Source organism: Salvelinus alpinus, chromosome 19 (genome assembly GCF_045679555.1).
Source record: "Salvelinus alpinus chromosome 19, SLU_Salpinus.1, whole genome shotgun sequence".
NCBI classification, from domain to species: Eukaryota; Metazoa; Chordata; class Actinopteri; order Salmoniformes; family Salmonidae; genus Salvelinus; species Salvelinus alpinus.
Window position 1 is genome coordinate 27,058,069 of NC_092104.1, and position 144,179 is coordinate 27,202,247.

General features: G+C 41.8%; 1 protein-coding gene and 1 pseudogene across 1 annotated transcript; one reads left to right on the forward strand and one right to left on the reverse strand.

Annotated features, from left to right (window-relative positions):
- Positions 1–1,079: 1,079 nt before the first annotated feature.
- Positions 1,080–86,180, reverse strand: htr7c (5-hydroxytryptamine (serotonin) receptor 7c). The gene is made up of 2 exons (XM_071354125.1): positions 85,306–86,180; positions 1,080–3,235 (listed from the first exon to the last, which is right to left on the reverse strand). The coding sequence occupies exons 1-2, from the start codon at positions 85,764–85,766 to the stop codon at positions 2,497–2,499; spliced, it is 1,200 nt and encodes a 399-aa protein (XP_071210226.1). The 5' UTR covers positions 85,767–86,180; the 3' UTR covers positions 1,080–2,496.
- Positions 86,181–103,015: 16,835 nt separating this feature from the next.
- LOC139545835 (piwi-like protein 2) lies at positions 103,016–143,732 on the forward strand (annotated as a pseudogene).
- The last annotated feature ends 447 nt before the right edge of the window (positions 143,733–144,179 follow it).

The following is a 144,179-nucleotide window of genomic DNA, read 5'->3' on the forward strand; positions in this document are numbered from 1 at the left end:
GTCCCCCTTGGGTCTGTGTGTGTGTCCTTTGGGTCTGTGTGTGTCCCCCCCTTGGGTCTGTGTGTGTGTCCCTTGGGTCTGTGTGTGTGTACCGCTTGGGTCTTTGTGTGTGTACCCCTTGGGTCTGTGTGTGTGTGTCCCCCTTGGGACTGTGTGTGTGTCCCTTGGGTCTGTGTGTGTGTCCCTTGGGTCTGTGTGTGTGTGTCCCTTGGGTCTGTGTGTGTGTGTCCCTTGGGTCTGTGTGTGTGTGTCCCTTGGGTCTGTGTGTGTGTCCCTTGGGTCTGTGTGTGTGTGTCCCTTGGGACTGTGTGTGTGTCCCTTGGGTCTGTGTGTGTGTGTCCCTTGGGTGTGTGTGTCCCTTGGGTCTGTGTGTGTGTGTCCCTTGGGTCTGTGAGTGTGTGTCCCTTGGGTCTGTATGTGTGTCCCTTGGGTCTGTGTGTGTGTGTCCCTTGGGACTGTGTGTGTGTCCCTTGGGTCTGTGTGTGTGTGTCCCTTGGGTCTGTGTGTGTGTGTGTCCCTTGGGTCTGTGTGTGTGTGTCCCTTGGATCTGTGTGTGTGTGTCCCCCTTGCGTATGTGTGTCCCTTGGATCTGTGTGTGTCCCTTGCGTCTGTGTGTGTGTGTCCCTTGGGTCTGTGTGTGTGTGTCCCTTGGGTCTGTGTGTGTGTGTCCCTTGGGTCTGTGTGTGTGTGTCCCTTGGGTCTGTGTGTGTGTGTCCCTTGGGTCTGTGTGTGTGTGTCCCTTGGGTCTGTGTGTGTGTGTCCCTTGGATCTGTGTGTGTCCCTTGGGTCTGTGTGTGTCCCTTGGATCTGTGTGTGTCCCTTGGATCTGTGTGTGTCCCTTGGGTCTGTGTGTGTGTGTCCCTTGGGTCTGTGTGTGTGTGTCCATTGGGTCTGTGTGTGTCCCCCCCTTGGGTCTGTGTGTGTCCCCCCCTTGGGTCTGTGTGTGTGTCCCCCTTGGGTCTGTGTGTGTGTCCCCCTTGGGTCTGTGTGTGTGTCCCTTGGGTCTGTGTGTGTGTGTCCCTTGGGTCTGTGTGTGTGTGTGTCCCTTGGGTCTGTGTGTGTGTCCCTTGGGTCTGTGTGTGTGTCCCTTGGATCTGTCTGTGTCCCTTGGATCTGTGTGTGTCCCTTGGATCTGTGTGTGTGTGTCCCTTGGGTCTGTGTGTGTGTGTCCCTTGGGTCTGTGTGTGTGTGTCCCTTGGGTCTGTGTGTGTGTGTCCCTTGGGTCTGTGTGTGTGTATCCCTTGGGTCTGTGTGTGTGTGACCCTTGGATCTGTGTGTGTCCCTTGGATTTGTGTGTGTCCCTTGGATCTGTGTGTGTGTGTCCCTTGGGTCTGTGTGTGTGTGTCCCTTGGGTCTGTGTGTGTGTGTCCCTTGGGTCTGTGTGTGTCCCTTGGATCTGTATGTGTCCCTTGGATCTGTGTGTGTCCCTTGGGTTGACTTTGTAGTTAACTCTTTAATAGCTAAGTGATGTTGGCCAGCAGAGATTAATGTATTCAATTCAATGATTGAATAGAGAAACTGACAGTCAAAGGCATGTCTGGAAATAAAATGACAACGCAAAGGTGCCTTCTGAGGTGTATACTACAAAACAGATTCAATGAGTTAGCCAGCTAACTTTGATAAACAACTAGAAATAACAGATGATTTTCTGGTTCATTAAGAAAGCTAAGCATAGATACATGTATGTGTTTTCGGTTGTTGAGTCAATGAGACAATGGCAATTTCAAGATAATCTTTCTGAAAACGTTCAACATTTTCAGAATATTCAAGCTCCTTGATCCTGCTTTGTAGTATAACCCTCTGTTCTGCAGTGTTTTTGTTGGTAAACAGAAAATACTTAACTGCCTCCACAAAATAATAAATTCACATATACCTATACAGACCACTTTCAATTGTTCACCATCATCACCTACTGTACCACAGACAAGTTGAACTGGAAACAGTTATGTAGATACCAATTCCGTGACCTTCACTGGTTTAAGTCAATAGCCACTGGCACCCACTTGCCCAAGCATCAATTTGGCAAATATCCTCATGCAGAAATCTATTCGCAGCCCATGCTTTGAATGACCCAGAATTATCGCCATGGTCCGCATGTCATTTCCCCAGTCAATGCACCATCCACCTGACATTAATATGAAGTCAGGACTGAACTGTAGCATATGCACAAAGCCAGTGTCAATTTAAATAGCCCGTCAAATACGGTCCATGGTTTTGGGTTCCAAAATAGAATGACTGAGTGAGTCACACAGACACAGACCTAAGTAATGGCCTTATCTCTGTGCCTCTGCAGTGGGTTAGAGAGGAAGTAACAGTCAGCCTCTGTCTTTATCTACAATACTACCGGCAGGTCACAGGTCATCCCTCTAAGCCTCCATTATACAACCACAGAAACTGCACTTCCCAGTAGTTTTTGCAATAAGGACGGCATTTAAAATTCCTTGGACGCTTCTGGGGCCCCAAACTCTCCTCCTCATCATCCTTGTCCTCTTCCTCCTACACCTTGAGGGCCTCATGCACGCCCACGGCGGACAGGCGTCGGTTGATGTTGCGGTAGCGGCATCGTAGCAGGTCCTTGTAGGTGGAGCGCAGATCCCGGTTAAAGAAGGCATAGATGAAGGGGTTCATGAGGGAGTTGGCATAACCCAGCCAGAGGAGGAACCTTTCCAGCCAGATGGGCACGCAGCTGCACTCCACCCCGCAGATGAAGGGCCTAGCTGTGGACAGGATGAAGAAGGGCAGCCAGCAGACAGAGAACACACCGACGATTACCCCCAGCGTGGTGGCCGCCTTCTGCTCCCTTTTGAAGATGGAGATGTTGCGGCGCTCGCGGGAAAGCAAACGGGATAGCGCCGCACACTCCTCGGCCACACCTTGCGGCTTCAGGCCCTGCATCCTCAGCGCCTCACTGGCCACTGTCTCCAGCCGCTCCCGCCGGGCAAAGTCGGTGAAGCGGTGCTTGAGACCGCTCTTGCGGGCGGCCCTGAAGATCTTGTAGTACATAAAGAGCATGACGAGCATGGGGATGTAGAAGGCCACAGCCGTAGAGTAGATGGTGTATCCAAAGTCCTGGCTGATGAGGCACACGCCGCCCGTGTGGACATTCTTGGCCCAGCCACAGAAGGGGGGCAGGGTGATGGAGGCGGACACCAACCACACCCCCAGGATCATCTTGGCCATCAGCTGGCCGTTCTGCCTGGCTGGGTATGTGAGGGGCCGGGTGATTCCCAGATACCTGAGAGAGAAGAAACAAAAATAATTTAGCAAGGTAAATTTTATTATCCCATATGGAAATGCAAGCAGGATAAACATACAAGGCTACATGCCCCCCTTCTGCGGCTGGGCCAAGAATGTCCAAACGGGCGGTGTGTGCCTACACCTCATGGTGTAGCCAGGACTTTGGCTACACCATCTACTCCAATGTAAAGATGGCGCTGGAGAACAAGGCTGACGTTTTACGTATTCCTAACCAATTGTGTTTTTTTGTTCGTTTTTTTGCGTTGTTTGTAACTTATTAACTTATTTTGTACATAATGTTGCTGCTACTGTCTCTTTTGACCGAAAATAACTTCTGGACATCAGAACTGCGATTACTCACCACGGACTGGCAGAATCCTTTTTTCCTTTAACAAGTCCGACATGAATGATATACCGCTTTCCCGGGAACAGGCCCAGATCCCCATCATTTGCGTAAAGAGAAGGTGGAGAAAAAGGGGCCATAGGGTGGACTGCCTTCTGAGAATTCATAGGCGATCGAATAAACCTCCACTTTCTTCCATTCTGCTAGCACACAGCAATCTTTGGAAAATAAATTCGATGACCTACGCGGAAGATTAAATTACCAACGGGACATTCAAAACTGTAATATCTTATGCTTCACGGAGTCGTGGCTGAACGACGACATTATCAACATTCAGCTGGCTGGTTATACGCTGTATCGGCAGGTTAGAACAGCTGCTGCACGATATCTAAGGAAGTCTCAAGGTTTTGCTCGCCTGAGTTAGAGTATCTCATGATAAGCTGTAGACCACACTATCTAACCTAGAGAGTTTTCATCTGTATTTTTCGTAGATGTCTACTTACCACCACAGACTGATGCTGGCACTAAGACAGCACTGAATGAGCTGTATTCTGCCATAAGCAAACAGGAAAACGCTCACCCAGAGACGCACTCCTAGTAGCCGGGGACTTTAATGCAGGGAAACTTAAATCTGTCCTACCAAATTTCTATCAGCATTTTAAATGTGCAACCAGAGGGAAAAAACTCTGGACCACCTTTACTTCACACAGAGACGTATACAAAGCTCACCCTCGCCTTCCATTTGGCAAATCTGACCATAATTCTATCCTCCTGATTCTATCCTCCTGCTTACAAGCAAAAATTAAAGCAGGAAGCACCAGTGACTCAATCAATTAAAAAAGTGGTCAGATGAAGCAGATGCTAAGCTACAGGACTGTTTTGCTAGCACAGACTGGAATGTTCCAGGATTCCTCTGATGGCATTGAGGAGTACATTACATCAGTCACTGGCTTCATCAATAAGTGCATCGATGATGTCGTCCTAACAGTAACTGTACGTACATACCCCAACCAAACGCCATGGATTACAGGCAACATCTGCACTGAGCTAAACGCTAGAGCTGCTGGACGCTTATAAGAAATCCCGCTATGCCCTCCGACAAACCATCAAACAGGCAAAGCGTCAATACAGGACTAAGATTGAATCGTACTACACCGGCTCTGACGCTCGTCAGATGTGGCAGGGCTTGCAAACCATTACAGACTACAAAGGGAAGCACAGCCGAGAGCTGCCCAGTGACACGAGCCTACCAGACGAGCTAAACTACTTCTATGCTCGCTTCGATGCAAATCACACTGAAACATGCATGAGAGCACCAGCTGTTTCGGAAGACTGTGTGATCACGCTCTCCGCAGCCAATGTGGGTAAGACCTTTAAACAGGTCAACATTCACCAGGCCGCAGTGCCAGACGAATTACCAGGACGTGTACTGCGAGCATGCGTTGACAAACTGGCAAGTGTCTTCACTGACATTTTCAACCTCTCTCTGTCCGCGTCTACAATACCAATATGTTTTAAGCAGACCACCATAGTCCCTGTGCCCAATAACACTAAAGTAACCTGCCTAAATGACTACCGACTCGTAGCACTCACATCTGTAGCCATAAAGTGCTTTGAAAGGCTGGTCATGGCTCACTTTAACATCATTATCCCAGAAACCCTAGACCCACTCCAATTTGCATACCGCCCTAACAGATCCACAGATGATGCCATCTCTATTGCACTCTACACTGCCCTTTCCCACCTGGACAAAAGGAACACCTATGTGAGAATGCTATTCATTGACTACAGCTCAGTGTTCAACACCACAGTGCCCTCGAAGCTCATCAATAAGCTAACATCCACACTGGGACTAAACACGTCCCTCTGCAACTGGATTCTGGACTTCCTGACGGGCCGCCCCCAGGTGGTAAGGGTAGGTAACAACACATCCGCCAAGTTAATTCTCAACACAGGGGCCCCTCAGGCGTGTGTGCTCAGTCCCCTCCTGTACTTCCTGTTCACACATGACTGCACGGCCAGGCACGACTCCAACACCATTTAAGTTTGTTGTGTCATTTAATGACTGGAACCGTGTGGTTCCAGGACAACAACCTCTCCCTCAACATGATCAAGACAATGGAGATGATTGTGGACTACAGGAAAAAGAGGACTGAGCACGCCCCCATTCTCATCAACGTGGCTGTAGCAGAGCAAGTTGAGAGCTTCAAGTTCCTTGGTGTCCACATCACCAACAAACTAACATGGTCCAAGCACACCAAGAGAGTCGTGACGGGGGCACGACAAAACCTATTCCCCCTCAGGAGACTGAAAAGATTTGGCATGGGTCATCAGATCCTCAAAAGGTTCTACAGCTGCACCATCGAGAGCATCCTGACTGGTTGCATCATTGCCTGGTATGGCAACTGCTCGGCCTCCGACCACAAGGCACTACAGAGTAGAGGTCGACCGATTAATCGGAATGGCCGATTAATCGGGGCCGATTTCAAGTTTTCATAACAATCGGAAATCGGTATTTTTGGGCGCCGATTTGCCGATATTTATTATTTTTTTTACACCTTTATTTAATCTTTATTTAACTAGGCAAGTCAGTTAAGAACACATTCTTATTTTCAATGACGGCCTAGGAACAGATTTTTAACCTTGTCAGCTCGGGGGATCCAATCTTGCATTGATTACATTGCACTCCATGAGGAACCTGCCTGTTAGCGAATGCAGTAAGCTAAGGTAAGTTGCTAGCTAGCATTAAACTTATCTTATAAAAAACAATCAATCAATGACTGTCATTGCTCCAATGTGTACTTAACCATAAACATCAATGCCTTTCTTAAAATCAATACACAAGTATATATTTTTAAACCTACATATTTAGCTAAAAAGAAATCCAGGTTAGCAGGCAATATTAACCAGGTGAAATTGTGTCATTTCTCTTGCGTTCATTGCACGCAGAGTCAGGGTATATGCAACAGTTTGGGCCGCATGGCTCTTTGCGAACTAATTTGCCAGAACTTTACGTAATTATGACAACATTGAAGGTTGTGCAATGTAACAGGAATATTTAGACTCATGGATGCCACCCATTAGATAAAATACGGAACGGAATCAAAAAATTTTTTTTTTCCCGAGGTGATAGTTTCCTGATTAGTCAAAGGTATATGGTTTAGAGAGAAATAGTCAACGCGTTATAATTCCTGTAATAACTTGCGGCTGAATTTGAAAGGGGTTCCTTCGTTATTTTACCGTTCATGTCTTCCATAGAGAATGTCTTGATCTACTTCAAATAAGGTCTGTGTTTCGTGCAGGCTTAAACCGCCTCAACGTTTTGATACCTGTGTAAATCTCACTAGGATAAGGTAACGTTTCTCAACATATTTTCATAAATCCACTCTACAATTTCTTTTTATCTTCGCTTATATTTAGCCAATATTGATCAGAGTTACCTTGTCCTATGGATATCTACACAGTTATAAAATTGGCACGGTGATGTAAGCCTACACGAAACACAGACCTTATTTTAAGTGAATCTAAAAATATCCTATGGAATAAATGAAGGAACCGCTTTTCAGATTTTGCTAGGTGTCATGGGAATTATGACTCGCACTTTGGTTGTCAATTCTTACCATGCCCATTATTAAAATAGGATTTCCTGCATATAGAAATTAAAGTTTTTGTTTTCAACATTCATCACAGGTAACTTAAACTCTATTTTTATTCAAACAGTTGAGAGTATTTGTCTCCTAAGCAGACTCTTCAGTATCATTGTCACTTCAGAGCTGTGTGTGTATTTATGTATTATATTAAGTTAAAATAAAAGTGTTCATTGTTCATTCAGTATTGTTGCAATTGTCATTATTACAAAAATGTGTGTATGATATACAGTGGGGAGAACAAGTATTTGATACACTGCCGATTTTGCAGGTTTTCCTACTTACAAAGCATGTAGAGGTCTGTAATATTTATCATAGGTACACTTCAACTGTGAGACACGGAATCTAAAACAAAAATCCAGAAAATCACATTGTATGATTTTTAAGTAATTAATTTGCATTTTATTGCATGACATAAGTATTTGATACATCAGAAAAGCAGAACTTAATATTTGGTACAGAAACCTTTGTTTGCAATTACAGAGATCATACGTTTCCTGGAGTTCTTGACCAGGTTTGCACACACTGCAGCAGGGATTTTGTCCCACTCCTCCATACAGACCTTCTCCAGATCCTTCAGGTTTCGGGGCTGTCGCTGGGCAATACGGACTTTCAGCTCCCTCCAAAGATTTTCTATTGGGTTCAGGTCTGGAGACTGGCTAGGCCACTCCAGGACCTTGAGATGCTTCTTACGGAGCCACTCCTTAGTTTCCCTGGCTGTGTGTTTCGGGTCGTTGTCATGCTGGAAGACCCAGCCACGACCCATCTTCAATGCTCTTACTGAGGGAAGGAGGTCGTTGGCCAAGATCTCGCGATACATGGCCCCATCCATCCTCCCCTCAATACGGTGCAGTCGTCCTGTCCCCTTTGCAGAAAAGCATCCCCAAAGAATTATGTTTCCACCTCCACGCTTCACGGTTGGGATGGTGTTCTTGGGGTTGTACTCATCCTTCTTCTTCCTCCAAACACGTCGAGTGGAGTTTAGACCAAAAAGCTCAATTTTTGTCTCATCAGACCACATGACCTTCTCCCATTCTTCCTCTGGATCATCCAGATGGTCATTGGCAAACTTCAGACGGGCCTGGACATGCCCTGGCTTGAGCAGGGGGACCTTGCGTGCGCTGCAGTATTTTAATCCATGACGGCATAGTGTGTTACTAATGGTTTTCTTTGAGACTGTGGTCCCAGCTCTCTTCAGGTCATTGACCAGGTCCTGCCGTGTAGTTCTGGGCTGATCCCTCACCTTCCTCATGATCATTGATGCCCCACGAGGTGAGATCTTGCATGGAGCCCCAGACCGAGGATGATTGACCGTCATCTTGAACTTCTTTCATTTTCTAATAATTGCGCCAACAGTTGTTGCCTTCTCACCAAGCTGCTTGCCTATTGTCCTGTAGCCCATCCCAGCCTTGTGCAGGTCTACAATTTTATCCCTGATGTCCTTACACAGCTCTCTGGTCTTGGCCATTGTGGAGAGGTTGGAGTCTGTTTGATTGAGTGTGTGGACAGGTGTCTTTTATACAGGTAACGAGTTCAAACAGGTGCAGTTAATACAGGTAATGAGTGGAGAACAGGAGGGCTTCTTAAAGAAAAACTAACAGGTCTGTGAGAGCCGGAATTCTTACTGGTTGGAAGGTGATCAAATACTTATGTCTTGCAATAAAATGCAAATTAATTACTTAAAAATCATACAATGTGATTTTCTGGATTTTTGTTTTAGATTCCGTCTCTCACAGTTGAAGTGTACCTATGATAAAAATTACAGACCTCTACATGCTTTGTAAGTAGGGAAACCTGCAAAATCGGCAGTGTATCAAATACTTGTTCTCCCCACTGTATATATATATATATTTGTATTTTTTTTAATTTTTTTTTTTTTTTTTTTTATAAATCGGGATCGGCTTTTTTTGTCCTCCAATAATCGGTATCGGTATCGGCATTGAAAAATCATAATCGGTCGACCTCTACTACAGAGGGTAGTGCGAATGGCCCAGTCCATCACTGGGGCCAAGCTTCCTGCCATCCAGGACCACTATACCAGGCGGTGTCAGAGGAAGGCCCTAAAAATTGTCAAAGACTCCAGCCACCCTAGTCATAGACTGTTCTCTCTGCTCCCGCACAGCAAGCGGTACCGGAGAGCCAAGTCTAGGTCCAAGAGGCTTCTAAACCGCTTCTACCCCCAAGCCATAAGAATCCTGAACATCTAATAAAATGGCCACCCAGACTATTTGCATTGCCCCCCCCCCTATTTTACATCACTGTTACTCTCTGTTGTTATCATCTATGTGTAGTCACTTTAATAACTCTACCTACATGTACATATTACCTCAACTAACCGGTGCCCCCGCACATTGACTCTGTACCGGTACCCCCCGTATATAATTTCGCTATTGTTATTTTACTGCTGCTCTTTAAATTACTTGTTACTTTTATTTATTATTCCTATCCGAATTTTTTTTTTAACTGCATTGTTGGTTAGGGGCTCATACAGTGCCTTGCAAAAGTATTCATCCCCCTTGGCATTTTTCAAAATTTGTTGCTTTACAACTTGTAATTTAAATAGATTTTTATTTGGATTTCATGTAATGGACATAGTCAAAAAATTCAAAAAATATTAAAATGCAAAAGTGGTGCGTGCATATGTATTCAACCCCTTTGCTATGAAGCTCCTAAATAAGATCTGGTGCAACCAATTACCTTCAGAAGTCACATAATTAGTTAAATAAAGTCCACCTGTGTGCAATCTAAGTGTCACGTGATCTGTCAAATGATCTCAGTATATATACACCTGTTCTGAAAGGCCCTAGAGTCTGAAACACCACTAAGCAAGGGGCACCACCAAACAAGCGGCACGATGAAGACCAAGGAGCTCTCCAAACAGGTCAGGGACAAAGTTGTGGAGAAGTACAGATCAGGGTTGGGTTATAAAAAAATATCAGAAACTTTGAACATCCCACGGAGCACCATTAAATCCATTATTCAAACATTTTAAGAATATGGCACCACAACAAACCTGCCAAGAGAGGGCCTCCCACCAAAACTCACAGACCAGGCAAGGAGGGCATTAATCAGAGGCAACAAAGAGACCAAAGATAACCCTGAAGGAGCTGCAAAGCTCCACAGCAGAGATTGGAGTATCTGTCCATAGGACCACTTTAAGCCGTACACTCCACAGAGCTGGTCTTTACGGAAAAGTGGCCAGAAAAAAGCCATTGCTTAAAGAAAAAAATAAGCAAACACGTTTGATGTTCGCCAAAAGGCATGTGAGAGATTCCCCAAACGTATGAAAGAAGGTACTCTGGTCAGATGAGACTAAAATGTAGCTTTTTGGCCATCAAGGAAAACGTTATGTCTGGCACAAACCCAACACCTCTCATCACCCCGAGAACACAATCCCCACAGTGAAGCATGGTGGTGACAGCATCATGCTGTGGGGATGTTTTTCATCGGCAGGGACTGGGAAACTGGTCAGAATTGAAGAATGGTGCTAAATACAGGGAAATTCTTGAGGGAAAACTGTATCAGTCTTCCAGAGATTTGAGACTGGGACGGATGTTCGCCTTCCAACAGGACAATGACCCTAAGCATACTGCTAAAGCAACACTCGAGTGGTTTAACTTCTTATGGCTGCAGGGGCAGTATTGAGAAGCTTGGATGAAAGGTGCCTAGATTAAACAGCCTGCTCCTCAGTCATAGTTGCTAATATTTGCATAGTATTATTAGTATTGGATAGAAAACACTCTGAAGTTTCTAAAACTGTTTGAATTATGTCTGTGAGTATAACAGAACTCATATGGCAGGCAAAAACCTGAGAAGTTCCACTTCCTGTTTGGATTTTTTCTGGGGGTGGCAGATTTTCAACTAAGCTCTCATTGAAATTACAGCGAGATATGGATGAGTTTTCACTTCCTACGGCTTCCACTAGATGTCAACAGTCAATGACTCTAATGTGAAGGGGGGCCGAAGGAGACAGGAATTAGTCACCACTGCCACGAGCTGACCATGCTTTGACCACGCGCGTTCACGGGATAGGCAGCTCCGTTCCATCGCTCAACTGAAGTCAATCTAATTCTCCGGTTGGAACGCTATTCAAGATGTATGTTAACAACATTCTAAAGATTGATTCAGTACATCGTTTGACATGTTTCTACTGACTGTTACGGAACTTTTGGACATTTCGTCACGTTATAGTGGACGCGCTTTGTGACTTTGGAATTGTTTACCAAACGGGCTAACCAAAGTAGCTAATTGGACATAAATAACGGACATCATCGAACAAATCAAGCATTTATTGTGGACCTGGGATTCCTAGGACTGCATTCTGATGAAGTTCATCAAAGGTAAGGAAACATTTATCATGTATTTTCTGGTTTCTGTTGACTCCAAAATGGCGGCTAATTGTATTATATTTCTGAGCGCCGTCTCAGATTATTGCATGGGTTGCTTTTTCCGTAAAGTTTTTTTGAAATCTGACACAGCGGTGGCATTAAGGAGAGGTATATCTATAATTCCATGTGTATAACTTGTATTATCATCTACATTTATGATAAGTATTTCTGTTGAAACGATGTGGCTATGCAAATGCACTTGATGTTTTTGGAACTAGTGAATGTAACGTGCCAATGTAAACTCCGATTTTTTATATAAATATGAACTTTATCAAACAAAACATGCATGTATTGTGTAACGTGAAGTCCTATGAGTGTCATCTGATGAAGATAATCAGAGGTTAGTGATTCATTTTATCTCTATTTCTGCTTTTTGTGACTGCTATATTTCACTGGAAAAATGGCTGTGCTTATTGTGGTTTGGTGGTGACCTAACATAATCGTTTGTAGTGCTTTCGCTGAAAAGCATATTTGAAATCGGACACTTTGGTGGGATTAACAACAAGATTACCGTTAAAATGATATAAGACACATGTATGTTTAAGGAATTTTAATTATGAGATTTCTGTTGTTTGAATTTGGCGCCCTGCACTTTCACTGGCTGTTGTCATATCGATCCCGGTAGCGGGATTGCAGCCATATGAAGTTTAAGGGGAAACATTTAAATGTATTGTAATGGCCTAGTCAAAGCCCAGACCTCAATACAATTGAGAATCTGTGGTATGACTTAAAGATTGCTGTACACCAGCGGAACCCATCCAACTTGAAGGAGCTGGAGCAGTTTGCATTGAAGAATGGGCAAAAATCCCAGTGACTAGATGTGCCAAGATTATAGAGAGACATACCCCAAGAGACTTGCAGCTGTAATTGCTGCAAAAGGTGGCTCGACAAAGTATTGACTTTTGGGGGGGGGTAAATAGTTATGAACGTTCAAGTTTTCTGTTTTTTTTTCTTCTTATTTCTTGTTTGTTTCACAATAAAACATATTTTGCATCTTCAAAGTGGTAGGCATGTTGTGTAAATAAAATGATACAAACCCCCCAAAAATCTATTTTAATTCCAGGTTGTAAGGAAACAAAATAGGACAAATGCAAAGGGGGGTGAATACTTTCGCCAGCCACAATCTTGCATCTAATCAAATGTGTAAGCATTTCACTGTAATGTTCACCTGTTGTATTCGGCGCATGTGACTAATAACATTTGATTTGATTAGACAATACAAAACATAGAGACACTGGGGCAGCAAGATCAGGAAAACACTACAGCACTCCGAGCTAGAACATAACGTTCTGAGAACCATATGTTGTTTAAAGCTTGGTGAGAGCGTTCAGTAGATGTTCTATGGTTATTTTGCATACAACATTCCCAACCCTTTCTGGGAATGGTGCAAGATAGGTATTAAAGGAACTTGACAAAACATTTGTATTTTCTTTATTTTTATTACTTTAACTGAATGTTTTCTAAAAGTTCTAACATGGTTACATTTAATACTTTTTTTTGGTAATGGACGTTTCAACTGGTTTGACATTGGGAACAACATTGGGAAAAACGTTCTTTCAGTACTTCAGCATAACATTTCCTACAGGTTTCCTCATGGTTCTATTGAAAGTAATGTTCTCAATTAGTTCAGAGAACGTTAAGAAATAACGTTCTTCTACAGAACATTCCACACGCGTTCCCATGTAATTCTATTTAATGTCATATTTTTATAACATTCTGGGAGCATAAAAAAATGGTGTGACTTAGATGTTCTCAGAACGTTCAAAGAATGTATGTATCTCTTATGTCAGTCCTTGGCAATATTCCGGGAATGTAAAAAATAATCTACACATTAACATCAATTAGCTCTAAATTCCATTCTCAGAACATGAAGAAAACTTTACATACAAAAATAGAAGAAAATGTAAGTAACTTTCACAGAACGTTCTAAGAATGTTATTTAAAAACATATACATTCCGTTCTCTTATTGACTGGGTGATAGCAATCTGAGAGTTTTTCCAGGATCAGACTGGTAGGTTGGTGTATGTGTCTTGCCTTGGTTACACAACAACAGTCATGCCACCACTCCACTCCACTCCACTCACTCCCCCATCCCAACTCTTACTAATGCATTAATAACCATCTCAGTCTCAAACTCTCTTTCTCTGTCAGTCCCAGGGCACTTACACCGCTGTGGTAAGACTGAATGGGTAACTAAATACAGTGCATTCTCCGAAAGTATTCAGAGCCCTTGACTTTTTCCACATTTTATTCTAAAATTTATTGAATTGTTTTTTTCTCTCTCATCAATCTACACACAATACCCCATAATGACAAAGGTAAAACAGGTTGTTTATTTTTTTAAATGCAAATGTATTAAAAATTTTAAACAAAAAACCCTATTTACATAAATATTCAGACCCTTTGCTATGAGACTCGAAATTCAACTCAGGTGCATCATATTTCCATTGATCATCATTCAACAACTTGATTGGAGTCCACCTGTGGTAAATTGAATTGATTGGACATGATTTGGAAAAGCACACCCCGGTCTATATAAGGTCCAACAGTTGACAGTGCATGTCAGAGCAAAAACTAAGCCATGAAGTTGAAGGAATTGTCCGTAGAGCTCCGAGACAGGATTGTGTCGAGGCACAGATCTGGGCAAGGGTAGCAAAAAACGTCTGCAGCATTGAAGGTCCCCAAGAACACAGTGGCCTCCATTTTTAAATGGAAGTAGTTAGGAACCACCAATACTCTTCCTAGAGCTGGCTGCCCAGCCAAACTGAAGAATCGGGGGATAAGAGCCTTGGTCAAGGAGGTGACCAAGAACCTTCCAGAAGGACAACCATCTCTGCAGCACTCCACCAATCACTCCACGGAAGCCACTCCTCAGTAAAAGGCACAACAGCCCGCCAGCTTGGTGTTTGCCAAAAGGCACCTAAAGAACTCTCAGACCATGAGAAACAAGATGATCTGGTCTGAAACATCTATGCTAGCTGGGTAGTATATCTATCCAGTAATACTCTGGCCTACAACATGTATCCATTTGACATGGCCTACCCACATATGTACAGTGCATTCAAAAAGTATTCAGACCACTTGACTTCTTCAACATTTTATTTGGTGACATGAATATATTTAATATAGTTTTATCTAAAAAGGTTTACTTTTTTATGTTTAACTTTTTTTATGCAATTCACTGAGGATGGTCCTCCCTTTCCTCATCTGAGGAGCCTCCACTGCTTGACTTATTCTACATTTTGTTGTATTACAGCCTTACTTCAAAATTGATTTTAAAATAAAATGTCTCACCCATCTACACACAATACCCCAAAAGGACAACTTAAAAAAAAAACATTTTTGTCAATACATGTTAGAATCATCTTTGGCAGCAATTACGGCCATGAGTCTTTTTGAAGTAAGTCTCTAAAAGCTTTGCACACCTGGATTGTACAATATTTGCACTTTTATTTTTATTCTTCAAGCTCTGTCAAGTTGGTTGTTGATCATTGCTAGACAGCCATTTTCAAGTCTTGCCATAGATTTTCAAGCAACTCCAGTATATTTAGCCTTGTGTTTTAGTTTATTGTCCTGCTGAAAGGTGGATTTGTCTGTTGGAAAGCTGACTGAACCATGTTTCCTCTAGGATTTTGCCTGTGCTTAGCTCTATTCCATTTATTTTTATTCCCCCCCAAAAACTCCCTAGTCCTTGCCGATGACACGCATACCCATAACATGATGCAGTCATGCTTGAAAATACACCATGCTTGAAAATATAAAGAGTGGTACTCAGTGATGTGTTGAGTTGGATTTGCCCCAATCATAACACTTTGTAATCAGGACATAAAGTTAATTTCTTTGACACATTTTACTTCAGTGCCTTATTTATTCTGTACAGGCTTCCTGCTTTTCACTCTGTAATTTAGGTTAGTATTGTAAAGTAACTACAATGGTGTTGATCCATCCTCAGTTTTCTCCTATCACAGCCATTAAACTCTGTAACTGTTTGAAAGTCACCATTGGCCTCATGGTGAAATCCCTGAGTGGTTTCCTTCTTCTCCAGCAACTGAGTTAGGAAGGATGCCTGTATCTTGGTAGTGACTGGGTGCATTGATAAATCATCCAAAGTGTAATTAATAACTTCACCATGCTCAATGGGATATTTAATGTCTGCTTTTGTTTTTACCCATCTACCAATAGGGGCACTTCTTTGAATCTGTGTTTGAAATTCATTGCTCAACTGAGGGACCTTACAGTATGTGTGGGGTAGAGATGAGGCATCAACAATCATTGTAACCACTATTATTGCACACAGAGTGAGTCAATGCAACGTATTGTGACTTAAGAAAATGTTTACTCCTGAACTTATTTAAGCTTACCATAAAACAGGGGTTGAATATGTATTGCCTCAAGATATTTCAGCTTTACATTTTTTATTAATTTGTAAAAATGTCTCAAAACATAATTCCACTTGACATTACGGAGTGTTGTGTGTAAACCAGTTACACCCAATCTCAATTTAATCCATTTTAAATTCAGGCTGTAACACAACAAAATGTTGAAAAGGTCAAGGGTTGTGAAGACTTTCTGAAGACACTGTAGCTAGCTCCCAAAGACTGAAATAAGATAAATATCTGTTTTCAAGTGCACTTTAAATTTGCAGCATGCAATATGAATTGTTTTGATCGTATGAATAGGGAACTCTGTTGACCGTTTAGCCAAATTATTGAAAGCTAGCCAATGTTACAGTTTGAGTAGCCTAGCCAGCTACTGTAAATGTCAGTTTGTGTTTCATTAGCTATCTCTGTCAGTGAATGACATTTTGTAATCATGCTTATGCATGATTATATGCCTCATTTCAAGTAACTAGCTGCATGATTTAAAGAAACATTCAATCATAAACGTTGCACGGAAACCGAAATAAAAGCATGTCGATAGAAAGTGTGTGTGTTTGAGTGTGTCATGTATGCTAGAATGGAGGTTTAAACACGACAGCTGCATATACATATTAGCCAATACATATGGCATAGCCTACACATATAGCATACGTTGCAATAAAATCTTCTCTAAAAAAACGGTTGTATAATGTGCTCTGCAATAAGATAAACAAAGTTTTCAAATAGCAGCTTCCCAATATCATGATAGGCATGCATACTGTTGGATGCATTGGAATATAAGGTATGGAGAATGATAAAGAGCCTGTAGGAAATTTTGAAAAAGCAGTTGGGAATTTAATGTTTTAGTTTAAAATGCTAAATGTTCATTTAATGTGAGTATATTAAGGTGGTTTAAATGATTAGCTTTTCTACTAACCTTCTAAAGGTACCAAAACCTTGCCAATCCATTCATTAATCTACTAACTATGACAGAGTGTGAGACATGTTACCCATAATGTACGTATGTATATCAAGTGCTGTGGAGGGCTCCATCTTACAATGTTGCAGTCCAGAAATGAGAGCTTTACCATCTATGCCAAAAGCCTGGACCTCTGATGGAGACTGTAGAACTGTCAGTATTCCCCCTTTCTCTCTAGGAGCATTTGTGTGCCCAGGCCCCATAGGCATATCAAAAGAATCCCACCATGGTCACCAATGTAGCTGACCGATGTAGAGAGAGAAGTGCCTTAGCAAAATGAAATCTAAAACTGGTGTGGTCCAGAGACGAGAAATGTACCATCTATGGCAAAAGCCTGGGCTCCTGAAGCGGACAATAGAATTCTCCGCACTGAATGTTACAATAGTAAAATAATCTGTTTGTTACCTGTTAAACTGATTCTACATTGAATTTAGACTTTGAGTTGCTCAAACAAGTACGTGTATCTGTAGTTGCCGTTCAACCCAAAACAATGCACTAGACCAGGGGTGTCAAACATACGGCCCGCGGGCCGGAACCGGCCCCCAAGGAGGTTCGATCAGGCCCGCAGGATAATTTGAAAGTGGAAAAAATGCATAAAAGACATGGAATTAATATTTTTAATTCGCTGCAATTCATGGATTATCCGCTAAGGGGCGCACTCTTTCCATCAGAGTAGAAGACAAGCCGCATCACTGAGACAGACTGAAAACAGCAGACGGTATCAATGCGCCATCTGCTGCTTGTTACGACGTTGTTAATACCTTGGTCTCTACCTCTCCGCTACACCCTCATTAGCCAAAATGTCGTTATCCAAACGGAGAAAAGTAGATAAGGAGTGTAGAATTTTCAAAGAAAAATGGACCACGTCCTATTTATTTACAGAGATGCACGGAAAACCTTCGTGCTTGGTGTGTTTGCAACAAGTTTCGGTATTGAAGGAATATAATATTCGACGCCACTACGAGACTCATCACAGCGAAAAATATGACGGCTTGCAAGGACAACTGAGAAGAGATAAGATTAACGAATTGTCCAATCAGGCCCGCGTGTGGTTTGAGTAAAAAATAAAATGAACTCAGTATACTTTAAAATGACTCAAATCAAATTGAAACAAACAATTTGTAGATTGTGCCCAGCTCGCTAATAATCACCAGAATGAAAGCTAGACATAGAAAATTCCCAGAACGATGGATAGAGAACAATTCAGTTTCCAATTTTGATGTAGAGGAAATGCAACAAATTTTCAATGCGGCCCTCCGGACCTCACTGAAGACCGAATGCGGCCCCCAGGGCAAGATGAGTTTGACACCCCTGCACTAGACTGTGTATGACAAAATCCACAAAGAAAAGACAACAGGTGAATGCATACGTGGTCCCAAAGTCTAAATAGTGAATGCTTTTCCAACAGTCTTGAAGAAGTTCCCACATATTCTGAGCACTTGTTGGCTGCTTTTCCTTCACTATGCGGTCCAACTCATCCCAAACCATCTCAATTGGCTTGAGATCAGGTGATTGTGGAGGCCAGGTCATCTGATGCAGCACTTCATCACACTCCTTCTTAGTTAAATAGCCCTTTGGTTAAATAGCCTGGAGGTGTGTTGGGTCATTGTCCTGTTGAAAAACGAATTATAGTCCCACTAAGTGCAAACCAGATGGGATGGTGTATTGCTGCAGAATGATGTGGTAACCATGCTGGTTAACTGTGCCTTGAATTCTAAATAAATCACTGACAGTGTTGCCAGCAAAGCACGCCCACACCATCACACCTCCTCCATGCTTCACGGTGGCAAACACACATGCAGAGATTATCCGTTCACCTACTCCGCGTCTCACAAAGACACAGCAGTTGGAACCAAAAATCTCAAATTTGGACTCATCAAACCAAAGGAGAGATTTCCACCAGCCTAATGTCCATTGGTTGTGTTTCTTGGTGCCCTTTAGTAGTGGTTTCTTTGCAGCAATTTGACCATGAAGGCCTGATTCACACAGTCTCCTCTGAACAGTTGATGTTGAGATGTGTCTGTTACTTGAACTATGTGAAGCATTTATTTGGGCTGCAGTCTGAGGTGCAGTTAACTCTAATGAACTTATCCTCTGCAGCAGAGGTGACTCTGGGCCTTCCTTTTCTCTGGCGGTCCTTATGAGAGCCAGTTTCATAATAGCGCTTGATGATTTTTGCTACTGCACTTGAAGATACTTTCAAAGTTCTTGAAATGTTCAGGATTGACTAACCTTCATGTCTTAAAGAAATTATGGACTGTCATTTCTCTTTGCTTATTTGAGCTGTTCTTTCCATGATATAGCCCTATTTGGTTAAAGACCAAGTCTATCTTCTGTATACCACCCCGACTTTGTCAAAACACAACAGTTTGGCTCAAAAGCATTAAGAAGGAAAGGAATTCCACAAAATAACTTTTTACAAGGCACATCTGTTAATTGAAACGCATTCCAGGTGAAGCTGTTTGAGAGAATGCCAAGAGTGTGCAAAGCTGTCATAAAGGCAAGGGGTGGCTATTTGAAGAATCTCAAATCTCAAATATATTTTGATTGGTTTAACACACGATTCCAGATGTGTCATTTCATAGTTTTGATGTCTTCACTATTATTCTACAATGTAGAACATAGTAAAAATAAAGAAAACCCCTGGAATGAGTAGGTGAGTCCAAACTTTGAGCCGGTACTATATATATACAGTTGAAGTCGGAAGTTTACATACACTTCGGTTGGAGTCATTAAAACTTGTTTTTCAACCACTCCACAAATTTCTTGTTAACAAACGATAGTTTTGGCAAGTCGGTTAGGACATCTACTTTGTGCATGACACAAGTCATTTTTCCAACAATTGTTTACAGACAGATTATTTCACTTACAACTCACTGTATCACAATTCCAGTGGGTCAGAAGTTTACATACACGAAGTTGACTGTGCCTTTAAACAGCTTGGAAAATTCCAGAAAATGATGTCATGGCTTTAGAAGTGCCTGTCACCAAGGCTCGATCCTAGGCCCCACGCTCTTTCCAAATTACATCAACAACATAGCTCAGGCAGTAGGAAGCTCTCTCATCCATTTATATGCAGATGATAGTCTTATACTCAGCTAGCCCCTCCCCGGATCTGGTGTTAAATTCTCTACAACAAAGCTTTCTTAGTGTCCAACAAGCTTTCTCTACCCTTAACCTTGATCTGAACACCTCCAAAACAAAGTTATGTGGTTTGGTAAGAATAATGACCCTCCTCCCACCGGTGTTATTACCACTGAGAGCTTGAGGTAGTCACCTCATACAAGTACTTGGGAGTATGTCTAGACGGTGCACTGTCCTTCTCTCAGCACATGTCAAAGCTGCAGGCTAAAGTTAAATCTAGACCTGGTTTCCTCTATCGTAATCGCTCCTCTTTCACCCCAGCTGCCAAACTAACCCTGATTCAGATGACCATCCTACCCATGCTAGATTACGGAGACATAATTTATAGATTGGCAGGTAAGTGTGCTCTCGAGCGGCTAGATGTTCTTTACCATTCGGCCATCAGATTTGCCACCAATGCTCCTTATAGGACACATCACTGCACTCTATACTCCTCTGTAAATTGGTCATCTCTGTATACCCGTCGCAAGACCCACTGGTTGATGCTTATTTATAAAACTCTTAGGCCTCCCTCCCCCTATCTGAGATATCTACTGTAGCCCTCATCCTCCACATACAACACCCGTTCTGCCAGTCACATTCGGTTAAAGGTCCCCAAGTCACACACATCCCTGGGTCGCTCCTCTTTTCAGTTCGCTGCAGCTAGCGACTGGAATGAGCTGCAACAAACACTCAAACTGGACAGTTTTATCTCAATCTCTTAATTCAAAGACTCAATCATGGACACTCTTACTGACAGTTGTGGCTGCTTTGTGTGATGTATTGTTGTCTCTACCTTCTTGCCCTTTGTGCTGTTGTCTGTGCCCAATAATGTTTGTACCATGTTTTGTTACTACCATGTTGTTGTTATGTTGTGTTACTACCATGCTGTGTTGTCATGTGTTGCTGCTTTGCTATGTTGTTGTCTTAGGTCTCTCTTTATGTAGTGTTGTCTCTCTTGTTGTGATGTGTGTTTTGTCCTATATTTATATTGTATTTACTTTTTATTTTGAATCCCAGGCCCCCGTCCCCGCAGGAGGCCGTCATTGTAAATATAATTTGTTCTTGACTGACTTGCCTAGTTAAATAAACGTTAAATAAATAAAATTAAAAAAGAACACAGTGGCCTCCATCATTCTTAAATGGAAGCAGTTTGGAACCACCAAGACTCTACCTAGAGTTGGCCGCCTGGCCAAACTGAGCAATCACCGGAGAAGGGCCTTTGTCAGAGAGGTGACCAAGACCCGATGGTCACTCTGACAGAGCTCCAGAGTTCCTCTGTGGAGATGGGAGAACCTTCCAGAAGGACAACAATCTCTGCAGCACTCCACCAATCAGGCCTTTATGGTAGAGTGGCCAGACGGAAGCCACTCCTTGGTAAAAAGGCACGTGACAGCCCGCTTGGAGTTTGCCAAAAGGCACTTAAAGGACTCTCAGACCATGAGAAACAAGATTCTCTGGTCTGATGAAACCAAGATTGAACTCTGGCCTGAATGCCAAACGTCACGTCTGGAGGAAACCAGGCAGCGCTCATTACCTGGCCAATACCATCCCTACGGGGAAACCTGGTGGTGGCAGAATCATGCTGTGGGGATGTTTTTCAGCGGCAAGGATCGAGGGAAAGATGAACGGAGCAAAGTACAGAGAGATCCTTGATGAAAACCTGCTCCAGACCACTCAGGACCTCAGACTGAGGTTCACCTTCTAACAGGACAACGACCATAAGCACACAGCCAAGACAATGCAGCAGTGGCTTCGGGCCAAGTCTCTGAATGTCCTTGAGTGGCCCAGCCAGAGCCCGGACTTGAACCTGATCAAACATCTCTGCAGAGACCTGAAAATAGCTGTGCAGCGACACTTCCCATCCAACCGGACAGAGCTTGAGAGGATTTGCAGAGAAGAATGGGAGAAACTCCCCAAATACAAGTGTGCTAAGCTGATAGTGTCATAGAAGACTCGAGGCTGTAATCACTGCCAAAGGTGCTTCAACAAAGTATTGAGTAAAGGATATGAATACTTATGTAAATGTGAATATATTGGGGCTCCTTAGAGTTGTTTTATAACATTATATTTTCAAGGTATATTAACAGAAAACACATATCTTGTACACTAAGGACCTGTGGAATAGTTGCAGGGTAGAGAAGAGAAGAATGTGCCTATTTGAAAGCTATAAAATAAATGAATAGCTCCCGACATGTTTAATTTTTTAAAAGTAGCTTTCATGCTAGAAAAGGTTGGAAACCCCTGCCCTAGTCAAACAGTGTGGCTGAGTTAATGGAGAGTTCTGTTACTTCCACTAGGCTGGCGAAGCACAGTAAAGTGGAATTATTTTCTGCACACATGCATAATGGAAGGACCTGTATCCGCATCATGGTTGCAGTGGCTGTTATTCACCTCCAGGAGAAGGAGCACCACTCAAGCGTTCTATGTCTGAGATGGGAAACATGGTGAAATATTTAACTGGGCTGGTAATCTGCTAATTTGGAATGGCTTCCAGCAACAACTAAAAAAGCAACACACTAAAAAAGGAATATAGTCTGCTGGGTAGCTTTTAGGCCAAGTGTCTCTAAGAATAAGAGTACAATTCTGTAATTTTCAAACAAATTGTGTTTATCTTAAAGGGAGGTTTTCAGTGTCAACAAAACAATCAGATTGAGTTTTACAAATGTAGATCGCTCTCTGCTTTAGTAAAAATATCAGAGGTACTGTGCATGTCATGTGCATTTGCAATAACGCTGTACAATGTATTTGCACAGATGAGAGAACAGTGGATTTTAATGAGATGCACAGGGCTGATGCTAATCTGAAATGAAGTTGACTTTTTTCAGAACGTGAGAACTGTCAAGTTGCTGTTTTACCTTAAACGTTCAGTATATTTGCTGCTCGCTTCATGGTTCATTTCCTTAATATAAAGAAAATGTTAGTGCCATGGAGAAACTTGAATGCACAGAAAGACATCAACTTCAGCACATCTTCATACTGAATAGCTCTGTATTACTGAAGTATGCTGCAGTTGCCTTACAAGTCCTACTGCTGATAATGGACTAACACAAATGTGCCTGTATAATGATGTCATTATACAATGATGTCTAGCCCATCTGTGGCCAGGTCAAGGTTAAAACGAATGAGCGGAGAGGTCAGTTAGGAGCTGGAAGTGCCTATATAAAATGGCTTTGTCTCTTACATAAACGCTGGCTGAGTCATCCCTGGACAGTTTTATCTGTGCGCTGGGGTTTGTCTTCCCACCAGCCCACCAGCCCTTCCCCACATGCCATCCCTCTGTGCTGCCCGCTCCCCTTTCTCTGCAGCTCAAAATACCTGGGTTTAAATAGTATTTCATTTGAGAGTTTGATTAAGCGTGCCAGTCCAGATCGAAAGCCTGATCGAGTGCCAGATGGGTGGGTTTGGGGCCCTTCTCGGTCGATTCCATTAGTTCCATTTGGAAATGCTCAATCAAGCACAGCTGAAGTATTTGGAGAAAAAAACAATACAATGTGCTTACATAAAATTGCTCCCTAGCCTGTGACACTATTTGAATCCTTGAAAAACTCCGTAATGGAACATAAATATGGATGTCCGTAATGTGCTCTGTCTGGCTCCACCCTTGACAACCCTGATTTGTAAACGGTGACCAGGCCCACATTTATTTTTGGGATAGCACTGCATTGATGACAGCCTATTTACCATTGAAGCTCATAAAGCTTACTGTATGCTTCCCAGTCTAAACAGTTTGCACATATATTATGACATTTTGTGATGTTTTTGTTCGTTTTCGTGGTTTGGAGCTGCTTTGCTGCCTCAGGGTCTGGCCTCTGCACCGTTCTGCTGTTTTTTTTTGGGGGGGGGGGGGGGGGGGGGGGAGCGCACACATTTTCTTCCTTGAGGCTTGTTTTAATTCGGTAACCGAAGTCTACGCACTTTCGTCTGTGATTGGCCAACAGTAGGGATTCTTCATCTCTAGTGTTTGTTGTCATTCAACAACAGACTACTAGTTTTCATGCTAATTACTTAACCAAACATCTTAGATGTCAAATTGCTAAACTTTTGTTAACAAACTATAGTTTTGGCACATCAGTTAGGACATCTACTTTGTGCATGACACAAGTATTTTTTACAGACGTATTATTTTGCTTATTTTTTATTTTATTTAACCTTTATTTGACTAGGCAAGTCAGTTAAGAACAAATTCTTATTTTCAATGACGGCCTAGGAACAGTGGGTTAACTGCCTTGTTCAGGGGCAGAACGACAGATTTTTACCTTGTCAGCTCGGGATTCGATCTTGCAACCTTCCGGTTACTAGTCCAACGCTCCAACCACTAGGCTAATATAATTCACTGTATCAGAATTCCAGAGGGTCAGAAGTTTACATACACTAAGTTGACTGTGCCTTTAAACAGCTTGGAAAATTCAAGAAAATGTCATGGCTTTAGAAGCTTCTGATAGGCTAATTGACATAATTTGAGAAAATTGGAGGTGTACCTGTGGATGTATTTCAAGGCCTACCTTCAAACTCAGTGCCTCTTTGCTTGACATCATGGGAAAATAAAAGAAATCAGCCAAGAACAATTTTTTTTGTAGACCTCCACAAGTCTGGTTGATCCTTGGAAGCAATTTCCAAACGCCTGAAGGTACCACGTTCATCTGTACAAACAATAGTATGCAAGTATAAACACCATGGGACCACGCAGCCGTCATACCGCTCAGGAAGGAGGCGCGTTCTGTCTCTTAGAGATGAAAGTACTTTGGTGCGAAAAGTGCAAATCAATCCCAGAACAGCAGCAAAGGACCCTGTGAAGATGATGGAGGAAACGGGTACAAAAATATCTATATCCAGAGTGAAACGAGTCTTATATCGACATAACCTGAAAGGCTTCTCAGCCAGGAAGAAGCCACTGCTCCAAAACCGGCATAAAAAAGCCAGAGGGGGACTGCACATGGGGACAAAGATCGTTCTTTTTTGAGAAATGTCCTCTGGTCTGATCAAACAAAAATAGAACTGTTTGGCCATAATGACCATCGTTATGTTTGGAGGAAAAAGGGGGACGCTTGCAAGCCGAAGAACACCTTCCCAACCGTGAAGCACGGTGGTGGCAGCATCATGTTGTGGGGGTGCTTTGCTGCAGGAGGGACTAGTGCACTTCATAAAATAACTGGCATCATGAGGACGGAAAATTGAAGCAACATCTCAAGACATCAGTCAGGTATTTAAAGCTTGGTCGCAAATGGGTCTTCCAAATGGACAATGACCCCAAGCATACTTCCAAAGTTGTGGCAAAATGGCTTAAGGACAACAAATTCAAGGAATTGGAGTGGCCATCACAAAGCCCTGACCTCAATCCTATAGAACATTTGTGGGCAGAACTGAAAAAGCATGTGTGAGCAAGGAGGCCTACAAACCTGATTCAGTTACACCAGCTCTGTCAGGAGGAATGGGCCAAAATTCACCCAATTTATTGTGGGAAGCTTGTGGAAGGCTACCCGAAACATTTGACCCAAGTTAAACAATTTAAAGGCAATGCTACCAAATACTAATTGAGTGTATGTAAACTTCTGACCCACTGGGAATGTGATGAAAGAAATAAAAGCTGAAATAAATCATTCTCTCTACTATTATTCTGACATTTCACATTCTAAAAATAAAGTGGTGATCCTGACTCACCTAAAACTGGGAATTTTTACTGGGATTAAATGTCAGGAATTGTGAAAAACTGAGATTAAATGCATTTGGCTAAGGTGTATGTAAATTTCCGACTTCAACTGTATATATATATATATATATCTATCCAGAGGAAACGATTATAAGGAAGCTTATTATCTAATTACAGACTCATACACATCCCAGACAGGCTAAATACCTTTTTTGCCCGCTTTGAGGATAATACAGTGCCACTGACACGGCCCACTACCAAAACCTGCGGGCTCTCCTTCACTGCAGCCGAGGTGAGTAAAACATTTAAACGTGTTAACCCTCGCAAGGCTGCAGGCCCAGACGGCATTCCCAGCCGCGTCCTCAGAGCATGCGCAGACCAGCTGGCTGGTGTGTTTACGGACATATTCAATCAATCCTTAGCCCAGTCTGCTGTTCCCACATGCTTCAAGAGGGCCACCATTGTTCCTGTTCCCAAGAAAGCTAAGGTAACTGAGCTAAACGACTACCGCCCCGTAGCACTCACTTCCGTCATCATGAAGTGCTTTGAGAGACTAGTCAAGGACCATATCACCTCCACCCTACCGGACACCCTAGACCCACTCCAATTTGCTTACCGACCCAATAGGTCCACAGACGACGCAATCGCAACCACACTGCACACTGCCCTAACCCATCTGGACAAGAGGAATACCTATGTGAGAATGCTGTTCATCGACTACAGCTCAGCATTTAACACCATAGTACCCTCCAAACTCGTCATCAAGCTCGAGACCCTGGGCCTCGACCCCGCCCTGTGCAACTGGGTCCTGGACTTCCTGACGGGCCGCCCCCAGGTGGTGAGGGTAGGTAACAACATCTCCACCCCGCTGATCCTCAACACTGGGGCCCCACAAGGGTGCGTTCTGAGCCCTCTCCTGTACTCCCTGTTCACCCACGACTGCGTGGCCATGCACGCCTCCAACTCAATCATCAAGTTTGCGGACGACACTACAGTGGTAGGCTTGATTACCAACAACGACGAGACGGCCTACAGGGAGGAGGTGAGGGCCCTCGGAGTGTGGTGTCAGGAAAATAACCTCACACTCAACGTCAACAAAACAAAGGAGATGATTGTGGACTTCAGGAAACAGCAGAGGGAGCTCCCCCCTATCCACATCGACGGGTCAGTAGTGGAGAAGGTGGAAAGTTTTAAGTTCCTCGGTGTACACATCACGGACAAACTGAATTGGTCCACCCACACAGACAGCGTTGTGAAGAAGGCGCAGCAGCGCCTCTTCAACCTCAGGAGGCTGAAGAAATTCGGCTTGTCACCAAAAGCACTCACAAACTTCTACAGATGCACAATCGAGAGCATCCTGTCGGGCTGTATCACCGCCTGGTACGGCAACTGCTCCGCACACAACCGTAAGGCTCTCCAGAGGGTAGTGAGGTCGGCAGAACGCATCACCCGGGGCAAACTACCTGCCCTCCAGGACACCTACACCACCCGATGTCACAGGAAGGCCATAAAGATCATCAAGGACAACAACCACCCAAGCCACTACCTGTTCACCCCGCTATCATCCAGAAGGCGAGGTCAGTACAGGTGCATCCAAGCAGGGACCGAGAGACTGAAAAACAGCTTCTATCTCAAGGCCATCAGACTGTTAAACAGCCACCACTAACATTTAGCGGCCGCTGCCAACAAACTGACTCAGCTCCAGCCACCTTAAAAATGGGAATTGATGGAAATTATGTAAAAATGTACCACCAGCCACTTTAAACAATGCCACCTAATATAATGTTTACATACCCTACATTACACATCTCTTATGTATATGTATATACTGTACTCTATATCATCTACTGCATCTTGCCATCTTATGTAATACATGGACCACTAGCCACTTTAAACTATGCCACTTTATGTTTACATACCCTACAGTACTCATCTCATAGGTATATACCGTACTCTATACCATCTACTGCACCTTGCCTATGCCGTCTGTACCATCACTCATTCATATATCTTTATGTACATATTCTTTATCCCTTTACACTTGCGTGTATAAGGTAGTAGTTGCGGAATTGTTAGGTTAGATTACTTGTTGTTATTACTGCATTGTCGGAACTAGAAGCACAAGCATTTCGCTACACTCGCATTAACATCTGCTAACCATGTGTATGTGACTAATAAATTTGATTTGATTTGATTTGATTACACACTCGAAATAAACTTGGCTCTTATATATATATATATATATACACTACAGAAATATGTATATATGAATGTTTAAATGATGTATTCAATATAGACAAGACGAATACAAGCATTTGTGTGTTGTTAGTTTAAGGGACACTATGTTTGTCTATTGTTGTGACTTACATGAAGATCAGATCAAATTTGATATACAATTGATGTGGAAATCCAGGTTATTCCAAAGGGTTAACATACTTTTTCTTGCCACTGTATGTGTGTATATATATATATATATATATATATACAGTGGGGAGAACAAGTATTTGATACACTGCCGATTTTGCAGGTTTTCCTACTTACAAAGCATGTAGAGGTCTGTAATTTTTATCATAGGTACACTTCAACTGTGAGAGACGGAATCTAAAACAAAAATCCAGAAAATCACATTGTATGATTTTTAAGTAATTAATTTGCATTTTATTGCATGACATAAGTATTTGATCACCTACCAACCAGTAAGAATTCCGGCTCTCCCAGACCTGTTAGTTTTTCTTTAAGAAGCCCTCCTGTTCTCCACTCATTACCTGTATTAACTGCACCTGTTTGAACTCGTTACCTGTATAAAAGACACCTGTCCACACACTCAATCAAACAGACTCCAACCTCTCCATAATGGCCAAGACCAGAGAGCTGTGTAAGGACATCAGGGTTAAATTGTAGACCTGCACAAGGCTGGGATGGGCTACAGGACAATAGGCAAGCAGCTTGGTGAGAAGGCAACAACTGTTGGCGCAATTATTAGAAAATGGAAGAAGTTCAAGATGACGGTCAATCACCCTCGGTCTGGGTCTCCATGCAAGATCTCACCTCGTGGGGCATCAATGATCATGAGGAAGGTGAGGGATCAGCCCAGAACTACACGGCAGGACCTGGTCAATGACCTGAAGAGAGCTGGGACCACAGTCTCAAAGAAGTTAGTAACACACTACGCCGTCATGGATTAAAATCCTGCAGCGCACGCAAGGTCCCCCTGCTCAAGCCAGCACATCCAGGCCCGTCTGAAGTTTGCCAATGACCATCTGGATGATCCAGAGGAGGAATGGGAGAAGGTCATGTGGTCTGATGAGACAAAAATAGAGCTTTTTGGTCTAAACTCCACTCGCCGTGTTTAGAGGAAGAAGAAGGATGAGTACAACCCCAAGAACACCATCCCAACCGTGAAGCATGGAGGTGGAAACATCATTCTTTGGGGATGCTTTTCTGCAAAGGGGACAGGACGACTGCACCGTATTGAGGGGAGGATGGATGGGGCCATGTATCGCGAGATCTTGGCCAACAACCTCCTTCCCTCAGTAAGATCATTGAAGATGGGTCGTGGCTGGGTCTTCCAGCATGACAACGACCCGAAACACACAGCCAGGGCAACTAAGGAGTGGCTCCGTAAGAAGCATCTCAAGGTCCTGGAGTGGCCTAGCCAGTCTCCAGACCTGAACCCAATAGAAAATCTTTGGAGGGAGCTGAATGTCCGTATAGCCCAGCGACAGCCCCGGAACCTGAAGGATCTGGAGAAGGTCTGTATGGAGGAGTGGGCCAAAATCACTGCTGCAGTGTGTGCAAACCTGGTCAAGAACTACAGGAAACGTATGATCTCTGTAATTGCAAACAAAGGTTTCTGTACCAAATATTAAGTTCTGCTTTTCTAATGTATCAAATACTTATGTCATGCAATAAAATGCAAATTAATTACTTAAAAATCATACAATGTGATTTTCTGGATTTTTGTTTTAGATTCCGTCTCTCACAATTGTAGTGTACCTATGATAAAAATTACAGACCTCTACATGCTTTGTAAGTAGGAAAACCTGCAAAATCGGCAGTGTATCAAATACTTGTTCTCCCCACTGTACATACACATAGCAGAAATATGTATTTGATGTTAATGTATTCTAATTGGTTGGTTCAAGTCAGATGTCAATAACGTGTTATGCCATTGATCATATATATATATATATATATATATATGTGTGTATACACACATACACACACACATCAGGACATGTACATAGTGAACTCGTATACATTGTAAATAGAATACAGTATTTCAAAACGTGATCTACCGCTTGCATGTCTATATCAGACTGGGAAGAATTTGCATTTGCGATCTCCCCCTATCTGCAAGCATGACCAATGGCAAAACACATTATTGACATCTGACTTGAACCAACCAATTAGGATACATAAACATCAAATACATATTTCTGCAGTGTCAAGTGGAAACATAACCAACTCTGTTACACTGAAACGTGAGAATCCCACCAAAAGCATATAATCTGTAGACCTATTTGTCTGGCCTGTGCCTCATCGACTGGAAACCATAATAACACTTTCCACTTTAGAAGAGGAGGATGTTTGAGCAGTAATCCTGGCCCCTGCAAGTTCGTGAGCACATAATATCCCAAAGTTAGATTCTCTCTCTTCTGTTATATCTCTTCCTTCCTCTCTCCAACCAGCCTGTTCAGCGGCTGGTACTGTGTGTTAGTCAATAAAACATTCATGTTTTATAGCCTTATTTACAGTGGATCATTGCAGGCCTCAGAAACCACCTGCACCACGAGTTTATAGAGTTTCCCACAGATAAAGATAATAGCCGGCTATTAGAGTCAAAACAATAAACGGTTAATGGGCACACTAATATAGTGCACAGCTGGTCTGTCACTTTATATATAAGAGCGGGTGTGTATGTCAAGTTTAATTCGAGTGTGTATGAGTCTGTGATTAGATAATAAGCTCTATCGTTTCCTCTGGATATTGTGGGTAATTATACCTAAAAACCAATTACAGATAAATATGTTTAAGGTATAAGAGTGAAGAGAGAATATAAATTAGATTGTGATGAACCAGCATACACACACAGTTGTGCTATACAACATGTAATACTACCATGTAGAGTATATTTATGAGCCAGCCAGTCCCAGAACCAAACTCATTTACTAGGGGTCCTAAAATGGTCGCAAAAATATTTATGAATTTGACAACTATTTTCTCATTATTATGCAATAATAATAATGAATATGTATAAATATGTATGTCTATTGGTAGAATCTGAATATGTATGTCGATTGGTAGAAGCTGAACATTTATGCTTTATCTAGTCCATTGTTTCTAACCAAATCACGGTGATCCATGTTTACTGACCCCTCATTCTGTGCAATCTATATCGTACTGGCAGCCCTTTCCTGCAGTCAAATGACTTAGTGGCCTCATGGGTGGAATGTTATTCATAATTTCATAATTAATAAACATAACTTTTTTTAAATGCCGAAAATCCAGTTTTGTTATATTTCAGTCTTCTGTGATTAACATAAAGTATAATATTGGGATGCAAACCCCAAATGGAATACATTTAAACTATATCTGACATGGTACAGGTTTCTTCTCTTTTGTGAGGTGTATACTTTTGTTTGAAAGTAGTATTTATTTAAGACTGCCAAGAAACACTCTGTGTGACCCTGATTTAGCTATAGCTGCTTCAAATGGAGGCTGGAACCTCTTAATCAAATGGGCCCTGCTATTAGGAGGTCTGCATTTAAACCCCAAATGGGGAACATACATAATTTGATATGTTAACTATGTTTTTTTGCTCTTGACCTTTGGGACGTTTTTGAAGTTGATGGTTACCAAGGTAACCAACACCATAATGAGCAGGTTTTATTTTTATCCATCTCACTTCCCTACATTTCACAATCTAAGTTCCCTAGTTGAAGCCTCCGCTTGTAACCTAAACATCTCTAGATGTAGACAACTGAATAGAACAGGAATGTGGGGTAAATTATTTCTAACTCTTTACTGTGTCCGTTTGAATGCATTTAAAAACCAAAGGATGTTGGTTAAAGGTCAATATTTCATTGTCCCTAATACCTTTTAAATGATGCAACCCTAATAGCACTTTGCAGGTCAACATTGTAAAAAAAAACACCCTGAGACAGACAGAGAGTGTGAGCGAGAGAGAAAATCTTCCTTCGAAGATCTTCAAGATGGAGGAGCTCCATCAGCTTTTCAAAAGAGCACACGGGGTAACATGTTTTATATAACAGCAGATCTCTCATGTTACAGTGAAAAGTCAAACTTTTCTCCTCCATGTGTCCTTCACACAGCATTGTAAATATCTGCTCAGACTCTGTATGTTGTCTCGACCTCTGTAATTCAACATTTATGGAAAATGAGCTAACCCTACAGAGTATAGCAAACATTAGGAACACCTAAAAGCAATGTTCCCTCTAAGCTGCGCAGGCCCCAGTAGCCCCGAGACTGCAGCAGCAGAAATACAGTATCAGCCCACGTAAAGAAGCACAAGATTGAACTTCTCTAAACTTTCTAGCGTTTTCTCTGTTAGTTAACACTATCAACGTGTCCCTTTACTGTGACAATTGTGATCGAATCAATGCAATATCAGCCACTCTCAACGCAACATAACCAAACAAAGGAACTATGCAAGACTTGGTATGCAAAATTAACTACAATAGATTTTGTTGTAGGCAGAACTCATTGGATTAGGACTCTATTGCATTCATAAGCACGACTCAGCCCGTACTCTAGACAGACCGGTGCGGCATAAGCAATCAGAGCTGCAATAGGCCTATGTCAGTGGAGGCTGCTGAGGGGAGAACGGCTCATAATAATGGCTGGAACGGAGCAAATGGAATGGCATCAAACACATGGAACCATGTATTTGATGTATTCGATACCATTCCACCTCTTCTGCTCCAGCCTTGACCACGAGCCCGTCCTCCCCAATTAAGGTGCCACCAACCTCCTGTGGCCTGCAGTGCATTTGCAAAGTATTCAGCCCCTTCCCCTTTTGCAAGTTTTGTAACATTATAGTCTTATTCTAAAATGTATAAAATTATATTTTTTCGTCATCAATCTACACACAATACTAGAAATACCTTATTTGCATAAGAATTCAGACCCTTTGCTATGAGACTCGAAATTGAGCTCAGGTGCATCCGGTTTCCATTGATCATCTTTGAGATGTTTCTCCAACTTCATTGGAGTCAACCTGTGGTAAATTCTATTGATTGGACATGATTTGGAAAGGCACACACCTGTCTACAGTATATAAGATTCCACAGTTGACAGTGATGTCAGAGCAAAAACCAAGCCATGAGGTCGAAGGAATTGTCCGTAGAGCTCCGAGACAGATGTGTGTCAATGCACAGATCTGGGGAAGGGTACCAAAAAGGGTCTGCAGCATTGAAGGTTCCCAAGAACATAATGGCAACCATCATTCTTAAATGGAAGAAGTTTGGAACCAGTAAGACTCATCCTAGAGCTGGTCGCCCGGCCAAATTGAGCAATCGGGGGAGAAGGGCTTTGGTCAGGGAGGTGACCAAGAACCCAATGGTCGCTCTGACAGAGCTCCACAGTTCCTCTGCGGAGGTCAACCATCTCTGCAGCAATTCATAAAAATCAGGCCTTTATTGTAGAGTGGCCAGATGGAAGCCACTCCTCAGTAAAAGGCACATGACAGCCCACTTGGAGTTTGCCAAAAGGCACCTAAAGACTCTGACCATGAGAAACAAGATTCTCTGGTGAAACCAAGATTAATCTCTTTAGCCTGAATGCCAAGCGACAAAACTGTAAGAAACCTGGCACCATCCCTACGATGAAGCACGGTGGTGGCAGCATCATGCTATGGGGATGTTTTTCAGCGGCAAGGACTGGGAGACTAGTCAAGATCGAGGGAAAGATGAACAGAGCAAAGTACAGAGAGATTCTTGATGAAAACTTGCTCCAGAGCGCTCATGACTGACTGGGGCGAAGGTTCACCTTCCAACAGGACAACGACCCTAAGCACACAGCCAAGACAACGCAGGAGTGTATTCGGGACAAGTCTCTGAATGTCCTTGAGTGGCCCAGCCTGAGCCCAGATTTGAACCCAATCGAACATCTCTGGAGAGACCTGCAAATAGCTGTGCAGCAACGCTCCCCATCCAACCTCACAGCGCCTGAGAGGATCTGCAAAGAAGAATGGGAGAAACTCCCCAAATACAAGTGTGCCAAGCGGAGGGGAAAAAACTATTTAATTAATTTTAGAATAAGGAAAAATATGGGAAAAGTCAAGGAGTTTGAATACTTTCTGAATGCACTGTATTGGCAAATAGACCTTTGCCATATATGGTCTGTGCCATTTACTTTGAACTGGACTGTTTAGAGCATGAGCGGATGTGAGTAGATGCGCTTGTTTTGAGTCCAAAGCAGGAGCTGCATGTAGCCACGTGCACATTTTGTTAATATCCTTTGCTAGTTAGTAAGTTATTAGCACAGTTATAGACAATTTGTCATCAACAATAGGGGAGTGATTGCTTCTTACATGAGCACAAAGCATGTACATTTATAGACATCTTTGAAAAGCGAGTCAGCTAAAGAGTTTTTTTTTGTCTTGAAGAGGCAGTGTTAGAGAGTGTTGAATAAGCTATGTAGCCAATAGACCATTTTTCAAATTCTCTGTAATAATGGTAGGGAATAATAATTTGTTTTATTTTGTAAAGTGGTGTTTTGCATCAAACACAACATTTTCAGTCACTTTCTTGTCTGAAGGACAAGTGGATAAACAGGTTAATGTCAAGCCCTGCATTTTCAAAAGTGTCATGGAACGTAGGCCTACATTGAACACCACATATTGGCTGTTACTGTTGGCTGAATGATAGAACAGCTATTTCCATGTTAAAATGTTATGGGATGCATTATCTCCATTGTTATTGATGATAGGCCACTCTGGTAGGCCTACATTATTATCAAATAGCCACAGTAGTCTACTTAGCAACTGTTAAAACTGTAACTTAAAGTGGGTACAGCCTCAGTGTTCACAGTAAACGTACGCTGGAAGTTGCACAGAATTGTTTCAGCTCAGCAGACCTGAAATTTGCAGACCTTTTTTTTGAGGGAACATTGCCTACACGGTGTCGAAAGTGTTACACAGGGATGCTGGCCAATGTTGACTTCAATGCTTCCCACAGTTGTGTCAAATTAGGTGGACTATTCTTGATAAACACAGGAAACGTTTGAGTTCTTGACACAAACTGGTGCGCCTGGCACCTACTACCATACACGTTCAAAGGCACTTAAATATTTTGTCTTGCCCATTCACACTCTGAATGGCATATATATACAATCCACGTCTCAATTGTCTCAAGGCTAAAAAATCCTTCTTTAACCTGTCTCCTCTCCTCCATCTACACGTATTAAAGTGGATTTAACAGGGGACATCAATAAGGGTCATAGCTTTCACCTGGATTCACCTGGTCAGACTGTGTCATGGAAAGAGCAGGTGTTCTTAATGTTCTGTATACTCAGTGTATAGCTGGAAAGAGAAGAGACTTTAATTATAGTAAATGTTAAGCCTTCCCTGGGGTATATCAATGTGTCTACTGCCCTGAGCTCTACAAACAGAGAGTAAAACATAACTAAGACATACGGTTGTATTAATGTAGACCAACGGTAATCTTCATCTCAATATTCATTCAGTGTTTCGTGGTAACATCCATGTTCCAACAAGCAGTGGCGTGTCCAGAATTTTTTTTATGGGGTGGCAAAGGTGGGCACAAACCCAGTTTAGGGGGGCAATAAAATGTTGAACCTTAATAGATGCAAGGTGAATTTTTAAAATAAAATTATGATGGTTAAACGCATTAATGATTCAGCTTAGGTTTGGTACATTTCCCTGTTCTAAAAAAATAAGTAAAAAATATATATAAAAACAATACAATATAAAACAATACAAATGGCCGCTCCCATCAGTGGGATCTCTGGTCAGTAGGTGTGCTCGCCCCCACCCTCCCGTGAAGCCGGCAGTGCTTAGCCCCCACCCCAAAGGGATTTTCCAAGGGCGGGAACGCCCGGCAGGCATGGAAGTGAGCACACCCAAACTACCAGGACCAGCACACACACCGCTCACAGTGTGAAACCAAAACAGAAATAAACACAAAACATAAAATATTCACATCCACACACTCACCCCTGATTGGAGGACCTCAAACATTTATACTGTGCATGTGTGTATGTATTTATTCCCACACTCATTAATTCCAAACTTCAGACAGCCACAGATCAACCTGTTTCCCAGTTGATCAACCCATGTTTCCCAGTTACTCATCATGCTACCATTTTCTCTTGCAATACATCCATCCATTATACTATGGTGTCTCACTAGGGACTTGAACCTCCCCATCTGCAACATTTCTGACAAAATTGCTCCAACAATAAACATTTTACCCAAGAACAAAATTATATTTCCTATTTACGGACTGTGGTCCTTCAAATCCCCCAAATATACAGTTTGCAGGTCTGACTCCAAAAACAAGCCACCGATGAACAGTACCAAAAGAGGTGCTCTATTGAGTCTGTTTTCGCGTGTTCAATGCCCCATACACTGAGCATTTTTTTATACAATAGATTCAATCGAAAATAACAGATTGATAGGTCAATCAATTCAAAAACCCAATTCCATGGTATTGAGACATCGAAAATCTGTTCCCAATTATCTTGCATTTTATGCAGCACAGTTGTCAACCGTCTTCACCGTAAGTGAAACTGATAAATTTTACGATTTATACATGTCATTTTAAGCCATTTATGATTTTTAATTGGTGGCAGACAAACCAATTCATTTCTTCCTCTTTTAAGTAATTGCATCTTCCATTTTTATGGCAGAGCTGCGATGAGTTAGTTATAATTCTCCATAAATCTTGATTAATTGCTTGTGTAACAATTTGTGTCATTGCTTACTATGTCATTCATAAACATGATGCCTTCCTTATACATTCTCTTCAAGAAAATTGATTTATCTGCTATCAGTACATTGGAGTTTAGCCATATTATTTGCTGTAATATATGTTCTGCCTGTACTGGAGGATAAAATTGGAATTGTAGCCAACTCCGTATGGATACTTTAAACCGGGTTCCATTGTTAATCCACCATAAACTGATGGTTTTAATCTGTATTTCAGCAAAGAGCCCCCTTTTGTGCCTACTGGAAAACCAGTTTGGATTTAGATACAGTTTCAGTGTAATAGAAGCTTTAAGAGAGAGGTTTAATGCCTTGATATTTAATAGTTTTAGCCCTCAAGTCATATTCATTATATAAATATGTCCGTTTAACTTTATCTGGTTTGCCATTCCAAATAAAATGAAATATTTTTGTTGGCTCACATTTTTGCTCACAAAAAGATTATCCTGGAGTCGGTAGAGCCATGAATAGATATGTAAACTGTGATATCACTAGAGAATTAATTAGGGTTATTATCCCATAGATGGACAGGCGTTTCCCTTTCCATGGTTTCAAGATCCTACCTATTTTGCTTAGTTTTCTGATGAAAACTGATGGTTGCAAGATCATTCAACATTTCCGGGATGTGAACACCAAGTACATAACTGCACCATGCGCCCATTTAATAGGGAGACGACATAACAATTAAAAGTTTGTGTCTTTTAGAGACCAAATCCATAATATAATACACTTATCATAGTTGGGTTTTAGTCCAGATAAACTGGAGAAACTCTCCAGGTCCTCAATCAGACTGTAACGTATGTTCTCCTCCTCGTCTGAGGAGGAGCAAGGATCGGACCAATATGCAGCGAGGTATGAAGACATAATGATTTATTTAAAGAAAGACGAACACGAAAAAAACTCTTAACAAACTACAAAACAATAAACGACGTAAACAGACCTGAACATGAGAACTTACAGACAACGAAGAACGCACGAACAGGAACAAACGAAACAGTCCCGTGTGGCATAAACACTAACACAGGAACAATCACCCACAAACAAACAGTGTGAACAGCCTACCTAAATATGGTTCTCAATCAGAGGAAACGTAAAACACCTGCCCCTGATTGAGAACCATATCAGGCTAATTGAAAAGAACCCAACATAGAAACACATAACATAGAATGCCCACCCAGCTCACGTCCTGACCATACTAAACAAAGACAAAATAAAGGAAATAAGGTCAGGAACGTGACACAGACCCTTGAATCACTTGAAAACTTGAATCATCAGCATACATTGATACCTTTGTTTCTAATGCATTATTTTCAAACACCTTCATTTTATCATGGGATCTGATTATTATAGCTAACAATTCAATGTCAATATCAAACAAGTATGGTGATAGAGGGCAACCTTGTTTTAAACCTCTTGGCAATTCTGGGAGAAATAACCATTATTTATAATTGTACATAAATGAGTGTTATACATTACTTTTATCCATTTTATGAGATTCTCCAAAATTGAAATAATCCAGGCACTTATAAGTACATTCTAGCCTTTCTCAAAATCTTATTTAAAGATTGTGCCTGGTTTCAATGCATTCTCATAGTTTACAATGATTTCAAATCATTGTCTAATGTTGTCGCCAATATATATTCATTTTGGGAATCCTGTCTGATCTTGATGAATAATATCCGGTAAGACCTTTTTAATTCTATGACAAATACATTTTGCCAATATTCATCGCAACATTGAAGGGTGAGGGGCCTCCAATTTATTTTGAAAGACTGGGTGTTTATACTGTCCCCCGGCTCCTGCTTCAGTAGGAGAGAAACTAGCCCAGACAGTTGACCATTTACAGTGCATTCGGAAAGTATTCAGACCACTTTACTTTTTCCACATTTTGTTACGTAACAGCCTTATTTTAAAATGGATTAAATTGTTTTTTCCCTCATCAATCTACACACAATACCCCATAATGACAAAGCAAAAACAGGTTTTTATACATTTTTGCAAATGTACAGTACCAGTCAAAAATTGGACACCAACTCATTCAGAAGTGTATTTATTTTAATATTTTCTACATTGTAGAATAATAGTGAAGACATCAAAACTATGAAATAACACATATGGAATTACGTAGTAACCAAAAAAGTGTTAAACAAATCAAAATATGTTTTATATTTAAGATTCTTCAAAGTAGCCAACCTTTACCTTAATGACAGCTTTGCACACTCTTGGAATTCTCTCAACTAGCTTCACCTGGAATGCTTTTCCAACAGTCTTGAAGGAGTTCCCACATATAATGAGCACTTGTTGGCTGCTTTTCCTTCACTCTGCAGTCAAACTCATCCAAAACCATCTCAATTGGGTTGAGGTCGGTTGGTTGTGGAGGCCAGGTCATTTGATGCAGCACTCCATCACTCTCCTTCTTGATCAAATAGCCCTTACACAGCCTGGAGGTGTGTTGGGTCAATGTCCTGTTGAAAAACTAATGGTAGCTCAAACAGGATGGGATGGTGTATCGCTGCAAAATGCTGTGGTAGCCATGCTGGTTAAGTGTCCCTTGAATTCTAAATAAATCACTGACAGTGTCACCAGCAAAGCACCCCCACACAATCACACCATCTCCTCCATGCTTCACGGTGGGAACCACACATGCAGAGATCATCCGTTCACCTCATCTGTGTCTCACAAAGACACGGCGGTTGGAAACAAAAAATCTCAAATTTGGACTCATCAGACCAAAGGACAGATTTCCACTGGTCTAATGTCCATTACTCGTGTTTCTTGGCCCAAGCAACTCTCTTCTTATTATTGGAGTCCTTTAGTAGTGGTTTCGTTGCAGCAATTCGACCATAAAGGCCTGATTCACGCAATCTCCTCTGAACAGTTGATGTTGAGATGTGTCTGTTAGTTGAGTGTCGCTGCACAGCTATTTTCAGGTCTCTCTAGAGATGTTCGATCGGTTTCAAATCCGGGCTCTGGCTGGGCCACTCATGAACATTCAGAGACTTGTCCCAAAGCCACTCCTGCGTTGTTTTCGGTGTGTGCTTAGGGCCGTTGTCCTGTTGGAAGGTGAACCGTCGCCCAAGTCTGAGATCCGGAGCGCTCTGGAGCAGGTTTTCATCAAGGATCTCTCTGTACTTTGCTCTGTTCATCTTTCCATTGATCCTGACTAGTCTCTCAGTCCCTGCCTCTGAAAAATATCCCCACAGCATGATTCTGCCACCACCATTCTTCACTGTAGGGATGGTGCCAGGTTTCCTACAGACGTGGCGATTGGCATTCATGCCAAAGAGTTCAATCTTGGTTTCATCAGACCAGAGAATCTTGTTTCTCATGGTCTGAGAGTCTTTAGGTGCCTTTTGGGAAACTCCAAGAGGGCTGTCATGTGCCTTTTACTGAGGAGTGGCTTCCGTCTGGCCACTCTACCATAAAGGCCTGATTGAAGGAGTGCTGCAGAGATGGTTGTCCTCCTGGAAGGTTCTCCTATCTCCACAGAGGAACTCTAGAGCGCTATCAGAGTGACTATCGGATTCTTGGTCACCTCCCTGACCAAGGGCATTCTCCCCCGACTGCTCAGTCTGGCTGGGCGGCCAGCTCTAGGAAGAGTCTTATTTACAGATGGCATACAAGTTTGTTATTAAGGCACATGAAAGTTCACGTTCCAGACGGCATTTCTGCCCAAATAAACACATTTTGTTAAAAATAAAAAAAATCCTGAAACGAGTCACAAATCTATTACCTTTATATGTGTCATGAACAGAACCAGTCTTGATGTTTTCATCTGATTTCAAACAAATCGCTTCAAAAAGTAGGCTAGGTCAGTTACCTGCGCAAGTTCTTCTACTTCAAAATAAGAATAAGTCAAGCATCCGAACAGTGCATTGTGCACCCACCATTTGAACGGAAAAGGACATCTATAACAAACACCCTAAGTGTAATGACATTCAGCCTACAAAGTGGGGTGTAGTGGCACAAAAATGTCCTTAGGGCCGTTGTCCTGTAGGAAGGTGAACCGTCGCCCAAGTCTGAGAACACATATCCAATTATTTCTCATTTGTGTTTTATACTCCTCCTTCAATTCGCAAGAGACTGAATCTATCTCACTGGAGAAGGTGTAGCCCATGTGTAGCCCATGTATCTGATGCTGTCTGGCCAAAAGTAATATGACATGTCATGCTCTTTTTGGCCAGACAGCATCAGATACATGGTCTACACATACTAAGACCGAGGGGTGTTGTTTGCCTAGCTCGGATGCTTTCTTCAGTGAGGTTGCGTCTTGGTCAAAATGATCAATATATTCAGAGACGACCTTTCAGATCTCAGAGTTTCTTGGGGGGCCACTGGTGTGGCCAATCAGATTTCAAGGTGGGGGATGGACACGCCACTGCCTACAAGTAAACAAATCCTTACTGGCTTGTACAGTGTGTGTAGTTTGACCTTTGTTGCTGCAAACACCAAACATTACTGAGAGACTAGGGCAGAAAAGTACAGATAAAAAGATGGTAATATCTTAACATGGAAATTCATTACTAATTCATATTATCAAGAAGGAAAGGCAAAGGTCTTACCCTATTGCTTACATCAGCAATGAATACACCTCCCAAAGAGAGAGCAAGGAAGCAAAATGTAATCTAATCTAATTTGAAAGCAGGCGCTAACCACGTTTCCATCTACAGTTTTTATGCAAGTAAAGTCATAGCATATATAAAAAAATCACAACAGCTGTGATGAAAACAGTACGTTTCGGTACAATTTTATGAAAGCCGACAGATAATTTGCTTGTTTGACATGGTGGGATCTTTTTGTGTCTGTAAAATTAATTATACGAGAAATTGAAGTGGAAACGCCTTTATGCTCAAATATTGATGTAACAACCATATCTAAGTAAACTTAAAGTCACGCGATGACATGGTGTGTAGTCCTCCCACTACGACTCAGGAAACCATGTAGTTTATTAGGCTACAGATTAAATAAATTATGATGAACTGCACAGCCTGCCCGCACTGTATCTGCAAGCTGTTGTCTAGAGCACACGTGCCAAGATCAGGAGGCACATTTGCTATTTAACGGAAGGTTTGGTGTCAAAACTATTGGTAGAATTGAAAATGCGATGGCAACACATTGAACTTCAGATTTTTATTCGGTACATGAAAACTTAAGCAGAAAAGTACATTTTGTGTGCACTACATCATCACGCTCTGATATTTATCTGCAGAAAGTCCTTTAGGTGGAAACACCACTGGTGTGCATAATTGCATATTTCCTTTTATAATATATTTACATTAAAATCTGTCTCCAATTGGATGGAAACCTAGCTAATGACATGCATCAGAAATGACAGATTTTGGGGAGAGTATGTTTCTGTTTGTTTGTTCAATGCACATACAGAATAATATAGTAGGAAACTATAGCATAACTCTCCACTTTATCTCAATATATCCCATTACCAGGGAAACTTTACAGTGAAGCACAATATTATTTATCTCTTTAAACACATTCGGTGCTATGAGCAAAAAAGTAAGCATGGAATAGCTTATTCCCGTGTGGCTCAGTTGGTAGAGCATGGCGCTTGCAACGCCAGGGTTGTGGGTTCATTCCCCACGGGGGGACCAGGATGAATATGTATGAACTTTCCAATTTGTAAGTCGCTCTGGATAAGAGCGTCTGCTAAATGACTTAAATGTAAAATGTAAATATTGTTCATACCATCTATCTATTTCATCATCTTCACTTGCAAGTTGGGACAAGTTTGAATATTGCTAGGACGTGTTATCTCTACGCTATATATATATCTCCCCTTAGATACCTGAAGTGTACCTTTACAGGTGAGCAAACAAAGTGTACACTCACACAGTAAACATGGATTGCACCAGGCATCTACAGTATAAACAACATATGACAGCAGTGTTATAGGAGAAACTAAAGTAGCATTGATGGATTTATTAAGGATTCCTAAAAATAAACATAGCTAGGTTATTCTACATTAAGTGAAAGGGTTTAAAAATGATAGAAGTCTCCACTCTGCTATAGCCTATTGTAAATTACTAAGTGGGTGTCAAAGTCATGACAGTTAATTCCAGCATGAAATAAGTAGGATATTTGTTCCCTGAGAGAAGATTAACTTTGAAAGATTGCCGACTTGGCCTTTACTCACATTAGAAAGCTAAAAGAAAAACCGAATCTGTGATTCACAGATAATCGTACTTCGTGTTCTCTCCCTGTGTCAGTTGTGGTGTTATAGGAAGCAGGAAAATGCCCGCAATATTGCCACAGCATCATAACTCTAAATGATGAATTTTGGAATTGAGAGTGAAAACTCTTCCCGGATATGTAGATGCATGCCTACGCACATGCACACACCAGCACACACACAACAAAGACTTTACCGACATGATAAATCTTCATATCGACAGGGATGTACAGTATACCTGTGTCTCATTAGTACCCTTGGTTGGAGAGCATTATAACAACGCCAAAGCGCGCATGCACACACAATCTACAGTATATAATCTGTTCCATCAATGGGATTCCCATTATCCTGCTCTGTGTAAAACGTTTAGCTTTTGTCTATCCCAAATGAATAATGCAACCTGCAACATGATTTATGCCAAACTCCCTGCGCCATTTAAAACCTTTGTCAACAGTTGGCCTTTTCCCCCCAGCATGCTCTCTCCCTTGCTCTGAGATTATACATGCAAGTCACTGCCACAAGCCACAAGTTTTTCTTACTTGCGTTGCTCTGTATTGAACCCACAGTGCAAAATGTGCAAATTATTCACAACCCTATTATCCCTAATCCTTAAATTAACACCTTGCCTGAGGAAGTTTATTCTGGGAAGTTTTCAAGGTCCCTGTTTCATCACTGTGCCTACTCTAAGTATGATGCATAAGAGTCTAATTCCAAAATGCTTTATATCCATTTTCAGAATTGTTGGTAAATGAGCTTTCATTGTTTAAAGAAATTATGGAAACGATTGGTGTGTTCTTTCACTTTCTAATCATGGCATGGGTTTGTTCAATGACGGGCATGTACAGTATTTGTTTAAAGTCCATCACTTGATAGGTGGGGGGGTGGGGTAGTGCCTTGCTCAAGGTTAGGATTTAGGATTTGATACCTACAGCCCTCCGGTTGCCAGCAAACTTCCCACCAAATGTTCCCATCGGAACAGGGATTCGAACTGGCAACTCTCAGGTTGGTGGCTCACCTCTCTAACTGCTTGGCTACATGCTGCACGATGAGAACTGTCCAGACAGCTTATCAGAGTTCTGTGACAGCTGAGAACCAAGTGAACTACCAAGACACTTTCTAACCTCAGAGTCAATATTGTGGAGGGAAAGTACATTTATAAAGTAAGACCACAAACGATGTAGCCTAGCCACCAAGGCGGAGTTATTATCCTTTCTGCCATCCTCTCCTCCAAGTCCCAGGGACCTCTTCTCTCTCACAGATCATTATGATGGATTGGTACTGTAGCTCTATAACAATGTGCTTAGGTAATTAAGGGTTATGGAATTCAAAGAGACAGTACTTTACCCTCAATGGTGACATTATAGGCCTATCACATTGATCAGACATTTTTTTGTCTTTTCTATTTCAGTCAAATGCCAAACAAGGCTTTGAATGCATGCTTTCCACAAATAAAGTTCCCAGCAAACTGAATTATTAATTTATGTTTCCACAAATTCCAGTATGTCGGACGAACTCCAACTTCCCATTGTTTAGAAAACACTGTTTGCAGCTTGCATTGCATATCTTCCCACTGGGAAAAAGGTATAGAGACGACTGAATACATCACTGCTATTATATGGACAGTGCATTGGGAAAATATTCAAACCCCTTGACTTTTTCCACATTTTGTTACGTTACAGCCTTATTCTAAAATTGATTAAATCACTTTTTCCCCTAATCAATCTATACACAATACCCCATAATGACAAAGAAAATTATTTTTCCTAATTTTAAAAAACAACTCTAATATCACAATTTACATAAGTTTTCAGACCCTTTACTCAGTACTTTGTTGAATCACCTGTATTTGGGGAGTTTCTCCCATTCTTCTCTGCAGAACCTCTCAAGCTGTGTCAGGTTGGTACCATCCTGGTGCCTGGATGGTGCCAGAGGAGGAAACCTGGCACCATCCCTACGGTGAAGCATGGTGGTGGCAGCATCATGCTGTGGGAGCTTGGCATTCAGGCCAAAGAGTTCAATCTTGGTTTCATCAGACCAGAGGCAAGACCAGCCTTTTTTTAAGCGGGCTGTCATGTGCCTTTTTCCTGAGGAGTGGCTTCCGTCTTGCCACTCTACCATAAAGACCTGATTGGTGGAGTACTGCAGAGATTGTTGTCCTTCTGAATGTTCTCTCATCTCCACAGAAGAACTCTGGAGCTCTGTCAGAGTGGCCATCGGGTTCTTGGTCACTTCCCTGACCAAGGCCCTTCTCTCCCGATTGCTAGGAAGAGTCTTGCTAGTTCCAAACTCCTTCCATTTAAGAATGAAGGAGGGCACTGTGTTCTTGGGGACCAGAAATGTTTTGATACCCTTGCCCAGATCTGTGCCTCGACACAATCCTGTCTCGGAGCTCTACGGACAATTCCTTCGACCTCATGGCTTGGTTTTTGCTCTGACATGCACTGTCAACTGTGAGACCTTATATAGACAGGTGTGTGCCTTTCCAAATCATGTCCAATCAATTGAATTTACTACAGGTGGACTCCAATCAAGTTGTAGAAACATCTCAAGGATGATCAATGGAAACAGGATGGACCTCAGCTCAATTTCGAGTCTCATAGCAAAGGGTCTAAATACTTATGTAAATAAGGTATTTATTTATTTAATTTTTAATACATTTGCTAAAATGTCTAAAAAACCTTTTTCACTTCGTCATTATGGGGTATTGTGTGTAGATTTATGAGGAAAAAATTATTTTATCCATTTTAGAATAAGGCTGTAACGTAAGAAAAAGTGGACAAAGTCGAGGGGTCTGAATACTTTCCAAAGGCACTGTATATCAGTGGATAATATACTGATGGACTTCTGCAGAAAATCTATAAATTTTGGGGGGTGTATATTAAAGGATTACATGAGAAGAAGCATGCCTCGCCAAGCACACATTCCCTTTGATATGACTGCACTACTATTGCTTTACAGGAGACCTCCTCTCTCCTCAGCCACATTCCTCCTCTCCTACATATTTCAGATTAGGCAGGAGACTGCATCTTTGGAGATGTGGAGGAGGGAGGGAGGGAGGGAGAATGCCACTGAGTGTGTATCCTCCTCTGTGTCACTCTGTATTACCTGTGCAACCGTCATCCAGGTCGTGTGCTGTTGTGCTGTGCTGTGGTGGGTGGATGTTCATTCTGCACCAAACAACTACACACACACAGGCCTACCCTTGTTTGAACTTATTCACTGGCTCACAAACAACAATAAATGGTAGAGGAAGACTATATACTGTATCTGTAAGGTCCCTCAGTCGAGCAGTGAATTTTAAGCACAGATTCAACCACAAAGACCAGGGAGGGTTTTCCAATGGTTCGCAAAGAAGGGCACCTATTGGTAGATGGGTAAAAAAAAAAAAAAATCATTTTGAGCATGGTGCAGTTATTAATGACACTTTAGATGGTGTATCAATACACCCACTCACTACAAAGTTACAGGCACCCTTAAGTTAGCTGGCAGAGAGGAAAGAAACTGCTCAAAGATTTCACCAATGGTGATTTTAAAACACTTACAGAGTTTAATGGCTGTGATAGGAGAAAATGGAGGATGGATCAACAACATTGTAGTTACTCCACAATACTAACATAAATTACAGAGTGAAAAGAAGGAAGCCTGTACAGAATAAACATGCTCCAAAACATGCATCCTGTTTGCAATAAGGCAATAAAGTTATACTACAAAAAAAATTGGCAAATAAATGTACTTTTTGTCCTGAATACAAAGCTTATGTTTGGGGCAAATCCACCCCAGTGATGTGACTGAGTACCACTCTTCATATTTTCAAGCAGGCAAGAACTAGGGAGTTTTTAGGATAAAAAAAAAAAGAATAGAGCTAAGCACAGGCAAAATCCGAAATAAAATATTGGTTCAGTCTGCTTTCCAACAGACCCAGGGAGACATATTCACCTTTCAACAGGACAATAACCTAAAACACAAGGCGAAATATACACTGGAGTTGCTTACCAAGATTCCTGAGTGGCCTAGTTAGAGTTTTGACTTAAATAGGGCTAGAAAATAAATGGCAAGACATAGAAATGGCTGACTAGCAATGATCAACCACCTTGACAGAGCTTGAAGAATTTTTAAAAGACTAATGGGCAAATAGAGATTTACCCAGAAAGATTAACAGCTGTAATCGCTGCTAAAGGTGATTCTAACATGTATTGACTCATGGGGTTGAATACTTATCTAATCAAGATATATTGGTGTTCTATTTTCCATACATTTTTTAAATGTTAGATGTTTTCCTCCAATTTCCAGTATTTTCTGTAGGTTATTGCCAAAAAAAATGACAATTAAATACATTTTAATCCCACATTGTAACACAACAACATGTGGAAAAGGGGTGTGAATACTTTCTGAAGGCACTGTACTGCACTGGTATTTTTCAATGGTTCTACAGAATTGGCACTGCCTGACATGCAATTATCAAAAGGTAGTGAAAAGGAACCATATAAAGTATTGTAGCGAACGGCTCGGCAGGGAAGTGAACCCGGGTCACAGGTGTGAAAGGCAAACACCCTTCGCTTCACGCCAATAGGGTTATCCCATTTGGTGGGAATTGTAACGTAGCTCATCAAATTAAATATTATTTGTCACATGCTTCATAAACAACAGGTAACAGTGAAATACTTACATATGGGCCCTTCCCAACAATGCAGAGACAATGAAAATAAAAAAATAACAGAAAAGTAATAACGTAATAATAAAAGTAATAATAAATACACAATGAGTAACGATAACTTGGCTATATACACAGGGTACCAGTACCGAGTCAATGTGCAGGGGCACGAGGTAATTGCGAAAGATATGTATATATAACTAGGAATAAAGTGACTAGGCAACAAAATGGATAGTAAACAGTAGCAGCAGCATATGTGATGAGTCAAAAAAGTTAGTGCAAAAAGGCCAATTGTCTGGGTACCTATTTAACTAACAATTTAGCAGTCTATGGTTTGGGGGTAGAAGCTGTTCAGTGTCCTGTTGGTTCCAGACTTGGTGCATCGGTACTGCTTGCCGTTCGGGAGCAGAGAGAACAGTCTATGACTTGGGTGGCTGGAGTCTTTCACATTTTTAGGGTCTTCCTCTGACACCGCCTGGTATAGAGGTCCTGGATGTCAGGCACCACACTGCCAGGTCTCTGACCTCCTCCCTATAGGCTGTCTCAATGTCGTCGGTGATCAGGCCAACCACCGTTGTGTCGTCAGCAAACTTAATGATGGTGTTGGAGTCGTGCGCGGCCATGCAGTCGTGGGTGAACAAGGAGTAAAGGAGGGGACTGAAAACTCACCCCTGAATGGCCCCCGTGTTGAGGGTCAGCGTGGCGGATGTGCTGTTGCCTACCCTCACCACCTGGGGACGGTCCGTCAGAAAGAACAGGATCCAGTTGCAAAGGGAGGTGTTCAGTCCCAGGGTCCTAAGGTTAGTGATGAGCTTGGAGGGCACTATGGTGTCCTAATAAATCAAATCAAATCCCTTTGCTGTAGTCAATAAACAGCATTCTCACATAGGTGTTCCTCTTGTCCAGGAAGGAAGAGGGTAGTGTGGAGAGCAATAGAGATTGCGTCATCTGTGGATCTGTTGGGGCGGTATGCAAATTGGAGTGGGTCCAGGGTGTCTGGGATGATAGTGTTGATGTGAGCCATGACCAGCCTTTCAAAGCATGTCATGGCTACAGATGTGAGTGCTACAGGGCGATAGTAATTTAGACAGGTTACCTTGCTGTTCTTTGGCAGAGGGACTATGGAGGTCTGCTTGAAACATGTAGGTATTACTGACTGGGTCAGGAAGAGGTTGAAATTGTCAGTGAAGACACTTGCCAGCTGGTCAGCGCATGCTTTGAGTATGCGTCCTGGTAATCCATCTGGCCCTGCGGCCTTGTGAATGTTAACCTGTTTAAAGGTCTTACTCACATTGGCTATAAAGACCTTGATCACACAGTCGTCCGGAACAGCTAGTGCTCTCATGCATGGGTCAGTGTTGCTTGTTGCGAAGCGAGCATAGAAGACATTTAGCTTGTCTGGTAGGCTCGCATCACTGGGAAACTTGCGGCTGGGTTTCCCTTTCTAATCCGTAATAGTTTGCAAGCCCTGCCACATCCGACGAGCGTCAGAGCCAGCGTAGTAGGATTCCATTTTTGTCCTGTAGTGACGCGTTGCCTGTTTGATGGCTCATTGGAGGTCATAGCGGGATTTCTTGTAAGTGTCTGGATTGTAAAGCGGTAGCTCTAGCCTTTAGCTCAGAATGGATTTTGCCTGTAATCCATGGCTTCTGGTTGGGATATGTACGTACGGTCACTGTGGGGACGACATTGTCGATGCACTTATTAATGAAGCTGGTGACATATGTGGTAAACTCCTCAATGCCATCGGATGAATCCCAGAACATATTCCATTCTGTGCTAGCGAAACAGTCCTGTAACTTAGAATCCGCTTCATCGGACCACTTCACTGGTACTTCCTGTTTGAGTTTTTGCTTGTACGCAGGAATCAGGACGATAGAGCTATGGTCAGATTTGCCAAATAGAGGGCGAGGAAGAGCTTTGGTATGCATGTCTGCGTGTGGAGTAAAGGTGATCTAGTTTTGTCTCCTCTAGTTGCACAGGTGACAAAGTGGTAGAAATTAGGTAAGGAAATCAGTTTCCCTGCATTAAAATCATCGGCCACTAGGAGCGCCGCCTTTGGATGAGCATTTTCTTGTTTGCTTTTGGCCCAATAAAGCTTGTTGTATGCAGTCTTATTGCCAGCATTGGTTTGTGGTGGTAAATTGACAGCTACAAAAAATAAAGATTAAAACACTCTTAAAATAGTATGGTCTACAGTTTATCATGAGGTATTCTAAATCATGTGAGCAGAACCTCGAGACTTCCTTAATATTAGAGATCGCACACCAGCTGTTGTTAACAAAGAGACACACACCTCCCACCTGGAGCGTACCTGAGGCTGCCGATCTGTCCTGCTGATGCATAGAAAAACCAGCTAGATGTATATTATCCATGTCCTTGTTCAGCCATGACTCCGAAAAACATAGGATAATACAGTTCTTCAAGTCCCTTTGATAGGATAGTCTCGAACAGTTTGTTCTGCAGTGATTGTACGTTCACCAATAGAATGGGGGTAGAGGCGGATTATTTATTTTCTGACATAGTTTCAACAGGGTGTCCGCACGTCAGACTCTCTTACGCCATCTCTTCCTTCAAAAGGGAAGGCACGTCCCTGTGCTTTGACTACTCAGCCCCCTCACACATCCCTAGTCCAGGCTGTTCGTTCCAATGGCCTTTCAGCCGCCATTCCCACTCCTGACACCAGTGTAACAAACAGCAGGACAGGGAAGTGAACCCGTGTGAAAGGCAAACACCCTAAGTATCACACCAATAGAGTTAACCCACTTGGTGGGAATTGTTACGTGGCTCATATAGCGAAGATCACTACAGTATGTTAGAATCTACAGGATTGTCACGTCAGGTTTGGGCTTATCCAGGTGCTAGGTGTGAACTGGTTCTGGGTACATTGGGCAGAATGTCTTTAAGGACCAAAGCAGGCTATTACAATGGAGGGGAATCACATCACACATAGAGAAGGGACATCTTTAGTCTAGCAGCCTGCCTGACCCTGTAAGAGGGACACCTCACCATTTAAGACAGACTATATCATTCCCTCCATCCAAAAATGCATTGAGTGCAAGACTGTTTTTTACTCGTTTGCAATTTTAATGAGGATATGTGTTTTTGCAATAACTAACTATTCCATTCCCTTTTGTACCATCTAGATTTTTGTCAACGGCTGGGTGACTCTAGACAGTGAATATCCTCTCTCTCCCCTCTGTTGCCAATGAATAATTAATATCTGGCTTTTGAAAAAATGTATATACAACATACTGTATTACTCTCAGCGGGGTGAGAACTAGAACTGGCCATAAGAGAAAGCACCTTTTTAGGAGTGGACAAGGGCAGCTCTAGTGCTATCACACTAGGTAAGACTATTTCCAAATGATGATGAATTTGTTTGTTTGGAGAGTGAGGGACAGAAAAGCAATAACAAAGGATGGAGAAAAGTCCTGATCATATTTCTGAAAACTCTTTTCCTATTCACACTTTCCAGAGTAAGATTTATGCAGTGACCATGTTCTTGGTAAGAGCTGTTCGGGTATATCGTTTGGCTCAGCTGAGTAGAACCCAATTGAGAGGATCCTCATCCAGGGATAGTTGAGCCAGGATTCATTTACCTGCATGGTTTTCATAAACACAAATGATGCAGAAACAACCCATAGAGAAAATCCATTCCAAGACAACAACAAAAACATAATCCTCAAATCATTGTGAAGTGGGGCCAATGTGCAGTCAGTGTGTGTGTGTGTGTGTGTGTGTGTGTGTGTGTGTGTGTGTGTGTGTGTGTGTGTGTGTACGTGGTTAACTATTCTTGTGGGGACCAGAAGTCCCTACAAGAATAGTAAACGAACAAAAAGTTGACCAGCTGGGGACATTTTGTTACTCCCCACAAGGTCAAATGCTATTTCTAGGGGGTTTAGGGTTAAGGTTAGAATTAGTGTTAGGGTTAGAATTAAGTTAAATATTAAGGTTAGGAGCTAGGGTTAGTTGTAGGGTTAGGGTTAGGAGCTAGGGTTAGGTTTAGGGTTAGGATAAAGTTTAGGTTTTTGGGTTTGGGTTAGGGTTAAGGTTAGGGTTAGGGTAAGAGTACGGGTTAGGATTAGGGTTAGGTTTAGGGTTAGGGTAAATAGGATTTTGAATGGGATTGAATTGTATGTCCCCACAAGGTTAGCTGTACTAGACTGTGTGTGTGTGTGTGTGTGTGTGTGTGTGTGTATATATACAGTTGAAGTTGGAAGTTCACATACACTTAGGTTGTAGTCATTAAAACTCATTTTTCAACCACTCCACAAATTTCTTGTTAACAAACTATAGTTTTGGCAAGTCGGTTAGGACATCTACTTTGTGCATGACACAAGTCATTTTTCTAACAATTATTTAGACAGATCATTTCACTTTTACTTCACTGTATCACAATTACAGTGGGTCAGAAGTTTACATACACTAAGATGACTGTGCCATTCCAAGCTGTTTAAAAGTCCAGAAAATGATGCCATGGCGTTAGAAGCTTCGGATAGGCTAATTGACATAATTGGAGTTAATTGTATCTCTGGATGTATTTCAAGGCCTACCTTCAAACTCTGTGCCTCTTTGCTTGACATCATGGGAAAATCAAAAGAAATCAGCCAAGACCTCAGAAAAAAAATTGTAGACCTGCACAATTCTGGTTCATCCTTGGGAGCAATTTCCAAATGCCTGAAGGTACCACGTTCATCTGTACAAACAATAGTACGCAAGTATAAACACCATGGGACTACGCAGCCGTCATATCACTCAGGAAGGAGACGTGTTCTGTCTCGTTGAGATGAACGTACTTTGGTGCGAAAAGTGCAAATCATTCCCAGAACAACAGCAAAGGACCTTGTGAAGATGCTGGAGGAAACAGGTACAAAAGTATCTATATCCACAGTAAAACGAGTCCTATATCGACATAACCTGACAGGCTGCTCAGCAAGGAAGAAGCCACTGCTCCAAAACCGCCATAAAAAAAGCCAGACTATGGTTTGTAACTGCACATGGGGACAAAGATCGTACTTTTTGGAGAAATGTCCTCTGGTCTGATGAACTGTTTGGCCATAATGACCATCGTTATGTTTGGAGGAAAAAGGGGAGGCTTGCAAGCCGAAGAACACCATCCCAACCGAGAAGCACGTGGGTGGCAGCATCATGTTATGGGGGTGCTTTGCTGTAGGAGGGACTGGTGCACTTCACAAAATAGATGGCATCATGGAGTGGCCATCACAAAGCCCTGACCTCAATCCCATAGAACATTTGTGGGCAGAACTGAAAAAGTGTGTGCGAGCAAGGAGGCCTACAAACCTGACTCAGTTACACCAGCTCTGTCAGGAGGAATGGGCCAAAATTCACCCAACTTACTGTGGAAAGCTTGTGGATGGCTACCCGAAATGTTTGACCCAAGTTAAACAATTTAAAGGCAATGTTACCAAATACTAATTGAGTGTATGTAAACGTCTGACCCACTGGGAATGTGATGAAAGAATCTAAAGCTGAAATAAATCTTTCTCTCTACTATTATTCTGACATTTCACATTCTTAAAATAAAGTGGTGATCCTAACTGACCTAAGACAGGGAATTTTTACGAGGATTAAATGTCAGGAATTGTGAAAAACGGAGTCTAAATGTATTTGGCTAAGGTGTATATAAACTTCCGACTTCAACTGTGTATGTGTGTGTGTTTGTGTGTGAGCAAGCATGCTTGGGTGCGTGCGTGCATGCATGCCTGCGTGTGTCCAAGACGGGGCAGCTAGGGACCAACCGACCTGACAGACGGGGAAAGGTCAGAGAAACACAGGTATTAGTTCCAGCAGAGTGGTCCATGTTTTTCGATGGGCTCCTGAGTGGCGCAGTGGTCTAAGGCACTGCATCTCAGTGCTAGAAGCGTCATTACAGACCCTGGTTTGATTCCAGGCTGTATCACAACAGGCCGTGATTGGGAGTCCCATAGGGCGGCGCACAATTGGCCCAGCGTTGTCCGGGTTAGGGTTTGGCCGGGGTAGGCCGTCATTGTGAATAGGAATTTGTTCTTAACTGACTTGCCTAGTTAAATAAAAATAAATCCTTTATCCCTGCCAAAAATGCTGACAGGATCATGCTAATCTAGCAGGCACCATTTATAGTACACTTCCTTTGACCAGGAGCAATATATGGTGAAAAACCACTGCTTGTATACGTTTGAGATTCACTAAATCACTACATTGTGATGCATGCTGTTCGACTGCGAAGAATCACTGATCTACAAATCACCAACTTGAATCCAAAATAAATCCACATTGTCATCAAGATGACAGATTCTGCACCTCACCTTGCTTAAACTGGTCCTCTATGATCCACAATCAAAGTTTTATTTGTATTTTTTACAACTGACAAATTCATCAATCTATAGATTATTTTTGACACAGATAGCAATAGTGTATAGGCCAATAAAATGTTTATACAACTGCACAGTAAATTTCAAAATGAGTACGCTACACTGAAGAGCAAATCCTTTTCGGCTTTCCAGGATATGACTGAATATAGCCTAGTGTGCAGGTACAGTCAATCACTCTAAATACCCAATCTGACAATAACACTGAAATCCCAGAAGATGATTTCCTCATAATCTCAAGCATTTATCTCAAGATGATTTATATCTTTATAAAATGGCCTTATTGATCTAGGGTGCTACCGTGCTAAATCAGTTTAGACTTAATTTCCCAATAGAGAAGTGAGTTGCAGCATGAAACTAAACTCTGGAACGGTCTTCCCTTGCTCGACGACTGTTTTGTGCACGCACGTGTCTTATTTGTCTCAAGTAGTTGACGGATCCAATTGTCCATCTAATCATTTTAGACATGCTTTCCCTCATACAAAGGTATTTTTCTCCCTGGGTCCGCTGAGCACAAGCGATGAGCTGTTCAGTTCAGAGCCCTAATTACTAGGACATTTTATCTCACACGATGGTCCCTGATAAACAACAGTCACAATGACGCTTTCTTTTGTTTAGGGTGAGACTGAGACAACCTCCTTTTAAAGATTGGGGCCAATTGTCTGTAAACAATGCCCAACAAGGGGTGAGGTCATGTTGACTTTGCTCTCCGTGCTGCGGTCCTCAAAAGCGTGGTTATATTTAACACATTAGCTTTGTTTATTTCTCCTTTTAAAGGTTAGCTTGATGGAATATATTTGTGAGGAAGGAAGAAATCAATGGCTTAATGGTTAGATGAATGGATCTTGCTCTCCTTGCGCAAAGAAAATGTTGGGAGTCATTCTGTATAAGCAGGAAAGGCAGGGAGGTTTTAGGATATTTTTTGTTTTTATGATTTACCTTTATTTACCAATCTTATTGACAACAGCCTGTCATAGATAGTTATAAAAATGTAGACCTTTAGAACCACCTGCATGTGGGACAGCTGAAGTATTTGTTGAGAGAGGATCCATGAGTGACCTATGCTATAGAAAGGCAGATGCTGAGTTCACTGAAGGGTGAACAACCACTGGCCATACTGCATACCATAGTTTCTGTCTCTCTGAGCAATCAATTTTCCTCACCTGTCAGTGTCAATCACACTGACCTGGCTGAATATTTCAAATATGGTCATTCTCAAAGCATCTTTTCCCCAACGAATGCTTCTGTTACACTTGTTGATTCATAATAGGACCATGTCATCATATGTCATAATAATCCTCCCTACCATATAGGTATCATGAAGGAAGGGCCCCAACAATACTAACCCCTAAAAGTCTAGGCCTTTTAGGGGTAATTGTTTTTAATGCAGGACAAACATATGCACACACACACACAATGCATACATGCATACACACACTGGCACTTCCAAACCTGCATACATGCACCCATTCTCACACACACACACACACACACATGTACATTTCATTTCCTGTTAGGGCCTATAAATATTTCATACTATGTCTCAAATAGCCATTTTGTTTCTTATTCTATGAGTTATCGTTTCCATACTAAACTCAGCAAAAAAAGAAGAAATGTTCTCACACAATCAACTGCATTTTTTTCAGTAAACTTAACGTGTAAATATTTGTATGAACACAAGATTCAGCAACTGAGACATAAACTGAACAAGTTCCACAGACATGTGACTAACAGAAATTGAATAATGTGTCCCTGAACAAAGGCTGCATTAAGTACTGCAGTGCATCTCCTCCTCATGGACTGCACCAGATTTGCCAGTTCTTGCTGTGAGATGTTACCCCACTCTTCCACTTTTCTAGGGTGGGGAATGGCCCTAGCCTTCACCCTCCGATCCAACAGGTCCCAGACGTGCTCAATGGGATTGAGATCCGGGCTCTTCGCTGGCCATGGCAGAACAATGACATTCCTGTCTTGCAGGAAATCACGCACAGAACGAGCAGTATGGCTGGTGGCATTGTCATGTTGGAGGTTCATGTCAGGATGAGCCTGCAAGAATGGTACCACATGAGGGAGGAAGATGTCTTCCCTGTAACGCACAGCATTGAGATTGCCTGCAATGACAACAAGCTCAGTCCGATGATGATGTGACACACCGCCCCAGACCATGAGACCCTCCACCTCCAAAATCGATCCCGCTCCAGAGTACAGACCTTGTTGTAACGCTCATTCATTCGACGATAAACGCGAATCCGACTATCACCCCTGGTGAGACAAAACCGCGACTCGTCAGTGAAGAGCACTTTTTGCCAGTCCTGTCTGGTCCAGCGACGGTGGGTTTGTGCCCATAGGCAACCTTGTTGCTGGTGATGTCTGCCATACAACAGGTCTACAAGCCCTCAGTCCAGCCTCTCTCAGCCTATTGCGTACAGTCAGCACTGATGGAGGGATTGTGCGTTCCTGGTGTAACTCAGGCAGTTGTTGTTGCCATCCTGTACCTGTCCCGCAGATGTGATGTTCGGATGTACCGATCCTGTGCAGGTGTTGTTACACGTGGTCTGCCACTGCGAGGACGATCAGCTGTCCGTCCTGTCTCCCTGTAGCACTGTCTTAGGCGTCTCACAGTACGGACATTGCAATTTATTGGCCTGGCCACATCTGCAGTCCTCATGCCTCCTTGCAGCATGCCTAAGGCACGTTCAAGCAGATGAGCAGGGACCCTATATAGTTTTTCAGAGTCAGTAGAAAGGCCTCTTTTACACGGAACCAAACTGGCTGCGCGCCTGCGCCATCATGCATAAATGTATTTTGTCCCCCCACACCAAACGCGATCACGACATTTGGGGACAGGTCGAAAAGCATTAAACATGTATGGCAATTTAGCTAGTTAGCTTGCACATGCTAGCTAATTTGTCCTATTTAGCTAGCTTGCTGTTGCTAGCTAATTTGTCTCTGGATATAAACATTGAGTTGTTATTTTACCTGAAATGCACAAGGTCCTCTACTCCGACAATTAATCCACACATAAAACGGTCAACCGAATCGTTTCTAGTCATCTCTCCTCCTTCCAGGCTTTTTCATCTTTGAACTTATATGGTGATTGGCATCTAAACTTTCATAGTATTACCACGACGACCGGCAAAACAGTTCGTCTTTCAACCACCCACGTGGGTATAACCAATGAGGAGATGGCACGTGGGTACCTGCTTCTATAAATCAATGAGGAGATGGGAGAGGCAGGACTTGCAGCGCGATCTGCATCAGAAATAGGAATGACTTCTATTTTAGCCCTTGGCAACGCAGACGCTCATTGGCACGCGCGAGCAGTGTGGGTGCAATAATTGAATAACATGGATTTCTACATTTATTTTGCAATGCTCGCGCACGCGACGTGTCCGGTCTGGTCAGCATGCTAGTGTCCTAAATTTTCATAACTGTGACCTTAATTGCCTATCGTCTGTAAGCTGTTAATGTCTTAACGACTGTTCCACAGGTGCACTTTCATTAATTGTGTATGGTTCATTGAACAAGCATGGGGAACACTGATTAAACCCTTTACAATGAAGATCTGTGAAGTTATTTGGATTTTTACGAATTATCTTTGAAAGACAGGGTCCTGAAAAAGAGACGTTTCTTTGTTTGCTGAGTTTGTATTAAATTAATTGTTTCTTTACAATTGTTTATTTGTGATGCCAGCGGTTTAAGCCAGGTTCTACTTACCTGTTTAAGTGTTGTTATTCTTAGAATTCTTTAGAGGTACTTAGAGTCGAGGACCAGTGCATGAGGGGTTCTCCCCAGGAGTATGTGTTCTGGATTTAGAGAAAGTGAGCGTTCGAACATATCATCCAAAATGTTGTGTACTTTGGTCCAGAAATTATTGAAGACTGGGCAGGAATATAATATGTGAGTGTGGTTAGCCCTGCTCTCCCCACAGTTATGCCAGAGACTTGGTGTGATGTCATGGTTGTATTTTGATTGTATTATGACTTATGGAAAATGTTGATTGAATTTTTCAAGAGTATTCCCTCCAGAGTAGAGAGTTGGTTGCCTTGGAAGTGTTTCTAGATATGTCCTCCCAGTTATTACTATTTGCAGCTCGCTGTCCATTACAATTTCTCGCAAGTCTGTTTGGATGCATTTTGTTTTAGTGATCTTTGTGCAGACCTTTATGGTGTTATTTATACAGGTATCATCTTCCTAGAGTCGGTATTGATTGTCTTCATAAATATAGTTGGATTTCCATCTGTCCATTTAGGTGTTGATTCTGGGTTCATCCATACAATAATACATTTTTAGCTGGGCGGCTATCAATGTTCCCTCTAAACTGGGAACGCGCACTTCCTCCAAGACTGCCGCTCAGAAGAGAATGAACTTCATTCACTGAGTTCGCCCCATTAGTTTGCACTATATATATCGTTTTTTTGTGTGATCGAATCAACATTATATCAGACCCTTTTTTTCAATGCAACAAACGAAAACAAATCTAACTTTGCAAGATTGAATCTGTAATTATGTAGTCAGAGCGCAACAGAGTAGAAAAGTGTCTTGAAAAGCCAGTTAGGTAAAAAGCTTACGTCTTAATTAAAGGGGCAGTGTTGTATTGAGACATGCTCGAATATGCAAATAAACCAATAGGCAGAGGGGTAGCCTACATTGTCTAATTCTCTGTATGGTAATAATAATTATATTTTATTTTGTAAACTGGTACAACACAATACAATGCAATTTACAGTCACTTATTTGGTCCATGGTGTTACAGACCAAGAAAAATGCCCTTCATAATGTAAAAATGTTTTTTAAAAGCCTCATGTAATGTAGGGCGACATTGAACACCACATATAGGATTTGCTCCTTTGGTTTTGTTGGTAGGCCTACATTATTCTCAAATAGCCACAATATCGTATTGGCTACTGTCTAAAACTGTAAGGGTACAGCCTCAGTTTTCAATGTAAACGCGCACTGGAAGTTGCACAAAATTCTCACAATGTTCAAATTTCCAATCACAAGACCGAAAATTTGCTCACTGCCCCAAACAATTAGAGGGAACATTGGCGGCTATGTAATAATTCATTAGGTTTAGGCATTATGAGCAATAATGGAGAAGGATAATCTGATCATGGTAACCGCTATCAGCTTTTGTCTTCATTGGGGCCTCCGTGAGGCAGAGCAACCTGACTGATCCCTCAAATTTATTTCATACTGGATTAATATTGGGGAACAGTTGAGCGCATCCAACCTGTCTCCTCTTTGCACAATGCAACATGCTATCAGAGCAATCTAGAACCAGTCAAGTACAGTGAGCAATGATTCCCACAAGCAGACTTATCTTCTATCTCTCTCCAGGCAGAAAGTGATAGTTCTTAAAGAATGCCTGAAAGGAGGAGGAAGAGGGATTTGGGTGGGGTAAGGGGAATAATGCCGGGGGTTATTATCAAAATGTAGAACGTAGAACTAATCAGGGTCTCAGTCATCATCAGGAGAAAGATCTGTGGATGGATGCAAGCAAAGATACATTGGGGAAATCATTTGGTTTGTAAGCATTCATAATTTTGGCATATCAAAGAGGCTAGTACAAAAAGCATGAGGATAGCGTGTACTGAGTATGCTTGCTGAAGAGCTGGCCATTTTAATGATTTGTATCTACATATTAGTATCAAGGATCAGAGTAATTGGCAGAGAGCATGTTTATTTGACTGTTGAAAGCAGGGATGTTTGGCAATGGGGTAGGTCCAGTTTGCTCAATAGGAGTGTGAGTCACATACGGCATGCTTGCAGAATGACATCAAATGTTGCATGAATTTTACATCCTGTAGTCATGTGAAACATCTAGCAATGTGAGTAGGTGGATTGTATTACATACACAGTGCCTTCAGAAAGTATTCACACCCCTTGACTTTTTCCACATTGTTTTGTTAGAAGGTGGGATTAAAATAGATTTGTACATTAAAAAATATATATATAAAAAAAATATATATAATAATAAGTGACCAACCAGCATGATTATGGCTTATGTAGCGAAATGTGAAATGTTATATCATACACTCCAGTTGAGGAACAATGGGAAAGTAATTCTGCTTTGAAAATTGATACATTTGTAAACCCACTTTTGAGAAAATGGCCCTTGACTGTTTTGGTACACCTACTGGAGAGCTCTTTGTCTACACCCATTCAGCATCGTTCCCATCCTCTAAAGCCTTAGACCCACCCATCTCTTTAAGGATTCACATGTGTGGCCATGTACTAAACAACCAAAGATTAAGACTAAAGGTTGGTTTATACTACGGATGTGTTCGTAAATTTAATCTGGAGTGCCAGAGTGTGCTCAGAGTGCGCTCTGGTCGTTCATAAACTCAGAGCGTTGTCAGATTGTCCTTTTGTAAATTCAGAGTGTTTTGCTCTCGGAGCATCCAGAGTGCACACTGGACGCTCTGGTCGAGGAGTAGGGTTGATCCGAGCGTTCTGAAATAACAACAGCAGTCAAGCACCCAAGTTAACTGGCTAACTTTAGCTAGCTTGCTAGCTACTTCCAGACACAAATGAAAGGACACCCCACTCTGACCATTTTACTCGGCCTGGCAGAGCTGGTTAGGCTATTTTTATGTTATCCAGAGCATTGGTGACTGTGCTGCTGGCAACAATTTAATTTAGCTTTTTTGACTATGTTTACTAACAGGCCCTATTCAATGGGTGTTGAGTGTTCGTAAATTCATCAGTTATTTTGCGCTCAAGCACACTCAGACGAAAGTGCTCTAAAATCAGAGCAGATAGCCAGAGCATATTTACCAGCTACGTCTATCGACAGTTGTCGCAATGACATCATGAACATTGTATTGAAATGGTTACTTGCATAGTGGAGTCTTTTGTTTAGACGTGTAACTAGCTAGCTAAACAATGAACCATAATCCCAATTCATAACGTTACTACCCTGAAGTAAACTGCAGGTTGCTAAACAACCCGGTTCAAGGTTAGCTAACATTAAGCTATAGCTAGCAATGCAAATAGCTCTGAGATACGAATATTATAACTACACACAGATCATACACGTAACGTTAGCTAGCCAACAGTACACTTTAACTTGAAATAAACTACTTCTGATAAAATTAGAAACGTGTAATATCTGAAAATGTAGCTAGCTAAAAAATGTAGCTAAATGTAGCTAGCTAGACTATCTTACCCGTACATGGACCCGTACACCAACTAGGCTTCTCCCGCTCTGTCACGGATGCCATGGTTGCCCTTAGTTTGAAGATGTAACCCGGAGACAGGTGTTTTATACAACACACATCTGAGTGTGTTCTCTTTTCGACACTGTCTGCATATTTGCAATCAAACACGAGAATTTTCTCCATCTCCTTAGCTATCATACTCTTAATTCCAATGATTTCAAATCTCGGTCTTCCAGAAAATGGAGAGCAACACTTATGTAGTTCTACTATGTGATTTCTTTAAGGATTACCTACACACACACACTGACCAGCTCATGTATTTTTTTATATATATTTTTTTTTTTATTGGGGGGGGGGGGGGGCTTTTTACCCCTTTTACTCTCCAATTTAGTGATATCCAATTGCTAGTTACAGTGTTGTCCCATCGCTGCAATTCCCGTACAGACTCGGGAGAGGCGAAGGTCGAGAGCTATGTGTCCTCCAAAACACGACCCTGCCAAACAGCTTCTTTGCACACTGCTCGCTTAACCTGGAAGCTAGCCGCACCAATGTATCGGAGGAAACGCCGTACAGCTGGCGACCGAAGTCGGCTGACACAAGGAGTCGCTAGAGAGCGATGGGACAAGAACATCCCAGGCGGCCAAATACTCGCCTAACCCGGACCACCCTGGGCCAATTGTGCACCGCCTCATGGGTCTCCCAGTCGCGGCTGGCTGCAACACAGTCCGGGATCGATCCCGGATCTGTAGTGACGCCACTAGCATTGCAATGCAGTGCCTTAGACCAGCTTATGTTATAGACAGAAGGTGCTACATGGCAGACCAATCCGAACTAATCTTATCTCAGCAAATCATGTATTTTTCTGTGGCTAAACCAACTAGGCTCGTAATTTAAAAAAAATATTTGTATTTACAGATACAAGTTTTTATTAATGCACATGAAAGTTTACATGTTCCAGAAGGCACTTCTGCCAACAACAAAAAAGTTTACCTTGAAATGGCTCTCCTGTGAATTAGTGACACATGCCTAGTTTCCTGAAACAAGTCACATACAGTACGAGTCAAAAGTTTGTACACACCTACTAATTTCAAGGTTTTTCTTTATTTTTTACTATTTTCTACATTGTAAAATAATTGTGAAAACATCAAAACTATGAAATAACACATATGGAATCATTTAGTAACCAAAAAAGTGTATATTTTATAATTGAGATTCTTAATTCAAAAGGCACTCGCACATCTGAGCGATCATTTTTTGCAGGTGCATGGTAGGTAACAGTTGAATAAAATGAGAAAAAATAACAAACCCACACACTGCTCTTTAACCTCTCTTGGGCACGTGAGACGGTAGCGTCCCACCTCTTCAACAGCCAGTGAAACTGCTGGGCGCCAAATTCAAATACAGAAATACTCATTATAAAAATTCAGAAAACAAAACATATTTTACATAGGTTTAAAGATGAACTTCTTGTGAATCCAACCACGGTGTCAGATTTTTAAAATGCTTTACGGCGAAAGCATACCTTACGATTATTTGAGAACATAGCGCACTAGACAAATCATTACAAACAGTAGCCAGCCAAGTAGAACAGTTACACATGTCAGAAATAGAGATAAAATTCATCCCTTACCTTTGATGATCTTCATATGGTTGCACTCAGCAGACATTCATTTACTCAATAAAAGTTCCTTTTGTTCGATAAAGTCTCTTTATATCCAAAAACCTCAGTTTTGTTGGCGCGTTTTCTTCAGTAATCGACAGGCTCAAACGCAGTCAAAACAGGAAGACAAAAAAATCCAAATTGTATCCGTAAAGTTCATAGAAACATGTCAAACGATGTTTATATTCAAACCTCAGGTTGTTTTAAGCCTAAATAATCGATCATATTTCAACCGGACAATAACGTCTTCAATATAAAAAGGTAAACAAGAAACTCACTCTCTCGGTCACGCGCATGAAAAAGCTCTGTGACACTTTAGGGTCCACTCATTCAGACTGCTTTTACTTCTTCATTTTTCAGAATATAAGCATGAAACAATTTCTAAAGACTGTTGACATCTGGAAGGCATAGAAACTGCAATTTGAGTCCTAAGTCAATGGATACTGTAATGGCATTGAATAGAAAACTACAACAACAAAAAAATAAACTACCTCCTGAATGGATTTTTCTCAGGTTTTCGCCTGCCAAATCAGTTCTGTTATACTCACAGACACTATTTTAACAGTTTTGGAAACTTTAGTGTTTTCTATCCAAATCTACCAGTTATATGCATATCATATCTTCTGGGACCGAGAAGGAGGCAGTTTAATTTGGGCATGCATTTCATCCAAAATTCCGAATGCTGCCCCCTACCCTAGTGAAGTTAATAAGCTTTACGTATCGGCCTCACGGCCTTCATCAAAGCTTCTGTGAGTTTAAATTGGCACCCTTATGTAGACATAGCTCCACTCACATAAGTTCCACGCATCAAATGGGATTGGAGTTGAGAAAAACAAATAAGAGCTACCAAATATAACAATGTGCATTTCATAAATATTAGAATAAGTGTACATAAAACGTATTAAACACGTCTGTAAAATCACAATGAGGACATCGACCTACCAAGCAAGTTTTCATAAATCATTGGGTACAGCACAAGAAAAATGTCAGAGTAATCTGAAATGGGGATATAATTCATATTCACATTTACGACATAACATAGAGGTCTTAATGATGAAATGCCTAAGAAATCATGTCTGGAGGGTGAAAATCCCAAAACATTCTCTTTTGCTCAGAGTATTATTTATATCACCTATGGCGTCCACTAGTTCCTATGGCATCCACTAGATGTCAGTCTTTAGAGAGGGTTTCAGGCTTGTAAAAAAAAAAAAAATGAATTAGTAGTTGTAGTTTTTCAAGGTGGCTCTCATTTGGACTGTAGTCTTGTGGCGCGCGTGGATGAGAGCGCACACCTCGTTATTTATCTCCGGTATTGAACTTACTACATTCCGTCTTTAATGTTATTGTTAATTTACATATTAGGGTACCTGAGGATTGATTAGAAACGTTGTTTGACTTGTTTGGACGAAGTTTATGGGTAACTTTTCGGATTCCTTTGTCTGCATGTTGAACAAGTGGAACGGGTGGATTACTGAATCAAACGCGCCAAATAAACTTACTTTTTTGGGATATAAAGAAGGACTTTATCGAACAAAACAAACATTTGTTGTGTAGCTGGGACCCATGGGATAGCAAACAGAGGAAGATCTTCAAAGGTAAGTGATTTATTTTATCGCTATTTCAGATTTTTGTGACGCCTCTGCTGGTTTGGAAAATGTTATTAATGCTGGTGTATGCGGGGCGCTGTCCTCAGATAATCGCATGGTATGCTTTCGCCGTAAAGCCTCTTTGAAATCTGACAAGGCGGTTTGATTAACAAGAAGTTAAGCTTTTAAGCAATGTACGACACTTGTATTTTCATGAGTGTTTAATATGAGGATTTTTATATTTTGTAATTTTTTTATATATTTCAATATATTTTCAATCTTTTTCCATTTTTTAAATTAAATATACCTTCCGGAAACCCGCCTCACCCAATGTGATACGGATCTGCTATTTTTAGACCTTATAGCCAGAACCTCCATCAGAAGCTAGCCATCAGAAGCTACCCAGCTAATTAGCTACTAGCTATTTAGTCACTGTTAGCGGCCTTTACCTTTAGCACAGACACCAGCCACTTTTAGCCTGGATAATACTTGCCAGCCTGCCAGTCTGCAAATCGGACTGTTTCTCTCCACTACAAGACAGGATTCCTGCCGTCAGCCCTGGTCCATTACTCCAGATCATCGCAGCTAGCTAGCTGCCACAGAGTGGCCCAGCCCCGAAGCTAGCCTCGACCCAGGCCCATCTCCTGGCCTGCTCAGTGGACCCTATAATCACTCGGCTACACAGCTGATGCCTCCCGGACTCTTCACTAACACAACGAGATTCCACTACACCACCAGATTCCTGCCGTAAGCGCTGGACCTTTGCATCGGATCATCGCTGCTAGCTAGCTGCTACCGAGTGGCTATAGTGGCTAACGCCCTTGTCCCGAAGCTAGCACCAGTTAGCCGCGAGCCCAGGTGCATCTCCCAGCTGGCAAACAAAATTACTCCAGCTACAATACCTCTTTTACCAACTGGCCTGGACCCTTTGTCGACACGGAGCCCCACCGTTCCATCACGACTGGTCTGCCAACGTAATTCCATCCGTTGTACCCTCAACCGGCCTTTGCCGGACGTCGGGGCAGACGCTTCTACTAGCCCCGGCATGCTAACTTTTTTTTATTTTTACGTTGTGTCTCCCGCTTGCTAGCGTAGTAACGACTACTACCTTCCCTGTTTTATCTATTGCTGTTCATTGGACCCTATGATCACTTGGCTACATAGCTGATGCCTGCTGGACTGTTAATTGTTTTGTTTATCTGTCAGCCCCAGCTTGGAACTCAGGCCCTGTGTGTAGTCAACTGACCCTCTCTGCCCATTCATTGCCATTTTACCTGTTGTTGTTGTCTTAGCTGATTAGCTGTTATTGTCTTACCCGTTGTTGTCTTAGCTAGCTCTCCCAATCAACACCTGTGATTTGCTTTATGCCTCGCTTTATATCTCTCTCCAATGTCAATATGCCTTGTATACTGTTGTTTAGGATAGTTATTGTTTTAGTTCACTGCGGAGCCCCTAGTCCCACTCAACATGCCTCGGATGCCTCTTTTGTCCCAGCACCCACACATGATGTGGTGACCTCACCCAGCATGGCTGGTGCGTCAAGAGATGCAACCTCTTATCACTCAATGCCTAGGTTTACCTCCACTGTACCCGCACCCTACCCTGTCTGTACATTATGCCCTGAATCTATTCTACCACGCCCAGAAATCTGCTCCTTTTATTCTCTGTTCCCGAAGCACTAGACGACCAGTTCTCATAGCCTTTAGCCGTACCCTTATCATACTCCTCCTCTGTTCCTCGGGTGATGTGGAGGTTAACCCAGGCCCTGCTTGTCCCCAGGCGCTCCCATTTGTTGACTTCTGTAACCGTAAAAGCCTTCTTTTCATGCATGTTAACATCAGAAGCCTATTCCCTAAATTAGTTTTACTCACTGCTTTAGCACACTCCGTCAACCCTGATGTCCTTGCCGTGTCTGAATCCTGGCTTAGGAAGGTCACCAAAAATTCTGAGATTTCCATCAAGATAGAACTGCCAAAGGGGGAGGAGTTGCAATCTACTGCAGAGATAGCCTGCAAAGTTCTGTCATACTTTCTAGGTCTCTGTACAAACAGTTCGAGCTTCTAATTTTAAAAATGTATCTCTCCAGAAATAAGTCTCTCACTGTTGCCGCCTGTTATAGACCCCCCTCAGATCCCAGCTGTGCCCTGGACATCATATGTGAATTGATTGCCCCCCATCTATCTTCAGAGTTCGTTCTGTTAGGTGACCTAAACTGGGATATGCTTAACACCCCGGCAGTCCTACAATCTAAGCCAGATGCCCTCAATCTCACACAAATTATTAAGGAACCCACCAGGTACAACCCAAAATCCGTATACATGGGCATCCTCAGACATTATCCTGACCAACTTGCCCTCCAAATACACCTTTGCTGTTTTCAATCAGCATCTCAGCGATCACTGTCTCATTACCTGCATCCGCTATGGGTCTGCGGTCAAACGACCAGCCCTCATCACTGTCAAACGCTCCCTAAAACACTTCCGCGACCAGGCTTTTCTAAATCGACCTGGCCCGGGTATCCTGGAATGATATTGACCTCATCCCGTCAGTAGAGGATACCTGGTCGTTCTTTAAAAGGTCTTTACTCACCATCTTAAATAAGCATGCCTCTTTCAAAAAATGAAAAACTAAGAACAGATATAGCCCTTGATTCACTCCAGACCTGATTGCCCTCGACCAGCACAAAAACATCCTGTGGCAGACTGCACTAGCATTGAATAGTCCCCGCGATATGCAACTATCCAGGAAAGTCAGGAACCAACACATGCAGTCAGTTAGGAAAGCAAAGGCTAGCTTTTCAAACAGAAATTTGCATCCTGTAGCTCTAACTCCAAAAGGTTTTGGGACACTAAAGTCCATCGAGAATAAGAGCACCTCCTCCCAGCTGCCCACTGCACTGACGCTAGGAAACACTGTCACCACCGATAAATCCACAATAATCGAAAATTTAAATAAGCATTTCTCTACGGCTGGCCATGCTTTCCTCCTGGCTACTCCTACCCCGGCCAACAGCTCTGCACCCCCCGCAGCTACTTGCCCATGCCTCCCCAGCTTCTCCTTCACCCAAAACCAGATAGCAGATGTTCTGAAAGAGTTGCAAAACCTGGACCCGTACAAATCATCTGGGCTAGACAATCTGGACTCTCTCTTTCAAAAATTATCCACCACCATTGTTACAACCCCTATTACCAGTCTGTAAAAGACAGCACTGTGCAGCCGTCTTCATCGACCTGGTCAAGGCTTTCGACTGTCAATCATCGTAATCTTATCGGCAGACTCACCAGCCTTGGTTTCTCAAATGACTGCCTCGCCTGGTTCACCAACTACTTCTCCGACAGAGTTCAGTGTGTCAAATCGGAGGGCCTGTTGTCCGGACCTCTGGTAGTCTCTATGGGGGTACCACAGGGTTCAATTCTCAGGCCGACTATTTTCTCTGTATATATCAACGATGTCGCTTTTGCTGCGGGTGATTCCCTGATCCACCTCCACGCAGACGACACCATTCTGTATACATCTGGCCCTTCTTTGGACACCGTGTTCCAAAGCTTAAATTCCATACAACAGTCCTTCTGTGGCCACCAACTGTACTTAAACACCAGTAAAACTATATGCATGCTTTTCAACCGAACGCTGTCCGCACCCGCCCACCATCACTACTCTGGACGGTTCTGACTTAGAATATGTGGACAACTACAAATACCTAAGTTTCTGGCTAGACTAAACTCTCCTTCCAGACTCATATTAAACATCTCCAATCCAAAATTAAATCTAGAATCAGCTTCCTATTTCGCAACAAAGCCTCCTTCACTCACACTGCCAAACATACCCTCGTAAAACTGACTATCCTACCGATCCTCGACTTTGGCAATGTCATCTAAAAAATAGCTTCCAATACTCTACTCAGCAAACTAGATGCAGTCTATCACAGTGCCATCCGTTTTGTCACCAAAGCCCCATATACTACCCACCATTGCGACCTGTACGCTCTCGTCGGCTGGTCCTCGCTACATATTCGTCGCCAGACCCACTGGCTCCAGGTCATCTATTAGTCTTTGCTAGGTAAAGCTCCGCCTTATCTCAGCTCACTGGTCACGATAACACCCACCCGTAGCACGCGCTCCAGCACGTATATCTCACTGGTCATCCCCAAAGCCAATACCTCCTTTGGCCACCTCTCCTTCCAGTTCTCTGCTGCCAATGACTGGAACAAATTGCAAAAAATCACTGAAGCTGGAGACTCATATCTCCCTCACTAACTTTAAGCATCAGCTATCTGAGCAGCTTACCGATCGCTGCAGCTGTACACAGCCCATCTGTAAATAGCCCATCCTATCTACCTACCTCATCTCCATATTTGTTTTTATTTACTTTTTTGCACACCAGTATTTCTACTTGCACATCATCATCTGCACATCTATCACTCCAGTGCTAATTTGCTAAATTGTAATTACTTCGCTACTATGGCCTACTTATTGCCTTATCTCCTCACGCCTTTTGCACACACTGTATATAGACTTTTTCTATTGTGTTATTGACTATACGTTTGTTTATTCCTTGTGTAACTCTGTTGTTGTTTGTGTCTCACTGCTTTGCTTATCTTGGCCAGGTCGCAGTTGTAAATGAGAACTTGTTCTCAACTGGCCTACCTGGTTAAATAAAGGTGAAAATAAATAAATAAAAAATGTTTTGTAAATGTGAATATGAATTATGCCCCCATTTCAGATTACTCTGACGTTTTTCTTGCCCTGTATCCAATGATATATGAAAACTTGCTTGGTAGGTCGATGTCCTCATCGTGGTTTTACAGAGGTGTTTAATACGTTTTTTGTACACTTTATTCTAATATTTATGAAATGCACAGTTATATTTAGTTGCACTTATTTGTTGTCCCTCAACTCCAATCCCATTCGATGCGTGGAACTAATGTGAGTGGGGCTGTCTACATAAGGGTGCCAATTTAAACTCACAAAAGCTTTGACGAAGGCCGTGAGGCCGATACGTAAAGCTTATTAAAGAGCAGTGTGCAGGTTTCTTATTTTTTTCTCATATTTGAGATTCTTCAAATAGCCACCCTTTGCCTTGATGACAGCTTTGCACACTCTTGGCATTCTCTCAACCAGCTTCACGAGGTAGTCACCTGGAATGCATTTCAATTAACAGTTGTGCCTTCTTAAAAAGCTCATTTGTGGAATTTCTTTCCTTCTTAATGCATTTGAGCCAATCAGCTGTGTTGTCTCAAGGTGGGGGGGTATACAGAAGATATCCCTATTTGGTAAAAGACCAATTTTCAAGACCTTTGAAAGTTTCTTCAAGTGCAGTCACAAAAAACATTAAGCGTTATGATGAAACTGGCTCTCATGAGGATCACCACAGGAATGGTAGACCCAGAGTTACCTCTTGTTGACTAGATGGTCATGATGGAGATTTGATAATACAACAGTATAGGGTAGTACGACAGACGTGTAAGTGTGTGTGTGTAACCAACTCCATTCAAACTCATCTGAAGTAACCCTGGGCCACAAATTCTAGTTGAAATCGTTCAAATATTTGTACTGTTTGCTCTAGCTTGCCTAGAGAAGTATTTATACATTTGCTTAGGTCCAACCTCTGATCTTTCCAAGCATTTTTTATATGCTAAACAGGATAAAAATTGTAAGAAAAATAAGAAAACATGTCAAATCATACTACTGTTCATTAGAGTTACCAGCCTCAGAAATTGCAGCCCAAATAAATGTTTCAGAGTTCAAGTAACAGAATACATCAACATCAACTGTTCAGAGGAGACTGTGTGAATCCGACCTTCATGGTCGAATTGCTGCAAAGAAACCACTTCTAAAAAGGACACCAATAAGAAGAAGAGACTTACTTGGGCCAAGAAACACGAGCAATGGACATTAGACCGGTGGAAATCTCTCCTTTGGTCTGATGAGTCCAAATTTTAGATTCTTGTGTCTTTGTGAGACACAGATTAGGTGAACGGATGATCTCCGCATGTGTGGTTCCCACCGTGAAGCATGGAGGAGGAGGTGTGATGGTGTAGGGGTGCTTTGCTGGTGACACTGTCAGTGATTTATTTAGAATTCAAGACTCACTTAACCAGCATGGCTACCACAGAATTCTGCAGCGATACGCCATCCCATCTGGTTTGCGCTTAGTGGGACTATCATTTGTTTTTCAACAGGACCATGACCCAACACACCTCCAGACTGTGTAAGGGATATCTGACCAAGAAGGAGAGTGATGGAATGCTGCATCAGATGACCTGGCCTCCATAGTCACCCGACCTCAACCCAATTGAGATGGTTTGGGATGAGTTTGACCGCAGATTGAAGGAAAAGCAGTCAAAAAGTGCTCAGCATACGTGGGAACTCCTTCAAGACTGTTGGAAAAGTATTCCAGGTGAAGCTGGTTGAGATATTGCCAAGAATGTGCAAAGATGCCATCAAGGCAAAGGGTTGCTACTTTGAAGAATCTCAAATATTTGTTTAACACCTTTTGGTAACTACATGATTCTATGTGTTATTTTATAGTTTTGATGTGTTAACTATTATTCTACAATGTAGAAAATAGTAAAAATAAAGAAAAACCCCTGAATGAGTAGGTGTGTCCAAACTTTTGACTGGCACAGTATCTTGATAACATTCAACCCCAAGTCAATACATGTTAAAAATCACCTTTGACAGCGATTACAGCTGTCAATCTTTCTGGGTAAGTCTCTAAGAGCTTTGCACACCTGGATTGTACAATATTTAGCCATTATTCTTTTGAAAATTCTTCAAGCTCTGTCAAATTGGTTGTTGATCATTGCTCGAAAACCATTTTCAAGCCTTGCCGTAGATTTACAAGCTGATTTAAGTCAAAACTGTAACTCGGCCACATGGGAACATTCACGGTCCTCTGGGTAAACAACTCCATCTCCCAGTGTCTGTTAGGAAGCAGACTGCACCAGGTTTTCCTCTAGGATTTTGCCTGTGCTTAGCTCCATTCCGTTTCTTTTTTATCCTGAAAAAAGTCCCAGTCTTTAACGATTACAAGCATACCCATAACATGATGCAGCCACCACTATGCTTGAAAATATGGAGACTGGTACTCAGTAGTGTCTTGTATTACATTTGCCCCAAACATAACATAACGTAACATAATATTCATTACAAAAAGTAAATCGCTTTGCCACATTTTTTGCAGTATTACTTTAGTGCCTAGTGCCTCGTTGCATGATGAATTAAAGGTAAATAAATAAATGATGTATGGAATCTTCTGTACAGGCTTCCTTTTCCCTCTGTCAATTAGATTAATATTGTTCAGTAACTACAATGTCGTTGATCCATCCTCCGTTTTCTCACTGCTCGACTTGAGGTACCTTACAGAATTGTATTTGAATGGCGTAGTCATTCCAAAATAATATTAAACACCATTTTTGCACACAGAGTCCATGCAATAGGGCTCCTGAGTGGCACAGCGGTCTAAGGCACTGCATCTCAGTGCTAGAGGCGCGTCACTACAGACCCTGGTTTGATTCCAGGCTGTATCACAACTGGCCGTGATTGGGAGTCCCATTACTTTTTAATGTATTTGTACAATTTCTAAAAACATCATTCCACTTTGACAATATGGGGTATTGTGTGTAGGCCAGCGACAAAAAAATCTCTATATAATCAATTTTAAATTCAAGATGTAACACAACAAAATGTGGAAAAAGTCGAGGGGTGTGAATACTTTCTGAAGGCATTGTAGCTTATGTGGACAATTAACACAAACACTGTACATAATCCATAGAATACACAATGCATTAACCAACATGCGTAATTATGCATGCTTGTATCCATGTTCTGGTGTGAATGGATAACCAAATAAAATGACTATACATTAATAAAAAATATTAATAAATAAAATGTTTTGTCTGCTCATTTATTTTCTAATGGGAAGATCACTTGACAGGACGGAAGTACATCCTTTTCTTGCTGAAGCTTTCTGCTCCCCTGATTCCGGAGACATTGACAAATGTTTTTAATCTTATGATTATCTCAGGTGCTATCCCCAGGGATTGGAAGGCGGCCCATGTACTCCCTCTCCACAAAGGTAGTGACCACTCCAACCCCCCAAAAATGTGCCTTCTCAAAATTGTCTTGCCTAGCAACATTTTTAGAGTCATTAATCAACTGTCAGCTTAGATACTTCTTGTATACGAGATGTATTCTAAGCGTTCACCAGTCTAGTTTCAAGCCTGGTCATAGCACCATCTCTGCTGCAACCTTGGTGTTAAATGATGTGGTAAATGGTATGGATAGGAGGAAGCACTGTGCGACCCTCTTTGTTGACTTATCAAAGGCTTTCAATACTGTTGACCACTCTTTATTGGTAAAGAATATTGTCTGCAATTGGTATGGACCAGGAACTTTTAATATATTCCCTGGTTTTCCCAAATTCCCAGTTGAAGGATTATCGGAATCAGGAGAGAATAAGCAGGAAATCGGGAACCCTTCAACATGGATTTCTGGAAAACCCGGGAATTTATTGAACATTCCTGGAATTTTGCAACCCTAAGTACTGTATATGTTATTCTCCAAATCACATAAATGATGATTAATGCATAAGTACATTGGATGGTGCCCTCATTGATCGTGTCCATGCTTATAAATATCTGGGCATCTGGATTGACGAAAAGCTATCTTTTACAAAGAGAATAATAATTAAAATGGCTTTAATTATAGGAATAGTTCATGCCTTTCATTAAATAGCAAAAAACAAAATAATTCAGTCGACATTCGTACAGGTTATAGACTATGGTGATATTGTCTATATGAATGCAGCTGCCACTGTATTGAAGCCACTGGACAGTTTATCATAGCACACTACGCTAGGTGGTTCTGTACACATCACTGTGTTTTGTATCAGAAAGTAAGCTGGCACTCTGAAGTATTGTAGATCGATGTATTGCATTCTTTTTGTTAAGAAAGCCCGCCTGCATAAACTTCTGCCGTACCTTACTTCATTCTTCACTTATAGACAGACGTATGAGAACAGTTCGTACCCCCGCCCCCCTACTTGTGGAATAATCTCCAAGGCTCTCTAAAATTGGATGAATTGGTGCCTCTAGGGCAATTCACAAGGCAGATGTTTACTGAAGAATGTGTTGGTTTTCTTTGAGTATGTTTTGCTTTTTGTGTATTGATGTGAACCTTGATGAGTATATTGATGTTTATAGTGTATATTGATGTGTATTGATGTGTGAAAGGGGCTGATCTGTAAAAGAGACCTTGGTCTCAGCATTTACATTTACATTTTAGTCATTTAGCAGACGCTCTTATCCAGAGCGACTTACAGTAGAGTGCATACATTTTTTATTACATTTTTTACATACTGAGACAAGGATATCCCTACCGGCCAAACCCTCCCTAACCCGGACGACGCTATGCCAATTGTGCGTCGCCCCACGGACCTCCCGGTTGCGGCCGGCTGCGACAGAGCCTGGGCGCGAACCCAGCCCAGCCTGGGCGCGAACCCAGAGACTCTGGTGACGCAGCTAGCACTGCGATGCAGTGCCCTAGACCACTGCGCCACCCGGGAGGTGTGACTCCCTGTCAAAATAAAGGTTAAATTAAAAAAATCCCACAGGAACCCAACATCTGAAATGCTTGTTTTTCCAGAAACCACTGGCGTGTAAACGTGTCATTTGCGCGACTTGCAGAATCATAATAATTTATGCATTCATACCCAGCTAACAACAAACATTCCCACAACTTCAGAGAACATTCCCTTAAGAGTTTAAGAGTCTCATTAGGTCACCTAATGTTTTCATATGACTGTTCCAGTGATGTGCAATGACTGTTTCCAAGATATCATTCCCTTAATGTCAAAAAGACTTACCCAGAACGTGGTTACCATGTTCTCAGAATTTTCAATATTAATGTTAGACACATTTCATGGGAATGTTGCAAGAACATTCATGTGTCCAGTTTGAGGGTTAGATGAATAGTCCATCAACGTCACGCCAAACATACACAGAACATGGTTGCCATGTTCTCAGAATATAAGATGTTAATGTTCTAGACAAGTTTCATGGGTATGTTGCAAGAACATTCCTGTGTCCAATGACGTTTAAAACAGAATGTTCTATCATGGTCTCCTGGAGGTTTTTGTCTAGTTCTCAGCTTGATCCGGGGACACGCATATTTAGGACGTTGCCTGATGGTCCCAAAAAATGATATGAAATGGCCTTAATGGAATATCAGCCGTTTTACGGGATCATGACCAATTGTGCAATTTTGTGTGTTGTTTTTGCACAGACAAAAAAAAAATGTTTACATGTTTATGCCATCATTTCCTATGACCGAAAAGAGCGTCTGGACATCAGAACAGTGGTCACTAACCTCGATTTGGATGAGCATTTCTAGATCAATGAGTCGGAGATGAATGACATACTACTCATCCCGGAGAAGGCCGAAATCCCCAACACTCTAAGAAGGAAGAGGGGGCATTACAGAGAACAGCATGCAGGATATCTGACAAGACAACCTCGGTGAGTGGATGAACCACCTTGAACCCCTGTTCTGTTGGTGAACGTCCATTCACTGGAGAATAAACTGGACAAGCTCACTTTGAGACTATCCTATCAATGTGATCTGAAGAACAGTAATATTCTGTTTCTCTGAGTCGTGGCTGAACAAAGACATTGAAAATATCAATTTAGCTGTTTCTTTCTATACAGAATGGCAGCTGATCCATTCATAGCTAATCCATTCATTATGTGTCTGTTGGCAAGATCAGGGACACCCATACTTCCTGTTTCCATCACAGCTGTCGTGATTTTTTTTCTTCATACGGGTACGACTTTACTTGCATAAAATAGTGGTGACAGACATACATGGTTACATTGTTAATTTATACAGGAATTATTATTAAACCTGGTTTACGGCATTCCGATCTTCCTGCTACGCCAGCTAATCTCACTATTCTCTCATCATTGATTATTATTTGAAAACACTGTGTGTGGGTGTCCCAAACCTTTCCAACAGACAAAGAGCTTTCAACATGGATCAGTGATTCACCAATCAGTGCCTCGATGAACTCAGCAGTAGTATCAAGGGGTGATGTGTAATGAAAGTTTCTCTGGGACGGTGACGTCCTAAAAACGTCTTTAGGGACGTCCCCGAAACATAAAAAAATCTTCGGAGACCATTGCAGAATGTCCTATGTATTAAACATCCTTGGACAGAGGAATGTTCTTACAACGTTACAATGAAACATGTCTATAACATTAATATCTTATATTCTGAGAACATGGCAACCATGTTCTGTGTATGTTTGGTGTGATGTTGATGGAATATTCTCCTAACCCTCAGAAAACTGGACACATGAACGTTCTTACAACATTCCAAGATTATTATAGTTTTGTGTTTTAATATTAGGTTTTTTTCGATTCTCATTTGAAATTCAGTTTAGTTTCAGTTAGATTTCAGACTTGATTTACTCGTTTTATTCAAATTTAGTTAGAAATGTTTTTGTCAATTTCATTTTTATATTATTTAGTTTCAGGTTTAGTGTTAGGGACAGAAATCAGCCTATGCGTTGGAGGTAGGGCTAGAGGTCTTCACGGGTCGAACAGACCCGAAATTCCGAGATCCAACCCGGGACTCAAGCGGGAGCTTGTTATCTGTGTTAGCCAATTGCAGCACAATAAAAGGTACAGCTGAAACTGGTTCTGGCTGCTCACGTCAAGTGTGCCTGCTGCTGAGGAGAGAGACAGAGCGAGTGAAAGGAGACTTGGCCTAGGCTACTGTTGATTGGCAACATGTAAGCCTTTTTAATTTAAGTAAAATTAAAGTTAGAGGAGAAATAGTATAGTGAAAAGAGGCCTACAAAAGGTCCTCGGGGACAAGTTTTAGTGGACAAAGATGAGAAGAACGTTGGCGCGGCCAAATAGACTGTGTTGGAGGCTAGGAGATATGTTGTAGGCCTATAGTTGTGTTTCTGGGGATGTCACTTCTTGCCAATGTTGGGCAGTAATACATAAATTGATGGGTCAGGTCATAGGTTAGGTTTAAAAGCCCAGTGCTGTCAAAATTCTGTTTTTTTATGTGTTTTGTATCATATTGTAGAACAGCTGATGAAACTAACACTGTAAAAGTTTGAAAAATGTGATCAGTGTTATTTCCTGATAGTTGCTGGCTAAGAATACAACATACACAGGACCTTCTAATCAGCAGGTTTGCATGGGCGGGAGTTTCGGCTGTCCATGGTGACATCACCATGTGGCAAATTGGTCAATAGACCAATAAAAAAAGAGAGTTCCAAACCTCTCTGCCAATAACAGCTAGTTTTCAGTTTCCCCTCCTCACTAAGACCACTCCGAGACAGTCCTAGAAAAATTCTTGCCTGTGAATTTTGGGGGGGCTAAAAAGCTATTTTTGCCCATTTGAATGGAAATCTGTTTTTCATTTGATTTATTTAACCTTTATCAGCAGGCATAGCAGTTTAGAACAAATTCTTATTTACAGTACGGTACTTAATTACTATGCAGAAATTATTTGATATTGATAAAAACATCTGCATTGGGCCTTTAAAGCTAGAATCCTTAGTTGCTACATCCATTTTTGGACTTATAAATCAATTATATTAATACTTTTGTCCTAACAGGTCCGGAGCCTGCTGGTTTTCGGTTCTACCTGATAATTAATTGCACCCAGGTCTAAATCAGTCCCTGATTAGAGGCGAACAATGGAAGAGTGCAGTGGAACTGGATTCGAGGTCCAGAGTTAAGTTTGAGGGATATATACTGGATTTATTCTTGAAAAACACAACTTATAAATGCTTCATGAGCTTACTTGGGCTCCTGAGTGGCGCAACGGTCTAACACGGAAACCAAAACGGCTGCGCGCGTGCGCCATCGTGCGCTATCGTGCATACATTTATTTTGTCCCCCCACACCAAACGCGATTACGACACGCAGGTTAAAATATCAAAACAAACTCTGAACCAATGACATTCATTTGGGGACAGGTCGAAAAGCATTAAACATGTATGGCAATTTAGCTAGTTAGCTTGCACTTGCTAGCTAATTTGTCCTATTTAGATATCTTGCTGTTGCTAGCTAATTTGTCCTGGGATATAAACATTGAGTTGTTATTTTACCTGAAATGCACAAGGTCCTCTACTCCGACAATTAATCCACACATAAAATGGTCATCCGAATCGTTTCTAGTCATCTCTCCTCCTTCCAGGCTTTTTCATCGTTGAACTTATATGGTGATCGCATCTAAACTATCATTGTATTACAACGACAACCGGCAACAAAATTCGTCTTTCAATTACCCACGTGGGTATAACCAATGAGGAGATGGCACGTGGGTACCTGCTTCTATAAACCAATGAGAAGATGACTGTCAGCGCGATCTGCGTCAGAAATAGGAACGACTTCTATTTTAGCCCTTGGCGTCGCAGATGCTCGTTGGCGTGCGTCAGAAGTGTGGGTGCAATAATTGAATAACATGGATTTCTAAATTTATTTTGCGACGCTCGCGCACGCGACGTGTCCAGTCTGGTCAGCATGTTAGGCACTGCATCTCAGTGCTTGAGGCGTCACTACAGACACCCTGGTTCGAATCCAGGCTGTACCACAACCGGCCGTGATTGGGAGTCCCATAGGGCGGCGCACAATTGGCTCAGCGTCGTCCGGGTTTACCTGGTGTAGGGCATCATTAAGTAAATAAGAATTTATTCTTAACTGACTTGCCTAGTTAAATAAAGGTTCAATAAAAATGTGTTCAACATCAGAACTTCAAATAATATAAGCTTGTTTCTATGTTTCTAAACAATGTAATGTAAACAATGTAATATAAAACACACACTATAGCCTCAAAACATATCAAATACTTATGTCATGCAATAAAATGCAAATTAATTACTTAAAAATCATACAATGTGATTTTCTGGATTTTTGTTTAGATTCCGTCTCTCACAGTTGAAGTGTACCTATGATACAAATGACAGACCTCTACATGCTTTGTAAGTAGGAAAACCTGCAAAATCGGCAGTGTTTCAAATACTTGTTCTCCCCACTGTAGCTCTGTCTATGAATTTGACAGTGGTTACATTTCTCCAGGCCCATGCATCACTCAGCTTTTTACCAAAACAGAGACTGGGTGTTCGCTTTGTTATTGTTTTGATTAAGGACACTAGCTTTGAATTATAAAGTCAATCTCAATGTGACTTGGATTTAAAAGGATTAGTACCTAGACTGGTGCAAGAAATATGATGGAAGTTAACTCTTTCTCCATGTTTAAATTAATGAAATGCTTTTTCAACTTTAGTAATACATGTAAGAATCAAGTACTTTTACCTTTATCTGACAGAAACAGAGAGGAAAAAACAACAAATGAAGTCATAGCACATTTGTTAGTTAATGATAGTGATGCACTAGTCCCATAAATCTCAAACCTAGGCAACAGCAGCACTAGGTCTGGGGAGGATGTCGGATTCTCTTGGACATTTCGAAAGGGGGAAAAAATTCCGGGGAGGGTCCGCTTCAGACATACAATCCTTTATTTATTTCACCTTCATTTAACCAGGTAGGCTAGTTGAGAACACGTTCTCATTTGCAACTGCGACCTGGCCAAGATAAAGCATAGCAATTCGACACATACAACAACACAGAGTTACACATGGAATAAACAAAACAGTCAATAATACAGAAGAAAAAAGGGGTAAGATAAGGGAGTTAAGGCAATAAATAGGCCATGGTGGCGAAGTAATTACAATATAGCAAATAAACACTGGAATGGTAGATGTGCAGAAGATGAATGTGCAAGTAGAGATACTGGGGTGCAAAGGAGCAAGAGATAAATAAATACAGTATGGGGATGAGGTAGATAGATGGGCTGTTTACAGATGGGCTATGTACAGATGCAGTGATCTGTGAGCTGCTCTGACAGCTGGTTCGTAAAGCTAGTGAGGGAGATATAAGACTCCAGCTTCAATGATTTTTGCAGTTCGTTCCAATCATTGGCAGCAGAGAACTGGAAGGAAAGGCGACCAAAGGAGGAATTGGCTTTGGGGGTGATCAGTGAGATATACCTACTGGAGCGCGTGCTACAAGTGGGTGCTGCTATGGTGATCAGTGAGCTGAGATAAGGTGGGGCTTTACCTAGCAGAGACTTGTAGATAACCTCTAGCCAGTGGGTTTGGCGACGAGTATGAAGCGAGGGCCAACCAACGAGAGCGTACAGGTCGCAGTGGTGGGTAGTATATGGGGCTTTGGTGACAAAACGGATGGCACTGTGATAGACTACATCCAATTTGTTGAGTAGAGTGTTGGAGGCTATTTTATAGATGACATCGCCGAAGTCGAGGATCGGTAGGATGGTCAGCTTTACGAGGGTATGTTTGGCAGCATGAGTGAAGGGTGCTTTGTTGCGATATAGGAAGCCGATTCTATATTTAATTTTGGATTGTAGATGCTTAATGTGAGTCTGGAAGGAGAGTTTACAGTCTAACCAGACACCTAGGTATTTGTAGTTGTCCACGTACTGTAAGTCAGAGCCGTCCAGAGTAGTGAAGCTGGACGGGCGGGCCGGTGCCGGGCAGTAATTGAATGAATAGCATGCATTTAGTTTTACTTGCATTTAAGAGCAGTTGGAGGCCACGGAAGGAGAGTTGTATGGCATTGAAGCTCGTCTGGAGGTTAGTTAACAGTGTCCAAAGAGGGGCCAGAAGTATACAGAATGATGTCGTCTGCGGTGGATCAGAGAATCACCAGCTGCAAGAGCGACATCATTGATGTATACAGAGAAGAGAGTCGGCCCGAGAATTGAACCCTGTGGCACCCCCATAGAGACTGCCAGAGGTCCAGACAACAGGCCCTCCGATTTTACACACTGAACTCTATCAGAGAAGTAGTTGGTAAACCAGGCGAGGCAATCATTTGAGAAACCAAGGCTGTCGAGTCTGCCAATAAGAATGTGGTGATTGACAGAGTCGAAAGCCTTGGCCAGGTCGATGAATACGGCTGCACAGTAATGTCTCTTATCGATGGCGGTTATGATATCGTTTAGGACCTTTGAGGTGCACCCATGACCAGCTCTGAATCCAGATTGCATAGCGGAGAAGGTACGGTGGGATTCGAAATGGTCAGTAATCTGTTTGTTAACTTGGCTTTCGAAGACCTTAGAAAGACAGGGTATGATAGATATAGGTCTGTAGCAGTTTGGGTCTAGAGTGTCAACCCCTTTGAACCAGGACATCACAATTTGAAACCAAAGTTTGCAGGCAAAACCTTTTGCAGTGGTTTTAGTGAAGGTAGATGATGCAAACTAAACAGTTACGAAAGGCATTCATTAAAAATAACCTCTGCATGCTCCATTTCCTAGCTAGCTACTATTTTGTGTACGGCGGGTATGTTTACACTAGGAAAATAAGAAGATGTGGCTGTGACGTCACCGGTGACACGCGTCCCATTTCCGACACCACCTCTCTGTCCCATCTGATGCAGGAACTTCTACAGACATGTATGCAGGAACATTGGTACATTGTATGAGGCAATCAGTCTGTCGACAGAGATTAGTGATGAACAAACTAGGCCTATTTGAAACATCGCCATCTCCTGGCAGCATGTACCTGCCAGATTCAGATGCCTGAAAACCCCATTTAATTTTTGCCCAAAGTTTTGAAAAAGAACTACCTAAAACTAAACATAATTTATTATGGGTTTTTTAGTTCGTATGGGAGTCAAAGATAATAGTTTCACTAAGGTTCACATTTTTCTAATTGGTTTCTTAAATTATTATAGTTTTTTCACGATTCGTTTTTAGTTTATTTTCAGTTTACTATAATAATCTTCCAACATTGGTAACCATGTTATGGGTATGTTCTGTTTGACATCAAGGGAATGTTCTAACACTAATGCCAAAACATGCTAAATAGGTTCTTATGATGTTCTTGCTGACATACGTAGAATGTTTGCCTAACTTAGGAAACCTGGACACTCAAACGTCAGGGGAACATTACTGGTAACATAAAAACAGTCTATCTACAATTGTTAGCTGGTTATTCACAGTCAAACTCTCTTTGCAGTGACTAAACATAACTTTCACATTTTACATTGGCATGTAAGAAACAAATCTAGCGACCAACCCTTAATTGTTTGATCCACTCACAAGGGGCTCTGAATCAATAATTTGATTATTGCTAACTGGAAAAATTAAACAAAAAACACTGGGCACAGATGTCAGTTCAACGTCTAGATTTGATTTACATTTGTTTGAGTTGTCAACTAATGTGAATTCAACAACAACACAAAATCCACCGTCATTGGATTTAGCTTAAAAGTTGGGTGCAAAGAATACAAAATTCCCACACTTTGATGACTAGATAACATCACATAGCTTTTTTGTTGTTGAAATGATGTGGAAACAACGTTGATTCAACCAGTTTTTGCCCAGTGGGAAGTGTTATTGTTGGCTCATGTTGGCAAGCTCATGTTCTTTCTGCTGGACAACCTCAAGCGAACCAATTCACATCCGGCTTACTGTGTGTCATTTGGCGCTATAAATGTTTTTACTAATGTAGGGTTATGTGATATTTGGGGAGACCTCTTCTATGATATGCTACTCAAGATATTTCGATATCCGATATAATCGTTTTGCTCTGTTAATGACTAAATCATTCCAGACTGTGCAATTTTTGTGCTTATTTACAATATTATAGTCACACTAACCTGGCTTCCATCCAAACTTTTCATGAGAGTAAAGTACATGTCGAAGAAAAAAAAAAAGCACGTCATAAACGTTCCAAATGTCGACAAAACAAAATACGCTAGACAAGGTGGGCACCTTTTGTGTCAGTAAAATGGCGGTGGAAAAGCCTTTTATGAGCAAATATTGATATAATAACCATCATATCAAAGTAAACTTGAAGTCACGCAATTATATTTTGAGGTCCTCGCACTAGGACTCTGGAACAGGGTGGTTAATGTCCATGGTGATGAGCTTGATGCTACTTTCCAATAAAAATAGGGTCTTATTCTGGTGACATGATGATCGATACTTGGCTGCCAAGTATTTGTCCATAATAATCTCATTATGTATGTACTGTAGCCTAGTCGCACTGTATCTGCAAGCTGTTGGTTAGAGAGCACGTGCCAAGACCAGAGTAGGCACATTTGCTAAATAGCGCAAAATTCTAAACCAGTTGAAAATGCTATGGAAACCCATTTAACTTTTTTTTTCTCGGTACATGGGAATTTAACTCCAAAAGTTTATGTGCACTACACACAGTATTTTATCCACAAGCCAATTTGATGGAAACACCTCTGGTGGGAAAATGAACATATTGTTTTTAGCAGATTTTAGAATATTGGCATGAAAATCTGTTGGCAACTGGATGGAAACCTAGCTATTCTCATTAAATAATCATGTTTATTTTGGCTTAGTTTATTAATTTATACTTAATGTTTAACATGTTGATACAGTCTAACTGAAAAAAACTGTACAGTTTATTTGTAAAGTTCAAATAGTCTTGCACATAGTCTTATTGATATACCGTCTTACACTTCATGATACATCTTCAATGTCAAATATCGCGATATTCGATTTAATCATAAAAATCAGCCCAACCCCAGACTAATGTCACCTAATAGCCTATACATTAGATACTTCCTTCCTTGTTATAGGGTGAGTATTGGTAAAGTGGGACACTTTATGAAAATGTGCTTTCTGGAACACCTTACAGAATCATCCCATTGTCTCAACCCCCAACATGATACCATTCCAAATAGCTTAAAAACTCTACTAGACTATACAAAAGAAGAAAAAAGAGAAATGGATGGATGACTCTTTTTCAAACATATTGTCCTGAGACCACATTTTTTGTTGATACTGGCAAATTGGGACACCTTGATTGGCAACACTTCATTCTTTATTGTAAAGAAGGATGAGTTAGAGATTTCAATATTTTAATGATAAATTATTCATACGCATTCTTTAGATATTTTTGTGGAAAATTAAGAATTATAATTTATTGTTATTATTATTACGCTATTATTCATATTATTATATTCATCATACTTGATTATAATTATATGAAGTAGCCTATATGTAATTGTAAAGCCTATAAATAAAATAAACTTTATCGAGGCCTATCAGCTCAACAATATACTCTAGTGGACATTATTTTACCTTTATTTAACTAGGCAAGTCAGTTAAGAACAAATTCTTATTTTCAATGATGGCCTAGGAACAGTGGGTTAACTGCCTTGTTCAGGGGCAGAATGACAGATTTGTACTTTGTCAGCTCAGGGATTCGAACTTGCAACCTTTCGGTTACTAGCCCAACGCTCTAACCACTAGGCTACCCTGCCGCCCCCTTTTTTTGTAGAATGAAACCAGAAAGACCTCACCCCTCAACAATTTCAATGACTTTTGTCATCAGAGTCAAATACAGCAAAATAAGTTTTTTTTTGTCATCATATACCTGCATGGTTATGAATATAGCTAGCTAGGATTTTTGATGTTGTTGAGGTAATATCTTTCTAAGTAAAATGCAGCTATGCTATCTTCTGCTAGCAAGGAAAATTAAATCAAAAATTTCATCTGATTTAGAAAATGGATTTCTGTTAAGAAAACATGCATTTCATAATCCCCAAAAATATTTTATTGCATTAAAATGGCCTAGGAGTGTCCCAGTTTGACAGTAGTTAAATTGTCATACTCCGACACCGCCAAAATGTCTATATTCTAAAAAGATGAGAGAAGTAACGTAAACTCACCCCATTCCGTACAAATGTGCGCAACCGCAACATTCAAACGAGGCTACAAAGAAAACGAATGGGACTGTAGCGACTGTGTTGACTTCAAAATCGGGGGTGTGAACTAGGTTTCTATTCAAGCGTTGATCGACATGGTAATGGCTCTATAGTATTGGAGAAAAGTTGAAAAAACGGACCCTCCATTACATCGTGGCGTGTCATGTCGGAACGTACAGCACGCATAAAGCAACTATTTCTGTCTTACAATCTCTCTCCACCAGGTGTAGCACTTCTCTCATCCTTTAAAAACAAGAAATGGACAGTGACGGGGGTAAGGGGGTAACCTAGTCATTTTTTGCGTCATCATTGCATGCGATCATCATTCTCAAAGCCGCTGTTTACTTCTAAGATCACTTTAGCACCGCCCTAAAAACCCGATTCAAATTCGACACAAACCTTCAAATAGGTATGTAATCACACATTATATACACTCTTTATAGTGTTTTATTTACATTTTAGAGGCGATAAGGTGATAAGTTGGACAGATCGAGTGGAAAAAAAGCAATTTTCCCAACACGACATCTCTCCTTCTCACTATCACGCATTAGTTTCGCTTCCCCACCCGCCATTTTTAAAAAGACCCGACGGGGCTCATTGCCTACTTGAATTATGCAGAAACGGGCAGTGTTTAGGTCATGTAATTGATTCTGTTGGAAAGGGGAGTAATTGTGCTTTACAATGGTATTGACATTACAGTTGATCTGGAAGTATTACGTTTTTGGGGCGCTAAAATAAGGGCAATTGTACAGACCAAGGCGATGTACGAGTTTACGTTAAATGAAATGAAATCGTATTGGTCACATACACATGGTTCGCAGATGTTATTTAGAGTGTAGCAAAATTCTTGTGAGTAAAAAGGACATCCCATTACAAAATATGTTTTAATGAGACACTGAATATCCTTTCCTAGTTCTAGATAACCATAACATTTTACCTCAGAACCCTATGTAATTTTACTTACCATTATGTCTCTAGTCTAGAGACACGTGTCATTACATTGAATGCCACGCCCACAACGATGACGTCACTCCCATTGAACCCATTTGTTATCCTGACATACTTCCTCACTAACACAGGCATTGATTGTTGGTTATGTTATTGTACACATTTAAAGATACCCATTACAAAGCTTGAGTGTCTCACTTTACCAATACTCACCCTAGATTGTATTCCACTGTTAGAGTTTAACTAACTCACCTGTCAACGCTGATCACGCATAGGGTCATGATGGAGGCTGTGCAGCACATTACATCCATACCAATGAAGATGTTGCAAAACACCTCCCCAAAAAGCCACTTGCCCCCAGTTAGGTCGGTCACTATAACAAACGGCATTACAACTACTGCCACGGAGAGATCTGCCACGGCCAGAGACACAAGAAGATAGTTTGATGGTTGTCTTAGTTTTTTCACCACGCAAACCGCTATGACAACCAGTGTGTTTCCCATCACAGTGACCGCTGTGATGATAGCCAACATCACTCCGATAATTATCTTCTCTCCACTGCCGAAATCAAGTAGTGTCTCCCCGCACGTATCGTTCCACATGACTGTAGGATCAGCGGTGACGTTGTAGACAAGCTCCAGAGTGCCATTGATAACTTCGGAAACATCCTCTCTCTTATTGAAAGTGTGATCGACGTCCGAAGTATTGAACATTACGACAACGTAATCCCGGCGGTGATCCAAGGGACACCTCGCCAGTGTAGGCTACTCCAGTTAAGCGCATACTTGATTAGCATGTCTCTGGTCTTGGATCCAGTAGCTATTTTCTTATATAAAAAGACAGCCAGTACTGAGAAACATAAGCCCACTCATCAAAGCCATGCACAGTCAGAGCTTTCACCTGCCCAAAATAGTGATTCGCACCTCTCCAAAAATAAGTGGCGAAAAACAATAATGCATTCCATGGACAGCACCGCGTTATCTTCAGAGAAAAATCCCTAAAACGTCACAAATCACTTGAAATGTTAAGCAATTTTTTAAGTTGCTTTCACGACGCGCTTGTTTCCCCGTGTGGTTTGTTTCGCTTCGCTGACAGATGTGAATTTCCTCACGAGTGGTTTAGCTCCGTCTGCGAACGCTCACACCAGAAAATGAGTTCACAAACACAGGCTACGACGCAAGTTAATTGAATCGTATCAAAAAGGTGATTTCTCATGTACTAAAAGCTATACGGCGATCATGAGGGGGTGGTGGGTGGTCAGGAGGGACAACAGGATTTAAACAATGAAGGAAACGGATCATTCTTCACATAATCGGAAATCTAAATTGAGGACAGTATACTGGTTCAAATTGAGGACATTGCTGTATTAGCCTAATACTATTGTCAATTTAGATTTATGGGCTATAAATGCCCAAAATTCTTAATTTCACATTATTAAACATAAACCAGGTAAAATGACTGCTTTCTGTTATTTGTAATCACATTTTTTCCCAGATGTTTTGGACATACTGTTTTACTTGGTATAGTAAATAAAGGGTAATCATTGGTGGGGCCTGAACCAGCAGTCCATGGAGAAATAGAGCAAGTGCATTACTGGCTGTGCCATAAACACCAGACCTCTTGGCAGTGTCTGGTCATAGTAAGATTGATTACAGGGACGCTACAAAAACAAATATGTGTAATACTTTTTTGTTGTGTTGGTTTTGAAGTGTCAAGTACAGGGTTACCTGTACTTAATGATAAACAAAACAAATAGTTGACATCTTGCTTCCTATTCAATACATGGGAAAGTACCTGATTTTCCCATGCATATGCTCTGTGGACTGTGACCTTGCAGATCAGATAGGAAACAGTCCTACTAGGGTCTTCCATGCCACCTCAGGCCTGGCAGAGGGCAACTGTCTATAAATAAACGGAGGAGGAACATTCGGTCAAAACCACTGGAGTTGAAAACATGTTATTTTCAACATTGGAAAAATGCTGGGGGAGACAGACAGCATGGATAGGACATAAGGGATAGAAAGCTTCCTAGGCTGCTCACAACATCATCCAGGGAACAGCTGTGGTATGTTAACCACTCTGGGCCTTGGGAAGGCCAGCTCCTTCCCACATAGCACCACTGCCTGGGCTGTCTCCACTGCCTGGGCTGTCTGTCTCTCCCCCGGATGTGATCACCAGCGCAGCCTAGAGCTTCGCTTGTCATTACCCACTGCTGGGCCTGATGGGCACGCCGGTAATAATGATTGTCGCATTAGATTACCGCCAGTGTCCAGTGACGCCAGTGCTTGGCCAGCCCTACTGTCATTGAAATTGCTCCACTTACAATGAGGCACATTATCACTGGAATGAATGCCAAGGAGACAGTACACATTGTTACACAGGAAAACCCGGAGGACCCAAGCGCAGAGAGCTTATGCAAAACAACCTGTCAGCACCTCAATCAGCCTCATGTAATGGAGAAGAGGGTAGAAGCAGAGGTGATTAATTGGGATAACAGCTGCTCTGGCAGACTGGAGGAACACTCCTGCTGTGCAAGAGCGAAAGTTTATGCAGTGAGTGACAACTCAAACTAACTGTAGATAGTAGCTGCTGATTGGGGTCACTTCCAGTCACTTTGGCTTTGTGAGATAGTCAGACTGCAAAACGAGTTCAAGAAAATCTCGATAACTAACCCTGTATGAGATTTATAAGTGTAGCACATCCTCTCCCCTCTTTGTGGGCAACCAGTCAGCCCAGCAATCTCTGTGCTCTCTGTGGCTCCAGGGAAGGAATCAATTCCCTAAAACTCTGCCTGTGATAGTAGAGTAGAGTGAATTATTTTGTCATCTGATGTGACTAAATTTGGAAAAATGGGTATAGGAGTCAATCTGCCCAAGTCCAAACTACTGCGACTGACAGTGTAAAAATAGGTATAATTGTCCTGGTCAATCAAACACAGAGCTCCATTCTCTGCTGTCTTCTCTTAACAGCAGATACACTACAAATACAAAAAATGTGGACACCTCTTCAAATGAGTGGATTCAGCTATTTAAGCCACACCCATTGCTGACAGGTGTATAAAATCGAGCACACAGCCATGCAATTTCCACAGTCAAACATTGGCAGTAGAATGTCCTTACGCTCAGTGACTTTCAACGTGGCCTAGTCATAGGAATGCCTCTTTTCCAACAAGTCAGTTCGTCAAATTTCTGCCATGCTAGAGCTGCCCCGGTCAATTGTAAGTGCTCTTATTTTGAAGTGGAAATGTCTAGGAGCAACAATGGCTCAGTCACAAAGTGGTAGGCCACACAAGCTCACAGAATGGGACCACCGAGTGCTGAAGCACGTAGCGCGTAAAAATCATCTGTCCTCGGTTGCAACACTCACTACTGAGTTCCAAACTACCTCTGGAAGCAATGTCAGCACAAGAACTGTTCGTCGGAAGCTTTATGAAATGGGTTTCCATGGCCAAGCAGCTGCACACAAGCCTAAGATCACCATGCACAATGCCAAGTGTCGGCTGGAGTGGTGTAAAGCTAGCCGCCATTGGACTCTGGAGCAGTGGAAAGGCGTTCTCTGGAGTGATGAATCACGCTTCATTCTCTGGCAGTCCGACGGACGAATCTGGGTTAGGCAGATGCCAGGAGAATGCTACATGCCCCAATGCATAATGCCAACTGTAAAGTTTGGTGGAGGAGGAATAATGGTCTAGGGATGTTTTTAATGGTTCGGGTTAGGCCCCTTAGTTCCAGAGAAGGGAAATCTTAATGCTACAGCATACAATGACATTCTAGATGATTCTGTGCTTCCAACTTTGTGGTGTAGGGGGTGGGTCCCAAAGACCCTCCTCATTATTGATTAAGGGGACCTTAAGATTCGTATGTTTTGCTGCAGGCTTTATAATAAGATACTGTTGCTATGTTTCTAAAAACTGCCACAACACGTTGCACAAGTTATCTATATTAGTCTTTGTGGTTAAGCCCTGGCTGTTGCGAAAGTGTGCTTGCAGGCTAGGTCTGAGTCAGACCGAAAATAGATAAAGAGAAGTAACCACTGTCTGGTTTTGACATTTTGATCTTGTGTGACAGTAGACAATGCTAATAAATTCAGAGAAGCTACTGTACTAGGTTGTCTTATAAGGTAACCTCAGCTTATTGATACACACATACACACATACATAGCACTAGGTATCATACCACAAGTGTATAAAATCAGCTGCGCCCTTAGGTGGGGTGCAGAACTTACTCGGAAACATGCGTGCTATGTTCCCGTTGTCAACTTCTGTCTGCATTTGCATTAATAAATGAATGATTGATTTACTTAAAGATATTGTCTGACTGCTGATTTCACCAATAAGCCAATGATTGACTAGGGACAAGGAACCTACCCCAACAGTGGCAACAGTTTGGAGAAGGCCCTTTCCTGTTTCAGAATGACACTGCCCTCATGCACAAAGCTAGGTCCATACAGAAAGGGTTTGATGACAGAGCTCTGCCCTCAACCCCATCTAACACCTTTGAGATTAATTGGAACGCAAGCCAGGCCTAATCGCCCAACATAGGTGCCAGACCTCACTAATGCTCTTGTGGCTGAATGGAAGCAAGTCCACACAGCAATGTTCTAACTTAGAGGTCGACCGATTAATCGGAATGGCCGATTAATTAGGGCCGATTTCAAGTTTTCATAACAATCGGTAATCAGCATTTTTGGACCGATTATGGCCGATTACATTGCACTCCATGAGGAGACTGCGTGGCGAGCTGACTACCTGTTATGCGAGTGCAGCAAGGAGCCAAGGTAAGGTGCTAGCTAGCATTAAACGTATCTTATAAAAAAACAATCAATCTTAACATAATCACTAGTTAACTACACATGGTTGATGATATTACCAGTTTATCTAGCTTGTCCTGCATTGCATATAATTGATGCAGTGCCTGTTAATTTATCATTGAATCACAGCCTACTTCGCCAAACGGGTGATTTAACAAGTGCATTTGCGAAAAAGCACTGTCGTTGCACCAATGTGTACCTAACCATAAACATCAACGCCTTTCTTAAAATCAATACACAAGTATATATTTTTAAACCTGCATATTTAGTTAATATTCCCTGCTAACATACATTTCTTTTAACTAGGGAAATTGTGTCACTTATCTTGTGTTCTGTGCAACAGAGTCAGGGTATATGCAGCAGTTTGGGCCGCCTGGCTCGTTGCGAACTAATTTGCCAGAATTTTACGTAATTATGGCATAACATTGAAGGTTGTGCAATGTAACAGCAATATTTAGACTTATGGATGCCACCCGTTAGATAAAATACAAAACGGTTCCGTATTTCACTGAAATAATAAACGTTTTGTTTTCGAAATGATAGTTTCCGGATTTGAACATATTAATGACCTAAGGCTCATATTTCTGTGTGTTATTATATTATAATTAAGTCTATGATTTGATAGAGCAGTCTGACTGAGCGGTGGTAGGCAGCAGCAGGCTCGTAAGCATTCATTCAAACAGCACTTTACTGCGTTTGCCAGCAGCTCTTCACAATGCTTCAAGCATTGCGCTGTTTATGACTTCAAGTCTATCAACTCCCGAGATTAGACTGGCAATACTAAAGTACCTATTAGAACATCCAATAGTCAAAGGTATATGAAATACAAATGGTATAGAGAGAAATAGTCCTATAATAACGACAACCTAAAACTTCTTACCTGGGAATATTGAAGACTCATGTTAAAAGGAACCACCAGCTTTCATATGTTTTCATGTTCTGAGCAAGGAATTTAAACGTTAGCTTTTTTACATGGCACATATTGCACTTTTACTTTCTTCTCCAACACTTTGTTTTTGCATTATTTCAACCAAATTGAACATGTTTTATTATTTATTTGAGACTAAATTGATTTTATTTATGTATTATATTAAGTTAAAATAAAAGTGTTTATTGTTCATTTAGTATTGTTGTAATTGTCATTATTACAAATATATATATAAAAATCGGCCGATTAATCGGTATCGGCTTTTTTTGGTCCTCCAATAATTGTTATTGGCGTTAAAATCCTAATCGGTCGACCTCTAATTCCAACATCTAGTGGAAAGCCTTCCCAGAAGAGTGGAGGCTGTTATATCAGAAAAGGTGGACCAACTCCATATAATTGCCTATGATTTTCAAATGAGATGATCTAATAGCAGGTGTCCACATACAGTTGAAGTCGGAAGTTTACATACACCTTAGCCAAGTACATTTAAACTCAGTTTTTCATAATTCCTGACATTTAATCCTCGTAAAAATTCTGTTTTAGGTCAGTTAGGATCCCCACTTTATTTTAAGAATGTGAAATGTCAGAATAATTGTAGAGAGAATGATTTATTTCAGCTTTTATTTCTTTCATCACATTCCCAGAGGTTTACATACACTCAATTAGCAGAGGTGTGGACTCGAGTCACAAATATGATGACTTGCAACTCACTTTCACTTTAACACCAATGACTCGTGACTTAACTTGCTTGAGCCTTTTGACTCGAACTGACTTGATACCCTCCCCAAGCACAAATATTAAAAATGATGCTATTAAAAAAAGTGTGCAGCCCATCAACTCTTAATTTAACGGATTACAGATTGAATCGGACAGCAGCCAATCAAATTGTTCCAGCTGAGAAAAAGTTGCACGTGGCAGTGGAGAGGAACGTCGGCGAGTGAATTCAGATGGGGTCCTTGGAAAGATGATACCCCAAATTATTATTTTCGGATATAAAGACTATGCTGTATCAACAAAAAACGGATTGCAACTTGCAAAACATGCTGGAAGAAAATGACAGACGGAGGCGCAACAACTTCCAACTTTGTTTGACATTTGAAGCTGCACAAAGAACGGTAAGTCGTAGCTAATATAGCCGACAGCTAAATCATTCATAACTTTGCCAGTGTAGCATGTTGGCTAATGTAACGTTAAATCAAAGACCTCCACACAGTCAGTCAGTGCGGGAATGTGATCATTGCACCCAAGATTGACATACAACTGGGCCTGAGCGGCCTTTCAGGTTATGTCAATATAGGCCTCGTTTCACTGTGGATATAGATATTTTTGTACCTGTTTCCTCCAGCATCTTCACAAGGTCCTTTGCTGTTGTTCTGGGATTGATCTGCACTTTTCGCACCAAAGTACGTTTGTCACGTTCCTGACCTGTTTTCTGTTGTTTTTGTATGTGTTAGTCGGTCAGGGCGTGAGTGTGGGTGGGCATTCTATGTTATGTGTTTCTATGTTGGTTAATGGGTGACCTGATATGGTTCTCAATTAGAGTCAGGTGGTTTTCATTTCCTCTGATTGAGAACCATATTAAGGTAGGTGGTTTCACATTGTTTGTTGTGGGTGGTTGTTTCCTGTGTCTGTGTCTACCACACGGGACTGTTTCGTGGTTTCGTTCGTTTGTTGTAGTCTGTTCCTGTTTCATGCGTTCTTCGGTTTTATGTAAGTTCTTATGTTCAGGTCAGTCTACGTCGTTTGTTGTTTTGTATCAATTCAAGTGTTCTTCGTGTTTTCGGTTTTGTTAAATAAATTACTATGTCCTATCACAATGCTGCGCCTTGGTCCAATCTCTCACCACAAGACGACCGTTACAACGTTTATCTCTAGGAGACAGAACCCGTCTCCTTCCTGAGCGGTATGATGGCTGCGTGGTCCCATGGTGTTAATACTTGCGTACTATTGTTTGTACAGATGAATGTGGTACCTTCAGGCGTTTGGAAATTGCTCCCAAGGATGAACCAGACTTGCGGAGGTCTACAATTATTTTTCTGAGGTCTTGGCTGATTTCTTTTGATTTTCCCATGATGTCAAGCAAAGAGGCACTGAGTTTGAAGGTAGGCCTTGAAATACATCCACAGGTACACCTCCAATTTACTCAAATTATGTCAATAAGCCGATCAGAAGCTTCTAAAGCCATGACATAATTTTCTGGAATTTTCCAAGCTGTTTTAAGGCACAGTCAACTTAGTGTATGTAAACTTCTGACCCACTGGAATTGTGATTCAGTGAATTATTAATGTGAAATATATATATTTTTTTATTTCACCTTCATTTAACCAGGTAGGCGAGTTGAGAACAAGTTCTCATTTGCAACTGCGACCTGGCCAAGATAGGGCAAAGCAGTTCGACACATACAACAACACAGAGTTACACATGGAATAAACAAAGATACAATCAATAATACAGTAGAAAAAGTCTATATACAGCATGTGCAAATGAGGAAGGATAAGGGAGGTAAGGCAATAAATAGGCCATGGTGGCGAAGTAATTAAAATATAGCAATTAAACACTGGAATGGTAGATGTGCAGAAGATGAATGTGCAAGTAGAGATACTGGGGTGCAAAGGAGCAAGTTAGTTGGATGGACTATTTACAGATGGGCTATGTACAGGTGCAGTGATCTGTGAGCTGCTCTGACAGCTGGTGCTTAACGCTTGTGAGGGAGATATGAGTCTCCAGCTTCAGAGATCTTTGCAGTTCATTCCAGTCATTGTCAGCAGAGAACTGGAAGGAGAGGTGGCCAAAAGAAGAATTGGCTTTGGGGGTGACCAGTGAGATATACCTGCTGGAGCGCGTGCTACGGGTGAGTGCTGCAATGGTGACCAGTGAGCTGAGATAAGGCAGGGCTTTACCGAGCAGAGACTTGTAGATGACCTGGAGCCAGTGGGTTTGGCGATGAGTATGAAGCGAGGGCCAGCCAACGAGAGCGTACAGGTCGCAGTGCTGGGTAGTATATGGGGCTTTGGTGACAAAACCTATGGCACTGTGATAGACTGCATCAAATTTGTTGAGTAGAGTGTTGGAGGCTATTTTGTAAATGACATCGCCGAAGTCAAGGATCGGTAAGCTAGCAGTTTTCATCATTAATCAAGTCGACAATCTACTGGCAAATCCTTGTCGTATGAGGAGAAATTATAGATAAAACTATCGGTGCTCATCGGCCATTGGACATATAAACATTACCCAACAAGTTTGTAAATCGCAAATTCAACAATGAGTGGTTTGGAAGGAATCAGTGGCTAACTGCAAGCGTTGCAAAGCAATCACTAGCCTGCTGTAATCACTAGCCTGCTGTCAATCCAGCATGACTTCTGCTACGTTCAAAACATCTAGAAACTCAGAACTGGGAAATCTTAGACTTCAGTGAGTTCAAGACAACTGGGAACTCGAAAAACGAGCTGCGACTGGGAAAATACGTTTTGAATGGTCATCCAACTCAGAATTCCAAGCCGGGAACTCGGGCCTCTTTCTAGCGCTCCGACCTGAAGATCACTGACGTCATGATTGAACCTTGTTTTTTCCAGAGTTCCCAGTTTTCTTGAAAGCACCATAAATCCAGAGAATGCCAGACGTTGATGACAAAGTACAAAGGACTTCCTGTTCAAGTGAGCACAGACAGCACAAGGTGAGTCCAAAAATGCACTGTATGCTGCTGCATAAATGTAAGATGCCAGGGAGATATGTATATGCTAAGAAAGTAATACTAAGTGTATGTTGTGTAGTAAGCTGTTAGTAGCCCATGTGCCTCACCCTAATAATTTGGTCCCTTTCCTCCTCATAACTTAGCCTACTGTTCTGAGTTGGTGGTGCATATGTAACCTATAGCCTGTTTTAGAGAAATGCCATCATTGAATATTGCAAGAGCTTTCATTGTCTGCTTATATGCCCCCCTTTTTTATTCTACGGCTCTGACTTGGTGTACAGGGATAATACTGTAAGAACGACGAATGTTCTGAATTCTGTCGCTGAACATTTCAAAAAAGTGCTGAACAATAGTTATATTGACTACGTTCGTCTTAGCTCACTCATTGTCTTAATTGAAATTATGGATTGCCTCCTATCATCGTTCCCTGCCATAGTTTGTCAATTTGTCAGTAGAAACCACATTTGTTTAAGCAAGTCAGCCATATCAGCTATGTTTTTTAAAAAGGCAGTAAATTAGGCTGAATGAACTGTTTCGCTGCGAGAGAAGGCTCCTCTGATAGCCAGGTGTAGCGGTGGTAAGGATTCACTCCATGGTGCTGAAAAGAAAGCTCTGCTGTTGGGACAGCTTTATGTAGGCCCTAACAGTTTGTGGGCACCGTTTGTCACCGTTATAGTGCAATTAATGTTTGTTTAGTGTTGTGTTATGCAGTGGCTTTGCTGGCATAAATAAAAACGAGTTTGCCCTAGCAAGATTTACATGCTAAAATCGCCACTGATAATAATCAATGTATCAATTAACATGCACAATGTAATAATGTATGTCAAAGTCTGATTTCTTTGGGACCATTAGGTGACATCATGCCAACTGATACACAGAAATGTTCCTGCAACGTTCCCATGAACGTGTCTAGCATGTTAATATTTTTAATTCGGGGGAACATGGCAACCGTATTCTGTGTATGTTAAGGCGGCGCACAATTGGTCCAGCGTTGTCCGGGTTTAAACGGTGTAGGCTGTCATTGTAAAAAATAAGTTGTGTTAACTGACTTGCCTAGTTAAATAAAGGACGCTGGGCCAATTGTGCACCGCCCTATGGGACTCCCAATCACAGCTGGATGTGATACAGCCTGGATTCGAACCAGGGACTGTAGTGACACCTCTTGCACTGAGATACAGTGCCTTAGACCGCTGCACAACTCGGGAGCCCTAATGAGACTCTTCTCTAAAGTTGTGGGAACGTTTGGGAACGTTGTTAGCGGGGTTACTACTGTAGATCTATCCCTTGGACTACTCACTACCACATTGATGCCATCGCCCGGCCCAGCTGGGATGCCATGGCCCACCCATCTCCCACTCAGGTTATACAGTATGTGCTGCTGGTTTTGGTGATATGCATTCCTGTTTTCATCCAGCAGCATGCACTGTAGTGATGTCAAGTCACAAGACAAAACGCTTTTTCTTGACAGGATCCCATGGTGAACTTATACAGGGTATAATCATTCAGATAAATAAATATAAACGTTTACTTGCTACAGTATTACCTTCCATGTAAAATGCAATGCAAGGTCCGAATGATAAGTATCGATACAAGCAAAACAGCTGTCTTCCTATGGTATCAACAATGGACATGCTTAGAATTGACGATAGCGTCTGTAACGGCAGTCTAAGTCTTCCTCCTCCTCGGACAAGGAGAGGCGAGAAGGATCGGAGGACCAATGTACAGCGTGGTAAGTTTCCATGATTTAATGAACATGAAAACAATATACAATTACAAAATAACAAAACAAACTAACCGTCACAGTCCCGTGTGGCACAAACACTGACACAGGAAACAACCACCCACAAAATCCCAACCCAAAACAAGCCACCTATATATGATTCTCAATCAGGGACAACAATTGACAGCTGCCTCTGATTGAGAACCATATTAGGCTGAACACAGAAACAGACAAACTAGACACACAACATAGAATGCCCACCCAGCTCACGTCCTGACCAACACTAAAACAAGCAAAACACATAAGCACTATGGTCAGGACGTGACAGCGTCTTCTATTACATCATGTCAGATATTATAAAAAAGATTGCTAACATTTTTAAAGCGTAATTTGTTCAAATGTATGCTGTCGTAAAATATTACTATTTTATTGAATATTATTTTCCCCAGATTGACAGCTATCGTGAGCTAATGCACTTTTGCCAAATTTGTTCGAATAACAGGGTGTTTCCAGACATTCTGTAATTTTGGCTACAGTTGTCAAGTGGCAGACAGGTCGGTACACATTTTGAGATGCGAGTCCTGTAAATCCAGCAAAAGTTGATGAAAATAAGGTTTGGCGTTCTGTTTGATTTGCAAAGAACGTATCACGCAACGAAATAGCGGCGTATGCTGAAATATGATTATCTCTCGCGTTCGCTTTTCCACCGGTGCATGTTTTTGCAAGAAAAAACAGTCACGCTTGCTTCTAGCATTCATTAGCTGTTGTTAAAACACGAGAAATTGCAATATTGAGTTAACCTTTGATGTTGGTATAACATGTCTGAGTAGTTTACGTTACTAGTCTAATGAATGTAATGCTTCGAACAAACCGACTGTGTTTTGCATCACTGCTGCATAACATTTTGCGCAGCTAGGCTGTACTGATGCAGGTACCTTTTGCAGATGGTCGCATGTGGTTGGACACATGGAAAAGAGAATCATTTTCACAGTATCCTCAAAACCGTGTCTTTTTGACACAACTGCTGACAGCTACAGGGACATAAACACACAAAATGCTGCTTGGAGACAAGTGTCCACGATAGTAGGATTGCCAGGTCAGTTTAGTAGTGAGCTTGTGATAGATGTGGCTAGTTAGCGTTAACTAGCTAGCTAACCTAGCTTGCTAACCTAGCCAATGAGGTGTCTGTGTGAAAGAAATAGTCAAATAAATTATGCTAGTTACGACCCCTGATAACTTTACCAAATAATCATGTTTGAAAGAGTGTGAGTGTGTATGCTAGATAAATAGTAATAGAAATGGTAGATACTACTGTACCCCTGATAATTTGGTCAGATAACCGTGTGTGTCTGTGTACAGTAGGTGACATGTCCATGATAACTATCTAATAACTATAGGTATGCTAGGTAATGGTTTGGCTTATCATGTTCATGTCTATGTAGAAGAAGACTGTAGGAGGAAGTGGAGAGGACTCAGGGACAGGTATCCCAGGAGATCGGAAGGGATAGCCTTCCATGGGAACAGGTGGAAGCAGCCAGGAAGGCGGAGGCAGCTGGTAAAGGAGCCCATCGTTACGAGGGAACACGGCTGGCAAGGAAGCCCGAGAGGCAGCCCTCCCCAAAAATAATTTGGGGGGCACAAATTGGCGGAGTCGGGTTATAGACCTGAGCCAACTCCCCGTGCTTACCGTGGCGAGCGTCGTACTGATCAGGCACCGTGTTATGCGGTGGAGCGCACGGTGTCTCCAGTGCGCGTTCACAGCGTGGTGCGCTACCTTCCAGCTCTCTGAATCGGCCGGGCTACAGTGGGCATCCAGCCAGGTCGGAGGGTGCCGGCTCAGCGCATCTGGCCGCCAGTACGTCTCTACGGCCCAGGATATCCTGCGCCAGCTCTGCGCACTGGTCTCCGGTGCGTCTGCACAGCCCAGTGCATCCTGTGCCAGCGCCCCGCACGTGCCGGGCCAAAGTAACCATCCAGCAAGGACGGGTTGTGCAGGCTCTACGCTCGAGACCTCCAGTGCGCCTCCACGGCCCAGTGTATCCTGTGCTCGCTCCCAGAACCAGGCCCTCCTGTATGTCTTCCCAGCCTGATGAGTCCTGTGCCTGCTCCCAGAGCAGTGTGTCCCTCCAGTCCGAAGCCTCCAGTGATGATCCATGGCAAGAAGCCTCCAGTGATGATCCATGGCAAGAAGCCTCCAGTGATGATCCATGGCAAGAACGAAGCTCCAGTGATGATCCATGGCACGAAGCCTCCAGTGATGATCCATGGCACGAAGCCTCCAGTGATGATCCATGGCACGAAGCCTCCAGTGATGATCCATGGCATGACGCCTCCAGTGATGATCCATGGCATGACGCCTCCAGTGATGATCCATGGCACAAAGCCTCCAGTGAGGAGTCATGGCACGAAGCCTCCAACGACGGCCTCCAGTCCGGAGCCTCCAGCGACGGTCTTCCGTCCGGAGTCTCCAGCGACGGTTTCCAGTCCGGAGTCTCCAGCGACGACCTCCAGTCCGGAGCCTCCAGCGACGGTCTCCAGTCCGGAGCCCCCGCGACGGTCCCCAACGACGGACCCCGGACTGGTTGCCCGCAGTCCGGGGCCCGCAGCGAGAGCCCAGCGACGGCCCCCAGTCCGGAGCCTCCAGCGACGGTCCCCAGTCCGGAGCCTCCAGCGACGGTCCCCAGTCCGGAGCCTCCAGCGACGGTCTCCAGTCCGGAGCCCCCGCGACGGTCCCCAACGACGGACCCCGGACTGGTTGCCCGCAGTCCGGGGCCCGCAGCGAGAGCCCCCAGTCCGGGGTTGGCAACGAGGGTCCCCGCACCAGAGGTGCCACCAAAGTGGGGTGAGTCAGAGGTGGAGCGGTGTCTGCGTCCCGCACCTGATAGATGCCCATCCAGACCCTCCCCTATAGGTTCAGGTTTTGCTGCGGGGTACTGTTACGCCCTGACCTTAGAGAGCCTTTTATGTCTCTATTTGGTTTGGTCAAGGTGTGATTTGAGGTGGGCATTCTATGTTTTTTTTCTATGTTTCTTTATTTCTATGTTTTGGCTGGGTATGGTTCTCAATCAGGGACAGCTGTCTATCGTTACTTAGGTAGCCCTTTCCCTCCTTTCAGTGTGGGAAGTTAACTTTGTTAGTGGCACTATAGCCCTGTAAGCTTCACGGTAGTTTCTTGTTTTGTTGGCGACATTCTAATAAAAGGAATATGTACGCTCACCACGCTGCACTTTGGTCCAGTTCTTTCGACGGCCGTGACAGTTACATAGATTTCTGAATTGACAGAATTGAAACTCATACACAGGAGAATTCACAGATGCTCTTGTTGGTCTCTTACGAGACTAAAGGTGAATATATTTCTTTAATTTAAAACCACTTGAAAACCAGGGTGTTGAAACTGTTTGTGAAGTTATGTTCCATCGACTGGTCCATGACGTCCAGAGGCCATTTGTTTGTTTAGCTGTGTTATGGCTACACATTATTTATTTTTTCCAGTGACACACACACACACACCTCTTCTCCACTCCTCTCTGTGCCTCAGATCTCCAGTGCCCTGCCCTCTCTCTTTATGGCCATGTCTGAAGTTCCCCTACTACGTCTAGGCTTTGAGTAGTCCCTGTATCGGTCTGCAGTTGTGCCAAAAATACATGCTCTTGTTTTTCTCTTACAGATTACAGGCTACACATTCATTTTATTTATTTTTTACACACCTCTTACAATAGTTTTTTACCTCTTACTATTTTTTATTTTTTATTTACAACACACATACCTGTCATGTTCTTTCCTGTACTTATTAAATTATGTTTTCATAGTCAGTTGTTTCAGTTTATTAATATCTCATTTAGACTTAATCTGGTTATTTCTTGATGAAAGTAAAAACACATTCTCTTCCTAATTCGTTTTTTCCCCACCTGTATTTTGTCAGGCCAGTGAACATGGTGGTAAACTGTACTATTTGTATGGACCCTAGGTTACCCTTTCCCTTTGTTATCATACTAACTGTATGTTGTATAACCTTAACTAGTGCTCCCGCTCACCTGATGTACCATGCCAGGTGTGTATAATACTGATGTTAATGGGAGAGGGAAGGAGTTAAAATAACCTTTGTGTTAGGGGGCTCTTAAAAGAGCAGTTTCACTCCACGGCATACTGCCATGGGACTTCACCTGCTGGCGATGAGAAGTAGGTGGTCAGCTTCTCCCTCACCTGGAGTGCCTGTCTGGGGGCGTTGTTGGCACATGCCCTGGTAACATCAGGTAGGTGACCATTTGGCGTGCCCATCTCCATCCGGAGCGGCTCCTGGAATGACCTCCGCAGGTAGTTATAGAGAACACATGTGGCCTTCACGCAGGCATTGACATTTGAGGGGCTGAGACCAAGCACTCTCCAATACATTCTCCACCGGGCTGCCAGAATCCCAAAGGCGCATTCAACAACTAACCTTGCCCTGGACAATCGTTTGTTAAAGATCCTTACAGGCTTTGGCAATGGCAGCTGGCGTCCAGCGTAGGGCCTCATGAGGTTGGGTCTTAAAGGGAAGGCCTCGTCGCCGACGAAGATATGGGGAACAGGTCCCAGGTCTTCAGCTCCAGGGAGTGATGCAGGTGGTGGAATCTCCAGGGTGCCATTCTGAAGTGCCTGGCCGAAGGCAGAGTCCCGGAGGGTCCCGCCATCACTTCCCTTGCCGTAAGCACCAACATCGACAACACGGAAACAGTAGATGGCATCTACTACAGCCAAGAGTACAACTGAATATTTTTATTTATTTTACCGTTATTTTACCAGGTAAGTTGACTGAGAACACGTTCTCATTTGCAGCAACGACCTGGGGAATAGTTACAGGATATGTACCCTTGTAGTTGTAGAATTGCGAACCTGAGCACGGTGGAGCCTGGATTACTACATGTTTCCCGTCAATGGAGCCAAGACAGTTGGGAAAATTCCACCTCTCCAGGAACTCGGCAGCGATGGCCCTCCAGTCTTCCTCCTTGGGGACAGGCATGTATTCACCAACCAGACAGTCCCAAATGGCTTGTGCCACAGAGGGGACAATGCCTGCCACCGTGGACCGTCCAACGCGGGAGCTGAATCCAATGGTCTTGTAGGAGTCCCCTGTCGCCAAGAATCTAAAATATAATTACCAATATTGCGTGTAACTTGAATTCCACCCACATATTATATCTACTCATATCTACTTCATTGCAGTTTATTATGCTCTACTAATTATATTGTAATACTCATCAACCATCATTAACAATGCCTTGAAACACTACAATTCAGTCTATGACTATATCAATAAACTGTAGCCCAGGCCAACTCTACTCTTAGAAAGAATGGTACTATCTACTTAAAAGGGTTCTCCGGCTGTCCCCATAGGAGATCCCTTTTTGGTTCCAGGTAGTACCCCTTTTGGTTCCATGTAGAACCCTATTGGGTTCCATGTATAACATTTTCCCCAAAGGGTTATACCTGGAACCAAAAAGGTTATCCTATGGGGAAAGCAGAAGGACACTTTTGGAACCTTTTTCACTAAGAGTGTATGTGAATCCAATAAGAATGTAATGAATGACTGTAACTGTCTTGAACAACAATGGGTCCTGGAGAAGACTAGCCTACCTTCATCAGGGCAGAAGGCACCTCAACTTTATTTTCATTTGGTAACATTGCATAATTAAAAAAGGATTATAAACCAACTTTGGGAAAAGTTATAGTCCTAATGAACATTCTGTAAAAGTACATCTGATATAAAATAGGGACTAACTAGAGAGCCCTTTAGCTAGCTAGGTTGCACATAAAAACAATGTATCAATCAATTATGGTATCAAAGGCTTTAAAAATGTACTAGAATGTAGCTTACCGGAGACAAATCGCCAGGCGTTCAACTGGGCTGATGGACTCCCGGTAGTTGGTATCCATCCGGGCGATCCTGGCTCCAACCATCTGGAGCAGGTGATCGAACTGGCTTCGGTCCAGACGAAAGTAACTTCGGAATTCCTCTTCAAACATTCGAAGCTCTTGAATGAGACGGTGGAACTTCCCTGCCTGCTTTCGGGACTTGAACCATCTCTGGAACCACACAGACCTGCGCTTTCGGTGGGGCTGGTCCCGGCCCAACAGCGCGATCAAGACCACCTTCCTCAACGTTGGTCTCATTGTTGAAAGAGCCTACGCTGCTATCTTGACTATTTATTATTGCATTTCGCATTACTGGATATGTGTGCAACAAAAATTAAACATTCACATTTTGCTACTGTCTGTCAAGTAAGTCTACCCATACAATTTGATGCATACGTTCGATAAATCGAACCTATGCACCACACAGAACACAATGCTGCAAGGCAAACGCAGCGTTCCATTGGAAATGAATGTACTTCTGGTGTTTCGAAACGCAATGACGCAGTCGGTGTGTTCGAAGCATTAGGGAGGAAAAACACATGCAACTAGTTAGCCGGCTAACTATCTACGACTGGCGGCAACCGGTTGCTTTCTCGGGCGTTGATATTGCACATTTTTCCCTGACATGAATTGGCTTGGCGGCTGAGCCTTGCTGAGTGAACTCAAGTGTTGCGCCCTTGGCATTGAGCAAACCCAGCAAGTCGCCTCCTGTCTTTTGCCCCGTCATAATACATTTTCTATAGTGTTTTGATACTAGCAAAGTAGGTATTTTCATTATGAGAAAATACATGTGCATATTGCCATCTGGAGCATTTTCATGGTTTAGCGAGTTTCCATATGTCCTTTTGCATCTCACAAGCATTGAATGTGAGAGAAGCTAGTTGGAATGGATCCAAACAAGCCTCGTTCCTAAGCCTCCCACATGACTTGCCTGCAGCAGCAGGAGGGAAGACTTCTGTCAGATAAGCCAGCCAGGGGTTTCATCAACCCTGGTGATACACTGCTAATGCAGTATGGGAGAGGAGTGCCTTCCCAGCGAGCGAGCCCTCCATTGGCTTCGCCAGGGGGATACTCATGCCCACATCAGAAGATGGTGGGATTGGCCGCACAAGAGGGCTGCTTCTTTCGTCAGCTGAGTCGGTGGTAGGGGTGGCAAGAGGGGTTTGGAGCCTCACTGGTCAAGGTCCTCCAGGTCAGCCTATCACACAAGTCTGGCCTGAAGTAGAAGTAGTAATCAAGCAGGTTTGTGTTGTGTTACTTAGGGTTTGTAAAGTCTTTCTCCTAACTCCAACTCAGACTAGGGTTCAAGGTGGTTTGCGCTTATGGGACTATTCAGTTAGTTCCATTGCACTCAATGCAAGCTCAATCAAGGACAGATGACATACTTACATTTAGCAGACGCTCTTATCCAGAGCGACTTACAGGAGCAATTAGGGTTAAGTGCTTTGCTCAAGGGCACACCAACATATTTTTCACCTAGTCCGTTCGGGGATTCGAACCAGCGACCTTTCGGTTACTGGCCCAACGCTCTAGGATACCTGCCGCCCGCTCAAAATTGTTCAAATACCATTTGAGCCCAGGTTCTCGCATAGCTCTTGTAACGATATTGTAATTGGCAGGTGGACATGCCCATCCAAGGCCAGGGGTCGTCTCGGGTGTCCATGTTCAGAGGCATTGGAATCGAACCCTCAAAGACCTTCTGGGGTAGGGGAGCTCCGCCAGTGGGTGAGTTATAATGACTTTATGAAAGACTAGGTTTATGTACCAAATGGCACTCCATTCCCAATGTAGTACACTACTTCTGATCAGGGCCCAAAAGTAGTGCCCTACATAGCTAATAGGGTGCCATTTGGGACCCTTGGCTAGAGATGAAGGCATGCTGGATCAAACTAACTGGGAAGATCATGTTTTCCACTGAGTTTGAGTTCAAATTAGTGCTGAACGATTAACCAAAATGTTGGCTATTTTTTGTTTTTTAAACAACTAATTGACCTACATCGGTTCAATTATTTGAATTCCATTTCGTTCAGTTGTTTTCTGTGGAGCTCAATGTGCGCAATTTCAGAGCCAGCCTGAATTGTACGATGTACTAGGGAGTTGTAGTTTCCAACAGACCAATATACTACATAATTTAGTGTATAAAATGAGTTAATTAAGTACAATGACCATAATCCATTGCACATTTACTTGTCCGGTCTGTGTTTCTTTAACACCTGCTACAGAAGAGACAAGAATGCATGATTGTGAGGGGAAATAGAGCAGCTGTTGCTTCTCTACCTGAAAATACATGATCAAAGTGATTGATAATTGGTATTCAGCAGTCAAAGAAGTATGCCTTATTTACTTTGAAGAACTACAAAATAGTTACAGCATAGGCAGCAGCTCTATTGAGATGACTTGGAATTAAATAATAGTCATCAAATAAAACCAATGTAATATACACAACTGAAATGTTTTTGTGAATAAATTATGGTTAGTAAGTGATAAGCAGTAATGGGCAGTCATTACCATCATGGGGATTTTATTCATGGATTTATTCTGTGTTAGAGCATCAACACAAATAATCAAAACCAAAATTGAAAACTTATTTTTTAATAATCAAAACCGAACCGACCTCCAAAATCCATTAATCGCTCAGCCCTAGTTAAAATGACTAGGGTTATGTCATGCCCTGACCATAGTTTGCTTTGTATGTTTTATGTTTTGGTTGGTCAGGGTGTGATCTGTGTGGGCATTCTATGTTGTATGTCTGGTTTGTCTATTTCTGTGTTTGGCCTGATATGGTTCTCAATCAGAGGCAGGTGTTTTGCGTTGTCTCTGATTGGGAACCATATTTAGGTAGCCTGTTTTGGGTTGTGGGTTATTGTCTATGTCTATACGTTGGTTGCCTGTGTCTGCACTTTCGTTATATAGCGTCACGTTCGTTTTGTTGTTTTGTGAGTTTGTTTAGTGTTTTGTCTTCGTTAAATAAATCAAGTATGTATTCATCAAACCACGCTGCGCTTTGGTCCGATCCTTACTCCTCCTCAGACGAGGAGGATTACGACGTTCGTGACAGGTTAAGAATAATGGTTGGCCGTTACTTTGGAAAAAAGTCAGAATATTAGAAATCTGTCAAATATTGATGCACTAAAGTTAAGCCATCTTCTGTACGCAATGTAACATAGTCAAATCGTAATTAGAGCTTTAAAAGATTTAGGAAGCTGGTACCCTTGGTTGATTTCCTTATCCACCAAATGAAGCCCCAGGAATTAGGAGAGGGATGAATCCACTGAATCCCCTGGTGTTTTTCTCTGGTGTTCTTTTTGGCACAGAAAGGGGTGCTGTCGGAGATTTTGGAGCAGAGCTCAAACCACAGACAACCCCTACTGGTGCAGTGGCAGTTGCTGGCCTGGGGAGAGACGGGATCCCTGAGGACATGATAGGCCGAGGCAGCAGGAAGGAGAATGACGTGGTAAACTCAAACCCTTCTATTTAGCCTGGGGCAAAAGGTATTTTGGGGCCTGGCAGTAATGCTTCTAGAATTCCTAATTCAAGCTGTGCATATACAGGAATCCCACTCACATATCCTTATCATAATATGCCCACCTCATTATTAATTAATTATCCATTGTCTATGTGAAGTTAAATCAGACTTCCCACTCTTCTGTGTGTATGTGACTTAGAGCTGCAAGATACAGTCCCTTCGGAAAGTATTCAGACCCCTTGACTTTTTCCACATTTTGTTAGGTTACAGCCTTATTCTAAAATGGATTAAATCGTTTTTTCCCCTTCATCAATCTACAGACAATACCCCATAATGACAAAGCAAAAACAGTTTTTATGTTTTTTGCAAAAAAAGTGAAATCACATTTACATAAGTATTAAGACCCTTTACTCAGTACTTTGTTGAAGTGGCTTTGGCAGCGATTACAGTCTCAAGTCTTCTTGGGTATGATGCTACAAGCTTGGCACACCTGTATTTGAGGAGTTTCTCCTATTCTTCTCTGCAGATCCCCTCATGCTCTGTCAGGTTTGTTAGGTTTTGTTACATTAAAGCCATATTCTAAAATTGATTAAATAAATAAAATCCTCATCAATCTACACACATTTTTGCAGATTTATACAAAAACAAAAAAATTGCGTATTTACGTAAGTATTCAGACCCTTTGCTATGGGACTTGAAATTTATCTCAGGTGCATCCTGTTTCCATTGATCATCCTTGAGATGTTTCTCTACAACTTGATTGGAGTCCACCTATGGTAAATTCAATTGATTGGACATGATTTGGAAAGGCACACACCTGTCTATATAAAGGTACCACAGTTGACAGTACATGTCGGAGCAAAAACCAAGCCATGAGGTCGAAGGAATTGTCCGTAGAGCTCCGAGATAGGATTGTGTTAAGGCGCAGATCTAGGGAAGATTTCAGGAACATTGAATGTCCCCAAGAACACAGTGGCCTCCATCATTCTTAAATGGTAGAAGTTTGTAACCACCAAAACTCTTCCTAGAGCTGGCCGATGGTCACTCTTGACAGAGCTCCATAGTTCCTCTGTGGAGATGGGAGAACCTTCCAGAAGGACAACCATCTCTACAGAAACCACCTTTATGTGGCCAGACGGAAGCCACTCCTCTGTAAAAGGCACATGACAGCCTGCTTGGAGTTTGCCAAGGACTCTCAGACCATGAGAAACAAGATTCTCTGGTCTGATGAAACCAAGATTGAACTCTTTGGTCTGAATGCCAAGCAACAAATCTGGAGAAGCATGGTGGTGGAAGCATCATGCTGGTGGGATGTTTTTCAGCGGCAGCGAAAGGGAGACTAGCCAGGATCAAAAGCTGAATGGAGCAAAGTACAGAGATCCTTGATGAAAACCTGCTCCAGAGTGCTCAGGACCTCAGACTGGGGCGAAGGTTCACCTTCCAACAGAACAACGACCCTAAGCACACAGCCAAGACAACGCAGGAGTGGCTTCGAGACAAGTCTCTGAATGTCCTTGAGTGGCCCAGCCAGAGCCCGTACTTGAAACCGATCGAACATCTCTGGAGAGACCTGAAAATAGCTGTGCAGTGACACTCCCCATCCAACCTGACAGAGCTTGAGAGGATCTGCAGAGAAGAATGGGAGAAACTCCCCAAATACAGGTGTGCCAAGTTTGTAGCGTCATACCCAATAAGGCTTGAGGCTTTAATCGCTGCAAAAGGTGCTTCAACAAAGTACTGAGTAAAGGATCTGAATACTTATCACATTTACATACGTTTTTGGTTTTAGCCTTGTTACCATGGGGTATTATGTGTAGATTGAGGTGGGGAAACTATTTAATGGATTTTAGAATAAGGCTGTAACGTAACAAAATGTGGAAAAAGTAATGAGCTGTGTTCGAATACTCTTACTAACCACACTAACCATAGTATTTGCGACATAAATTGAGTATGTAGTATGCTTATTGGTCATAGTAAGGATATAGTTAGTATGCCAAAACTTCGGGTGTGGTACTAAATTTGCCAAAATACAAGCAGTGGACACTATTTACATGATTTTAGGGACCATAATACAATTGTTCAAAAAATGGGTGGGGCTTCACAACTTTTTCAGATTTCAAGAAAATGGCGGAAAATATGCAGCCAAAGTCCGACGAGAGCGGAGACAATTTCATAGCTTTAACTAATTATGACAAATGTTGAGAAAATGGTGAGCAATGTAATGACTTTTCAAATTAGTTACTTTGGCTGACAATTTGTTAGCTACGCTGCCCTTACGAACCGCAGCATAACATTACAGCAGTATGTACAAAGGGTGCGTTCGTAAATTCGCTCTGGCTATCTACTCCGATTTCAGAGCACTCTTGTCTGAGTGTGCCAGAGCGCAGAATAACTGATGAATTTACGAACGCTCAACACCCGTTGAATATGGCCGGAGTTGGTAAACGTCGGCAGAAAAGCGTAATTAAATTGTTGCCAGCAGCACAGATACAGTAACCAATGCTCTGGATAACATGAAAACAGCCTAACCAGCTCTGCAAGGGTGAGTAAAATGGTCAGAGTGGGGTGTTCTCTCATTTGTATCTAAAAGTAGCTAGCCAACGTTAGCCAGTTAGCTTGGGTGCTTCATTGCTGTTGTGAGGTCAAAACGCTCGGATCAACCTTACTCCTTGGGCCAGAGCGTCCAGTGTGTGCTCTGAACCCCCCGAGAGTGAAACGCTCTGAATTTACGAATGGACAATCTGACAACGCTCTGAATTTACGAACGCCCAGAGCGCACTCCAGATTGAATTAACGAACACACTCGAAGTCGTAAAATGTCTAGCTCAGTGGTTCTTAACCTGGGTCGAACCCCAGTTCGATCGAACCCCAGGGGTTCGGTGAGTCAGTCTCAGGGGTTCGGCGGAGGTCAAGACACACATCCGACACGCCCCGCTTGGCCATCATTGGCTGCAGGTGATCACGCTACATCGCTTGGCCTATCTGTGCTGCAGGGAATTTGGTGCGCTCAGTAGTCGACTTGTGACTGTCGTGATGGTACGTCTTGTGATTTCTTTCTTAATATTTTAATCCCTTCATACTTACTATGTCGAGCAAAAAAAGAAAGTGGTCGGACGAATATGTACAATATGGATTCACATGTATAACGGAACGTGATGGGAGTCAGCGTCCTAACTGCATGATTTGCAATGCCAAGTTGAGCAATTCTAGTCTAGCACCGGCAAAACTAAGAGAACACTTCCTTAATAGGGGGGCGCCATTTCGACTTTGTAAAAATTCGTTCCCAAATTAAACTGCCTCGTACTCAATTCTTGCTCGTACAATATGCATATTATTATTACTATTGGATAGAAAACACTCTCTAGTTTCTAAAACCGTTTGAATTATATCTGTGAGTAAAACAGAACTCATGTTGCAGCTAACTTCCTGTCAGGAAGTGAGAAATCTGAAATCGGGCACTCTGTTCCAGGGTCAGTTTATTAATTTGCATGTAATCTATGAGTCGACATGCACTGCATACGATTTCCCCTAGATGTCAGTAAGCAGTGAGAATTGGAATGGTGTTGCTAGGCAGATCTGAGGCCATATAAAGGCTCTTGGAACCGGGTGGGAACTCTTTTCAACGTTCGTCATGGCGCAAGACAGACCTCAGGATGGCATTCTGAAAAGCTCTCGTTATAGGCCTTAGATATATCCGGCTCTGATTTATTCGATATAGGTGTTAAAAACATCATAATGTAGTTATTTTAAACCGAGTTATATCAGTTTATATCAGTATATTGCGATTTTCGGAATTTTCTTTGTGCTTTCTTTGTGCTGCGTTATGAAGAGTTGGGCACGTCTGGGCCACAGCTAATGTTTGCTGCTAATTCCTAAGTTGAAGACGACAATCTACAACCGAGCAACGATGATTCTGGACAAAGGACAACTTGCACAAGATTCTGATGGAAGCTCATCAAAAAGTAAGAACTATTTATGATGTTAATTCGTTGTTCTGTTGACTACTATTACGCCATTAATTTTGGTGCGGTCTCGCTTTAACGCACGCTGTATGTCGTAGTAACGTTAATTTTAAAAATCTAACACAGCGGTTGCATTAAGAACTAATGTATCTTTCATTTGCTGTCCAACCTGTATTTTTTAGTCAAGTTTATGATTAGTTATTGATTAGATTAGGTGCCTCTCCCAAGATTTCTCCCGACATTTTGTTGGCAGCTTGGCTACTATTCTCATTGTATAACCACGATTTGTGCCGCTAAATATGCACATTTTTGAACAAACAATATATGTATTGTGTAATATGATGTTATAGGACTGTCATCTGATGAAGTTTTGAGAAGGTTAGTGAAAAATGTAATATCTTTTGCTGGTTTATTCGCTATCGCTAACGTGCATGAATCAATGCTGCTGTGTGGTTGGCTATTGTAGTAAGCTAATATAATGCTAAATTGTGTTTTCGCTGTAAAACAATTAAAGAATCTGAAATATTGGCTGGATTCACAAGATCTTTGTCTTTCATTTGCTGTACGCTGTGTATTTTTCATAAATGTTTTATGATGAGTATTTAGGTAATTCACGTTGCTCTCTGTAGTTATTCTAGTTGCTTTGGTGAGAGTTGTGATGGTGGCTGCAATGTAAAACTATGATTTATACCTGAAATATGCACATTTTTCGAACAAAACATATGCTATGCAATAAATATGTTATCAGACTGTCATCTGATGAAGTTGTTTCTTGGTTAGTGACTATTTATATCTTTATTTGGTCGAATTTGTGATGGCTACCTATGCAGGAAAAAAATGGTGGGAAAAAAAGTTGTGTCTTTTGCTATGGTGGTTAGCTAATAGAAATACATATTGTGTCTTCCCTGTAAAACATTTTAAAAATCAGAAATGATGGCTGGATTCACAAGATGTGTATCTTTCATTTGGTGTCTTGGACTTGTGATTTCATGAACATTTTATTATATGATATCCCTGTGGCTTTAGGCTAGGCTATGCTAGTCAGCTTTTTTGATGGGGGGGGATCCCGGATCCGGGTTTGTGACTCGTTAGAGGTTAATTAATTAAGCTGCATGGAGATGGAAAATACAAGAACACAACGCTCGCTGAATTCAAGGTGAAGAGAGCCAGATTCGATGAAAAGGCTACTCTGCCTGTTCTCGGCTTTGTACCCATCAACAAACCGATCCTCACAGCATCGTACGAAGTTGCTTACCTGATCGCAAAGCAGGGCAAACCACACACCATTGGTGAAACACTCATAAAACCAGCTGTGTTGAAGATGGCGAATATCATGCTGGGAAAAGAGGCTGAAGTTAAGTTATCCCAAATTCCTCTTTCAAATGACACCATCAGCGACAGAATAGAGGACATGAGCAAAGACATCTTGGCTCAAGTAGTTGCAGATCTTATTTCAAGCCCGGCAAAATTCAGCCTTCAACTCGACGAGACCACAGACGTTTCCAATCTAAGCCAGCTTGCTGTATTCGTGCGCTATGTGAAAGACGACGTGATAAAGGAAGATTTTTTATTTTGTAAGCCTCTTACAACAACAACTAAGGCAGCCGATGTGAAGAAACTTGTGGATGACTTCTTCAAAGACAGCAATCTTTCGTGGGATATGGTTTCTGCAGTTTGTTCGGACGGAGCTCCAGTCATGCAGGGAAGAAAGTCCGGTTTTGGTGCGCTAGTGAAAGCCGATGCACCACACATCATTGTTACGCATTGTATTCTGCACAGGCATGCGTTGGCAACAAAAACCTTGCCTCCAAAACTGGCAGAAGTATTAAAAATTGTAGTGGAATGCGTGAACTATGTGCGAATTAGTGCTCTGAGGCACCGCATCTTCAGTGAGCTGTGTAAAGAAATGGGCTCTGAATTCGAGGTACTTCTGTACCTTTCTAACGTTCGGTGGTTATCCCGGGGACAGGTGCTGAATCGTGTTTTTGCCGTGCGTGTGGAATTAGCCCTGTTTTTGCAAGAGCACCAACATTGTCATGCAGATTGCTTCAAAAATTCTGAGTTCATTCTCATTTTAGCGTACATGGCTGATATCTTCGCAGCTCTCAATCATCTCAATCAAAAGATGCAGGGCGGTGGAGTCAACATCATCGAAGCGGAGGAAAACCTGAAGGCTTTTCAAAAAAAGCTACCGTTATGGAAACGACGAACAGAGAACGATAACTTCGCAAACTTTCCCCTGCTAGACGACTGTGTAAGTAAGATCGAAGATATATCTGGAATCGGAGACATTTCTGTACCCGTGGAACTGAAGCAAGCAATTGCCACGCACTTAGATGAGCTTGCAAAGTCTCCTGACGGATACTTCCCTACAAGAGAGTCATATCCAGCATGGGTGAGACAGCCGTTCACGTTTAGTGTTGAGACAACAGATGTCAATGATGAATACCTCGATGAAATCATTGAAATTCAGCAGAGCCACGTTTAACAGCAACTCTTCAGAACAACGCTTTCAACGTTTTGGTGTCAACAAATGGTAACGTACCCTGTTATTGCTAAGAAAGCTCTAGAGATTTTCATACCGTTTGTTACAACATATCTTTGCGAGCAATCCTTTTCGAGGATGCTGGACATAAAAACGAAGAAAAGGAACAGACTTTGTTGCGAAAATGACATGAGAGTGGCACTTGCCAAGGTGAAGCCGCGCATTTCTGAACTGGTCTCTGAAAGGCAACAGCAGAAGTCACACTGATTTGCAGTAAATATTCATTATTGTGTTTTTGTTTTTGTGTGAAAATCATGTTTTGATGATTTTGTTCTTTGAACACACGGTGTTGATGTTGATGCACGGTTCATTTTGTTCACCAGTAAAATATATACCTATGTTTTGAATTTGAAAAAATCATATTTTATTTTTCCAATTAAGAAGGGTTCGGTGAATGCGCATATGAAACTGGTGGGGTTCAGTACCTCCAACAAGGTTAAGAACCACTGGTCTAGCTAGTAACTTCTTACGCTAAATAGCTAGCAAGAGGTTGCATAGCAAAAGCATCAACTTCCGGTAGACAGGCGAAGTGCTAGTACGCTCAAGTGAAAGGATACCGTTAGTTTACACTATATTAAAATGAACTAATAGTATATAGTATGTAAACCCAGCAAAAAAAGAAACGTCAGTTTTTCAGGACCCTGTCTTTTAAAGATAGTTCGTAAAAATCCAAATAACTTCACAGATCTTCATTGTAAAGGATTTAAACACTGTTTCCCATGCGTTTTCAATGAACCATAAACAATTAATGAACATGCACCTGTGGAACGGTCGTTAAGACAGTAACAGCTTACAGATGGTAGGCAATTAAGGTCACAGTTATGAAAACTTAGGATGCTAAAGAGGCCTTTCTACTGACTCTGAAAAACACCAAAACACAAACCTACCGTCGCTGGTCCAGACAGGACTGGCAAAAAGTGCTCTTCACTGACGAGACGCGGTTTTGTCTTGTTGGATTCGACATTTTGAACATTGAGATATTAAATAAATGATAGAGAAGAAGCATAGAATATTAAGGAGTGAAAGAGACTGGGTCTCTGTAGAAAGACAGATAGCTGTGGAATGTGTTGTGTGATGGGAGCAGGGCAACGTGTTGAGACAGATGGACATCTGTGGATTAGATGAAGGAGTGGTTGAGGTCAGGAGGGGAGGACAGATTCCCTTAAGCGAGTAATAAGGGTTTGGTATCCTGTTACCCTCTTTCTGTTGAACCACAAGATGTAAGGATTGGAGAGAAGGCGTGTCTTAAGTAGGATGTATATAACTGTGTTGGAGAGAAATGTTTTGGTGTCTGAATACAGCTGTACAGAACCTTTGGGAAGAATTAAACTTGGTTAAAGGTTCTCTAGTATCCGTGGGTTATTTACTCTGAAAAATAAGAACCTAACAGTCTCACCAGGGGTGATGGTCGGATTTACGTTTATCGTCAAAGGAATGAGCGCTACACCGAGGCCTGTACTCTGGAGCGGGATCGATTTGGAGGTGGAGGGTCCGTCATGGTCTGGGACGGTGTGTCACAGCATCATCAGACTGAGCTTGTTGTCATTGCAGGCAATCTCAACGCTGTGCGTTATAGGGAAGACATCCTCCTCCCTCATGTGGTACCCTTCCTGCAGGCTCATCCTGACATGACCCTCCAGCATGACAATGCCACCAGCCATACTGCTCGTTCTGTGCGTGATTTCCTGCAAGACAGGAATGTCAGTGTTCTGCCATGGCCAGCGAAGAGCCCGGATCTCAATCCCATTGAGTACGTCTGGGAATTGTTGGATCCGAGGGTGATTCCCCCCAGAAATGTCTGGGAACTTGCAGGTGCCTTGTTGGAAGAGTGGGGTAACATCTCACAGCAAGAAGTGGCAAATCTGGTGCAGTCCATGAGGAAGAGATGCACTGCAGTACATAATGCAGCCGGTGGCCACACCAGATACCGACTGTTACTTTTGATTTTGACCCCCCCCTTTGTTCAGGGACACATATTCCAATTCTGTTAGTCACATGTCTGTGGAATTTGTTAAGTTTGTCTCAGTTGTTGAATCTTGTGTTCATACAAATATTTACACATTAAGTTTGCTGAAAATAAACGCAATTGACAGTGAGAGGACGTTTCTTTTACTGAGTTTATTATACAGTATGTTAGTATGGGTATTCAAACACAGCTATGGTCTGAATACTTTCCGAATGCACTGTAAATAATTGATCAGATAATGGATATGGTAGAAAGAGTATGTGGCCTTTTCTGTAGCCTACAGGCTAGAGATGAAATGTATGACAATGTAATAAGACGGACACTCTTTACATCATGCACGTTTCTCAGATCAATTAGCCTAACCTAAATGGCAACCAATCAAATAAAAAAAGCACTGACATGTTAATAAACACCTAGGGCTGACACCATGTAGTGTACAATTAGATAGGCTGTTTGTCGACAGATTTTTTAAGTCGGGCAGTAGCAAAACATTTAAATAATAATATGGCATACAAGACACCTGTCTGATTCACGCGCGTCTGAGTGGACTGGTCCATTGTGGAGGCCGTGGGAATGGCGCAGTCCATCAGTCTTAAGACTTGTGCTACTGAAATTGTATATGGTTATATTACATTAGAACAATGCTGCAACACTAATAAAAATTATATTTTATAACAGATGCGCTTTCTCCCTCGTTGGATAGCGGTCGCTGTCCATGGCTCTGAAACACATCAGTGTGCTGTTGAATTGGCGCCTTTTCCTAGACAATGTTGCAATGTGCATAATGGTGTTGAGAACAATGCTGCGGAGGCAGCAGCAGAATGAGGAGATGAGAAAACAGCTCTTGCCTTATTGTCTAAGAAAAACTTAATTAGGTCTATAATCAATAGCCTAACTGTTAAATGTGCCTGGCTTTATACATCATCAATACATCTACAGACATAAGACAGATCCTGCTTCGGTTGCCTGTCTGAGTGTTTGTTAGCCTACTGATTCCGTGAGCACCAAGCCTCACACAACGACATATCAATTAAACAATTTCACAAATTTGGTTCTTCTTAATCTTTGCTTTTCTGTAATAAAGTCTTTACACGTTTTTTGTTAACAGCCTCTGTTATTAGATATACATTTATTTAGTGTTTATACTGCTCCAAATTGTCTGAAATTATATTTATTATAATAATAATACTAAATTTTCTTGATCTCCTTATTGCCTATATTTCAATACTTCTATAGGCTACTGTATCAATCATTGATTCGTTCATGTCATCACACAGCATAAGAGTCATTCATGATTTGAAATGCAATCAATTTTAGTTTTAAAATAAAGCGAGCCTTGAATAATTAGCTTAAACAAATAAACCATTCAATTTCGGAAATTGCTTTCACAAAGGAATGTGACTGTTGTAATGAAGGCCTAACAAAAAAAGGTTACTCTAGTACGTTTATACTTTCTTTAGTGTTGTTTACATTGTTCCAAACTTTCATAAAAATTATATTGTAATCTATACAGCACCTGTTTGGTACTCATAATATACATGCAGAGCTTGCTCCTTACCTTTTCTTGATCTCCAGTATTTTCCACAACTAGTCACATTTATTCCACACATCTGACTTTCCCTTTGCCTCCTGAGCAACCTTTAAGTATTCCCCCATATCAATTTTTTTTGTCATGTCATCTGGATCCATTTCGCTGTCATGCATTACGTATTCAGAGTTTGTTTATAACCAATTTATTGATGTGATTAAGATCTGATATAGGTCAGGCCCTATTCAGACAGGATTAGTTTTACTGGGGGAGTAAGGTAATGTAATTATGTGCACACCACAAAACACCACATCCCTAATTTTAGCTCCGTCCGAATTGCCATGTCAGTAGTTTTTAAATGGCAGGAGAGTAACAATTCTAGCCAAAATAACCTACTGTTTTTTGGCCAACTTCAAGGTCATCTGATAACACTAGTCCCGTGCGAATTAACATCCCTGTGTTTTGAGAGAAATGTCTGAGTTTTGACAGGTGTTGCTCGCTTTTTGCGCAAGAAAACAATAACTGATTGGATCAATTGAACTAAGTGCTGTGCAAATGAATGGCCTACATGTTGCCTATCAACTTTCGCGGTGAATGCTTTTGTTTATATTTTTGGTGCGTATGAATTGAATATTGCCAAATGCACCAGTAACTTTTTTTTGGCCTATTTAATGCAACATTTGCTGTTAATAGATCACAAAGGAGCAGCATACATCTGACCTAAATGTTTGGAAATTATATGTTAACTTTCTCATCCATAGCCTTAAAATGCATCTCAAGAGCAATTGCACTGTTTAGCTCACATCTGAATGCTGGGGGTCATTCGCTAAAATATGTTAATGACACTTCCTCAATTCAAATATAATGGCGACACTATAGGAAAGATGGTATGGTTCAGAAACTTGAGTTATCAGTGTGGCCCCATCACCTGGACATGTTGAAATACTGTATCTTCGCGTCTAGAATAAAAACCTTTATAACTGTCAATTTATTGGGAAAAATTACGTGGGTTTGGAAAAAACGAATTCCGTCCGAATCATCATAATAATTACATAACCAACATTCTCTAGTAATACTAGTCCGAATAGGTCTTTGGTCACAGTGCGAATAGGTCTTTGGTGCTAGTGCGAATAGGTCTTTGGTCACCTGCATGCGATGCATACATGTCACGTAAAGAGAGCAAGGGTTGAGGGAATAGGGAATGTTTTTCCTAAACAAATTAGGGATTTCGGTAACAGAACTTTTCAGTCAGAAATGGCTGTAATTACATTGCAGCTTCAGCAACATGGACAGAGCGATAAACACTGTTCTGTGGTGGGCACTGCAGCAGGGAGGAGAGAGAGACAACGGGTGCTAGTCACAGTCACTCAGTCTTTTTTTTTTTAACACAGCGCAGCAAGTCTGAGACCAGCCTGGCACAATCAAATCAATTGCTGGTCAGACTCCTAGTCATTTGTGTGTCTTAATTATTTAATCAAACTGTGTGCTTAAAGCATCAGATAAGCTCAGTGAATATAGTTGAGTTGTTTAAAACACATAGGATGTGTCAATATATTGAAAGAACAGACAACTCTTTTGTCGTACAGCCCTACAAACACCATATCCTAAAAACAGGACAGGTCAAAGTAGAATAGACAATATGGAATGGACAGTCAGGCTGCTCACAACTGCGGTACTAGAGTTTCACCCCATGGGCTAAATTGTCATGATCAGTGGTTTCAAGTTTGTATCCGTACAAACGAGCTGATCATAGTGAAAGGAGAATACTTCTGCATTTCCCGCTGTGTAAACACATTGATTCTCATTGAACAAATAGGCTCAGAATAACTCCTGATAAAGTTGGATAGCTGATATTCAGAGCTTAAAGGGATACTTCAGGATTTTGTCAATGAAGCCCTTCATCTACCTCCCCAAAGTCAGATGAACTCGTGGGTACCATTTCTATGTCTGCGTGTAGTTTGAAGGGAGTTGCTAGCATGCTAGGAGATACCATAGACTCCCAGTCATTGTGCTAATTCTAGTTAGCATTGGCTTGTGAAATGACCTCTAACTTCCTTCATACTGGATGCAGAGACATAAAATGTTTACCATTGCCAAAATCCCAAAGTATCCCTTTAACACTAGAACCGCCATAGGCCAACAGCCAGCCATTTGATTTTGTAAATCAATTAAAAAAACAGCCCCCCCAAAAAAATCCTGCTCCATCCCTGACATTTCCTAAATGTCTGCTCATTTGTCCGAATTTTTAAATCACAAACAAAAAAGTATTTAGAGTCTTTTTACCTGTTTTTTTCTCCACCCCCACACTTATTGCTAACTTAATCCGCCAAGACAATGTGCTGTAGGACATTGGTACCCAGCCAGGTGCTAATGCGTCTCTCTCCTCACTGAATTAATGACAAATGTATGATAATTGTGCATCTTACTTCACAGTTGAATTTAAATTAGGCCTAACAATGATAAGGAGGGTGAAAAGGTTGATTTTAATTTAGAAAGACAATAGTGTAATGATGAGTGTGTTATGCCTATTTACCAGCAGCAAATAATTTGACCGTATGCCTTACGGGTTGATACTGTTGGGTTCTGAGAATATTAAATATACTTATTCATGTCACTGAGGGAGAGAGGGTAATGTATAACGTTTACATTGTCAGGATATGTTGTTGTTAGCCATCAGGGATCCTCTGGGAGGAGAAGAGACAGTCTGGTACCAGTCACCATGACAGCCGTGAGTTGGGGAGGAGTGAGCACTTTGGGGCAGAGATCAGGTCAGATGACGTGAGGAAGAACAGATATCACTAAGGTTCTGTCTAGCAACAGAGATGCATTGGCTGTTCAGATGTGAAGGAGGAGACTCGGCATAGGAGAAAGGGTTAAATATCATTGCTTGTGTGAATATGTCGTTTTCTGTTCAGCTGTTCGATCCTTTGGGAAGAATTCATTTGGTTTGAGCTTTCATAGTGTCCGTTGAGTTCTTACTCTGATAATTAGAACCTAACAATCCCCTTCTCTTTTACGTTTTGAAAACATGCTATGTGTTTCAGTAGGACTTTAGAATAATGAAAACATGTCCTTGACTCTATCCAAGTTGAAACAAACAATGCCAGTCAGTCTACACAGCCAGCCCATCGAAACTACACATAAACTATACCAAAATTAATTTCACACATAAGAGTTAGCCTATAGACAAGATTACATTGACAATCTGATGAATGACAATATTTGGCCTATCAATTGTCAAATTGAACATGAGAAGATGGGCGCATCTTGTAATTGACACGCAGGGAAAGGACCATCGCTTTATCAAATCCTCCTTGAGTCATATGCAGGTAAAACATTTTTTGATAGTTTTCATTTTTGATCATTTTTAAATAGTATCTGAAAGAGCATATTCTGCTGTTTCTATGACACTTACCTTTGTCAAATAACTCAAAAGTCAAGAGGTGCAGCTGTTTTTCCAAAGGAGTAAAATTACAATATGTTATTCTGTCGCTAAATAGAAACTGATAAATTACTTCAGTTACGTTTTGGTTAGCTGCCGATGTCGGAACCAAGTACTTGCTCAATGTCTTTCTGTATCAGGGGAAAGATGAAAACAGGCCAGCGGGTGAGCACCTTTCTGAGACTGTGGTTTTGAGACTCGTGGAGCCTTACATGGGCAAAGGCAGAAATGTGACCATGGACAACTTCTTCACATCAATTCCCCTGGCAGACAAGTTGATTGCAAAGAAGACTAGCCTGCTCGGGAACAATGAACAGAGGCGGGAGCTGCTCCCCTCTGCGCAAAACAACATACCAGCAATGCTGTACTCCACATCAGTGATGGAGAGTGGTAAAGCAACACAGTGTACAGATGTTAAATAAGAGTGTTTGCATCCTCAGCAACATGCATCCCACTGGATCTGGCATGTGAGCTTTGTGAGAACCACATGAACGCCAAGAAAGAAGCTACAGCCGCCAAGCAGGCCGCCAAGGCAGCAGGTCCTGCCCTCCTCCTTCCCCAAGCACCACAGCTCCCACTCGGGACAAATAAGACACGATGTCAAGTCGGCAGGTGCACACAAAACAAGGCCCATGAAAAGTGTGCAGTGCAACCGATTTTGTTTGTGGGGCTCCATAGTCAGCTGTGTGTTGACTGTGGACCCGAAGCATAAAGAGAAGACGTAATTGATTCATGTGTAAAGGCATGGGTATATGGGCACAATACAGTGTCTGACACAATCAACAAATGACTGTTTTAATATCTTGTCATTTAATATATTTCCATTCATATTTATTTATGCAATTCATCCTTTACAATTGTTAATGCACTGGGGCTTTTGTTGAGGAATACTGAAAATAATTTCACATGGCTGGTTATTTTATTATTATGGTCATCATCATCATTTTAGTTTCTACTTTGTCAAATGAAGCTGTAACTGGACTTTTTCGAATTATTATAATTCTAATACTAATCAAATCTACAAATAAAGTTGATCAAATGGATGACACTAACATTTTTGGCTATAGGCCTACATTTCATTCAGAAAGTATTCAGACCCCTTGACTTTTGCCACCTTTTGTTACAACCTTATTCTAAAACGGATTGAATAGTTCCCCCCCATCTATCTACACACAATACCCCTCTAACGACGAAGCAAAAACAGGTTTTTAGAAATGTTTGTAAATGTATTTAACTTCTCTAGGATAGGGGGCAGAGTTTTCACTTTGAGAAAAATAGCGTGACCAATTTCAACTTCCTTCTACTCATCCCCAGAATATAAGATATGCATATTATTAGTAGATTTGGATAGAAAACACTCTGAAGTTTCTAAAACTGTTTGAATCATATTTGTAAGTATAACAGAACTTATTTGGCAGGCAAAACCCAGAGGAATAACCATAAATAAATAAAAACAATTTAAGTCACTGTCTGTTCAATGAGTTTTCATTGGAAAGCCAGATTTCTAATCACTGTGTTCTCAGTTCCTACTGCTTCCACTGGATGTCACCAGTCTTAGGAAATAGGTTGAGGTTATTCATTTGTGCAATGAAGAAGGCCATCAGGAAGTAGAGTAACGTCATGTGTACTGTTTGAGAGTTGGCAAGACTAAAAAATGTAGCGTTTGTTTGTTGATCTTCTGTATTGAAAACAGATAGACCCGTCTTCAATTTGATCGATTATTAACGTTTACAAATACCTTAAGTTGTATTACAAAAGTACTTTGAAATGTTTTGGCAAAGTTTAGAGGTAATTTTTTAGATATTTTGTAGTGACTATAGGCAAATTGGAAGCTGTTTTTTTCTGGATCAACGGCGCCAAATAAATGGACAATTTGGATATATATGGACGGAATTAATCGAACAAAAGGACAATTTGTGATGTTTTTGGGACATATTGGAGTGCCAACAAAAGAATCTCGTCAAAGGTAATGCATGTTTTATATTTTATATCTGCGTTTTGAGTAGCGCCAGCATGGTTGAAATATGCTACACTCTCTTTGTTGACATTGTGCTATCATCAGATAATAGCATGTTATGCTTTCGCCGAAAAGCCTTTTTGAAATCTGACATGTTGGCTGGATTCACAACGAGTGTAGCTTTAATTTGGTATCTTATATGTGTGATTTAATGAAAGTTTGATTTTATATAATATTTTTGAATTTGGCGCTCTACATTTTCCCTGGCTATTGGCCAGGTGGGACGCTACCGTCCCGCTATCCCAGCAGAAGAAAAATGACATTGACATACAGTTAAAGTCGGAAGTTTACATACAACTTAGCCAAATACATTTAAACTCAGTTTCACAATTCCTGACATTTAATCCTTGTAAAAATTCCCTGTTTTAGGTAATTTAGGATCACCACTTTATTTAAAGAATGTGAAATGTCAGAATAATAGTAGAGAATGATTTGTTTCAGCTTTTATTTGCTTTTATTTTTATTTCCCATTCCCAGTGGGTCAGAAGTTTACATACACTCAATTAGTATTTGGTAGCATTGCCTTTAAATTGTTTAACTTGGGTCAAATGTTTAGAGCCTTCCACAAGCTTCCCACAATAAGCTTTTCCAGTTCTGCCCACACATTTTCTATAGGATTGAGGTCAGGGCTTTGTGATGGCTACTCCAATACCTTGACTTTGTTGTCCTGAAGCCATTTTGCCACAACTTTGGAAGTATGCTTGGGGTCGTTGTCCATTTGGAAGACCCATTTGTGACCAAGCTTTAACTTCCTGACTGATGTCTTGAGATGTTGTTTCAATATATCCACATAATTTTCCGTCATCATGATGCCATCTATTTTGTGAAATGCACCAGTCCCTCCTGCAGCAAAGTACCCCCACAACATGATGCTGCCACCCCCATGCTTCTCGGTTGGGATGGTGTTCTTCGGCTTGCACGCCTCCCCCTTTTTCCTCCAAACATAACGATGGTCATTAAGGCCAAACAGTTCTATTTTTGTTTCATCAGACCAGAGGACATTTCTCCAAAAAGTATGATCTTTGTTCCCATGTGCAGTTGCAAACCGTAGTCTGGCTTTTATGGCAGTTTTGGAGCAGTGGCTTCCTCCTTGTTGAGTGGCTTTTCAGGCTATGTCAATATAGGACTTGTTTTACTGTGGATATAGATACTTTTGTACCTGTTTCCTCCAGCATCTTCACAAGGTCCTTTGCTGTTGTTCTGGGATTGATTAGCACTTCTCGCACCAAAGTACGTTCATCCCTAGGAAACAGAACGCATCTCCTTCCTGAGCGGTATGACGGCTGCGTGATCCCATGGTGTTTATACTTGCGTACTATTGTTTGTACAAATGAACGTGGTACCTTCAGGCATTTGGAACTTGCTCCCAATGATGAACCAGACTTGTGGAGGTCTACAATTGTCTTCTGAGGTCTTGGCTGATTTATTTTGATTTTCCCATGCTGTCAAGCCAAGCGGCAATGAGTTTGAAGGTAGGGCTTGAAATAAATCCACAGGTACACCTCCAATTGACTCAAATGATGTAAATTAGCCTATCAGAAGCTTCTAAAGCCGTGACATCATTTTCTGGAATTTTCCAAGCTGTTTAAAGGCACAGTCAATTTACTGTATGTAAACGTCTGTCCCACGGGAATTGTGATACAGTGAAATAATCTGTCTGTAAACAATTGTTGGAAAAATGTATTGTCATGCTTGTGTCATTGCCAAAACTATAGTTTGTTAACAAGAAATGTGTGGAGTTGTTGAAAAACGAGTTTTAATGACAACCTAAGTGTATGTTAACTTCCGACTTCAACTGTAAGTATTCCCTTTACTCAGTACTTTCTTGAAGCACCTTTGGCAGCGATTACAGCCTTGAGTCTTCTTGGGGATGATGCTACAAGCTTGGAATACTGGTATTTGGGGAGTTTCACCCATTCTTCTCTGCAGATCCTCTCATGCTCGGTCAGGTTGGATGGAGAGTGTCGCTGCACAGCTATTTTCAGCTATATATTTATGTAATATTACAAAATATGGAAAAAGTCAGCAGGTCTGAATCCTTTCTGAATGCACTGTATGCTGAAAGGCCAGGTGGTTCTATTGTTAAATAGCCAAATCCAGTAGTCACAGGAATCAGGACTAATAAAGCCCATGCAACTCCTGTTTTACAAATAGTAGGCCTACCCCATGAATGGGCATTCATACAATTTCATTGCAGGCTGACATTGTAGGTTTTACCCCAGTGATCAATGACGTCTTTTTTTATCCTGTCCGGACCGCCCCTCTTTTTTTGGTGTCGTCCAGACTGGTCGTCATTTTTGGGGGATGTAGTCTGGACCGGCTTTGAACCAAATCATAAACATCTATGATTGGTTCAGATTTTTTTCATTTATCTTACTGGGACTTTTCTAGATTTGTTGGGGTATGGGAGGGCGGCAATTTTTTTGCCTTGCCTAGGGCCGCAGAACGGCCAGGACCAGGCTTGGCTAATTCAAAATATTGCGATAAAGATATCTTACAATATAGGTATTGCATATGTCAATATTGCAATTAATTGTGCAGCCCTAATGTGATTTGTCAATAATTCAAGGAACCGTCTAGGCCGGACAATAAAAATAGAGCATTTTTCTTCAGACAAATAGTTAAGCAGTAATATTGATTAGATAATAGATCTTATTAGTTTTATAAAAACAAATATTTAAATATTTTCCGATTTTTTTATTTTCTTCTACATATTATGTCACACTTATGTTGTGGATGGCGTTTTTGAACAACTAAGAACTTGTAATGTGTCTGTCTCTGTCTGCAGTTTCCTTGGCCGAGGTCTGCCATCTCAGATGATGGGAATGGGACGAGCATCGATGCCCACTTGGGTACTGGGAGGAGGCCCACTGTGGCCCCTGCTCTTCCCCCTGGCCCCATCCAGTCTTCGCTGATTCCCCTCTTCCCCACCCAAAGAGGCCCACAAGGCTCCAGGTAGATGTCCAACTGAGGGAGAACTTAAAATGGAGGCCACCTGGTAAGTACCATCCATATGGTAACTAAATACCAGTATTGGTCAAACCATGTTCTGAAAACATATATTGTTATGAAGTAAATGATGTTATTGTTTCTATAAATGATGTTACTGTTGTTGAAGGCAATCAAATGATGAGGCAGAAATGTATTTGTATACAGTGAGCTCCAAAACTATTGGGGCAGTGACCATTCTTGTTGTTGTTTTGGCTCTTTACTCCAGAACTTTGGACTTTAAATGTTCCAAGGACTATAAGGTAGGCTTAGGCGGTATCCAGATTTCTATATTGTCATACCGTCCTTCTCTTATCCCGGAATTTACGGTATTAACAGCATAGGAAGGGGGTGCTAAAAGTGCAAGAAAAGCCTCTATTACAAAAATGCTATTACCAGAATGCAAACAAAATTAGCACAAACTAATAGCTAAATTCTAATGAGTGAAAACGAACAAACTAATTGCAAAGACAGGGAAATCCAGCTCATAAAGTTATACAAGCATGGCTAGTAGCTACCAAATGTCATTTTTGGTGATTGGACACTTAAAAGCGAAAGTGAACAAGAGAAATTGTGCAAGTAAAGAAAGGTGTGATGCATACATTTTCTGAAGGAAGAACAGCATGTGTACATTGAGCAGAGGGGAGAAGAACCGAAGAGGAGAAAAAAATGCTAGTAGGAAGCACAGGGGAAAAATGGCAGCTGTACAGATATCTCACCCAGAGCTCTTTGACTTCTGGCAGAAAGCCGTTATAAGATATATGATGGCAAACATTTAGTAATGAATTGCATACAAGTGTAACTTCATCACCTCATGTACGCTGCACAACAGAGACTCACAAATATCAGATTCCCAAAACATGCTAACCTCGCACCATTACAATGACAGGGGAGGTTAGCATTTTTGAGGTTTATGACATTTATGAGTCTAACTTTCTCCCTTATCATTATTCACTATTCATTCAGGATTATCTGTAATCATGGTAGCATCCACATTAATGTAGAAGTGTTTATAAACATTATATTCTTATTTACAATAGAAGTGACTCCAAAATGACACTACATTATTTACCATTAATTTCTACAGGGCACAAAATAATCTGAAACACAACCAAAACAAACAGCAAATGCATCCAACAAATGTGTAGTCACAAACTTGATGTAATCATTCCGTGCTATGACTATGGGACCAAATACTTTACTTTTTACTATAATATACATAAGTGAATTTGTCCCAATACTTTTGGTCCCCTAAAATGGGGGGACTGTACAAACAGTGCTGTAATTTCTAAAACGGTTGAAAATACCCTCAAATCCAAAGTGCTGGAGTACAGAGCCAAAACAACAACACATGTGTCACTGTCCCAATACTGTTGGAGCTCATTATATTATGAATTGTGTGTTTTATGACTGTTAGACCTAGTCATTGAACGGTTATTTTCTCCTTTTTCAGTAAACCATTGCAAAAGATTGGTACCAAAGGAATAACATTGCACATAGGCTCAAACCATATCACCATTGGCTGCAGGAACGAGGCAGTCTATCAGTACCATGTCACTTTCACCTAAGTACATGTATTAGGGAAAAAAAGGGCAACATTCCTGTGAAAAATAGTAGAAATAACATTTGCCCTGTTGAGTATTTGAAAAGGTTTTTGGGGACTACATGAGTCATGACTTCACTCAGATGAGCACCTCGTTTCATAGAAGCATTTCAGTAGCGCCAGCACATCTAAATTTAACTTATTATTCCATTTGTCCCACTTTTCAGTCCCAAAGCTGAGTCAATGGGAATGCGATTTGTCATGATAAAGGACCATCGCCCCACCACGGGAGATGTTGTTGCTTTTGACACCTCAATTCTTTACCTCCATGTGAAGATGGAAGAGGTAGGTCACTTTTCCCTGATGCCTCTGAAGTGCATTCTGACCTGTGCATCCCCTTTTTACAACATGGTATTGAGGAGGTAACAGGGCCGTATTCATAACTGCAAAATGCAGCCTTCATTAGGGCACATCATAGCAAAACATTTTACAACAGAAAACAATGGTTCTTATTGGACAAGTTCAGGTAGTCCCTCCCTGTTTACAGTATGTTGTCTTCCATTTGGTCTCAAAAAAATACACCCCAGTGCTGCAATATGAGCCGCTAATGGTCCACCACTAATTGACCTTTTTACATTTTGAGAAATTGGAGGTGTTTTTTTTTAAGGCCTGTGGTCTACCTATGAGAGACGTTATCTGGGGGAAAACCTGCCCTAAGTGCAGCCATGTTGTCTGAATTTAGCTAATCTCCCCTTGTTCTCTACATGGAGTCATCTATTGTGCTCGTTTGATAGCTTCAAGCAAAAACAATTGCTTTCTTAAGAGGCCTCAAATGTTTTACACACGAGGCCAGACTTTCTAAAACGGTCAATTTCCCCCTAAATCCTAAAAAGCTTTTTCACTGAAGTAGCTAATTTTATAAATCAAATACACTGCTCAAAAAAATAAAGGGAACACTAAAATAACACATCCTAGATCTGAATGAATGAAATATTCTTATTAAATACTTTTTTCTTTACATAGTTGAATGTGCTGACAACAAAATCACACAAAAATTATCAATGGAAATCAAATTTATCAACCCATGGAGGTCTGGATTTGGAGTCACACTCAAAATTAAAGTGGAAAACCACACTACAGGCTGATCCAACTTTGATGTAATGTCCTTAAAACAAGTCAAAATGAGGCTCAGTAGTGTGTGTGGCCTCCACGTGCCTGTATGACCTCCCTACAACGCCTGGGCATGCTCCTGATGAGGTGGCGGATGGTCTCCTGAGGGATCTCCTCCCAGACCTGGACTAAAGCATCCGCCGACTCCTGGACAGTCTGTGGTGCAACGTGGCGTTGGTGGATGGAGCGAGACATGATGTCCCAGATGTGCTCAATTGGATTCAGGTCTGGGGAACGGGCGGGCCAGTCCATAGCATCAATGCCTTCCTCTTGCAGGAACTGCTGACACACTCCAGCCACATGAGGTCTAGCATTGTCTTGCATTAGGAGGAACCCAGGGCCAACCGCACCAGCATATGGTCTCACAAGGGGTCTGAGGATCTCATCTCGGTACCTAATGGCAGTCAGGCTACCTCTGGCGAGCACATGGAGGGCTGTGCGGCCCCCCAAAGAAATGCCACCCCACACCATGACTGACCCACCGCCAAACCGGTCATGCTGGAGGATGTTGCAGGCAGCAGAACGTTCTCCACGGCGTCTCCAGACTCTGTCACGTCTGTCACGTGCTCAGTGTGAACCTGCTTTCATCTGTGAAGAGCACAGGGTGCCAGTGGCGAATTTGCCAATCTTGGTGTTCTCTGGCAAATGCCAAACGTCCTGCACGGTGTTGGGCTGTAAGTACAACCCCCACCTGTGGACGTCGGGCCCTCATACCACCCTCATGGAGTCTGTTTCTGACCGTTTTAGCAGACACATGCAGATTTGTGGCCTGCTGGAGGTCATTTTGCAGGGCTCTGGCAGTGCTCCTCCTTGCACAAAGGCGGAGGTAGCGGTCCTGCTGCTGGGTTGTTGGCCTCCTACGGCCTCCTCCACGCCTCCTGATGTACTGGCCTGTCTCCTGGTAGCGCCTCCATGCTCTGGACACTACGCTGACAGACACAGCAAACCTTCTTGCCACAGCTCGCATTGATGTGCCATCCTGGATGAGCTGCACTACCTGAGCCACTTGTGTGGGTTGTAGACTCTGTCTCATGCTACCACTAGAGTGAAAGCACCGCCAGGATTCAAAAGTGACCAAAACATCAGCCAGGAAGCATAGGAACTGAGAAGTGGTCTGTGGTCACCACCTGCAGAACCACTCCTTTATTGGGGGTGTCTTGCTAATTGCCTCTAATTTCCACCTGTTGTCTATTCCATTTGCACAACAGCATGTGAAATGTATTGTCAATCAGTGTTGCTTCCTAAGTGGACAGTTTGATTTCACAGAAGTGTGATTGACTTGGAGTTACATTGTGTTGTTTAAGTGTTCCCTTTATTTTTTTGAGCAGTGTATATAACCTCCCAAAAAAGCCTGGCTGGCTACACCAAATGTTCAATTTGTCTGGTTAGACGAGACATTAGTGTTCTCTCCCTGTGTGTTGTCAAGGTTAATGAGGATCCTGGGACTGAAGCATGTGGGGCGGAATCATTAGTTCCAAAAAGTGCAGTCATACTTGGGAACATCGGGAAGGAATTCAAATTGTCCACATACTGAAAAATTATACTCCAACTGAAATCTCTAGGATAATAGCAGCTGACTCAAGCCACTTGGTTTCCATCTTCATATTCTAGGCTGCAGGTGTGGCCAGGTTACTCAATGTGCAGAAAGCACACTGACAGAAGCCTGTACCTCCAGGTGGATATGTCCCACAAAGTGCTGTGAAACGACTTCGTCCTTGACTGCATGTGAGTTCAACCAAACCACTTAGAAGAATGGTTACATTACGTCTCTGACTAACTTGTCTAATACTCTAAAATATGCATGATAAATCTGTTCTCTGGACAGATATTTTAAGGTGTACACTGAGTGTACAAAACATGAAGGACACCTGTGTCACGGCCGTCAAAAGGAGGAGACCAAGGCGCAGCGTGGTATACGTACATTCTTCTTTATTCTAAGAATGAACATTGAACAAAATGTGAAGCTATACAAATGAGTGCTGACAGGCAACTACACATAGACATGAACCCACAAACACAAAAGGGAAAATGGCTACCTAAATATGATCCCCAATCAGAGACAATGATAAACAGCTGCCTCTGATTGGGAACCATATCAGGCCACCAAAAACATACACATCACCTAGACCTACATGTCATAGACTTACAAAAACCCTAGACAATACAAAACCCCTAGACAATACAACAACTAGCGTACCCACCCTCGTCACACCCTGACCTAACCAAAATATAAAGAAAACATAGATATCTATGGTCAGAGCGTGACAACCTGCTCTTTCCATGACAGACTGACTAGGTGAATCCAGGTGAAAACTATGATCCCTTATTGATGTCACCTGTTAAATCCACTTCAATCAGTGTAGATGAAGGGGAGGAGGCAGGTTAAAGAATGATTTTTAAGCCTTGAGACAATTGAGCCATGGATTGTGTACTTATCCCATTCAAAGGGTGAATGGTAAGACAAAGATTTAAGTGCCTTTGAATGTGGTATGGTAGTAGGTGCCAGGCGCACCGGTTTGTTCCAAGAACTACAATGCTGCTGGGCTTTTCCACACTCAACAGTTTTCCATGTGTATCAAGAATTGTCCATGACCCAAAGGACATCTAGCCAACTTGACACAACTGTGGGGTGCAAGTCAATATTAAGGTGTTCTTAATGTTTGGTATACTCAGTGTAGATACACATGGTGTGTATACCCACATGGTGCGCTGTCTAATGTAGTTCATACCAATTTAAAACACATTTTTTTGCCATAAAGATATTTACAAATAGCAATTTCACTGATACACTCATATTTCAACAAATATCAACAAGCTCTCACAAAGTGCATCAGCCTGCTCATAGAGATTTGGACACTGAGTATGCCTCAACCACTTCAAAACAACCTCAGGGACTTGTGAGACTGAGGGGTTGTCTAGTCTTGGTCACTAAAGGGACATATGTTGGGAAACAAATGGGCTGACTTGCAGGGCCCTGAGTGGTAACCTTTGTCCTTTTGATCCCTCTGCATCCCAGGAAAGTGATCTACCAGAAAAGCAGGGAGAGCTGATAGGGAGCATTGTCATCACCCGCTAGAACAACCACACCTACTGCATCCCTCAAAGATTCCTTCAACATGGCCGACTACAGGTAAGGCCTGGTCTGAAGTTGCCCATTCAATCTCAAGCAGGCAACTAATCTATGTTTTTGAACAGAGCCGTGTGTGTTATTCAAGTGCATTTTCAAGTGCATTTCCTATGTGTGTTACAACTTTTTTCTTGTAATATGAACAGCCAAAAACTACGGCATCACCATAAAAGATATGACCCAACCCATGCTTATCCATGGACCCAAAAAGAGGTCGAAGCAAGGGGGAAAGATACAAATATTCCGCAGGACTCGTTTGCTGACACTAACACACCCAACAACCCTGAAACGGAATACTATCCCTGAAACGGAATACTATCCCTGAAACGGAAGGCCACCTTATGGGGCGAGTCAGTATTGGGATTAATCTCAACATACTCTGTTTTCATAGCTCTTTATGATGTTCTACTATCACACATGCTTTATAAATAGTCGTTTTGAGTTTCTATTGAGGAGTTTGAGACATTCTTCTCCGTAGAGATACAATACGTTCTATTTACTTTTGTTTTTATCTTACAGCAAGTCATAACCGGCATGATCCTCCTGCTTCTGCCTGAGCTCTCCTTCATGACTGGAATCCCTGACAAAATGATAACGGACTTCCGAGCCATGACGGTAAAATCATTGTGTCAGCAATGCATTCTATTCCCTGGGGGGTTTTCTGTGACATTTACATTCTGTGACATCCACAGTCCATGAAGGCAGCACAGTGATTTTGATAACGCAGCATTTGATAACACATTAGCTGGTTACTATTGTTTTCTTTCAAATGCTGTGCTTGCTTGAGTTTTCCTGCCTCAATTGAATAATCCCAAAATTGTACACCATAAACCCAGCTGGCAATCCAGACAGGCTGAATGTAGTGCTCCAAGTATTGGGGATGGGGAAACAAATACTATTTGAACCCAGACATGTCAGAGATTAAATGGGAAGGGCAAAGTCAGAGTAATTATATTGTTATAGAATGAAAGTGACGGTTTTACCGTCCCAGGACCTGACAATGCACATCAATGTGAGTAGTGAGCAGCACACCCACTCCCTGAAGCAGATCCTGAAGAACACCGGCCCAGACGGAGTTGGCACGCTGGGGGCTGGAGATCAGCCAAGACATCCTGGTGGTGAGGATACACACAGCACTATTAAACAATCAACATTTGACAGATATTTGTTGTGTAGCTGAAGTCACACATAAAATTAACAGTCATTTATCTGGTGGTGAGGCTCCACACAGCTCATTAGACATGCTCACTCACACATTACTCTTAAAAAATGGTTGGATGCTGGCTCGTCGTTTGTGAAATCCATCAAGTTAAATGGACGGCAATAGGTCAGTCGTGTGTTAAATGAAATGCACAATTAGAGCCCGACTGATATTATCTGCAGATGTTAGCCTTTCACAGAAACATTTGTATCAGTCTTTATTCCACCATTTAAAGCACTGATATTGTATACATAGAATTAACAAATACGTGTGCTCATCTGCAGTAATTTTTAGAATGTTTCAATGGTTGCCTGAAGAGGGCGAACTGAGCTGCTCATTGAACATCATTGTAAATCACAACGTGTGCATGGTGGTTTGACGCTAAGAAAGCTTTCCAGCGACAGCGTATTTGAATAAGTAAATATTTCACCACGCAAGCAGCCCTGTCCTCATCACATGCTCACTTGGTTAACGCTAGCTAACCAGCAATGTAATTAAGCTCTATCTAGCCAGAAAGGTAGTTAGCCTAGCTAGCTAGCAAGCAATCTGTGCTACATATGTGCAAACACTGGACTGGCGCCAAAGTCAACACTGACTCATCCTTCATACAAAAATAACACTGTTACTGTCTAGGCCTATTATGTTAGATCTGCGCCAACTAAGCCCACTATCATTCTGACCATGCGCTTCATTCATGAGTTTGCTAGCTACCTAAATTAAAATGTGATTTAAAACCAGTGTGAAAGAGATTTGCGTCAGTTCAAATCTGGTATCAGGACGAAATATACTTTAAGTATTTTAATTAAACTCAAGCGATAAATGGTAAATGCAATTTTCGTATATACGGGTTCACTGTATCACCGCGCAGGGTAGAACAGGGAACTCTGGAATGTGCTCAAACAACAGTTTTTATACTATGACAGCTTTAGTTCCAACCCGTCCGTTGGCCTATCACAGTAGAGGCTGAGCGTGGTTTAAACTTTGCTCAGCCTATTGCTGGCACTCAGACTTGTCCCAGTCTCTTGGTGCTCGCATCTGTCCGCATCTGGTCGTTGGGTAGATTAGATCCGTCTTGTGTCTCCCCCCAGATTCTACACTCAAACAGTTCCTTATTTGGTATTGTCCAGTGTCCTACCCTCCCTGGTTGGCCTAGAGATATGCACCCCCTCCCCTCTCCAGATTGACCACAGCTTTTGCATCAAGGCACTCTATGTTGCTCAATCTTTACACACATACACACACACACATCTGCATTGTTTATGTGTGTGTGTAACAAAACAATATTCATCTTCAAACAATATGGTAGCGGGCTATAGTGCATAAACATAAATCCTAACAAGTGTGACAAGCATTTCCTGCATTAAAGTTCAGTCATCAGCGCGTGCCATTTGCAGTTGAAATATATAGCCAATACATTTAATTGAATACGTGTAATTTACATTAGTTTCAGTAAAAAAAATATATAATGAACAGCTAGCATGTGCTTGTCATAACAGACATTATGTGATAACCAGACAGATATGGGAGAAAAGAGGAGATAGGAATCCCATTGGGCAATGAATAAAGGAACGTAGATAACACCTTACGCAGCAGACTGTCGACCAATCGTGTTCATGTTGTCATGCTGAGTCACGTGGTTGCTAAGCTTATCGTCAAGTAATCCCTCAATCAGGGTATGAGTCGAGAAACCAGCCTATTTTCCATGAAAGTACGTAATGTAACAATTTCAAAGCTATGCGATATTACAGAGAACAAGTTAATTGTCTCAAATCTCTGAAAATATTTGCGTTTTACTTGACGAAATTCATGCTAATGTTGTTTTTTGAGCTGGCGCACAATTGACTCCCATACATTCCTTGAAGGACAGCTCTTGTTCTAGAATCGCCCAGAATGCACAATGCGGTCCATTGACAACGCATGGGAACATGCACAATGGGAACGATTCCAATGGAGTTTACAATCTCCTCAAAATTATCTCTGAACAAGCTCTCATTGCACGGTTGTCAAATTGTTTCTTTAAATGACATTTGACTGTTGTAATGCACTGTAGTGTACAGTCTTAAAATCCGGGGAGGGGCCAGCTGAGTGGGTTAAACGCTCTACAACAAAGCTTTCTTAGTGTCCAACAAGCTTTCTCTGCCCTTAACCTTGAACACCTCCAAAACAAAGGTCATATGGTTTGGTAAGAAGAATGCCCCTCTCCCTACAGGTGTGATTACTACCACTGAGGGTTTAGAGCTTGAGGTAGTCACCTCATACAAGTACTTGGGAGTATGGCTAGACGGTACATTGTCCTTCTCTCAGCACATATCAAAGCTGCAGGCTAAAGTTAAATATAGACTTGGTTTCCTCTATCGTAATCGCTCCTCTTTCACCCCAGCTGCCAAACACTGATTCAGATGACCATCTGACCCATGCTAGATAACGGAGAAGGAATTTATAGATCAGTGGGTAAGGGTGCTCTCGAGCGGCTAGATATTCTTAACCATTCGGCCATCACTGCACTCTATACTCCTCTGTAAATTGGTCATCTCTGTATACCCGTCGCAAGACCCACTGGTTGATGCTTATTTATAAAACCCTCTTAGGCCTCATTCCCCCTTATCTGAGATATCTACTGCAGCCCTCATCCTCCACATACAACACCCGTTCTGCCAGTCACATTCTGTTAAAGGTCCCCAAAGCACACACATCCCTGACAGTTGTGGCTACTTCATGTATGTATTGTCTCTACCTTGCCCTTTGGTTGTCTGTGCCCAATAATGTTTTGTGCTGCGACCATGTTGTCATGTGTTGCTGCCATGCTATGTTGTCGTCTTAGGTCTCTCGTTATGTAGTGTTGTCTCTCGTCGTGATGTGTGTTTTAATAAAAAGTGCAGTTTCAGATTTACTTTGAGACTAAGTTTAATTAATTCACCCCTTGTTTATTAATGTGCTTTTAGTGCTTCAGCACAAACACTTCTGCATTCTTATCTACTGCCATAGACAAATCTGTAAGTTCTACCTAAGAAGGTATTTTTTTATGTTTTGTATTTATAGAGGATATAGTTGCTTTTTGGTGGTGATCATGTAAACCACAAATAAAATGTTATTACATTTTAATATTTAGTTAAGAAATCACCATTTGGAGTATCAGTTCATCCTTTGAGGCACAATGTGAAAAAATAAAGATTTTTAATTCCACCTCTAAAAAAACATATTGATAATAGGTAACTTTTGCCTCCCTAAAATTGCTAATCGGACCCAAAAATCCTATATCGGTCGGGCTCTACAATCGCTATGTTTAGGTTTATTAGGCTCGTCCTGTGTGCAGAAAGCCTACCAACACAGCTCCCAGGGGCCACGTTGAAGCTGAGTTTAGCTTTTGAAAAATAACTTAGAACAAATGGCTTTTCCTTCAAAGTTTAACCACAAGAGGATGTCATAAATTGTCTCAAAGCTGCTTTTAAAAGTTGAGTAATAAAATACATTCCCAAGAGTAAATCTCAGTTGATAAACAATTGGCAGTGACCTGCTGTCAGCTCCTAAAGGGTTAGAATAGTTCAAGTCTTCTAAAATTCCTGCAGAGTTAAATGGAATCAAGGGTAAAGAATATTTAACGTGCTCTTACTACTTTGATTGCGGTCAGAGTATGTATCCACTACTCTCCGGTTTTACAAGCACTTGTAAAAGGACTTTTTTTTTTCTTTTTTTCTCCCCCCCTTGATGTTCCATGCATACAGGCTCACATACCTTTCTTTGTGTAACTATAAAAAGTACTATGAACTATTCCGTTGGTTCATCTAGATTACAGGAAGAATTCTTCCCCTGGAGACTGTCTGTCTACAGTCAGCGTCCTTTGTCACCGGAGCTGATGTCAGCTGGTCCAGGGAGGTTGTCAGGGATGCTTCAATCAGCTATGTGAGTCACCGGGTCAAGTACAGCCCACTGATGTCAGGGGAATGACTAGCTTACTATAGCTTGGGCGACATTATGATTGCATCCTATAGCGACGAGAATTGACAGCCATCGTGATGCCACAAAAGATGGTTATAGCCTACATTTTCAGTAAATATGTGTCAGCAGGGTTTCTGTTTGGCCTATTACCTGGAGGTAAAAGTTTCATTTCAATAATATTTTAATGTCTCCATTATCATAAAAATCTGAATTAAAATGATAATCTTAAAGTTAAATGTCCACTAATGTGAGATCACCAGCCTCTGCCATATGGACACATTGATACACTGTGATCCATTGGTGGCTAAAGAAATGGACGCATGGAGCTCATGGACTATTTAAGCAATAATGCACGAGGGGGTATGGTGTATGGCCAATCTACCACGGCTAAGGGCTGTTCTTAGGCACGACGCATTGCGGAGTGCCTAGACACAATCCTTAGCCGTGGTATATTGGCCATATACCACAAGACCCAGAGGTGCCTTATTGCTATTATAAACTGGTTACCAACGTAATTAGAGCAGTAAAAAAAAAAGTAATACCCGTAGTGTATGGTGTGATATAACACAGCTGTCAGCCAATCAGCTTTCAGGGCTCGAACCACCCAGTTTATAAAAGGCCAATCACTTCCATTGCTCTTTCACACCTAAGATCGGTGATTATTGGAAAGGTTTTTCAAATAGCTTACTATGAACTATAGTTTAACTCTATTATTCACAATGTATGTAAAAACACTTTCCTACATTTTTGCACAGCAGTCCAGGTTCTTCTATGCGTGCTCAGGCGTGCACGCTCCCTCAACATTATCAGGACATAGAAACCAGACATATGCTCATTGTTTACATGGAGCACTCCAAACAAAAGACAATGAAGAAATTGACCAATCTTATGAGGGTTATGAAATGAACCAAAACTTGTTTCTCCCAAGTGTAGCAGGTTGTGAACTCTGCAAACAACATTTACAATCCGAGAATGAGAACGGTAAATTATTAATTAATACATGCATTAACATAAATCTACGTAACCAAATTACATGGGATTAACGGTAGATTTATTACTGGTGGCATACAGAATGTAATGGGGAGTTTTTTTAATTTATTTTTTATCAAAGGGCAAACAATTAACTTAATGAAACAATGAATGCGCAAGAATTTGAGACAGCTGAGCAATTCTGGAGAGACTCGCCTATATCTTCACCACACACCCCTCCCCTTGTCTCAACATTTTAAATTATACTCAAGATGCATTATCTTCACACATATGTTAGATGCTTTTCACTGACAGCCGCAACTCAACAATCAGCTAGGCTTATTGCCACGCTCACTGCCCAAATTGCGGGCTTCCCAAATAGGCATAGGCTTACAAGCTTGTGATTTGAAACAATCCACGGCAATTTTTTTTTAAAGAAGCTAATGTTCCTCTTCCTTTGTGGCTAAGTAATGCTTTCTAGAAGTATTTTATTTCGGTATAGACGGGAGTAATTATATAATTTTGGCATATGGTTGTTTTCTCATTTACTTCCCTATTGAAACCACCACTGCCATTTCTCTCCTGTTCTATTGGTTTTCATATCAACTTTCTTTCGTTGTCCAGAAGCCAAAGGTACAATCCATATTAGCAACCTATCCTAGTTGTTGCATCTTTAGATTCCCCCTCTTCCTACATTTCTAACAGAGGTTCTACATGTGACAGATTTTCATCTCTATCAGGTGTTTAGAATGGTGTTTTCCCACAAGTTGCATTTTGGCAAATGTTTGAAAATTATGTTTTATTGTATGTTTCATTACATGAGTTTCATGTTCTGGGAACGGAGGCAGTATTGAGTAGCTTGGATGAATAAGGTGCCCACAGTAAACTGCCCAAAAGCTAGAATATGCATATAATTAGTAGATTTGGATAGAAAACACTCTTGATGTTTCTAAAACTGTTTGAATGATGTCTGAGTATAACACAACTCATATGGCAGGCAAAAACCTGAGAAAAAATCCAACCAGGAAGTGGGAAATCTGAGGTTTGTAGGTTTTCAAGTCTTTGCCTAACCAATATAAAGTGCCTATGGGGTATATACATATTGCACTTCCTAAGGCTTCCACTAGATGTCAACAGTCTTTAGAACCTTGTTTCAGGCTTCCACTGTGAAGGGGGAGAGAATAAGAGCTCTTTGACTAAGAGGTCTGGCAGAGCGAGCTATGTTCCTTTTCATTTCTAAAGACAAAGAAATTGTCCGGTTGAAACATTATTGAAGATTTATGATTAAAAACATCCTAAAGATTTATTCTATACATCGTTTGACATGTTTCTACGAACTGTAATAACTTTTTTGACTTTTCGTCTGAACTAATTGCTCGCGCATTGGGATTACTGGGCTAAACGCACGAACAAAAGGGAGGTATTTGGACATAAATCATGGACTTTATTGAACAAAACAAACAGTTATTGTGGAACTGGGATTCTTGGGAGTGCATTCCGATCATCAAAGGTAAGTGAATATTTATAACGCTATTTCTGAGTTTTGTGACACCTCTCCTTCTTTGGAAAATGGCTGTATTTTTTTCTGTGACTCGGCACTGACCTAACATAATCGCAAGGTGTGCTTTCGCCGTAAAGCCTTTTTGAAATCTGACAGTGGTTGCATTAAGGAGAAGTTTATCTTTAATTGTGTGTTTAACACTTGTATCTTTTATCAATGTTTATGAGTATTTCTGTAATTTTATGTGTCTCTCTGCACTTTCACCGGATGTTTGTTTGAGACAATGCATTTCTGAACATAACACACCAATTTCAAATGAGGTTTTTGGACATAAAGATGAACTTTATTGAACAAAACACACATTTATTGTCTAACATGGAGTCCTGGGAGTGCCTTCCGGTGAAGATTCAAAGGTTAGTGATTCATTTTAACGCTGTTTCTGTTTTGTGACACCTCTCCTTCTTTGGAAAATGGCTGTGTTTTTATGTGACTTGGCGCTGACCTAACAATCGCAAGGTGTGCCTTCCCACGTAAAGCCTTTTTGAAATCAGAAACTGTGGCTGGATTAACGAGAAGTTTATCTTTAAAATGGTGTAGAATACTTGTATGTTTGAGGAATTTTAATTATGAGATGTCTGTTTTGAATTGCCCTGCAATTTCACTGGCTGTTGGTTAGCTAGCGTCCCACATATCCCAGAGAGGTTTTAAGAAGCATTACCATAATTTAAATGTAATTGTCTGTCATTCTGAGCACTGTGGGTTGACACCCTAATGTGTAATGCACCCAATACATATGGGTCCTGTAAATTCCAATATGAATGATTTGAATGTAGGCTACATTTTAGAAATGCAATGAGGAACCATTGGTGTTGTATAGCACACTGTATTACTTATACAACTAATACAAGGACAGGACATGAGACGGGAGTAGAAATTAACGTGGGCATTGTTTAATGCGTTTCACAGAAAGAACATTCCAAGCATTTCAACGTAGGTAAGCAAGGAGGGGGTTACAGGTGCCCTAAAGGGACAAAAGAATATCATTACACAATTGTGTCTAGTTATTGTTGTTGTCTTAGACCCACCTAAAGGTTTATGGCAAGAAATAACAGCATGTTCACCTTTTCTGGTTTAAAGTCTTTGGAGTGACAATATTGCCTGCTTTACTGAAAACATGTTCAGACTGCGTGCTTGTTGCACAGATACACAGGTATTTTTTGGGCGACGTTGGCCATGACTGGAAAGCGACAATTTCTGCTCCACCTTGCCAGTAGGTTATAGTCTCCTCCGATGGCATCTTCATTGAGGTAGGCTGTGCTCTGCGCTGGACCGCTGTTGTGTACTCAGTGTTAGTTTCCTTTTCCTTTAACTAGGCCTGTTTTATTAACAGGGATTTAATGAGATTGTTTATGGCTTTGGTAACGATTTAAATAAGAATTACATATAGCCTAGACTAAGCACCAAATCATAAACAATGTGTGGAACTACAGTCTTCTATAGTGTCCTTCCTGTGACCCGACCCCGTCTGCCTACAGGCCCAACCCTAGTCTGTACTGCAGTCTGTTTTGGGGTTGATTACGGATATTTATGCCCCACTCGGGACTAAGTAAGGATATTTAGTGTCCTATGCAGCCACTTAAAAAAAAAATTGATGAAAAATAAACTGAAATCAGCCTGGCTTTGGACAAAAATAGTCCACTACATAGGGTGAATCTGAAATGACATTCCCTTTCTCTTTACTCACTGCTCTATTCTCCTCTGGCCTGTTCATGTGAATCTGATAGACAAACAGAACTGCTGGGCCATATTCTACCTGCTTTGCTGAGCAGGCAGAGGAGCTAGTGTCCGGCTTTGGGACGGTGGCTGGGCCAATGGACCTGAGGCTGGACCAGCCCATCCGCGTGGAGCTGAAGGACGACTGCACCGAGACCTATGTTAAGAGCATCCATTCCCAGCTCACCAGTGAGGCAGGACATGTCACTATAGCTTCGAAACACCTTTGAAAAATTTTTTTGTGAAAAAAGTTCAGCCCGAAGTGCAGTTGTTGTGCATCATGACAGGCAACAGAGACGAGCTCTACTGCGCCATCAAGAAGCTCTACTGCGCCATCAAGAAGCTCTACTGCATCCAGAGTCCAGTGCCCTCTCAGGTTGATACGGCCACATCTCCAGACAATTCACTTCATCTTCATTTAGTCAGGATAGTCTACTCGGCAACATACAATAAGCAAAATTAAATAACATGGATGGTTGCCAGCACTATTTTGCTTAGCCTTCACCTCAGGTCCTATCAGAATACTGAAGGGTTCAGGGGAAAAGGCAAGGAACCGTAATTTAGGAACCAGATGTTCACAAAATGTCCAGGTTTTCATGAGCACAAAAAAAGGTTTCAATTGCTTGTTTAGCCTAACGCAAAGGTTAATCTAAAATACATTTAAAAGTTGAATTAAAAAATAAATGTTAATCTCTTCAGCTTTGCAGGCCATCAACATCCAGGCCATCTCCCAACCCTAAAAGCTGAGAAGCGATGCCCAGAAAATCCTTCTACAGATGAACTGCAAACTGGGGGGAGAACTGTGGACATACCTCTGTTTAGTATTATATTCTTTACTGGTAAAGTAGGACTCCCGAGTGGTGCAGCCGTCTAAGGCACTGCATCTCAGTGCAAGAGGTGTCACTACAGTCCCTGGTTCGATTTCAGGCTGTATCACAACCGGCCGGGATTAGGAGTCACATAGTCACGGCGCACAATTGGCCCAGCGTTGGCCGGGGTAGGCCGTCATTGTAAATAAGAATTTGTTCTTAACTGACTTGCCTAGTTAAATAAGGTTACATAAAAAGTAAAGTTTTGGCTGATGTTGACTGTTCCAAGTTTGGGTGTAGATATGTATTGTGTCCAACAGATGGAGACAGTGGGTTGATTGAATCCAGAGAGACATGCAAGTCAGAATTAAAGCTTTGTATAACATAAAGGGGATATCTAGTTAGTTGCACAACTGAATGCATTCAACCACAATGTTTCTTCCGCACATACCTTACTTTGTAGTGGACAACAAACATTTACCCATAGTGACATGCGAATGGGATGATATAAAACAAGTAGTTTAATACAGCATAATTACATTTTCAGTATGCAGTCTGAATATGTAAGGGGATTTATTTGTTATTTTTGTGAAATCAGCTATTTTAAAATGTACCTGCCACTTAACAGTTCTGGGGAGGCTGGAGCAGAGGAGTGATGTGACCGGGATGACGCTAGGCAGCAAGCTACAGGTTGCAGTCAGAGCACACTGTTTTGGCACAGTCGTGACTGGAAGCAGAGGAAGACTGGGGCTCTGATTTGAATAATTTAGCTGGAAGTTAAATGACGGTTGACAATTGCATTATGGATGAGCAGGAGAGGTTTGCTGGCCACAAACATGATGACCGTTAGTTGCCTGATGGCTATTGTCTTTTAAAAAAAATGTTTTAATAGTGTAGTATTGTTAACGTCCGTCTTTGCTCTACGTTTAAACAGAAACATCTGATTGCCGGGGTCGTGCATCTCGACTCCAGCAAGAAGAACAGATCAGTCATGGGCTTTGTCGCCCGCCTGAACAGGTTAAAAAAAACAACGTACAGCCACATATTGGAGTAACATGTAAGTCAATAGCCTTATTTGGACTAGGGTTGAATAATTTCCCGGTATTTTACAAATGTTCCATCCCAATAATAAATCCCTCTTCTCCCGGGTAACCCTGTATCTCCCACCAAAATCAAGTGTCATTCTAAAGCATATTAATGTCTGGATTAAAGGGATACTTCGGGACTAGCATGCTTCTAGATAACGCAATGACTATAAGTTTGGGTAACACTAGTTTGCATTGGCTTGCAAAAGTACCTTTTAACTTCCTTCATACTGGACACAGAGACATACACAGAGGGTAGTGCGTACGGCCCAGTACATCACTGGGGCTAAACTGCCTGCCATCCAGGACCTCTACACCAAGCGGTGTCTGAGGAAGGCCCTAAAAATTGTAAAAGACCCCAGCCACCCCAGTCATAGACTGTTCACTCTACTACCGCATGGCAAGCGGTACCGGAGTGCCAAGTCTAGGACAAAAAGGCTTCTCAACAGTTTTTACCCCCAAGCCATAAGACTCCTGAACAGGTAATCAAATGGCTACCCGGACTATTTGCATTGTGTAACCCCCACACCCTTTTTTGACGCTGCTGCTACTCTCTGTTTATCATATATGCATAGTCACTTTAACTATACATTCATGTACATACTACCTCAATTGGGCCGACCAACCAGTGCGTAAAAAAGGGGTGTGAATACTTAATGAAGGCACTATATATCAACATTAAGGACACCTGCTCTTTCCATGACAGACTGACTAGGTGAATCCAGGTGAAAACCATGATCCCTTATTGATGTTAAAGATAAAATTGTTCTTAATGCAACCGCTGTCAGATTTCAAAAAGCTTTAAGGCAAAACACAATATTAAATCATCTGAAAACAGGGTTCAGCCACAAAAGTAAGCCATACAGTTACCCGCCCAAATTGTGCAGTCAACAAAACTCATAAAAAGCATTATAAATCTTCACTTACCTTTGCTGATCTTCGTCGGAATGCACTTCCACAAGAAATTATCGTTTCTTTCGGTAATGTCCATTTATGTCCAAATAGCTATTTTTGTAGCGTGTTTGGTAAACACATCCAACGTCAGGGAAGCGTGTTCACTAAAACCTGACGAAATGTCCAAAAGTTCTGTAACAGTCCGTAGAAACATGTCAAACGATGTATTGAACCAATCTTTAGAATGTTTTTAACATAAATCTTCAGTAACGTTCCAACCGGAGAATTACATTGACTTCAGATGTGCGATGGAACAGAGCTCCCTCTCATGTGAACGCGCATGGTCAAAGAATGGTCAGGTCATGGCAGACCTAACTAATTCCCCTCTCATTCGGCCCCCCTTTACAGTAGAGGCATCAGACAAGGTTCTACAGACTGTTGACATCTAGTGGAAGCCGTAGGAAGTGCAAACTCATCCATATCTCGCTGTGATTTCAATGGGATCTTGGTTGAAAATCGACCAGCCTCAGAATTTCCACTTCCTGTTTGGATTTTTTCTCAGGTTTTTGCCTGCCATATGAGTTCTGTTATACTCAGACATAATTCAAACAGTTTTAGAAACTTCAGAGTGTTTTCTATCCAATACTAATAATATGCATATATTAGCAACTATGACTGAGGAGCAGGCTGTTTACTCTGGGCACCTTTCATCCAAGCTACTCAATACTGCCCCTGCAGCCATAAGAAGTTAAATCCACTTCAATCAGTGTAGATGAAGGGGAGGAGATGGGTTTAAGGAGGATTGTTAAGCCTTGAGACAATTGAGACATGGATTGTGTATTTATGCCATTCAAAGGGTGAATGGGCAAGACAAGATTTAAGTGCCTTTGAACGGGGTATGGTAGTAGGTGCCAGGCGCACCAGTTTGTGTAAGAACTGCAACGCTGCTGGGTTTCACCAGGTGCAACCATTTCCCGACCCAAAGGGCATCCAGCCAACCTTCCGCCCAGGACTGTCCTGGACCACACAGTCACCAAGAGGGATTTGTTCTTCCTGGCTCTGTCATTATGAAGCCCAATGCTGTTTAGATGCCCAATTCTACCCCTCTGACTGTGCATTCCCAGTGGAGAAATGGGCAGAATTAGGCTTAGGTCATCAGTTTTGTAACACTTCCTCATTTATCAAAATATGTATCTCTCCCCAGGATTTACTTCTACCTGATGGCTCATCACATTCAACAGGGCTTGTGGCTTGCCCACACACTACATATCAGTCTACAACACGGCAAACCTCTCCCCAGACCACTTGCAAAGGTAAGGTTAAACATACATTGAATGTCACCATAAATCTCTGGTTGCAGTAAGGGCCAAATAGTTTCCACTAGTTATCATAATACCTCAGTTGTTGACTTTATAGGTAGGTGGCGTGGAATGCGTCGCATGAAAGCCTGTCATTATTAACATAATCTAACCCTGGGTTTCACTCCAGGCTGACCTTCAAAATGTGCCACATGTACTGGAATTGGCCCTGGACTATCCAGGTGCCAGCGCCGTACAAATACGGCCTCAAACTGGCCTATCTGTCAGGCCAGTACCTCCACTCAGAGCCAGCCATCCAGCTGGCAGACAAGCTTTACTTCCTCCTTAGCCACAGCCCCGCTAGAAGGAGCACACCAGTCCTCACAACAATGACCAGGTCTCAACCAAGCAAACCGTAAAGAAGAAAAATAGAAAGAGGGGGAAAATCTATTATGAGGAAAGGGGACGCTTTCAGATTCTGACTTGGATTAGATTTCAAATTGTGTTCTCATTGTAAGATTAATCATTGTTAGACATAGACCGACCCCCCCCCCCCCCGTTCCTTAAGCCTGTTCCTCTTTAAAGGTGCTAGTAATCTTCTCTTGAATCCATATCACACATGTTAGCTGATGAAATCAAATGACCATTAGATAATTAATTTAATTCGCTTGTGATGGCCAAATCAAAGTTTATTTGTCACGTGCGCTGAATACAACAGGTGTAGACCTTACAGTGAAATGCTTACTTACAGGCTCTAACCAATGGTGCTAAAAAGGTGTTAGGTGAACAATAGGTAAGTAAAGAAACAGTCAAAAAAAGACAGGCTACATACAGACACCGGTTAGTCAGGCTGATTGAGGTACTAT

What these genes read in the sequence shown, in the direction of transcription:
- htr7c (XM_071354125.1), bottom strand. Translation starts at nt 85,766, where the DNA reads ATGTTCAATACTTCGGACGTCGATCACACTTTCAATAAGAGAGAGGAT. An exon ending in TGCGTGATCAGCGTTGACAG is followed by an intron (nt 3,236 to 85,305) that starts GTGAGTTAGTTA and finishes CTTCTCTCTCAG; the next exon opens with GTATCTGGGAATCACCCGGC.